This window comes from Helicoverpa zea, chromosome 14 (genome assembly GCF_022581195.2).
Source record: "Helicoverpa zea isolate HzStark_Cry1AcR chromosome 14, ilHelZeax1.1, whole genome shotgun sequence".
Taxonomy (NCBI): Eukaryota; Metazoa; Arthropoda; class Insecta; order Lepidoptera; family Noctuidae; genus Helicoverpa; species Helicoverpa zea.
In genome coordinates, this window is record NC_061465.1 from 12,421,836 (window position 1) to 12,548,704 (window position 126,869).

A 126,869-nucleotide genomic window follows, 5' to 3' on the forward strand; every position below is an offset into this window, starting at 1 on the left:
GAAAGTGTAGTCTCGCAACACAGACCCCTTGTTATGGAAGTGGCGTTTACAATAAAGTCAATAAAGGGCAAAGAAAAGTTACCTCCAAACATAAAATGGCACAGGTTGGAAAGGGCCGATTTGGCGGAGCAATTTAGAAATGCGGTGGTAGATTAGATGATTGAAATGGGAGATATGAATGAAAGGAGTATGAGTGTTGGAGGGAAATGGCAATGACTATAAGGATGACAGCAAGAATAATTTTATTAGAATCGAAAGGAATTGCAAATCTATTAACATGTATATCATCCACGCCGCCGGCGTCACGCCGCCGCTGTGTAATCATCAGCGCGCCGCCGCCGCAAAATTCTGGGGCGGCGCCCATGTCTATTTCAATTCCACGATGATTGGACAGTGATTCTGTTTTTACGGAATAAATGACTGAAACATGAGGCGGAATGTGGATTGTGTTTATTAATATTTTTTCTATAGAAAATGTACCACGTTCTCGCTTTCAATCCTACCTATACCTGTACGTTATTGATGAAGTTGCACATAACAAACTCGTAATTTTTTAAATCGTCTTAGCCTTTCTTTATCTGTCTTGTTATGTGCCGTTCGTGCTGTAGAAACCACTGGTCAAAAACCTTAATAGCATCACTAGTTATTTCACGGTATGAAATGTGCATGACACACAAACCACTAGAACTCTTGTCAAATTACTTAGCGTCCCTGAAATCAGCCACTAAAGACCTTTCAGAAACCTTGACTTTTACAAGGTCACCGGTTATCTCATCAATCCTGACTTTCTCGTCACATCTACATACGCTGTGCCATCACCCTCGAAACCGAACGTGCTCGCTTAGACAAAGGTCGACTACAATCACAATCATATTTATTATCGATACCAGTATGTACTATGTATGTAGGACGTTAATCGATACCAATTTGTGTTTTAATGTCTGTCCTACTGATTTTACATACTATTACTGTATGATAGCTTGTTATTGAGCCCGTTTCATCAGCATTGGGAGAGGTGGTTCAGGTACTTGATTAGAACCAGCTGATTAGTCTTTCTTCAGGTTTTTATCACACCATACAGTTATAAACGTGAAGTTTGGGTATGTAAGTACGATGGATGTGTGTTATTTGTTATTACTTTACAAAAAAACGATAAAGCGGATTTTGATGAAGCTTTTTAGTAATAAAGATTATGTATGTATGTACCAGAATAAAACACACTAATTTCTATCTTTATGCAGTAAGAAGTTCTTTTTAGATGCAGGAAAAAACCGCGGGAACCACCCAGTGCCAAAGATATCCAGAATCAAAGTCTGCCTAAAATAAGTAGATGCCACAAAATTATTACACAGAACAGCAATAAAATATTATATGGAAAATACTTGGAATGTTTTCCGTATCTTCATTATATGAAAACATTTTCCTTTTACCTATTGATCAAAGAATTCACCAGCACCATATCAAACATGAAAATATACTCGCGTCTATAATAAGGCACATAAGAACCGCCATATTGGAGAAAAAGAAGTCGCAATTTGGGCAAAAATCCGTAAAACCTAATGCATTTCCCGGGTATGCTGTACACGGCTGCGGAGTCCGCATCAATCATGGATGCCCGGCTGAATACTAAATACCCGGGTAGGCATACCCGAGTGCCTACCTGGGCAAACAGGTGAGCTTTTATTGTTGGACGAATTGTACCTATTGGGGTGGGTGATTGATAGAAGATGCAACGATGTTCAAGCAGTTCTCATAGAAACAATAGGTAAGGAAAAAATTGGTAGGTAATATATCTCGTTCAATTTTACTACTGAATTATTTATTATCTAGTAAACTTTGAATCCCGTATGATGCAGTTTTGTTCTGGTGGATTATGTTAACAAAATATACATTATCAGCTAATTCATTCGTCTAGGAATCGAAAAATTTACCAAGTCATCATAGTTAAACTTATTATACTACACCTCTACTAAAACAGTATTATTATAAACTCTGATCAAATATTTAAAACTATTAATAGGTTTAAATTAACACATCCTGTCAGTTAAAGGTCATCGGAGAATAACCCATATTCATTACCTACGCAAAGATTAGAATATTGGTTTCCCTTTAACAAGTTTTTTATAGGAACTTAGATAATCAGTTATTTTCCTCATGCGAAGTACCCTTAAACCCATAAGGATATTGTTGATATGTCATAAGATATTCACACATGGGCGATGGCACGTATTCAAATGCGCCAAGGAGTCGTATGGTGTCCTTTCCCCGCTACGCTTAAAGCATGCTGAGTGTGAGGCCATAAAACCAACGGTGTGTATCGTAATGACAAATTGAGGTGTCATCAATATTATTACTTTTTGGTTTTTACATTTAAGTAAATATCTAAGTAGGTAATTGAAGAGATTTTTCATGTCCATGGAAAAACATTACCAGGACAGGCACGTATTATTTGAATTAAGTAATAGTATCCTTTAGTGTTTTACTCAACTTATTCAGTAAGTACACTTTTTTGTTTGACTTGAACAATCATACGATATCGTATATCGTAAAATATTGTTCACACATTTTCCCCAGTGAATAAAGAAACGCTAGAACTATTGAAAGACAAAACTGTTGCTAACATATTTTCATTCATTGATGCTACTAAATGTCAAAGCTATTTTAGTAAACGCGAATAAAAATAAATTCAACTTTGAACTTAGGCAGCTTGCGTTACATAATAAATCGTTATGTATCCCTAACGTTCATAAAAATAAGTAACAGGTAAAAGCTTTACAAATATTCGTAGTTTTAAATACCTAAGGTATAAACACAAAAATAAAACTCTAAACTATATCCTGCTGAAAGCTTAATCGTAATTCATTTAAAAGGCGAAAATAGTACAAAAAACGTCATGGCAGATTACTGGAAGTAATTTATCCGTATTTCTAGTCGTACATTGCACCGCTTAGCACGAACCACGTCACTTCGGTCATAAAACAGTTTTTTCAAAAGTAAAACACTTTTAATCATCTGGTAACTTTTACTCGCGTTTTATCGCTGATTTAATGGCCCCACCGGCTCGCTCCGGCTGGTCTTTTGGCTCCAATCTGCAGTGTGTTGACAGAAGCTGGTCATGACAGTGGCTCCTAGTGGGACTATCGAATTTTATAGTATTTCAATTATTATTGTTAAGTAGATAAAGTTTAAAATCGAGTGTTTTTTGGAAGTGTGCTTGAAAGGTAGGTGTTGGTGTTTTTTTTTTTTATTTATTTATAGTTTATTTTATCAAGTAATGTAAACAAAACATCGTCCTAGACCACCTTGAAAATAAACCGGTAGATAAGCGATTTTTTTAAGTATGCCATTAAAAATCATAAGTACGAGTAAGTACCTATATGACAAAGCTAAAAACAAGTAGCAAAAGATACTTATGTTTATCGGTAGCTATCTATAAGCCTGCAAATAACATAAATATTATAATTAGATTGCGAATCAAAACACCATCCACGGTAAGGCGACCGTGACAATCATAGCGTAACCTTGACCTCCCAGACTAAACTATAAGCGAACACAAACAAACATAAAAGGAATACTATTTCCAAATTCTTCTCAAAAAATTTTGAAATGAATATAGACTTCTATGGTAATTAACTTAATTCCTTGCATAAATTTTGATTAATTCAATCAAATACGCAAATTGCAGTATAACCTAACATAATTACATCTCAATCACAATAACCCAATTATATTCTATTCTATATCGATACAAATTATCTTCGTTACATCACTATTATTATTAACAATTATCATCACTAGTTGCAAACTTTGTCTAAGTTACTTAAAGTTGCAGTTAAGCAAGAACAACTTATGTTCTACTATCACAATTGCATAAAAGTAAGTGGACGATCACCTATTTATCTTGTTGCAAATCAGCTATATGACAAAACAAAAAACAAAAGAAGACAGTGATAGTTAGTTGCACATACACATATTAACATAAGTCAATAATTAATCGTCTTAGACACAAGATTGCTTTGAACTTTACAGTTGGTCTTTGTCATCTTTTTAGCAGAACGTTGTCAACATCAAAATTATAATCATCAATTACGTAATTTCATCCTAACAAGACCCTATCAGTATGACTTTGCTGCACGCCTGCCTGTCTGTCACCGGGCTTGTATCAAATAAATCTTTGTTAAAATTTTCGTGATTCTAACTAATACTATAAAATAAAGAAATAACTTGTTAGATTGTTTGTTAAGCTTCCACGTTTCAACGTATTAACCATTGAGATAAATTTTGTTTGGAGATAGTAGTAATCCAAAGTCGGGTATTGACTACTTTTCCCGGTAAGTATCAGGAGGTAGGTCTATAGAGACGCAGGTGGACGTAGGGCCACGGACGAAGTCGCGGAGCAAATCTAGTATAGCCATAAAGAAAATTATGCGCACTATTATATAGTGACCTTTATCATTGTTTTTTCGTCATCATAACAAATAAGAATACTAGCCTTCTATTCAAGGATTATATAGCCTTGATTTTCACAAAAAATATTGTAAATATAAAATATCAAAGAAATCCCTAATTAATAAATTAACTAATAAGTAATCATTTTTAGTTACATAATTTTACCTACACGGAAATGAATCAAATAAAAATGTGTACCTACCTGCATAATATTTGTTTGTTCTGACCTTACACTTATTTTATGTTAATCTATAATGCATAGTTAGAACCTTCTGTGGTCTAATTAAACGAAGTCCAGATGAAGGTCACTGCACCGCATGTTTTTAATAAAGGCAAGCTTTAATATTTCATAGGAAGGTCTTACTTAAATAAAGGTTGCATAGACTAATGCATTTAATATGCATAAAAGTACATACTTGGCAAACATGTACGCATTATTTTCGGACCTAAAAATTCAAAAAACTTGAGTCTTGGTCCGCAAAAATTATATCTTTGAAGGTTTCTGTTATTGCTGTATTTGCCTAGTTAAAGCAGATATTATAACATTGTGATTTATGTATAATTTTCTTATCATATTTTCCGGGATTATAAATCTTATTTTTCGCACGTCCAAAGTTCAATGCACCGGAAAATCTACGAATATTTTGTACCTACGTATTTGTCTTCAAACGAATCGTCTAGCAAACAAAACAAATGATTACCTATTTGTATTCATACGCACATCTTGTTAACAGAAAAAAAATATTATTACACAAAGGAGTCAAGGAAAACTTATAAAAATATTATTAAGACCTCCAAACATTATCTTTATGGAACATATTATGACCATAAACAGTTGAAAATCTGTTCCTTATCACTGCAGGAAAATGGCGCCAACTGGTCCTTGTCAAAAACTTTAACCATGTGCTAAGAAAAGCACCATTCCGCGGAAACTCATAAAAATTTCGATACTTACAAATATTACAAAAAAGAAAAACAAAAATCTTGTCTGATAATAATCACCCGCAGTCTAATAGTAGTACGGCAATCCGACTTGACTGGACAGAGATCAGGCGCAGGACCAACATCTACGTGCTCTCCCAAGCAAGGGAGTATCAGTAGCAACTTAGGTACAGACTCCGGTCTGCTTTGAGAACGTTTCTTAAAGTCCACAAAGCGATTTGGACACTGAAACCCGTGCACAGCGATTGCACTTAAGAAACACTATTAGTAGACCAACGAGGCATAACCTGATACAACATAAGCACAACCCAACTTTCAAAACAAAATCCCCAAAATTTGCTCTAACTAAGAGCCCAACTAAATCTACTTTTGACACAAACACAAGAACTTAAATCATAATTAAAAACCGTAACTTAAACTGGAAACTGAAATTAATCTGAAGTTGGTTTCGATCAAACTCCTTGATTGAATGTAATGTATATTTAACTTGATTCCGGGCTCCGAATTAGATAAACTTAATCAAGGGAAAGTTATACTCGTGAAATATGTATACACTTCGATAAATATGGCTGGTTTAGTGTTTTGGAGTAGTAGATTAAGTTTCCAATGTTTGTTAATACAAATCTTGTTTACGACTTTGAGATCTATCCAACTAATACTATCTTATGTCTGTGGTTTTACCCGCAATCGATAGAAACTTACATTGTACACGTATCTGAAAGTTGTCTAAAGCCTCCCTCAGTAAAATAGTTGCCTGTTTAACGCGTAAATATTTTTCTAATGGGACCTGCAGTAACTAAATAACTTTTTTTATATCATTGGAAGCAAATCTATATTTCAAACCAAATAACTCTTCAGCTTCGTTAAATCGATCGATATCTGCAAAGATATTGATCACATCAGAATGTATCGGTGATACATAAGTTAAGTTTTTTGGTAATAATGTAATAATCGTACCTTGCCCTAGATCACCTACTTAGTTAAATAAACGTATCACCCAAAAATCTCTATTAATTTAAATCATCTAATGATTATTATTCCACAATCCTCTTTCATCGTTCATAATCTCTAACTGACCACCTAACATCCTCTATACACACACTTCAGAACAAAAACGCAGTAACTCTCCCAAGTCCACACCTTACGTAAACGAGTAAACGGCGGGCGCACAACAAGCGGCAATTAATCGCCTCGTGCGATATGTCGAGCGTGCAAGCTGATAACGCATGTGTAGATGCGACACTCCGCACTTATAAAAACGTGCCTTGAGGATAGGTTTAAAGGTATAAGCAATCATTTCGGTTGTAAGTCTTTATATTAATTGTTTATTAATTAATACCTATGTATTAACTATGTGTAGTTAGTATGGAAGAAAAAAACATGCTGCGCCGACCCCAAATAAAATTGGGATAAGGGCAGGAGGTTGATGATGATGATGATGTTTTAACTATGTGTAGGTACTATGTAGTGTGTATGTAGTCTTGTCTGCTAATAAGCGTGATTTTGTTATTATATGGTGTAGGTAACAAGGTTGTTAATTAGGTAACATATCAAAAGTGCAAAAAAATAAATTTTAACCTTGTAGTTAAATCTAGTAAGATAATAAGATAGTTTAGAATCTGAACACATAACATACAGCACATTAATACGGTTCAACAAACACTTAAACATTTTTTTCCGAGACATTTAAACATGATGCTATCAAAAAAGCACAATATGAGTTACTCCTATCTAATCCTGCAACAGGCAGTCGTATCTGCGTTGTACCTAGTCCATGAGCCGTCCTCGTGTCAGTGTCACCCAATTGGATCAGATCGGAGCCCAAACCTGTTGTTTGATCGTAATATTGATATTATGCAAATATTATCAGTTGTACAGAGCACATTCAATGCCAAAACTGCGGTGATCGATCGGGTTATGCAATCTATACTAATATAGCTTTTGTTTGTTTGTTTCCTTGAAAGCACTCATCTATGTTCGGCTGTCTTTGAATTTTTACTGTCTGGTACATATGGTTTTGAAAGAGTTCAAACTCAAACTCAAACTCAAAATCGTTTATTCAAATTAGGTTGATAAATCAGCACTTTTTGAACGTCAAAAACAAAAGACAGCCCCCAAAACGCCCGCCCTTTACCACTTCCTATGTGTTTTTGCTGGGAAGAAGAAGTGGCGCAACAAACTCCCCAGCAACACATGTCTGTCTGTAAGGTTTGAAGAACCAGAATGTATACAAAACAAGTCAAATAAAAATATAATTATCACATGATAACCATTATATAAAATTAAGAAAGAAAAAAAAATTAAACACAAGTAGGCTAGCACACAGATTTACACCTAGAAAGTTCGAATCTGTAAGTACAGAAACAGTAGATTTTAGGTTTTAAATAAATGTACCTAACTGATGCCGTCTTCTAAATATATAGAAGAAGTTTTGGAGCATTTTGTATACAGCATGCTGCCTTTCTTTAATCCACCGAAAAAGCTTTCTAAATGAGACAAAAGATTTCAATTTTTTATGGCAATTAATTTTTATCACTTAATTATTTGTCATACAAATAAGTCATTTGAACTCACGTCGGAATTGATGCGATCGTATATTTTTTGTTTTTAATTAAGAATTAATATTCAGTGTTAATGTGGCTTAATTAAAATGTAAACATTAATCAACGAAGTAAAAGTGGAACAATTAAACTTTTAGTTGAAAGTGATTTCACTTATTTTGATAAATAGTAATATCTAGATGAACACAAACTTGAATTCATATTATAACATCGACGAAGGAAAGTCACACAATCTGCAGATATTAAGAAGAAGAATAACAAGCACTTGACCAGACTACATTCATACTTATTACCAAATGTTGAATATAATCATCGGAAAGACCAAACTATAATCACATCGTGCTGTACGAACCGAAGACTAATACTCCACTGGAACAACACTACCTGCCAAAACTGATATCAATTCAGCTTCCACAGCTTTGTTACCAATATTCCAAAATAGATCATAATCTTCTGACCATAAAATTCAAATCAACTTGAGCACGTTATCCCACATTGACAAAAGCTAGCATCCACCGCTTTATCGCTAATTAGGTCATACCTGGTTAGCTCACCATATTATCCGCTAACTGCGATAATGTATAGGATCAGCCTAGCTATTTCCCAACTATGTTGGGGTCGGCTTCCAGCCTAGCTGGATACAGCTGAGTACTATTAGAATCTAACCTCCTCAGCCTATTTACCTGGTCAACCTTTTATCCGTTGTAAAACTGGTGGCATTTTGGACACATGACTTCATGTAAAGACTGCGTAATATATTCACCTTATGTTATGACTTAGATGGTCACCCATCTACAGAACAACCACGCCAACCCGTTGCTTAACCTTATGATCGACTTAGCTCCTAGGATCATATAGCTTGTATAATAATCGTTATTTAGTAGAGGTTAACAGCGAGATATCAGAGTAAACTGAGGCCGCGCAACTTTCCAACAACCATATCAATTAGTAAGTCACCGAGTTTTTTTTTTAATTTATTATGTACCCCGCTTTATTGTGACATGACAACACTTCGCACCTTAAATTACCGTATACTAGCTTCTGCTCCGGTTTTATTCGCGTTTTTTTCTGAAATACTGGTCTTTACGGTGATTTGTCTCGGTTCAATAGTTTTCAGTGCTAAGTATTTACCTAAAACACCGTGTTTGGTGTCTTTTCTTTATGTTGTTTAGAATCGATTTACTTTTTACAGAGGCAGTAATAATATATATTATGTTCTAAGACTAGATACTTATCATTGTTTTACATAAGTGCATGCATTTTTTGTCTAATGTATTTCGTTACCAACCAGACAAAATCTGAGTCCAAATATATATCTACCAAATATCTCTAGATCATGAGTTTTGTATGCATAATTATATTATGTAGATTTTATTAAATTTCGCCCATGACTTTGTCTGAGTCCCGAGGAAACAAAACCCCGCATCCAGATAAAAAGTAGCCGTCTCGACGATACCTCCAATCTCTACAAAAGTGTAAACAATCACTCTCATTTTTGCATTTATTATATGAGGATAGTACCTAATAAAATAAATAAGTAGCTGCCAACACTAACACTATTTAACGAAAACCAAAAAACATCAAAATTAGTCAAAACGACTTGATGAACGGTATCCGTTATCACGGAAGAGGTCGTGTTTCAATGCACACTAAATTCTATTATTAATTAATATCATTCATTCAAACACTGTTGTTCCGTCATCGAGACTGGTTTTACTTAAAATAATCTGCTGTTCCGGTTTAAAATTTAGTGTCAAATATTTCATTAAACATGTTTATTTTTACCACACATAAATCATAGAAGTGATCGTAGTTTTAGAAATTCTTTGAATGACTCACTCGAATCTTAAAAGAGTTTTTTTGGGATCAATATGTATGTACGCTTATTCTGTGGTTTCATCCACGTCAAAAAATAACCTAGCCCTGCTAACTAAAACTCTAAGATTTTTCAAATCTGACCAGTAAGTAGTTCCTGAGTTGATGCTGTCAAAAAATTATCCTCTTAAGCTTTATAATATGAGCATTGATTGGAACCCTATAAATCATCCCTGCAAAGATCCCTGCAATGTAACATACTACACTGTACTGTAGGTATATTTCCCCCACTCCAAAATAACAACCTCTTTCTATTTTGACTTATCTTCCATTTTAAAACATCATAGGGTATTTAGACGACGAGTTGAACTTCATGGAAACAATTCTCTATCTTAAGTATTCATTAAACCTAATATTAATGCTAACATCAAGACATCACGTATAATTTATCCTACACGTCATAATGTAGTCATTTCCGACGTTAATCCACTACATTCCTCAGTGGGTCTGCGTAATACAGAGTCACGGCCACGCGCTGCTAATGAAGTCCAACTCTTCGCAGTCGGCTCGTCAGCTGTTCTGGGAAAACCACTACTGCTGTACTTGATACTACAGCTTACCAATGTAAACGGGAGTAAGTTGTGAGAACATTGCAAGTGGCAGAGTATTGATGACGAAAACTGCTCCTATTTTGCAGACTTCTTGATGTCTTCTTTCCTTCTATGTACTGTAAATTAATAAAATATTATTTTATTCATAAATCTTTTATTATTTTCATATTTTATAAGCTTCAAAATAATGTAATTTTCTCTTCTATACAAGCTGTTGATTTGTATCCGTGCCATATTCAAGGAGGTAATAATGCTAATGATTCTCGACCCAAATCAATAAAAAAATTGGTACGTAATTTTTTTTCTTTAATTTTTTTTCGGAATTCCGTAAATGTCTTCTAGCCTTATTTAAACTTGGCGCGTGTGTCAATGGCCTTAAAACCGTGCTGCGCCCTCACACAAACGCAAACACAAAACATACGCAACGATCACTCATAAATTTCATTCATAAAATTGGATTACTTCTGAAATACCACGACATTACGATGACAAAAAAAGCAGTGCATATTAGTTATTTCCCATCTACTGTAATTCCAATCGATTATATACGTATTGTATATCCTCCTCCTGAACTATGGCACAAATGCAAATCAACAGCTTGTATAAAAAACGCACTTTTAATTAGCAGCAACAAATGGTACCTCATTCTTGTACATATAATGATGAACAAGATAATCTACCCTTTGTGCAGCGATCGACAGCCCTGTTCACTAATTAGTTCCCAACTCCGTAGCTATTGGAAAAAGTTCCCATTTTAAACCTCTTTTAGTACAAAAAAAGCATCGTCGGTAATCCCTTGCAACTCCCGAATTAATGGCAGAGTTCGATTCGGGATTGATCTCCTTTAAGTGATTAGGAACGTCTCGTCTGCGGTGAATTTTGGTGTATAAAGCTTTAAGTTAATCATTAAATTCGTATTTAGTTCGTTTGAGGTTAAATCTTATTTATTTGGTCGTCTTAATCGTTAGCCTATTAAACAACCTCTAATCAAAGATTAGGTTCGTCTTGATTTAGCCAGCTTACTTGCTTTTTCGTCACGTCTCATAATTAAAACTTATATTTTTTTTCACGTTTCAATCCCTTTAATTTCCCGTTGGTACAAGAATGAATACAACGCGTACAAGTGTCGGTGGCTGGCTCATTAGCGCACATTGACAGCGGTTATTGAAAGCCCCATCTGAAACCGCGGTGAGGCGGTCAGTTATCGCTGCACGGAATTTTCAGCTCACGTTTACACGTCACCTTTGTCGTGTTTATTTTCAGCTTCATTCGTGTCACTCGGGTTCCATTTCCATTGATATCTCTCTACCTATCCTAGATATTTTTCTGATATAGCTGCCATAATTTTATCTGCTCCCCCAAATACTAACATATATCCACAAAATTTAGGCGATTACAAACACAAAGGCAATTAATTTAGAATATAAAAACATTTTCATTATTTGGACAAACGCCTGCGATAAAATCCACTTTATTAAAAAAACGTTCGCGTGAAAATATGCTCACATTATTTGAGTAGGCGTTATGATTCAATCATTTTTATTTTATATCATTGTCAATGAATTGTAGGATGTAGCAACATAATAATGTATTTTACAAAATGAACGAAACAATTAAGTAATTTGAAAGTTGAAATAGACATGAGGAATTCTTATAATCGACTTCCGAGAACCGAAATGGACAATCAAATACCTTTTGTTCGAAGATTTCAACTTCGGTTCGAGTCTCATTCATTCACTCGTTCATTAATTTGGGCGAAACCGTTTAACCGTTACATTGTTCTAAAATGACTGACTTTTGTTACAAAAGGATACTTTAAGCTTAGCTTTAGAATTTGTGTGACCTTGTTGTAATTTTCATATTATTTGACAAAATAAATTACTAACTGTTAACATCTCTTCTTTTCCAGATGGTGATGAAACTCACTGTCCTGCTAGTACTCGCTCAGTTCCACCGAGCGATCAACAGTCCTCTGCGACAATTCAGGGAACTGAAACCCGGCCAGGGGATACCCATGGTACTCCCACAGCATCAAGAAACTCTTCCGATACCTCACATGGTGATCCACACGCCCACCAGAGAGAAGAAAAGCCCCAACATCATCTCAATACCGATCCAACAGATCTTAATTCCAAAATTTCATATAATACCATTCCATCACGGGCCGCCGCAGTCTAACGTACACCACAGCGCAGTTCACACGAATGTCAAGCATATCATCACGCATGACAATGTTAAGATCCCGATCATCTCCCAGACTGTGTCACATAGTGGTACAAACATTACGCACCCCGCGTCAGCGTCAGTCATTCCAATTTTGGTACCACTTCATCAAAACTTGGTACCGGTACAGGATTTGTCAGTTATACCGCTACAGAAAAATGTTCATAAGTTGGAACAGAAGGTGGAGCACTATACTGTTATGGAGAAGAAGGATGATAATGACCATGAAGAAGTGAACAGATTTAGGACATTCTATGGGGGTTATGGCACGGGACTGTTCTTCGGAGGTCAAGGCGCGGGGCACGGGTTTCATATATTTGGGTAGCAGATTAATATAGGTATATGAATAATAGTGATAACCCATTAATCGTTTATTAAATTATTTATTAAAACCGTGTCGTTATTTATTCCCTGGTTATTTGCGAGATTGTTTGCGAGCTCGCCGGAGATCGCTCGCCGACCCTCGTCTCATCCCGCGCATGTTGTTACAGACGCCTGAAAGATTATAATATCGATGGGGTGGACTAAGTTCTTAAAATATCCATGCTGCTGGTATTTATATTGTAATATCTAGGATATAATGAAATTCCTAGTCGATAGCGTTCATCTTGTAGCGATCGGTAAAGGTTATTCGTTTTTAGTTACCAGTTAGTGGTCCAGTTTTATCTTATTCATGTATTTCTAAAGCTAGCTTAGTAATGATTTTAGCTGACTTATATAAATTCATGGATTAGCTTAAGACGCCTGAACAATTTATCTTAGCAGCATACACCAAACTGCACCAACCATGAAAATAAAGCTACCAGGCACATAATCTATCACTGGTCTCTAATTACCCTGGTTATAGAAAGAAAAATGCGCATAAAACGTAAACAAACGAATACTTAATTAGCAGCTACGCCCCTGAAACGTAGCAACCATTCCGACGGGGAAACAAATTAACTGAATTACCAAACTAAAAACAAAAGAATCGCATTAAAAGGAACGTCAAAATGTTCGCAATTTTTAGCTGAATTCATGTGCAGGGATGTGTAGTAATAAAATTATGACGTTTCCAAATATTTGGCTCGTGAAGCTCACGGGTGCACCGCAATGGCCCGCAGTGTACCTGTATCAACAGCGTCAATATACAAATAGGTGCAAAAGATCCAGTTAGACCACACAAATAGGTACCTATGTATAACTGGTAAAGCACTTTGAAAAAGCTATTAAAAATACGAGTTTTTTGTTTAGCCATCATTCGTAGGTAAGTTAATCGAGCCGAAAGTGAAACGTTAAGAAAGCTGAACTTGGATTTTATATTGAACCTAATGTTCGGAAAATCTTGTCAATAAACAATAATTTATTCCATCGAGTAGTTTTGATAGTTCGAAGCTAGATTCTACGGACATCACTGTCAAACGTGATCTGATGAAAATCACTATTTCATTTCAGAAAGATAAACTTACTTGAAAGAAAGAAAAAGAAAGAAAAATAAGTTTTATTGCGCAGAATATAAGACGCATAAATGCCCTTAACAAAATGAGCATAACATAAATAAAAAGATAAAAAGAACATAGGACATTATTTACTTTTTTTTTAGTTTTGTATCAAGCAGGTATTCTGTCTATTCTGTGCGATGGCAAGTAATTGTAACAAATTGTAGCAATGTTTTATTTTGTTCGTTTTATCTGGAGCGTGTGTACGCCAGATGTGTTCCGACAGATATTCCTTTAATTTTATTGATGATGCCACTTCAGGCTCTTTGTTGTTGACTCAAGAATTCCTTATTTGATTGTTTATTGAATGGGTGCCTTGTTATTTAGATGGGAAGTATTTTCTGGCATTATGAAGAGATAGACAATTTCTGATTTTTTTCAACTCTAGTTATTGTTCCTTTACGTTGAGTATTTCCAAATAATACAAAGAGACAAATATTTGTGGCATGACTACTTCATTCTAATAAACTATGCGAACTACAGAGAAGACATGAAGATAGGTATACTGGAAGCTGGGATGTATTTTATTTCGGTGGAGACGTAGTTCCATCGCCGACGAGATCCAATAGTTAATTTCCTAACATGACAATCGATTTTTGTACTAACAGGGTTTTTACATATAGTGTTGTTTTTAATATTCTGATGGTTGCAGTAACCTCTCGATGGGGACAACCCGGCTGTCATCAAAAACCACATAATTTGTATTGAAAGGACACATTTGCGTATTGCAATATCGTTGTGACTTGCGGTTTCCGCTTCCGCGTCCTGCTTGATTTCCAACTCGTGCAAAAATTATATTATTGAGGCTTTGTACCTACACACTTTGAAATGCTAATTTGGTTAATTAGAAGACCTGTTTTTTGTCGTGGTGACACGTAGGAAATTAGATATTTACTAAAGTACGTCGTTTCTTTCTAAAAGAAATTGCAATATCGCGAATCTGTACTCATTATAGTAAGTTCAACTCAGTCGTGCGCGCGGCCCTATGTGTGGGTAACCCTTGTACATATACAGTGACTTTGTGTGCGTGACAAGAGGTACAGTCGGGTACAAATACAGTTATTTAGGGGTTGTATACGGCTGTTTAAAGTACAGTTATTACGTAATTTATAGTTCGGCCATTCAGAGAATGCGTTCCTGACACGTCGCGATTGAACTGACGACGTAACTTTGCAATGGCGTTGCAGTTACGATAAAAATATTTTTGCTGGTTGTTTACCGTTTTAACAATTGAGGAGCATTAAAACAACATTATTATATCAATAATCAATGAATGTAGTTACGTCGTCAGTTCAATCGCGACGTGTCAGGAACGCATTCTCTGAATGGCCGAACTATAGTTTATTTATTTATAATGATTCTGTATCGCTACTTGAAAAATCAAATGATGAATTTTCGGATTCGCTACTTTCACCAATGTTAATTATAAATTCTGACTCCATGTCAAAATGTCTATAGTATTCTTCTTTTTTCTTTTGTACATGTCGAAAAGTATTACCCAACATCCCTTCATCAATTTGACTTAAACGTTCATTTATGAGTTTCATTATTTCCGTCTTATTTTGGTCGACATTATGCGAAGCAATATAATTTTTTAAAATTCCCCACACATTTTGTTTCCATTATTATACTAAATTATAGGTCTTTTACATTCTTAGTCCACACATTTATTTATTGTCCGCGTACCCCGAGCTAGAAAATATGTAAGGAGTATTTAATTCATCTTAGATATTTCACTTCATTTATTTCTTAGATACTGTCAATGTCAATTTGAAAAGCCGTATGAGAAAATAATGATAAACTGTAAAATGTAATAATAAAAAGCTTTGAATGTTGTTTCATTTTTTTTGAAACGCTACCTGACTCCTTAAAACATTTTCTCCGTGAAGAACTACACATTTTCGTTAACGACTGTACCCATAACAAAAAGCGATGAGAACACGTCATGCTCGGACGACGTCACTGTCACACGAATGAAAGTTGTATATTATTTACAAGCCGACGCACACATAGGGCCGCGCGCAAATCTGAGTTGAACTATCTATAATAAGTTTATAACCATCCTATTGACTTGTATTGTATTCTAAAACAATAAACTCTTTTGCGTTACTCGAATGATAAAAAAATACAAGTAAAACAAAAGAAATTTCTTTCAAAAAACAATTGACTATTTATGTACATAATTCAGATGTCGATGTACTTGGTGGTCAAACAATAGTTTCGGAGGCGCATGTAGGCAGTGAGCCAAACTTTCACCATAGTCATACGCTCAGTTACCTTGTACGGTTATAAGTGTCAACATATTCCACAGTTCACTAACGTTGCTTATAAATAATAGTTACGGTCAAAAGCCAGGTTCAAACCAATCAATTATTATAACAATCAATTCATAACACCTCTTAAATCACTTAAAATTCTTCGTCCAAATCTGGGCCGAAAATGTTTTTGTATTAAAATTTTCTCTCTTTTTTGTGTAAATTAAAAATGTGTATTCAAATTTGTTTCAATTCAACGAAGTGTCGAGATAAAACGTGGGAATGAATAATATATTTTTACTAAATAATTGTGGGCAGGCCAAGTTCGCGAACTTTGTGTACCGTTAGCAAATTAATTAGCTGACCTGTGATATATTTTGAGTGTATTTGTAGATAGTGTCAAATGTATTTATTGGGTTCTAAATAAAAGTTATTGTTGGTGAAATGTGTGACACAGCGGTGAGCAAGCATTGAGATATTGAGTTACGTATAGAACGCGTTTATGTAAAATGTTTGTAATATTTTTATATTTTGTGCGATATTTACCAAAAATGTTTATTTATTTATATCTATCAGGTTATCTATACTTATAATAAATCTGTAGAGAGGTCAATTCTGTATATTAAATATATTTCCAAAATATCTATCAGGGGGTGCTTAGTGATCGATACTGATGCCAAAACTGCAATCAGTAAAATTTTTGTCTGTCTGTCTGTATGTTCGTTATGGAAACAAAAACTACTCGAGGATTTTAATAAAAGCTAGCCTATGTCTGGGCAGGTTATAGGATACATTTCATCACGCTACGACCAATAGGAGCAGAGCAGTGATGGGAAATGTTGGAAAAACGGGAGAAGATACTCCATTTTTTAAGCTTCCGTCGCGTGTGTAGCTTTAGTTGTTAAAGCTAAGTAGTAATAGGCTAGGCACGCATAGATTTGGATAATTGGATAGGCTGGTGATTATTATTTCTTCATCTCTTTGCACAAAGTCCGAATCTAAAGTGGACGAAGTCGCTGGCAGAAGCTAGTGTTCTAATATCAGTCTAATATTTATAAATTAGAATACAATATAACAATAGAATAAGACGACCTTTCTCAGATCGTCTGACTAGTAACTAAAGCCTGACTTCAAATGCTGACCAAAGGCAACATGTGGTTTATCGGCCATTGACAGAGGTATTTTGTATACAAACTGACATTTCGTAATCAAAGTTTACAACTGTGTACGCGGAGTATTTGACCCTCGATAGTGAAATCAAGTTTAAAGTAAACAGAGATAGGTATGAAGTATCTAGGTATATTTTTTTCAATCACACAACTGATTATTAGCTTGATGTGTAATAAATCGTGGTAATAAACAGTTAATGATGTATTGTTTTGTTAAATAAAACATAAAACTATTATAGCGAATGTGAGCAATAAATCTGCAAAGTTGAAGTAGGATTGGGCGGGTCGTGGTAATGCCCAATGCACTTATATAAGTAGGTCAGGATCACCACTCAAAAGATCCTTGAGGATGGGAGACGGCCTAGGAGTAGTCCACGGGATTTTTTTCTTGCTGACTGAATGCAGCACGAATGGTACAAAGTAAAAAGAAAATGACTTTGGTAGAGACCTTTGTAGCACTGAGACAATATCCTTAAGCTAATAAATAATGAAAAAAACATGTTATAACAGTAACTTTACCAAGTTGCCCGTCATTAGTTTAGTAGAATTTGGACAGCTACTTGAAACAGCACTCAACTATCACACCCAAGTACGACCTATCCAATATTATTGAAAACTGAATTTTATATCTAATGAAATTGCATAAAGTTCTCGATAATATCTTCCTTCTAAATGGTGATAGCAAATTGAATAAAAATGCATACGAATGTGTATAATCATGACCGGAGTTGGCAAGCGCGCGACGCTCGGCCGAGCCCATTGGCCCGGGATGTTATTGAGCATTAAGAATACATACAGCACCTGCTGATGCTCAGAAAATAATCCGATTCTATTTTATTTACATTCTATTAACATTTATTCACATTTATTCTATTAACATTTAAAAGTTTTTCCAAACAACTTGATTTTATCGTCCTGAAAAAAATGTATTATGGTTATTGATCATGATATCAATGAAAATTGATCATTTTCGTCAAATCTATACTCTTATATTATAACTACTAGTTAAGCTGAAGTTAGTTTGTCTTCTTGAACGCGCTAATCCCAGGATAATTGAAAAAATATATTAAGAATAATTAAAAATATTATTATCAGTGTTAGATAGTCCACTTATTGCCGAAGATTGTATGCTGGTTCCCGTAGAAACCGTAGAAATATTTCTATATTTTAAACTACACATTCAATATCTCAATGCTTGCTCACCGCTCGCTGTGTCACACATTTCACCAACAATAACTTTTATTTAGAACCCAATAAATACATTTGACACTATCTACAAGCACACTCAAAATATATCACAGGTCAGCTAATTAATTTGCCAACATTAACCGTTGGCTGTATTGAGTTTAATATATTTCTATACAGGAATGAATTTTAAGCAGTGCGCAAAAAAAACTGGTGGTCCACAATCGTTAACAGAACATATCTGCATCATCAGTAAAAAAAAATTTTTCATTCTTTTGTCCGCCCTAAAATCAGCAAAATATGGATACTAACTATTGTTACGCGCGCCGAGCGGAGCTCCGTCAGTAAACCGGTTTCGCGTTGCCGCCGTGCATACTATGACGACTGTGACCGTACTATCGGTTGCAAAATAAACATCTTTCGATATCAATAACTTTTCTTTTTTGTACTAAAACACGACAAAATAAAAATATACGTATCTATAAAACTTATTTAACTATAAGTTGACCAAGTTTGCGCACTGGATAAAATTCATTCCTGTATTTTTAAGTGTATTTTCATCATAATTATGAAGTAGGTAATTTTTTCAATCAAATATGTGCTGATTAGCATGACGTACAATAAATCGTGGTAATAAACAGTAAAATGATCTATTATGTTAGTCAAGTTAGTTACTACTTAGGTAAGTAAATTTTCAACTTGACTAATAAGTAGGGTCATTTCGCCTGTTCGCGTCCATTTAGTGCAGTTGGCAAGTTTGACGGCGATAATAAAAATGCCCCAGCACTCATTTCTATGACAAATTTGTGTAATGTATTCATTATATACTCTATTTTAAGATTAACTTTTAGTTGTATTAGAAATATCTTTCGTTTTCTATTTAAATAGGTAAACCTCAGAATTAGGCGTTTTACCCAGTTTGCGTCCACAAAATCCAAATCGCGTCCACCCATGATCCAGTTCGCGTCCAGTAGCTTAGAAAAGGAATATAGGGGTGAAATTTTTAAGAATTAATAAAGAAAGATTTTATTTGATCAATTTCTTCATTTAACTTTAAACTTAATTATTAGAAATCAACATTATCATCATTTAAAATTAAAAAGAATTCTTCTCAACATTGGTTTAAGTAACTTAAAATAAGATTAAACAGTAATTTTTTTTATTAAGATATATACGTGGTTATAATTAAATTATAATTTAATTTTAATTATAATTTAAATATAATTTAATTATATATATAATTTAAATATTTAATTATAATTTCATTATAACCACGATATATCTTAATAAAAAAATTATAATTTAATTATAACCACGTTTATATCTTAATATAAAATGTACTGTTTAATCTTAATATATTAAGTAATTTCATTTAAGATAAGTTCTTTGGATACAGGAAAAAAGAAGGAAAAGACAACATACACAGAAGAAGATTTAAAGAAAGCATTAAATGATATTCGAGAGAAGAATAAATCGATAAAAAAAATATGCAAAGAATATGCTACCTTGTCTGATAATTTATTGACTCAACAATTCTTTTAGTTGTATGTTTAGACAAAATTGTTATATTGTTTTGTTAATTTAATATGGCCAAAAACTTACTATAATCAACGCGGGTCTTTCTCTGTGATTTTAGGGTAAAATTAACAGAACTGATTACTGTTTATTTTTTAAGTTGCAAAATTAATTGCCTAATTTTAAGTTATTTAAACCAATGTTGAGAAGAATTATTTTTATTTTTTAAAGTGAATTTTAAATGATGATAATGTTGATTTTTAATTTAAAATGATAAAAAAATAAAAAAAAGTACTATTTAATCTTAATATATTAAACAGTACCTATGTTTTAATTATTTTTTATAAGCAAGTATTTAAGGAAAACAGTGGACGCAATTTGATTTATTATTATAGAGGATAGTTTTAGTTCGCGTCCGTTGTGGACGCAAAGTGGAAGTTTTGTAAAATTCGATGTAGTAATTCGCGTCCACCTTATTTTGTTCGTTAAATATAAAAAACATTACCAAATTCATAAAAAAACATTATACCTTTATTCACCATTAAACTGTAGAAATAGCTATCTATCCTAAAATTCACATAAAACAATATAAAACTTACCATCAAACACGCCGCTGCACACTAATTTTTATCTAAAATTCAGCGTGTTTGCGCTTTCTTGTTGAAGAGCCTAGACTAATTATTTTTTCTAAAAGGATTGGTTGGACGCACAGAACTTTTGTCTATCAGTGCGTGCCTCTTATACATTAACGTATTAGCGGTAATGATCTTATGTTTAATTGGTGTGTTAATTATCTTGTTTTCGAAGTTTTTTAAAAGGAGATCGGCAAAATGGACGCGAACTGGGCGATGGACGCGAACAGGCGAACTGACCCCATACCTAGAAAGGTATATTTAACTAGCTTGACATAAAAATGTTATCTGCAAAGTTGTCATAATCGCTCAAAATCAATAGTTACCAAGCACTCAGCTGTACGTCCGATTACCGATCAGCTGATAGTAGTCTATCGTACTTACTACAATAATGTAAGTACTGTTATCACCAGACATCTATATCTGGTCGGAGGCTGCCAGACGAGATGACGACGTGACTCAGACACGGGATCATCTCGTGAATGGCTGCGGATGGATGCATGGAAATTAGATGAAAGGAAATGGATTTTCCAATATGCCTACTTTTAGATCACTTGCGATAAGATTGAGATTCTTCTAAAACATTCTATTGCATGGCAATCTTAGAAGATTCTTATTGGCGAATCTTATTTGAAAGCTATTGAAATGCATTGAATTGTTACGTCTAATGAGTAGTCGTACGAAATGTGTAGTCAGATAAGAATACACATTTTTTTGAGTAAATACTATGACTAAATATACATACATTGATACACAGTCTAACGACCCCTTCTATTAACGCTACAATTCGGTCACTATTCCTAAGTCATTATTATTTATAAATGTCATTATTATTTATATTTTTTGATAGGTGGCAACACTGGTGGCCGGTTGTCAAAAATATGTGTCCTAGATTTTATTTTAAAATTAAATAGTCTTAGTGAGTTAATTATTGTAAATGACCTTAGAATCAGTAAATTAAGTGATTAGATATATGGACAAATGTTTGTGAGTGATTTCGTTGCGAGACAACGATAGAAATCCATCGGAAAGAAACTGGCTGTCATCCCAACGGACGGATTTGAAAGTGTTCGAGACGAACATAAAACCCGGGGAGTATTTGCTTATTCTCTATTTATTAGATACCCAGTCCCCTCATTTAACAATTTTTTTCTATGCGCTGTACATATATTACTTACATGTTAAATAACCACATCTTTTTCAAGCTGCGTCTAAATATGCCCCATCAATTATAAGTTTAAATGTCTCCTACATAACGAGATCAGCTGATTTGTGTGGTCATTGTAAGATCGTATTTCAAATCTTGAACCCTTCATTAACTTCTTATCAACAATTTATTACAAATTAAATTTTGTGAAGAAATACTTTAAAAATACTTCACTTTTCAAATGATACATTAGGAAAAAATATACCCTCAACAACTTTTTATTAATAATTTTGCTGTTGTTTTGTTGCTATACCTAATAGGTACATAATTTAGGTACTTAAAACTTGATCAAACAATACAGAATACTCTTTTCCTTTTAATTAGCTTTAGAATCTTCAACTCTGTATTAATGTTAATTACATTTCTCCAATCCTTTGTTTATAAACTTTACTTCTGACTTTCTTTTCTTTTTCTTCCTTCACTTAGCTGTCTCTTCTCACATTCCAGGGTGCCTCAGGGTTAGCTATTCATCATGGTTACCCGTAGAGCTGCATTTGAGGAAAAGTTGAGGGCTACGTTGAAAGAATTGGAAACTAGCAAAAACCTGTGTAAACAGCTGCTACAAGAACGGGATGATAGCGAGGTAGAAGTTAAGGTTATTGTAGACAAGAACACTGAACTTAAGAACCAGTTGGCTGAATTACATATAGAACATATGGATTTACTCGACCAAAATCAACACCTAAATCAACTTGTGTCAAACATGCAAGAGTGCAGCGACACACATGAACTGGCATTAAGAAGGATCTCTGAGCTGGAACATGAGCTAAGCAGAGCCCACAACACCATCACACAGTTGGAGTCTGCAAAGTCCAGTGAACGGTCTGCGAACACCTGCAGCCTGTATGATGAGCTTGTTGGTAGTGCGTCCGGTTCTTGTAATCAGCCAATGATAACAATTGACTTGACCAATGAGACTTTAGTACAGAATAAAATTACAAGTAATACACACAACAAAATTAAAAAATATTTAAAAATTAATAAAGTTGTCAAAAGACTTAAGAAAACTTTAAGAAAGTACACAGTTTTTAAATCGAATAACATATTAAGAAGAAAAAACATTAATTTAATTAAAGATTTAAATAATTGTGAACATCAATTGGACATTAGTAGGACAAGGTATGATAGTGACATCCAACGTTTACAAGCTGAACTTTGTATTAAAGAAAATACCATTAGGGACATTTTCCAAAAGTATGAAGATTCACAGCAGGACCTAACAAAGCGTTTGCAGGAGGCCTGTGAGCTGGTAGACTTAGTCATACAAAATGCAGAGAAGTATGACTTGCTTACAAATAACATCTCGTGTAACTGTTCATGCCTCCCAACATCTGAGGCCCACCGTGTAACACCCACACAAGTGCCACAGTGTGTGTCACCCTCACAGGAGCCCCAGTCTGTCACAACCCTGGCCACTCAATTTGAAGAATGTTCAGACAAGGTTACGAGTGTGAGTAATAGTAAAATAACATATATTTTTTCAGATAAGTTTGGTCAAGGCATTGGTAGTATTTTCAATCAGTGTTCGCAGCAATATGTTTTAAATCACTGTGTACCTGGTGCCAGTTTTAGTCACTTAGTTCAAAACATTAAGTTGTCTAAGCTTATCCCAGGTTCAACTGTTATATTAATTTATGGTGATAGCTTGGCAGTAAGTAGAAAAGAGTTATTAGATTATGTAAATCTAATAATAAATTTAAATGACATTAAATTCATATTATGTGCTCTGCCATATTCTTATAACTTTTCCGTTGATCAAAGTAGGCACATATTTGATTTGAACATGTTCCTTTATAATAGGACTTGTCAACTTGTTAATGCCATTCTTTATTTTGACATAAATGAGTATATTTTTGATTTTAAATTGACAGAGTACTCAATGTATTTACCAGCTAGGTGTAGGAGACATATTGCTAATATTTTAGCATATAGTATACAAACTGACACAGGTACGTCTGATGTATCTTCGGATATTGTTAGTAGTAATACTAACATAATTATTGATTCGCCCAGTAGTTTAAACTATTAGGCGCGACAAAGGATGGGCCGCATTTATTGAATGTTGTACATCAAAATATGCAGGGCTTGTCTGGCAAAGAATTAGAATTAAGTTTATTTTTGGAAAACCATAATGTTCATGTTCTATGTTTAACTGAACATTGGTTAAAAGAACATCAAGTTTCATTTATTAATAATAGTAATTTCACTGTGCAAAGTGCGTTTGTAAGAAAGAATGCTATACGAGGCGGATCTTTGGTTTTGGTTTCAAATATGTTAAAATGTAAACAACGCCCTGATTTAGATAGTCTTTCTATCGAGCGCACCATTGAGCTGTCTTGCGTGGAACTTGAGCGTTATATTATTGTTTGCGTTTACCGGCCCCCCTTAGGTGACTTTAACAATTTCGAATCAATCATTGAAGATTTACTTAATAAATTAAAATCAAGCACCAAAGGTAAAATTATATGTGGAGATTTTAATGTTAACATTTTGGAGGATTCACCTTTAACTATAAGACTATTAAACTTATTTAAGTCTTTTAACTTAGTAAATATATTCTTTGAACCAACCAGAATTACGGCCACTACTTCTACCTGTCTGGATAACATATTTAGTGACACTGAGGCCTCCAACAACTTAGTCATCAACCATCTTACGTCTGACCACTGTGGACAAAAAGTTAGTTTTCCCATGTTAGTTCACACTGAGCCACTTAAAATAGAATGCAGACCCTATTCAGTTAGTCGTTGTGTTAGATTTAAAAGTAATGTTACAAAAAATCTTGAACCTTCTATTCTTGCTAATGACGATCCTAACACCAATTATACATCTCTCTTTGGTGTCATACAGAATGAGTTCAATTCTTCATTTAAGACCAAAACCTTAAATATTAAAGGTACCTCGGCCAAATTCAACCAATGGGCCACTCCAGGTATTTATATAAGTAGAGCGAGACTATATGAGTTATACGGTATGAAAACTTGTCAATTTGACGATAACTTTGTAAACTATGTTAGACAATATTCCAAAATATTTAAAAAGGTCTGTAATTTTGCAAAATCAAAATTTTTAAGTGATTCTATTAAAAACTCCTCAAATAAAATTAAAACAACCTGGAGAATTATAAATAATGAAACTGGCAAGTCAGTGAACCAGAACAACAAGTTAGAGATTAAACTGGACGACAAACTTGTTAGTAATGCGGCTGATGTAGCCAAAGCTTTTAATGAGTTCTTTGCGGATATACCTGTAACCACGACTCGCTCCTTAAATTCATCTTCAACTGACGCTGAACAGCTTATGCGTGCTAGTGTGCCTCAATGTGATTCTTTGTTTAGTTTTGAGCACGTTACTCCAATGGATGTAATTAATGTTTTTAAAACTCTTAAATTAAAAAATACGGGTGATTTTTGGGACATTTCCATCAAACTATTAGGTAATATAATTGACGTCATTGCTCCTTACCTTGCTATCATATTCAACAAGTGCATTGACACTGGTGTTTTTCCTGACCTCATGAAACACAGTAAAGTCATACCTCTATTTAAATCAGGCAATAAGTCAGACATTAGTAATTTTAGACCTATTTCTATCTTGCCTGCCTTTAGTAAAATTTTCGAAAAGTTAATACTCAAGCAGTTACTACGATATTTCAATTTAAATAGCCTCCTTCATACAGAACAATATGGCTTTACCAAAGGTCGTTCTACCACAGATGCTGGTGTTGCACTTCTAAAACATATTTATAACGCATGGGAAAATTCTCAAAATGCTATTGGAGTCTTTTGCGACCTTTCCAAAGCTTTTGATTGCGTCCATCATGATACACTTTTACGCAAATTACGGTTTTACGGAGTCCAAAACGGAGCTCTCAGCATAATAGAATCGTATTTACAACATAGATTGCAATGTGTAGATGTAAATGGTTCTAAATCATCAGGCCTTCCAGTTCAGCTAGGCGTGCCGCAAGGCTCTATATTAGGTCCATTCTTATTCTTAGTATACATCAATGATCTGCCTTACCACCTCAATAATATCTGCGACGTTGTATTATTTGCAGATGATACGTCTCTCATTTTCAAAGTTGACAGAAATAGAGAGCAATTTGAAGAGGTAAACAGTGCACTCTCATTAGTTACGCACTGGTTTACCACAAACAATTTAGTACTTAATGCTAAAAAAACAAAATGCATTAAGTTCACTTTGCCTAATGTAAAAAACCTAGGTCCTAATGTTATCCTAAACAACGAGGTTCTTCAAACCGTTGCATCTACCGTGTTTCTGGGTATAACAGTAGATACAAAACTTCAATGGGGTTCACATATTTCTAGCCTCGCGGGAAGGCTTAGTTCTGCCGCCTACGCCGTTAGGAAAGTCAGACAGTTCACGGACGTCGACACAGCTCGATTGGTGTATTTCAGTAATTTTCACAGCGTTATGTCCTACGGTATTCTGTTGTGGGGCAAAGCCGCTGATATAGAGAATATATTTATTCTACAAAAACGTGCTATACGTGCGATATACCAATTAGGTACCAGAACTTCCCTCAGAGAGCTGTTTAAAGAAATTGGTATTCTTACTGTGGCATCACAATTCATCTTTGCCAATATACTGTATATTAGACAGAACTTACATTTATATACCAAAAAAAGTGAAGTCCATAGCATTAATACAAGAAATAAGCATAAACTGTGTGTACCCTTTCACCGGCTTCATAAAGTGCATGGTTCATTTCTGGGTCTAGGTATTCGTTTCTATAATAAACTTCCTCTGTCTTTATTAGAACAGCCGTTTAATAAATTCAAAGAACAAATTAAGGCTATTCTTATTCAAAAGGCATATTATACAATTAACGATTATTTGAATGACAAAAATAGTTGGTCGCCATGTTGAACGCAAGACAGCTATATTATAATTGTCTTTTTTTTTGTGAATGACATCCTAATTTTACAATTTTATATTTTTATTATTGACATTACTTGGTTTTACATTATTGACAGGATACATTTACTGTATTTATTATATTTTATTTTAATCATCTATTTATATTATTTTTTTTTCCTTTGGATTATAGTAAATAAGGACCACTACTTAGCGATAATTGATCCTGATATTGAGTTGTGTAGCAGTGAGTACGTCATGCTCCCTTAGACGGCACTGCTTGCGGTAGCGTCGGCGGTCGGGTTGCCTCCCTCCCTCAAAGATGTGCGAGGGGGGCGATGGCTGATCCTCGCGTTATGCTCGTGAACGGGTGCTGCTTGTGGTGCCAGGTCGTCTTACTGACTATACTATAAGTAGTATTATATAATTTTGTAAACTCTTTTCTTATACTTCTTTTTTTCTTGCTGAGCGGTCCAATTTACTAGATTCATTACTTACCTATGTATGTTGTACATGACATAAGGTTGCAATAGAATATCACATGAAGGTGGGCACTCCCTCATAAACTATTATAAATATTGGAGGCTATACAATTTTTTTTTTTTTTTACATCATATTTATTCAATGCTTGAGTTAGACAAGTTACGTAGGGTGAGTGCTAGCTAGCATGTGGTGGATTTTATAAATCATTTTTAAATGTAATTTTATTTTATGACAATATTGCGTATTGCATACTGCAATATACTCAATGTACTTTGTTGAAAGGTTCTTTTAACCTACAGACAGACATGTGTTGCTGGGGAGTTTGTTGCGCCACTTCTTCTTCCCAGCAAAAACACATAGGAAGTGGTGAAGGGTGGGCGTTTTGGGGACTGTCTTATGTAATTTTTTTCTGACGTTCGAAAAGTGCTGTTTTGCAGCCAAGTTTGAATAAATAAGTTTTGATTTTGATTTTGATTTTGATTCCCCGCCTACATTATCATTACCACACTTCAAATTACCCAAAAACAGCCCATCAGAATCTATAAGAACGGAAGCTTCCCCTAACACACCTCCTTGAGGAAAACCTCTTGAGCCATTACCTCCTGAAAACAAAAAACAATCGGCATGAGGTACTTTATCCCTCTCGATTCGTTCAGAACCTCTTCAGTTTTTCCGCGCGACTTAAATGTGCGATTAAGTACTATTGCGCTGAACGGGAATCGAAGGGCGAACAAATAGGTCACTGTGATAGTCAGAAGTACTGTACTATTGTCATACGTATTTCGTAATACGAGTATCGTTGCATGTACATATTATGTATGCTTAAGAATTGTAAATATGTGGTGTTTATAAAAATATTCTTTCTTTCAACATTTATGTACGCTGTTTAGTATTATAGGATGAAGAAATATAAGAACTTGTGGTATGTTCCGTGGTCACGGCGTTTTTCCTAGAAATAGCTGTAACTTAACAGGGAGTTAGTAAAACCCTACAATATTTAATATTAATTATTGCTTCGGGCGGGGATATAACCTGTTAATGTAAACATAACTGTCTACGATATTAAATAGTTATGTCAGAATAACTCAATACACACATATTATCAGCAAATGTCTACGAAATACGTAAAACATGCATCACGCTAGATCTTCGTGAACTTTTTTGCACCCATTATCTATAAATAGGGCGGTTGTTGTACGATAAAGCAGTCTATTCAGAACACAAGAGTAGTGCACATCAATAGAACATAAACATACCATAGATTAAAAGTAAATAATAAATAAAAACGATATTCACCCGGAAGAGAGTATAGTACAATAGGTATAAATAAGGTATAAGTACGGTGCATTAGAAATAACTATAGCATTCAAGTTTGGTAGGTGAACCGCTGCAGGTCAAACGAGAGGTCCAGTTAATCCAGGAGAAAAATAAAATGAGGTAAGTCCTTTTATAGACCTTTAACTGGGTAATTAATACCTATATGTGTAGTTTATTTAGTTATAGAATGTTATTCGCTCAGATTTTTTCTTGTGTCCTTCCAAATTATAAATTTTATTTCATAATAAATTCTTTTATTTACTTCTTTAGTCATTAAGGTGCGCTAATATCGTAACATAATAATAAAGTTGTAATATTATTTTACATTTATGATTGCCCATTAGAATCGCGCACCGCACTTAACAATGCAACTTAAATTAAAATGAAACTGTTTTACATAAAAACAAAACAGTTATTATAATGTGTGGAATTACACATCATTTTGTTGACGCATTCAGGAAAAGCCCACTTTTGCCACTCCCTTTATTCTCATTTCACTACAGTATTATTAGTAAATAGTAAGAACGGTATTTTGCGTGTTAATGTAAGTTTAAAGTTGAACCGATTTGAAAAATTATTTAATGGAAGTTATGTACCTACACTATCCCTGAGTAACAAAACTAGTTTAATATAAACTACGATTGCTACTTATGGTACAATGTTTTTATTTAACAGTTTGCTCCTGTTGCTTGCGGTGTTGGTGGCGGCTGAAGCAGCCAACGTGGTTCACACCAGCGTTCCTCATGGTAAGCACTACTTACCACTAATTATTATAAACAGAACTACTCCGATAGTTCTAGCATTAGTTTACGCTAATCTAGATTTATGTCTACTTGACACACATATTCTTATTGGAGGCCATCGTGAAAATAAAATTGCTGATTGCAAAACTAAAAAGAAATATGTACCTACATTATAGTTTTAACGTTAGTTTACCTAAATGAAGATTCATATTTAGGTAATTGACACACACATTCATATTGGATGCCATCATGGTGGCATCTAATAAGAATGTGTGTAATATTAAGCGAAATAGAAATATATACTTTACATTTATTTGCAGGCTATATAGTGAACAAAGAGGTCGGCAAAGCGTACAGGGTGGTGTACCATGCTCAGACGTGGAACCGCGCTAAAATGGACTGCGAGACTCACGGGGCTTCTCTCGCCGTGCCTAAGTCGCAGGTATGTACCTACTACTAGGCTATGGGAGCCTGGTACCCACGGTGCCAAGGGGCATGTAGTTGCAACAGTTAAGATTTAGACATTGATATTTTTAAACGGCTTTATTTCAAACTGATAGCTCTGTTAATACGAAACACACGATTTGGTAACCCGATCATCTAGATACTTCATGGACTCCAATACTTACATAGGCTAGGTAACCGCAAAACGAATTTTCGTTGTTCTCATTCAATCTTGAAGATCTTTCTCTCCAAAACAAAACATTGCGTTTCAAACGGAATCTAAACCATCAATTTAAGTTCAAAGTCCGGATTTACGGATCCCCCTAAATCCGTGCCCAGCCTACAAACCAAACACATCCAAAGTGAACAACTCGAGTGTTAGCAAGAAAAAGTTAAGTGACAGGCTGAACGAGAAGCAATCCAAGTTTGCGGGAGTTTCAAGAAATAACTTGTACAATGCCGGGTGACGGTAACGGGGCCACGGGTGACGCGAACACGGTTCAAGATACGCTCTTTACTTTTTAATGTGCCGTTATTGTATTTCTGGGTGGCAAAAAGTCTAGATTGATTTGTTCGTTTTTTGTTGGAAGAAATAGGAACAAAGTACCTGTATGCTTAGTGGAATAACATATAGTTTCGCTATTACTTTTAAGATGTTAAGACTTTTTAATAGGCGTTCCAAATTTTCTTCTGAACAATCTGTTAATCAGTAGTTTTTCTTATTGGATTCTTATATGTAAATCCCATCTTCCATACAACTAAAAACCATGAATTATGCTAATCTCTGAAAAAAAACGTTCAATGTTATACAGCACATTTATCGATGAGGCTTTTAAATTTGTCGGAAGTAGTTCCCTTAGCATGCGGGCGCTACCAAGGCAGATGACTAACAGAAAACATTGGTTATACAATATCTTTTTTTTTCTGATTGGAAATCATCAAATGACTCCTCCCACTGTGGGTTAGCAGCAGTGAGGGAGTGTCAGACCTTTAGCGACTAAAACCCATCATGTTCCTTCGTAGACCTTTTATGTACCAGGGCCGCGGTAACAATATCTGATGTGATGCACGTGGTTTCAGGACGAGTTCCATTTCCTGCAGCGGCTGGTGCGCGGCATGTACTACCCGCAGGTGACGGAAACAAGGTACAAGTTGCTGGTCTGGCTCGGCATCTCCAACATCGAGGACTATAACGTCTGGACCAATATTGATGGTGAGGACTTCAACTTTGGTGGAAAGCTGTAACTTCAAAACGACCTAAATAAATACATGTTTAATTTGCATAAGGATGGTAGAATAGCGTAATCTGTGGCATAGCGCAATTCAGTTGTACACAGAGTCTCGGGTTCGATTCCCGGTCGGGCCGAAACAACCAGCCCGTAGCCTGAAGTATGAAAGTTTTTAATTGATGTACCCGGGCATTGGAGAGGACTTAAATGTCAGTCTTACACCCGATGATGTGCATAATTGTGTTTTTGTCATAGTTGTAGCATTTTTATTTTTCAGCACCAATAATAAGCTGTTGAAAGTTCTTTATTATAATAATTTTCATTCTTTTTTTTAGATGAGGATATCGAAACAACTGGATTTCATAAATGGGCGAGCAATAACGTTAATTTCAGGTACTTAGCTATTTTCACAATGTATTTCAATTTAAACCCCGCATAGTCTGTTTAAAATCTACATAATATGCACATTGACATTCATAGCTCATTCACAGACACGTGCGACATAAATGCATTGTAAGTGCTTTGTTAACAAAATCGTAAATCAATGAAACATGACTTTTAGAGCCCGTGAAAAATATCCATTTATGTACACAATCACGCTTAAACAGTATTGTTTCAAATATATTACGAACTAGCCGTTTTCCCGCAGTTTCACCCGCGTCCCATTAGAACTACTGCGTGTACCGGAATAAAATATAGTCTATGATACTCAGAAACATTGTAGCTATCTATCAGTGAAAGAATTTTGGAAATCCGATTAGCTGTTCCAAAGATTACCCCCAACATAAAACTTACTTACAAATTGTACCTCTAGCTCTATAGTATTAGGTATATTAGTAGGTATAAATATTAAAACAAAACTGTGTTCTGCAGCAATGACCCCATGGAACCCCACTGCGCTGGCATGGACGGCGTGAACCCTGGTCTCCGAGACTACTGGTGCCACCTCCGTCAACCTTACATCTGTCAGATCAAAGTCGAGTCCTACGGACAGCCAAACTACAATAACTTGAACGAAGTTCTGGAACACTCTCTTGACTGAATCTTCAATTAGCTTAAGTTTACTTTTTGTATTGATTATTTATTTATTAAAGTATTAATCATAATAAAACATTATTATTTAGTCAAAAAAAGTATTAAGTAATTAAGTACCTACCTAGCCGATATAGTTTTTGTATTATGTATCTTAGTAAAATATTCAACATGATGCAGTAATGCAATTATTGCACTGAAGGGTAATGCAATTATTTTCAATCAGTATTTTTTTTTAACATAAAAATAGAAGAAAGAATAATAACTTAGTATTTAGGTCCTAACATCAGGACTGAAGTCTGCCGAAGCACCTAACCTACGTACCTATGTCCATTGTTCCGTCACTAGCAAGTAAAGCCTAAGTAACACAGTGGTGACACATCTCTCGTATTAATCATGAGGCAGTTCGCCGACACGCCAACGTTATTGGGCTCGTTCACAAGGATCCGCCTGTCAGCCACCACATTACACGACGACAAAAACCCGCACAATAGCCGTCGTTAAACCATTTACGTCCAGTAAACGTCAGCACATTTCATTCCACGAATATTACTAAAAAGGTCACCCGACGTATAAAAACCTTTCTAACTTTCTCTATAAGTATCCAACAGGAATCACTTTAGACTCACTTTTGGCGGGATTATGTTAAAAATCCAATATAAATGTTAAAAGTCAAATATTCGCGAAGCGGGCCCAATAAAACTTGGCTGGATTACGACAGAAGTTTTTAATTTAATTCTAAATGTATGAGAAATAAAAGCTTAGCAGCAGTGGCTGGCTATTGTATTATTCATTCGGCTGTCACGGCGCGATCTTCCAATAAAAAGCTTTAAAACGACGACATGACACTTTTATTGCTAATCCTTTTTTTTTATCGCAAGCGTTTTACTCTCTCATTGATATTTAACAAGTCTAGTTATGCATGCCACGTGGAAATAGTTCTCTTCCGTTAGCAGTGAGCAGGTAGCAGTAGCTCAATTAAAGTTTTTTAAAATTTAATTATCCTGTTTGAGACGCCTTTGAAAAGTTGAAAAGGAACGTTCACGGGTAACAAGTGAAAGAAAACGAAATGCTGTATAGGTAAATACTTAGGTATTAATCTGCTACAACAAATATCTACCAATATCACAGGTATACCTGCTCCTCTCACACACCACTCTGTAATTTGAAGTTACAATGTTCATGGATTGTAATTATATTTTGAAGCAGAGGTTTACATATCTCCAGGTACATACATCCCACACATAGTCTAAAATAGAAAATGCAACTTAATCGCAAATCGCGAGTTGAGGTATAATTCAATGGGTTTTGGTACCTTGTGTGTCATTATTTTTGTCTGACTTGAAAACTGTTTTAATTTATTATTTACCAATCTGCCCTCTTGTGACGTATACTAGAAATATGAAACTCCTAAAAATTGTTAATCTATTCGCCGCTAGATGGCACAGTATGGTAGTTCAGTTAATCAAAAATTTAAGACAATATTACTATTTCGAAATCATAATACAGTATAATCATTTCATCGATCTTCAATAACGAAATTATAATGAACTTTCTATTTACCCAAGAAAAAAATTATAATTTTTCTTTTCGGCCAGTTTATGAAAAAAAGCTAGCAACTCTTTGTTACGACTGTCATTTGTCAAAATGAAAACAGTGAGGTTATAATAGAGAAAAATCATTCTATTTTTTGTTAGGAATATATTTTTGTTAAATTAGTTGTAGCTAACAGACTGTCTATTACCTGTAGCAAAAGGTAAAGAATATTCACATCGGTAACTACTAGAGAAATAACCGGAAAGATATCAATGAAAATCTTTTGTAAATAATGTTATTTTTTTTGTTTTTTAGATGAATTTCTTGCGAAGAGGTTTAGCGCAGCTTTCTCTTGGTATCAAGGCACAATGTAAACAAATGACAGGTACTCAAAGATCCTACTAATTACACTACTTAATGATTACTGACTCAATACATGCAACCGCATAACCAAAAATGTAACCCTACAAAAATAAATAGGTATTGCCAATTTTCTACTACAGAAAAAAATCAATTTTAGAATATGAGCAAGTATTGAATCAATGGTAACATTTAGGTAATTAGTAATATGTTATAAGTTGGAAAAGCTATGATTTTAATTTATCTTTAATCAACACAACTTCTCAAATCTGAAGTCAAGTGGAATTTCAACAAGAGTCTAGTACTAATTAGGAACTTCATTAGTGCATTCAAAATTATAATATAAGTATATGTTGTACTGCATATATGTAGCATGAATTTTGATGTGTTGCACCTAATCCATGGAGTTTCTTGCCCGTACTTCTCCATAGGAAGCTACTTTTGAAAGAGGGCAGCTAAAATCAATCGTATTTATATTTCTTACATCAATAAGTAATAAGCACCTTAATATTAATAATAAGGATTTTGTCTCTATAGCCTTAACCACCGATACCCTTGGACCCTTTGCCCAACATCGGTGGCCACCTATTTTTTATATATTTTGTTTTGTAATTAATGTTTAAAAAAGTAAAGTATGTGATTGACGGCCAGTTTCTTCATCAAAAGTTAAAGTAATGTCTAAAGTAAAAGTAACGGTCAAATACGTTTTTTCAAGGCTAAAGTGACAGAAAAACTAATAGAAAAATTGAATTTGACCGTTACTTTTACTTTAGACATTACTTTGACTTTTACTTTGGCTTTAACTTTTGATGAAGAAACTGGCTGTAAATAAATAAAAACTCATGCCATTTATTAAAGTCACCGACGCAAAATAATATTGTGTCAGATAAATTACACATTCATATTAAACAACTTTTCAGCAAACTGGTAATTAAAGAAAGTATTGAACATTACTATAAGTAAAGAAAGTATGGAATCAGTAATGTGCACCGCAGCCAATTATTGATTACCTAGGCTGTCACACAATTGGAAACTTATAAAAGTATTTGCTGTTAGATTGAATTCTTTAAATAACCACCTATTTGAGCACCATTTTGGTTATTAATCACATTAGAAAACATACAAAGTTACATCGCTATGATGAAGTACATATTGTTATCATTTTGAACTATCATACTATAACAACAAAAATGTCCCATTATGATAGTCCAATGTCAAAAATCATCATAATCCTTTGATTTTTAACCAACTTTAAAAAAATAGTTTTCTTATATCAAGTTTTATTTATATAGAGACTGGCCCTCTGTAGTTCATGCTTAGCTAACAAGCTGATGCTTTCGATAATATCGTTCCTATAAAAAAAAACCCATAGAGATATGGACCACCGATTATTACGACACATTTTGCCGAATCCAAAGCCATATGATAACATCGCAAACTAGTATATAGGAAATTGCACATAACTGTCAAATATAGCGGACTATCGACATCTGCATCAACTGCAGCTGCGGCTGCGCACCCGGGAATTTCAACCTAAAGACCTTATTCACAAGGGTTACATTTCTGCAGTAGTTAGGTGTACAATAATATTTGCAAGGGTTTGTCGCGCGCCTGTCATTTAGAACCCTTCCGCGTGGACACGGATTATGTCCCGGGGGATCAGTACGGTTCACAAAAAAGATATTGTGTTACATATTTCGAGAAACGATAACTGTACTTTTGTTTTTGAGTGTTTGAGTTTGTGATTACGTGTTCGGGTTTTTGGTGGAGGTGGAATCGCAACACTTTTGAGTTGCAATGTTGATATGGTATTATATTTCAACTCTTCTGTGTTGATAAACGGGATATTTTTGACAGACATGGACCTAAACAGCCAACTAGCCGTAAATGTGCCAAAATTTTGCAATTTCTTTCATATTCATAAATAAATTGGAACCGCTCTGTACTTTTCTGCTAACTACACACACGAGAAGTGTGAAGGGGTGCCATGAGTCGGCAGATCTCGCGCTGACCGCAACATGGCCGGTCCGCGTAATCTCGCATATTCGACCGATCCATTCACACGAGCCATTGTGTCCAACTTGCGTGACTTGAAGTTTCCATTTACTGGCAATCTGCCTTTATTGCTTTCAAATCTGACTGAAATTGTACGAATTGTCACAAGGCTGATTTGAATGAAGATACCAGAATGCTAAATGGTCCTTTTAGCCGCAATTTGTTCAGTTCAGAAGTAACGATTGGTCGATTTTGTCGCGATGACAGATTGCTGTTGAATAGCAAGGAGAATAACTATCTACTGCAAAAGTATTTAATAGAAAGCTCAAATGTACATCGCATCTTTAACACGACCATTTTACTGGACTAAAATAACTGATTAAGCCATTTTTGGTAGATGCGAGAAGCGAGTTGTTTTTAACAATCTAGAATAGCTAAGCTAGTTACAGGCCAAAGCTACTGTAACAATTTTTTTTTATTTTCGTTTCATTTTGTATCAACGAAAAACCAAAACATTATCTTTGCAATATAACTGTACATCAGTTTGCAATCCTTTGGCCCATCATTCTAATAACAATAACCACAATGGTCTGTGTAGGCGTAACGTGGGACCTCCCCTTGCGAGACTTTCTCATAGAAAGTGTCCGGGAATCAATGCCTTACCCTCGATCGCCTCACTTAAGAATCGCTCTAGCAAACATTGCCGTTTTATTGACATCTCTACGGAAGTATCCACAATTACTAATGATGCTGGGATAGCTTTATTTGCGATATTTTTGGAAGTTAAACCATTTTCCGGTCCAACAGTTTTTTTCGTACGAGTTTTTCATTCTAGCTTTTTGAAGATGTAACAGTAGTTTCCTAGGGCAATTTTTGTGCTACTATGGGTTAGCTTGAATGTAAAATAGATAACATTCGAACCTATATAAATAAGCCCTTTATAATTTCCCCAAAATTCATATTTCAATAAATAGGGACCTGAAGCAAATCATAACAGATCCTTCTGAGAAAAATATGAAATTTGTATGAAGCTCAAACAGACGCTGCGTAATAGTCGCGAGGGATTAGCGACTGATAAATTCCTGTTATTTGTTACGACTGAGCTTTCTTTGTCCAATGGATGAATGACAATTGCGAAAGGCTTGGGATCGGGACCCTGGCTTCTCCCTGTATTATCATTTATCAGTTTTGTGATAGAATTGTGTTTGATTTCACAATGTTTAATCTTCGGGGTTTTAGATTAGCTTAAGAGTGCCTCTGTCCGAGGAATCTGTTTTAAGCCAGATTTTACTTTTGCGTAATGATAACGGCTTCTAAGTGGTTGATGGTAAGAAAAAGAAAACTGTATAAGAAAAAATAAAAACTGGACACCTAAATAAAATATTTTTCGCGATTTACGTGCATTTCATATGTTTCATTCAATTTGTATAAGAAACAGACTTCCTGGTTCTCTCATCAATCAGTAATTCATTCTCAATAGCTTTGGGTAGAATATGAAATTATTTGTATTTTTATAGTTTACATGTACGGGTGACCCTTGTGTGGGTGGGCGAAATCTTTGGGTATTAGCATAAGATAGGTCCCTGAGGAACGCCTCGACTTCTGGTCCTATTTCCCTGAATTAAGACGTAATTTTTTGCAACCCTTTGCAAATCTTAGCTACAAACGCACATGAATGCCACTTATAATCAAAGAATGTCTTTCTGTCCAGAATCTTGCACATTTTGCTGATTGTAATCATCACCAGTTATTAATGTTATTCTTACACAAATATGATTTACAGCGTTTCCCAGAACGACAAAGCTGGTTGGTAACTCTTGCCCATTGTGTTTGCTGTCCCCGGTTTTTTCTCGTGTGCGTTTGTAACAAGAGTCATGCTGTCAGAAAGGAATCGTTTTAAGTCCGTGTGTCCGTCATCTGTGGACAATGCCCACTATTAGCGGATTATAATCCGCAAAAAGAGCAGGTACTGTCGTGTGGACTGCGGTTGTGGTCCAAGTGTTGCGATGATCGTGATATCGTCTGATTAGTTACATGAATTAACTCAAAAATCATAAGTTAATTTAGGTAAACTGAGTTTCAAAAGTCATTTCCAGGATAATATAATTTGGTCTGAGCATACACTGGAGTTGAGTTATTTTTATTTCGGTACAAATAACTCTTAATATATTAATTGCCCTTGTCCATTAGTCATGAACAATATTAGGTATTAATAAAAAGTATGGTGGAAATACATCTTCCAAATATCCTAAGACATTTCCCGTACTCATAAGTCCGAAAGTTCCATCGACATAGCATAGATGTCAATCCCGCTACCTCCTATCCCTTAACTTACAATATTTGCTTGCATTAGCAGATGCAAGGTTGTCATTGCTCGTCATCGTCCCACGGGATCCTTCGATTATCCCAAACAATAACAGCCTATGCTGACCGAAACGTGACCAGTCTTCAGGGCGTCAGTGGCTGTTGCGTTTGTTATTCCAAGCTCAACACAAATACTACCAATTTCTATCCTTCCTCCCTTCAGCTTCTCAGAATGAACACAATTAATTCAGAAATGTGCTCAAAGAATGTGTGATTATGTTACTCCTGTTTGTGGTTTAAATTAGAAATTCGCACTTCGCCTTTGTGCGTGTAAAATAGCAGAAGGATTTGGCTTCCAAAGCCCTTTCTCGTCTCTTTTATACACTGAAATTGTTCCTTTTAACATTGCTATTTAGAATTCCAAAATGTATGATTGGTTATCAAAGAACACAATATTATTTTCATGTAAAGCGTTTTTCTTTAATTTCGTATGTAAATATGATCGGGCTTGTGATCTTTAGTTACCATAATAAAATATGCTTTACCAAGAAAACTATGACAACAAGGCCAACAATTACGATTTATTTAAATATTTCTTTGAGGTAATAATCAAAATCTCGAGCTTAGTAAACCTTCCAAAAGTAGAAGGCTTACCTAGCTGGATACAAGTAGTTTATACAAATTCAAAACATTATAATCCTTATTATTCGGTGTACCGTTTACTTCACATGCATCACAATGTCAAGTTTCCCACATGTGGGCACAAACTCTTCCTGTACAAAGGCGACAAACTGGCCAGCCACATTGACGTGTCAATCAAGCCGAAGCCACGCAAATCGCGGCCTCATGCGAATCCGATCGCAAGCCTCCACAATGCCCACAATTGACACAATGTATTACGGGAACGCCTCACAATCTACCTCAATACCAAATAACTGTTTTATTTTAGCCCTTTTTGGTCCTTCAGAACACATTTTTTTGGAACCCCTTATGCCAATGAGATAAGGTTGAATATCGCGCAGGAATGTAATGTTATGTGGTTTAGCACCAAGCCTTCATTGAAAGGTTAATCCCGTACGACAATGTGCCCTTAGCACCTGCTTTTTATTGTGAAATTTGGGCATTTTGAGTTTGTAACGGTATGCAAAGATGGTTTCAATAATTTTGACAATACTGCACTGTTGTGCATGAGATTATTTTTGGGAAGGCACATGTCTTTTCAAAAGGTAGACTGAGGATTAGCAGTGGTCTATATTATAATTGTATCTGATAGTCACAAAAATATGGAAAAAAGCCATTCAAATGAGGCTGACTATCATCACTGCAAGCAACTTATAATACGCTCTTTATCACGTTCCACATACAAAATTCTCTATGTCGACGATATTTCTGCTACCTAGGAGCAGCATGTGCCTACACACGGCAGAATACCGACGATATTATCCTATTTTAACAACAAATCATGATCCTTATTCCCTTGCTGACCATTTCCAGCACCCCCATCGGCGCCTGCACCAGTGGCACCAGTGGCCGCAGGATCAGTATGCCAGCCGGTGGGGATGGTCACCAGGGCCATGGCCTCGCTCAACCAGATGCACAGAACTGGCCCCCACATCAAGACCAGGAAGTCTAGGAATCCTCTTAACGGAAACCCTTTTGCTAAGGTATGATTAAATGTATTTTCTAGACCAAAAGTGTGTAAACGTTATTTATATCTATACTTAACATTTCTTTCAACTGTTATTTGCATCTACTCAATCGTCTTGAATTAAATAAAATGTTTTTATTTTGTATTTAAGCGAGCAATGTTTCAAGCACAACTAATAAAAGTTCCAAGATCGAAACCTGACTTCTTTTTTAAAATTAGCTGGAATTCTCCAGCAACAGTTCTATGTGTCACAACGATAAGAGCAGTTAAAGTTATATTTAAATGGTATATTATCTTTTAAAACTTCTAGACCAAAACATAACATGAATACAGCAGAACTACACACTTTCAACGTTCTATGATAGTTGTTTTGAGAATTTGCAACGCGATATTACACCATACAAAGCTAGCAACGCTAAAAAGACATCTATTTTTAGCAAAATTAACTAAATGAGAATTTGTCAATTCCAGGGCGTAGTACTAAAAACCTTGATAAAGAAACCAAAGAAGCCGAACTCAGCGAACCGCAAGTGTGTACTGGTGCGGCTCTCCAACGGCAAGGAGATGGTCGCCTACGTGCCGGGCATCGGCCACAACCTGCAGGAACACAACATCGTGCTCGTCAGGGTCGGCAGGTGAGCAATATCTTTCTAAGCTATTCTTTTAAAAATCAATGGGGGATGTCTATTTTCAGCAATGGATGTCCTATGGCTGAGATGATGATGATTTGACCTTCTTTTTTATAAGCAGCACTTAAATAAGACGAAGTAAATTCATCTTCTACCTAGCCTTTTCCCAAATGTTGGGGTCGGCTTCCAGTCTAACAGGATGCACCAGAGCCCCTGTGTTTCAAAGAGAGGGTCTGCCATCTCCTTAACTTACCTCTACAACCTGATCTCCCTTGGTAAAGCTGGTAGATAGACTTTGTATCTTCTGAGTACCCCTAGAGACTGCCAAAGAAATTTAAATGACGGGATCACCAATAGACGAATTGAAGCTAGTTATCAATATATTTTGTGTACCATTCCAGGTTGAAGGATTGTCCTGGTGTGAAGCTGAAGTGTGTCCGCGGCAAGTACGACCTGCCGCACGTCATCAAGCAGAAAGTGTAGTGTCGTGTTGTTAGTGTCATGTCGTGTCGTGTCGTGTCGTGTCGTGCCAGTGCTCTTAGAACAATATACCACGTAGTTTAAGATATCTTTTGACGTTTTATTTCCAACTAGATTACGCTCGTTACGCGCACTACGTGAGGTCATCTGCGTAAAATATATTAATTTGGATGGCAATTCATCCGCGTCCTGAGTGAACTTTTTCTAATGACAGGGATAAATAAGAAAAAGTCATTAATCTCTAAGGGTGCGTCCACATCTGGCAAATGCGCCGCGAATGCGCAGCACGCGAGCCGATCGCGAGCTGTCCGCGAGCTGCGCGCGTGCAGTCACTGCAATAGTTCGGTGCGCCTCTTTAGCGCAACTCACGCAAGGCTCGTATAGAGCGCGCGAGCGGCGCGCGATCTGCGCGCAATCAGTTCTCGCCCTTACGGTTCCGTATATTGGCTCAGTACTATCGAAGATGGCAGACGTCGCGCGCCGCCTGCGCGCCGCTCGCGTGCGGCGCTTAGGTCGCGCGCGAGCTGCGCGCGGGCCAAGCAGAAGCGGCGCACGAACAAAAATGCACGCGCGCAGCTCGCGGACAGCTCGCGATCGGCTCGCGTGCTGCGCATTCGCGGCGCATTCGCCAGATGTGGACGCACCCTAAGATTATTGCCACTGCCGATTTGTCGCGATTGTGTTTTACCGTCGCGCACTAGTAAAGTTACGGTAGATTATATAACTACGCTAATCTTTACTTCCGAGAAGTGATTATTAGGTAATTACCAATACGTATGATAGTTTTTGCAAACAGCAAATATTTTTTATTACTTCAAGTTAACTCTCATATATCAAAGTTAATAAACAAAACGTCTCATCATATCATAACATGGCAATTGATTTGATCAGTACTTTAGAGTCAACCTTTTCTAAATACTTACACGTGCTTCATTTGAAACGTGATGCTTGGCGTCTATTGGTTAGCGTCGCGCGGAGCTGCGCTTGCGCAAGCCACGCCTACTGCACCGCGGTATGTATTTGATACCTATTGTAAGTGGTTCGTAGGGATAGCCAAAAAATATGAAAATTGTTTATGTTATAAAATTCATTTTAATTCGTGTTTTAAATTAGGCCAGTCTTTTCTTAAATCTAAATTAAATTATTCGATAAATTACAGTTTCACATACTCGAGTATCGTTAATTTACATTAAATAATTGCACATTACTACTACACATACATACAAGTTTTACAAACATTTACTTACAACTATCTTATTCTACGGTACATTGCACAGTCTTTTGAATAGGAACTTTATTTACAAACTTAGCCTAAAAAGTTCTTAGTTATCAGCAAAGGCAGGTTTGCTGACATCGACCACACACTCTAGTACTTAAGGCTGCTTTTAGCGCGGCAACCTCTTTCCTGAGGTAGGTGACTTTGAGAGCGAGATGAATCTCCCTCAGCTTCCTCCTGTCGCGGCTCTGCTTGGCCGCGTGGTTGTTCCTCTCTCTCTGGCGCCTGTACGCGTCGTCTCCGGCGTCGGACTGCGTGGACCTCACAGCACGGCGCATGCGCGGGTTGTTGCCTAATAACGCACCTCCATTCTTCTCCGCCATCACTCTTAAAGCGTTTCTTTCAAACTCTTGGAAATCCGGGTCGTCTGATAAACAGTCAGCGTCTATCATGTGGTAGGACCTCTTTGAAGTGACCTCGGTAGGTGACGCGGGCGGCGATAACGTCACATGTCTCGGTGTCATAGGACTGAACGACACTGAATCGTATCCTGAAGAACTGCTTCCTGGTGATAATTGTCCAACTGGTGCGTAATACCTATTGTAGGGTAAATAATCCGGCGGAACCGTTAACTGAGGAGCGTAGTACTCTCGCGAGTACGTCACTGTTTCTTGTGCCGACTTCGATAAGTCCAAGGCGGCTTCGTCAGCGTAGGGTGTCCACAGAGCCATGGTTGCGTGTGCGTTGGTGTGCAGTCAGAAGGGGAGTGTTGCGGAGGGCGGCGCGGGCGGGCTTATATGCGGGCGCGGGGGGCGGGACGCGCGGGGCGGGGGAGGGGGTGGCTCCGCGTGTCTGTGGGGAGAGAACAAAGGGGTGAAATAGCTTCGCTAATAAGTTGTTGCTGCAATGTATTGTGTAGGTATATGACTACTGTTGTTCAAAATGGCGTGCGATTCAAGTTTGGAATAGGTATGTTATAGTTAATGGTTAATTTTAGCTGTCATTTTTAATAATTTTGGAGACAGTCTCATACACATTATTTAAGTGAACCCAAGCGATAAATATTGTCTTTTTTTAAAAAAGCTGTTCGATGTCATAATTTTAAAACTTTGCCTAAAGCCAGGTAGCTACTAAACTAACTATTTATTCGTTCAATTATTTTAAAGTGGATGTAAAAAATAATACTTAGTTTTCTATAGGATAGCTGATATTGCATATTTCAAATATTGGATCAATTTTTAGATACCGTTTCCAACTATTTAGTTTGATACGCTTTGTTATGTGCATTTCCACAATAACGTAAACAAAGTATTTAAATCTATACTAATATTATAAAGCTGAAGAGTTTGTTTGTTTGTTTGTTTGAACGCGCTAATCTCAGGAACTACTGGTCCGATTTGAACAATTCTTTCAGTATTAGATAGCCCATTTATCGAGGAAGGCTATAGGCTACTTTTTATCCGGGTTTGTGCCGAGGTTCCCACGGGATGCGGGTGAAACCGCTGGCACGAGCTAGTAACTCATAAATAATTTCCAAAACATATGATTAATTAACTAACTCTGTTTTGAGGTGCAAAATGTTTAGTTATCGCGCAAATGACTTTAGCTCATAGATATCGCTAATTATCAGATTATCCGCTAATAGCCTTACATCTTGTCGTAAACAACGTGATGTCAACAACTTTTATAATGAGCTTTGAACTTCCTAAATCACCTATATATTGTAAATACTCATTAGTTATCAAAAAAAATACCAAGGCATAAGCTAGGACTTAAAGTTACTTTTTATTTTTTTCGTCATTCACTGAATACTTGTTATTGTAGTACTTACATTAATGAGAATTGATATTAAAACATTGATGCATGCATCTTCTACAATTAATAATTAAATTAATTGGAATATATTTGAATATTATTTACATGCCAAACAGTGACGACTAAATTCACATGGGAACCTACATATAATAGTATTTCATTCATATCTATGGCGCTTAAAACTTATGCAATGTCCACGTTCACATGAATCACCTACGCAACTACAAACAATAACAACAAAACGCAACTATAACAAAACGTTTAGGTACACCAACAACATTACCTACACAATACACGCGTGTCCACTCCTGCGCATGTCATTGTCTTACACCCATAAACCGCCCTTACAATACGGGTGCATTATTTTACTGCCCGCCATAAAGAAGTAGCCATTTTTACAACTAAGAAAAACCCTTTACAGAAATATTGCAGATTATAGTTTGCTCAAAAGATGTAAACAATATTGTTTTATTGTAACCGCTTACCGTCGGCAAATTAATTCCGTCTTTTGTTTTACTTGTTTGAAGATTAAAAGTATTAAGGATTATTTATTTAAAATTAGTGCCCGCATAACTGTGTGGGGTTTATTTAGGATTCGGTGGTCTATTGTGGTTCGTTTGATGATTAAATTGGGATTAGGAATTTAGGGAGAAAATTATAAGTAACTTAGGCCTAGTGTTGCAATATTTTTGTAGGAAGAAACTCGCAGGAATTAAGTACATAGATGGCCATAAGTAAATATGGCTTCCATATAGCCAATATCTGGATCAATTATGTTTAGTTTGAAGCTTTAACAATACAACCTAGACAGTTATCTCCTCAATACTTCCAGACAATTTCAATACATCATATATTCATAAAAACGGCCATTGAATAAGCTAAGTAACATATCCCTATTCACGGGACCACCGTGACATCATAATCGCAGTAAAGAGTTACATACACAATGCGACTGCCGGACGACAGTTGCGACATTATTGTCGCATGGACGATTTTAGCGCGGCGCGACTGGACATGCGCGTGAGTGGACAACTGAGATGTTACGGAAATGGATTTGTATGAATATTGTTATTGATGTAATTGTTCGGACTGGCTGTCGTTGGCTAATTGAAAGTCCGCTGTCCGGTGGTTATTTCTTTTATGACGTTTTTGAAGCTACCTCTATCATTATGAAAATCCGTACATTGTACTATATACCCTTGTGATATAGATATCTGCATGCCATGCAAGTCATGTTCTCTGTAAATGTTTTAAGACAGCAATGGAGAAATTGATAAGCGATTCAATGAGCTGTGATTCAAACTATGCTTTATAAAAATATTTTTGTTTTTCTTCACCAATTAACGCTTATATATTATTTATTTAAACATTATTTCCTCTAAATATGCTATGTGCAGCAACTAGGTATACCAAAATATAATTACAATTTCTAGGAAAGTGATTAAATATAAATTAGATTGGTCCATCAACAGTGCGATCGTAGTATATGATCATCAATCTTCGGCACAAAGGCGCGATGTGAATGGGTTGCTTTCCCACACACCACTGTTGGACAACTTGATCGATCGACGCACAACGGGAAGTGGCGCAGTTGTGCTGTAGGTACAGGCATAATTATAATGTGTGCTTCCGGGATTTTATAGTATTTTTCTTTGAATCTAATGTAGGTACTGTTAGAACTAAATAGCTGGAATCGCTTGAGCTCTCACTATACTTATGCTTTCATCTGTCAAATAGTACTTGTTTCTCTTGTGTTTGACTATTTGATTATAATTCTTAGCCTGTGTAGTGCACAGATGAAGGATCACAACTAGAGTTGCCACGAATAGTGATTTGGCCGAATACCGAATACCGAATATTCGGCAGCACTGTCGGCCGAAGCGCCGAATATTCGGCGCAAAATAGGTACCTACATGTTGTTGAGCACGTGCCGCGCCGTGCGTAGGTAAACAATAAAGAGACAAGTCGCAACCTGTCTTCCTTATTCCCGCTTAGATCGGAAGGCTGATCCTTAGTGGTGGTCAGCAAACGAAAAACAGTACCCAAACCTGTCGAAATTCGCTAAAGTTTATCTTTCTTCTCCAGGGAGTAGCGTGTATAGTGAGAGGTTATTTTCAGAAGCTGGTACATCATTTATGACGAAAAACGTAATCGTTTGTTACCAACAAATGCTGAAAAGCTGGTTTTTACTCATCACATTTTTTTTTTTTGTAATAGGTTGTTTTGATATTCGGTATTCGGCCGAATAGTACGTATTACAATACGAAAATGAATGAATGAATGTGAATAGTACGTATGTAAAAAAAGGGCCGAATAGGCCGAATACCGAATAGTTGCCGAATATTCGTGGCATCTCTAATCACAACCTCACAAAACTAGCTTATTTACACCTAAGACCTGTATTGAAATATTCATTCACAACTTCCGTGCTGCTGATTCTACATCACGGAAAAAGGAAACTAAACAAACTATAACATTACGCAGTATATAGGGAGCATAACACAATCGCCCCTATCCCAACTATTACATAAACTGCACCCCTTCACATGGGGTGTCGCAACCATTGACAGCCCGCTGACATCCCTGCAATCTCCAACACACATTACAAAATACACCTTAAGCCGTTGGTATAAGGTTCATATTTGCAACACGATGTTTGGTAGTAAATTCACAGATGCGGTGATATTGATTTATTCGACAATCTAATATTATTTTTATTGTACTGGCTGCTCACGCCTTGCGGAACTAGATTAACGGGAATCACAAGGTGTGCTGTGTGCATACATAGGCACCTACGTACCGTTTGACGCGTGTATAGGGCACTTTGCAAAAAATACTTACTTGCAGAAAATATTTATTTAGGCTCCTAAATATTTACCTTACCTTATGGTAACCTACTAGGCATTATTCAGAGTAGATAGGTACCTATGTAATTAACGTTTTCTATCATGAATTAAAGACGCTTGCCACGGTTGGTCTTTTACCACACTTCTGCCTCTCTTATCTAAAATTGTGAGCATATAAAAAATCTAACTCCTAAATAAGTCAATGCCGCCGAAAGCGAAATCTTCAGACAGCTATACAAAATAAGCGTAGAACAAGGCGCTTATAGTTGTAAAGCAATGTTTTATTGAAACTGTACAATGCGCAAACTCGCACCATTCGCAAAGGATTAACGCAAGCGCTAAGACAATAGCCTTCTCCGTAGCTTGCGACGAAACAACGGTACTGCAGTGAAAAGGGGAATTATCAATATTGACTGATTCAGTATAATATCTTACAGGGAGGTTCCTCTAGACGTGATTAGCAATATTTTTTTACTAATCCGACTCTGGCTGTTGATTTTTGAAGATTTCACGAGTAGGTACTACATGCGTTTTCTTGAGTAATTCGTGTTTATTTATTTATTTTGATTTGTGTTGATTTGTTATTCACTTCTGTGAGAATGGAAATCAACACACTTGTAAATCATGTTATTTACAACTTCAACTTTAACTTTTCAGGTAGGTAAATAAATACTTTTCTACATAGGCTCATACGGATAAACGGATTCGACCAATCCCATGTCACGAAATGTTGCACAATGCAACATGCCGCCCCTATGTGAGACATTTGCGCAACTAATACAAAAAGTTTCCGCCTATCCATTAGTGTCTGACTATAGCAAACCAGTAGACCGTTCTATAGATATTAAGGTGATAAAGAGTTTGATGACATGCATACGTTCCTACAAACAAGATGCACGAGAGAAACATAACGCTTCTTAATAGGTACATCTTAAAGGGATAATTGTCCTAGACAAATCAAATCGATCAAAGATTTCGAAGAGCAAAGGAAATCCGCACTGGATGCGAAGCGTGATGCTCTTAAGGCTAAAACACCAGTAGCCATTCATTATAACTACGTGGACGGTATCCTAACGTGCAGCCAATGCTCGCGCACGTTTACACATAAAATAGGGTACTGCAGCAATCAAAGGGCGCATAGAAGAGCTGATCATCCTAGCTCTTCTCTCAATGATAACTGAAAGCAGTCACCATAGCCGAAATCGGCAGGGGAAGTATATATATATATAATTGTCCTATGAAATCAATCTAAGTAGGTATTACTTAACTTGTCTAGGAACGAATATATCTAAACATATTACATTTCAACTTATCCGTTTAGGTATGTCAATGCCTACAAATGTATCTTTGGCTGTTATCCAGCCCAAAATATAGGATCTAATCATTGGGTGTTTGAAACTCAACAAAGGTCTCGATTTGACGATCTACCCAGAACCATGACATGTTTCTAAAAATAAGCTAGTTTTACTCCGTGTTCTTAGTCAATCAACTATATCCTGACTATCAGATAAATGGTAAATGTACATTCAACCGCCAGCCATGATCAAGTAGGAGCTCGTCACATAGCGTGAGGGTGACGCACTAATTGAGCGAGGGAGCGACCCTCGCCAGCGCAATATATAAACCCTTGCGTTTGCCATGTTTTCCTGCCTACTCGTATGCTGCTCAGCTAGTATTGATCCGTTTAGATATGTTTAATTGGACTTTTGGTGCACGAAAGAACTTATGAACAGTGACGATCTGTAAGTCATTCATGATCAGGTAGTTTAGGTCCCTACTGTCATACTTTTTATTTACTTTTATCGAAACAAATTGCCTAAAAGTTACTTTAAATTTGTTGCAACGAATAACCCACCTTCACACAGATCATTTTAAATTGCTTTAGGTTCCTCTCAGGGTTTCGCCCACGCCACGAGAACTACTTACAACTTCCCCGACAGATGGGCTATTTAAAACTGAAACAACTACTGAAGTCGAACGAGCAATTTCTATGTATTGGCAAAAACTGCATAGAAATACTTTTAGTAGTTTTGTATTTAATCGCGAGGACGCTAGGCTAGCATTGCAAAGACGCAGTTCGTAGAAAACAACTGCAACATTTAGCAGTTATTTTCTAGAGAATGATCAGCCGCTTGACTGATTGACATATCTGTTCATCATTCCGTCCTCGTGCCGAATGTTTACCCAGCCGGGAAGACGGGTGATGTGGTGATTGCTATCTTATATGCTATTGGGTTTCATGGTACCGTCCTACCGACAAAAATATGAGTTCAACACGTGCCGAAGGAACAGCAGTAACGCTGTAGGTAGGTACCTAACATAAAATCAGAAGGAGCCCATTAACATAATGAAATGATCTTGTGTCAAAAGACGAAGAAGAATAATAGGCCTACCAGTTAAGATCGGCTTCCAAATAAGTGTAGGTTAAACATTATTTATAAAAAAAAACGAATACATAGATCGTTTGTATTGTATAATGCGTTAACATAACGCCATTGTGCAACACACGCGAATGGGCGCGGCATGCGCTTGCGCAGGGTGTAGACACGTGCTGTTGTCGACCAATAGGTACGCGGGGATGTTTTATGTGCATAGGTTTGTTTACACACTTTTTTTATCTACAGTTAATTAAGTTTTAAGTGGCTTCCTTAAAAGATGAAATCAAATTTAAGCTTTAAGTTATCTTAATTATTTACTAACTTAATTTAGGTAAATAGCTCAAGGTAAAAAGACAGCAACTAAATGCAAAACTCTACGACTACAATTTTTTTATAACATTATCATCCCTTAGCGACGAGGCATCTAAAATAAATCTTGTACACAATAAATAGCTTCTGCAAAAATTCCAGAACACTAAAACAATTGAATTGAAACAACAGGTAACGGCTATATAGTTAATCCCCGACGCTGCCTGCTACAGCTACAGTTAATACCCCGGCTTTGCTCATAAAACGACGATGGCATAATTGCCACTCTTTTTACCGACTAAAACATGTGCAATAAGTAGCGGCGAGTATAAACGACATTGGGAAATTTTAATCCCCATTCAAAATCATTTTATTGCGGACTGTATTATTTCCTAGCAAGAAAGTTGCAACTTTAGCGTCTAGGGCTTAGGGATTAATCCTTTTTTAGGGATTTAAGTTTAAAATGTGGGATTTTGTGGTTTATTACCCAGGCAATAAATGTTTCTTTTTATAGCAAGAATATCGGCGTATCTTAAGTTAGGAAATTTTGAAATATTAAAGTAAATAGATACATATACCTATCCTACTTCCTCTATTTGAAAGGGAGATTCGGAGTGAAGAAAAGATACATAAATTCGTCTATAAATTATATTTATATACTATGGTCAATTTATACAAAGTTACCAAAAATTTTAATTCACACAATTGCACAAAATAAATTCATTCAATTCATTATTAAATACTTAAATCTCAATCATTTGGTTTAGGAACTTCATTCTATTCAATATAATCTACATTAGGTACAGGCAACTTTCAGGTTACAGAATATTATCTATTTACAACTATGTACAAGATTATTTCTAACACAGCTACATACAGTAGTCCAATCACTGAAGGCATGTTCACTCAACACTCGCAGATCTGTCGACAGCGCCCACAGACGCCGGCGCTTAGTCTCGCTCGCAAGTCCGCCATCTTCTTCTTCAGATACGTCACTTGGAAGGCCAGCCGAACTTCCCTCAGCTTCCTGCGATCCCTGCTCTGCTTAGCAGCGTAGTTGTTCCTCTCTCTTTGCTTCCTATACGAGTCATCAGCAGCCTGGCTGGTCTGCACAGCTCGTCGCATTCTCGGGTTGTTCCCCAACAATGTTCCTCCGTTCTTCTCAGCCATCGCTCGCAAGGCATCTCGCTCAAACGCCTGGTACTCCACGTCATCGGACAGTGATTCTGAGTCGTAGAATTCCGGTGAGTCAGGCGGAGATGGCGCGTTTGGTTTGCCGTGTGACCAGCTACCGATTGATTCAGGAGACATCGATGAAGGTACTGCATACGGCACGGGCTGGTATGGGTACGAGGCGTAGTACTGGGAATCCGCGTATGTTGGATACAATCCTGATAGATTCGGGGACTGTGGAGCACTGCTGGCTGGAAGCGGAGATGCTCTCTCCGCTTTGACCGCGTGCGTGCTCAAGTCCAGGGCAGCTTCTTGCGCGTAAGGAGTCCACAGAGCCATTTTGACAACTTGTTCACTTGCCGTGCAAATCACGAATGGTGATCTATTTTGGCGCGCGAGTGTCGCTAAAAAGAGGCGGGGCCTGAGTGACCACCCCCGGTGGAAGGGTTGAATGCAGGTAGCCACCCTAACGGACCCGAGTGTGGGTGATTTATGGCTCGTCTTGTTTTTTGAATGGAGTAAATGAACATAGCGTTATAGTGAAATTCGAGGCGAGTATTAACTGTAATTAGCTAAGTTGGTCAAAATATTAATTAAGCACATCTTTTAAAATAATCCCTTAATGAATTTGTTTACGAGTTTGGTTGCAAATTAAACTTTTTTAGCGACATAACAATAATTAACTAAAGATTTGAGTACCTATCTAGCTTCTTTAATTGAAAACAGACAAAATCGTAATTAACTTAATTAGTTGTACACAATACCATATTTTAAATTAAATTACGCGGCCTCAGTTTTTTTTTTAGTTTTTCATTTTTAGCCTTTAAGTCATGGATCTGGTTCTCATGAATAATAGGTATCAAATCGCCCGCATGTTAATGAAAACAATTCTACTTCTGTCATAGTTAACTGTTGTTAACTGTTATTATTTGGATAATGTTATGAAATAGAACCATATTTATTTTACAGAAAAAAAATATAGATATATAATTCGCCAATTCTGACGCTGACCATGGTCACATTGGTCACCCCCCGCGTCATCTAAATGAACGGATTGTATAACGGAACAAACACCATTTGGTCACAGCTGCATCAGATTTAGCCACTTTCAGTTATTTTCAGCTCTATTGCCTAACAAATAGGGGGTATTTTCCTATAGCTTAAAGCCGGGGAAAGGATTAGATCGTCACTTGGTTGTCAATTGCAGAACCCTTCCGCATTTACATTAGTTAACGTTCCTGTTATTATTATTAGGAAAAAGAGGCTTTCTGGATTTTTCTAGAAAACAGTGTAATCTTCTTTTTATCGAGTAAGCTGCAGGTTTGATCACCTGACAAGCTGTTGTGTCAGAGTTTTCTGAAATCCGCCTGACGGCCTCAGACGCGGAATTGTAACGACTACTGCTGAGTAGCATTCGGTGACGCCGGCCGCCAGGCACGTAAAAAGTCATAAGCCTATGTGTCTATAGGTGCCGTACAGTTCAGACAGCTTCAGATTTTTTCCGACCTATAGATACCTACTTTAACATCAATCGGCACTTTAGCATCATCTAATCGCTATTTCAATAAAACCGGCCAAGTGCGAGTCGGACTCGCGCACCGAGGGTTCCGTACAAATCCTGTATAGATAAAAAGTGAGTCTCGCGCCAACCGTTCAGTTTAGAACAATCATAGTTATGATAATTTCGTGAGAGTCAAAATAATTAATATTTTTTATTTTATAATATAACTAAAATAGTAGGCCAGTACCTTGTAAAAGTTCTTTTATTAAAGTTATTTATATACAACATTTTATAGTCATCATTCAGAAATCTGATTGAAAATAACTTATTATGTCTTAAAGGTCATTGGGCATATCTGACCCGCTTTGTAAAAAGTGGCGGACATGAATCAAAGTAGTTTTGTCGTGTCGAGAATATGACGTTTCTTTGAATATAAATATTTTATTAAAATTCCATGGAGACGAATGTCCAGGATCGAAAAATATAAAAGACAAGCAGTTTCAGAGGATTGTACAGGTTGCAATGCTAGTTTTTATTGTTAAAGACTTTTCATAAAGAAGGAAGATGCCAATTCGGATGACCAGGATCTGATGAGGATCTGGAAACCCTGAGAAATCGAGGCTAACTCTTGAATATTGTAGGCACGCATCGAGTCAAAACCAGACATGTGAGTGTATTTTTGTGGGTACTGGTAAACAGTGAAGGTTTGGAGTTGATTTGATTATGGAGACTACAGAGAGTCGATGGAACTCCTCAACGGTATGTTGCAACTACCACGTGTTTGGGCTTATTTTATTCGTATTGGCGAAGACCTTCCACATAGATAGGCTTGACTGCCATTGTGGGATCGATAGCAAAGATCAGATATAGTTATGGGAACTCTTTTACAATTTATAACGTAACCTTGTGTTGGAGCTTATTTTATTTTAGGTGATGAGAATTCACTACTAATGGGATCTTTTATTTTTGAGGGATGAATCACCTAACGAGCCCCAGTTTCAGGTTTTTTTAGAAACTGCCTGACGACTTGTAACTGTCGAATTGTAACAACGACTGCTAGAGAGTAGGATTCGGGGCTGCTGGCTTTACGTTTCTAGAGCCTTGACAAAAGTGTAATTCTGTCCCTTTCTTTGTTTTATAAAGTCGGCTTTATTTTATTTTGTAGCATTTTACAAACAAATCCAACTTCAAACATATAAAAAAGCAAAAACAAAAGCAAGAAAGAAATTAAAAAGATGTTAGGTGCATCGGTCTAGAAGTCGGTGTCTAGAGGATGCATCTATATTTATTTAACCACCGAGATCTAGACCGATGCATATAAACAGTTTTCTTGTTGTTTTTAAAAGTTGTTTTTTTTTTTGTAAAAAGTTTTTATTTTTAACTTCTGTGAAAAGTTCTCGTCAATACGAATAATATAAGCCCAAACACGACGTAACTAAAACATACTGTTGAGGAGTTCTCTCGACTTTCTCACGTCTCCATCATCAGGTAAGCTCTAAACCTTCACTGTTTGACAGTATCACCAGACATACATCTGAGAATCAAGTTTTAATCCTATGCATGCCTACAATTTCTGATAGTTGCCCTCGATTTATCAGGATTTCCATCATCAGATCCTGACCTGATGACAATGGAAATAAACGGCGAGTATACTCTTTCACTACAAAGATGAATGAAATGATTTCTCAAATCCTTCAAACTTGGTCGTTTAAATTCCCCATTGAAATGAGGAAAATATTTGATGTTTACACCTGATTTTCTCTAGATTCCCATGGTTCACATTGATGCGACTAATGCCATAGTAAATCAGAGCCTTTATCATTATACTGTGCTATATTTCGTTCGTATCCGCCGTGGGTATGGTTTCCATACTAAGTTGCCCAATGACCTTTGAATGATTTAAATTTTTTCACAGTTTAGAGGCAATTATATTTAAGAAGTGTTTGATATAAATTTCAACTTTAATATCTCTACGCGTTCATGTGAAAAAGGGTAGGTAGTAAGTTTTTGCTTATTTAAAAAATATTTTATGTCATGTAAGCAAAAATAATATTTTAATATTTTATGTAACTTCAAATTTATCATTTTCGCAATTTTCCCTTTATCTCTACTATATAACGTTGCTTCTTGCCGAATTTCAAGATTCTGAGTTCACGGGAAGTACCTTGTAAGTTTTGATTCCCTAGCGTGTGACGGAAATTCGTCTAAGGTGTCGGTATAACTGCTGTATCTTTTGATCGCGTTAACTTAGAAGTTTGATTTTTTCACTGCCTAAAGGGACAATAGACCTAGGTATTTGGTATAAATTTCAATTTGATACCTTTATTCGTTCGTGAGAAATAAAGTAGTAAGTTTCATTTTATTAAAACACATTTTTTTATATTATATAACTAAAAAAATGAGATTTTCGCAATTTTTCCTATATTTGCATTATATGACAATGCTTCATGCCAAATTTCAAGACTCTGAGTTTACGGGAAGTATCCTGTAGGTTTTGATTCCTTTGCGAGTGTCGAAAATTTGTTGAAAATATCGACATAATCGGCTGTATCTTTTGATTGGCTTGGCTTAGAAGTTTGATATTTTCACAGCTTAAAGGGACAATATATATGAGTATTTTATGTGAATTTCAGCTTGATACGTCCACGCGTTCTTGAGATAAAGGGTCTTGACAGACAGACAGACAGACAGACAGACGGACAACAAAGTGATCCTATAAGGGTTCCGTTTTTTCCTTTTGAGGTACGGAGCCCTAAAAATATTTTAATCATTAGTAAATTCAAAAGTTTTAAGGCAAAGCAATGTTTTAAATTCAAAAGTTGCTACTTACTACATAATTGATATTCATATCGGCCCGCATCGTTAGTACTAATCCAGTCGAAAGAATTTTTGGTTAGTGGATTAACTTCCCGATGTCGCTCTAATTTAGAACTTTCAAACATTTTTAATCTTTACTTTTAATATTTTCTTTTAATCCCTGGATTACGGCGGCCTGACCTTAACTTGCTTATCTATTTTGTTGGAAATAAAACAAAAATGTTTACAACTCTCTATTTATAGCCCTAGGATTATAATCCCGTCTAGTTCGAAGATTATTTTATAGCCGAAAGCTGTTTTTTATTCATGGTATTAAGTTCCTTTTTTGGGCAATAAAACAGGGTAGACAAGTCAGGTAATGACGGGCATTTATATGTATGTATTGTCTTTATTTTGCGCTACCTAGGTGGGGTTTTAGACTAGGCTCTGAAGATTATAGGATCTATAATTGAGCTCAAATTAAGACTACATTTGACCATAGAACATCGGAAGTCGGACGAGACATGCGGTAATATAATAGGGTGCTACAAAAACTACGAACCGCGACAGTTGTTGATATTATTAACGCACTGATGATTTGTATGAAAGCGTGCGTCATGCGAATGAATATTCTTTGAAGTTATTATAAGTGGTTCCTGGCTTTTTTGCGGACATTACTAACCTACATAACAACAAATTAGTTGTTAGTCTTTTTAGTGAGATGTTAAAATAAGATTTCAAAACACTTTTTCAAGTAGGTAAATTGCATCATAACGTCACAAGACATGCATTGAGGTGCTACAAAGATGTTCATATCTGCTGTACTAGGTATGCAATTAAAATTCGATATCCCATGTAAAGTTGCATTTCGTTCCATTAAATAAATAAAGTTGTTATTTCTATTTATTTCTCACGTGAACGTAGCTGTAACAACACGGTCGTGTGGCGGGAACGGGTTCAACAAGCTGTCAACGTGACAATCTGTTGAAAGGATTCATGTTATCTTTGCGCACGCGCCTATCTCACTCGTTGTTATTAGGTAAATCATTATTGTAGAAGCTATATTCGATTTTATTAAAAGTTAGTTGGTTAGGTTAGTACCTATCTATCGATTTAATGACGGAATGATAGAAATCAATAAGCTGGTAACAGTTGGAATAAGTACCCACATCCTGTAGATAAGTAGGTACCTAAGTACATATGTGTATGTAGGTTTATGCACTTATCTCATTACTCCTGGTAAGTATTTAATTGATTGCCGATTGAGGCGAAGCAAAGGATGTCAGCATGTATCTAAGTTGTAAGTCCTCCATGGATAGGACCGTTGTTAGGAGCCTGGCACTTTAAACATCCAAGTCTCAAAACTCTTTAATCTAGCGTACTATTTCTTCTAAAGAACAATTTACCTTCAAGATAGTCTAGTCGCCATTATAAAGCGTAAATAACGGTTATATTGTCTCAGAGAAAGTAGTATTTTGCAAACTCATAGCTCGCCATTGTCTTCAGGGCTAGATAAAAGGGTTGTTCGGTCGTTTGCAAATGTCACACAAAGCGGATTATACAATTTGCATGTTGCGTTGGAAATATTTCTCGGAATGTTGACTTGTGCTAATTATTTGGTAACTAGCGTGACTGGGGCGAGACAAACATCGAGTGATGGTGTTCCGTTATGTGCACCAGGAGTCTGCGGGAATAATGACAGCTTTTGATTAAAATTATAAGCACCTAGGTGCAGTGTGTTAAAATGATTTCACATTGAAACACTTTTCTAGATATCCGGGGATTCCTGCTTAGGTAACACTGAGCAGGAATTCAGAGAGCCTAACTTCAGAGGTGTCGAGATAATGTCCTTTAGATCTGACGAATATAATGCAATTTTAGATTATAATGTAGATATGCATGGATAATGCCATTCAAAACGGTTTTAAGGATTAGGTACACTTTTTAGCTTCCATGCCGACTTTACTTAAGCACTGGCGTAGAAAATCCTTTAAACTTCTAAAGTATTGCGTCTTATATTGTCTATTAGTTAAAGGACATATTAGTGACAAACGAACACACATCTATAATACACAATGAAATTCATACCTTAGTGCCACAGCTTAAGGTTAAATGTCTGATGCCCTGGTTGTCAGCGTAGGCGGTCTGTGTGCTCAAAAGATTTGGCGACAGACAGTCCTCACTGTTGTACAATAGTCTACAAAGACCACATAGCACTCTGATCTCTTACTGAAGCAAAAAAAAACATTCTTTTTATATGAACTTGTCTAATGATGCAAGATGATCCATGCAAATATCAAATGTGAAAACTTAAGCCACCCAATTCTTACCTAGGTTTTACTTTTTCTTTTTTATTTATTTAGTTTTCAAGATGATTTTCTTCTATGAACTTAATGTTATTGTATTTTCTTCTGCAGAGCACTCAAACAATTAATACCTACCTACTACCCCCAACAAAGAAGACGCGTAAAAATATAAATGTGTATGTGGGTAATTGAGAATATTTACATAAATATATTTTTTTTAAAAGTTATTTAATAGAATATAAAATCGCATGTAATTTTAATTATATACATAGGTACCTTTGGTTTCAATGCAATGTGTAAGTTTTATCTTCTGCCATCTAGTGTCCAGTAGCAGTACTGTAAAGTGTGAAACTAGAACACAGATATCACAAATCTTTATTTATCTGTATTTCTTTATATATTATTTTATGTTACGTTGTTGACGATTAATGTTGATAATAGCGGTGATAACGATCTTTATTGAATTATGGCACTGAAATATAAATGACTTATTTATAATCCAAGATTTATACAAGATTCATGTCATTAAAAAGTTCGAGCAAACAGTTTGTTATCTGTGGTCGGCCATTTTGGATTTTGATAATCTTATTGACCGTAGAAACAATTTTGATGTTTTTCAACCTACCTGTAATTTTATTAGTAAATTAACGTTGCCGTTACGCGACATAATCGCGGCCCTTTTGCCACCGTCATCGCCTCGTGTGCCGCTCCTCTCCAAAGGGGTCAAATAGTGTCCATACGATCAGCTGTCACGTACTACTGACGTGTAGAACACAAACAAATCTTATATTTTGGGTTTGCTATGCTGTTTTCACGATGAACGGCACGTTTAACGAGCAGCTCGGGGGCGTAGCCGGGGTGTTCGAGCAATGGGGAGCCTGCGAGCAGACGGTGCTGGCGTGCACGCTGGCGCGGCGCGTGCCGTGGCCGGGCCTGAAGCTGGTGCAGCGCGCGGTGGAGGCGGCGCTGCGCAGCCACGTCGAGGACGAGAGGCTGGAGCGCGACGCCAACGATGAACTCCTGCTGGCCGGCCTGCTCACAGTGCGCGACGACGACGATGACGGTACGAACCTTTACTTTCATCTACTACCATGTTTTTGGTCATGTTTCCCTCCTGGAATGTTCCTAGTTAAGTATTGTCAATGATAAAATTTACAAAGTAAGACTAGCTTTCTGAATACCTTCAATTTAATTCATAGAGTCGAAGTATATTTTAATTTTGCCCTAAGAGCTTAGCATTATAGACTACCTTATATTTTTATCCAGTAAAGTTGTCCACTGGATCTTTACTGACAGTGAATGGTGTATTTCCTTGGTCAAGCCTTATTTTTATAATTTAAATGTCAAGTTGTTTCATCGCCTTATGTGAACAGCAATTTTGTGAAGTTAATTACAAAATTTTTGATGATTCTCCCTCGCTTTCACAGAGTAAGAATAAGTTTTCTTTGGTTTTAAAACAGCCATTCTGCCACTACAAACACATAGACAAAGTAAATTTTTTACCTAGAATTCTAGATTGTTAACTTTAGTTACCTACTACCTACATTTTGCAGGCAATAAAAGTTAGCACACATTTGTTCATCCAAGGTTGCAATATTATATTAACGATATAAGCCTATTTAACTATCAATACAGAATTTATTTCTAATTTTCCTTGTATGTACTACATAGATAGTTGATACTTATTCACTATCTGTGATCTGTGATGAATGATAACTTATTGCAATACCTTTATTGCACAGCTTACACAGATACTATAGATTACCCGTGTGAAATTACAAAATCTGTTTAGGAGTTCCAGAGACAATTATTGTTATTGACTATTGCCTACGATGTCATAAACACACAAACTTTACACCTTAATAACAGTAGTATAGATAAATCAAATGGAGGGTAATCTACTAGAAGTCAAGTAAAAAAACATGCAATTTAAAACAAAACTTTATCTCAGTTGCACATTGTTTGAACATTTGTGTCATTTCCTGTTTATCAATCACTAATTTGGATGTCCCCTTCTGCCAGTTAAGCCATATAGATTGTAAGTATGGTTATGTATAAAGTGTACCTATGTCAATATTGTGATATAGATCAGATAGCAATTATATTAGGTATATATCCATCCAATTTGTTTAATCTATACTAATATTATAAAGAGGAAAACTTTGTTTGTTTGTTTGATTGTAATGAATAGGCTCAAAAACTACTGCTACATTATCCACGAGTAATATAGGCTATATTTTATCCCAGTACGGGCAGAAGTTACCATGGGACGCGGGTGAAACCGCAGGAAAACGTCTAGTATATTATATATTAGCATTTGCAAAAGGTGCGCTTGTGACTTAAGATTGAAAATTGTATATTTTCTATAACATATTTTATTTTCACTGTTGCTAGTTTTGCTTACCATATTTTATAGTGAAATAAAATTAATCTTAAGAAATGTTGAATTATTTTAACCAAGACACTCATCCTTTTGCAGTTTTCTATGTTAGTTTTGTGTCAGTGCTTCAGTTAGGTATTCTACATGATCTTCGCATGCCGTTATAGTATGTATTAATACATACAAACTGTAATACCAAACTATTTTAAGAGTAACCATGAAGTTTCTTGCCTGTTATTCTCCATAAGACGCTACTTTTGGAATGGGCAACTAGAATCAAACTTATTCATATTTTTCACATTCATATGTGCTTGTAAAGGCCTAAATGACTTTGACTTATCCGAAGCCTAAATTAACGGTCTTTGTAATATCTCTATACCCAGGCTGCGAGCGCCTACATCGTCTACTAGGCCTTCTACCTCTGCTGCGCGTGGATAGCCAGCGCTGCAAGGAGCTGTACGTAGCAGCTGCGCCGGCGCTAGTACAACGCTGTGTTGACGCTCCGCGCCGCAGCGCCGTCGTACCCGAGCTGTGTCGACAGCTGCTGTGTTACTTACTCGTTCATCCCGCGCTTACGCATCACGACCAAGGGTAAGTTGCCTGTATGAGTTGGTACTTTTTTAAAAAGTTCAATGTACCCTCATGTTGGTGACATGATTAGTAAGCGGGAAAATCTGCTGTCTTATTCTTAGGTGAATCATTGCCATAATCACCGTCCAAAGATGCGCGACCTTTTCCTTAATATTCAGGAGCTTTCAAAAAATGTTTGTGTAATTACTAATCACTGATTAGTCTTTCCCACCGTAAACAGATGACCTGTAGTTAGTACCTTCATTGAATTAAATATTAATTGTCTTTTCAGGATATTAAAACAATGGCTAATATACCTAGAGAATTATATAGCCGGCAACAGAACAGAAAACGTATGGAAACCAAGGATAGACCCCTGCCTTATGCCAGACTCAAACATTTGGGGCACAAACAGTACATTCAGACGGACTATCGGCAAGAACGTGGAGTTCCGAGGCATACTAGACTCTGTAGAGCACTACAGTACTGACATATTACAGGAATCATTCTCCAAAAACGGCCGCGATGTAGATATTAGTATAGAAGGAGAGAAATTAAATTTTGATGCGACGATAGCTCAGCCTAAGTCACAGAGATCGAATAGTTTGACGCCTCCTTCTAGTAATTTTATGCAGATGTCGTCTTCGGCGGAGAATTTGAGCGACGAGCCCTTTGTACAGAAGCCTCGGAGTTTCTCTCTGTCGAGTGAGCACAGTTTGAGTCAGTTACGGCCTATCAGTATAATGTACGGTACGACGGGTAGTGAGACGCGGTTGGACGACTTGCGGTCGCACAACTTCGGCAAGCACCCGGGCATGTCCAACGTAGCGCAGTGGCTGAAGAGCCTGCGCCTGCACAAGTACGAGTGGCTGTTCACCAACATGAGCTACGAACAGATGATGACTATGGACGAGAAGTGCTTGGAGGAATTAGGTGAGTCATCATAACATATTTTTTGTTCTCTCATCAAGGTTGGTGTGCAATTGAATGCATTAATAACTTCAACTTTTTCCTCATCACAGTTACAAAGAATTGTTGCGACTTGCTAAGTAGGTGTAATAGTACCAGGATCATCGAAATGTTTACTATTTGTAGTCTATGTTACAAATTGTTTCATTGTGCTGTCGGTTTGACTGTGACTCACCAATATTAGCAGGTTACAGTTCAATTGAATCATTTCATTACTGTATAGACAAAAGTTCTTTGCTGCAGAAACAAATTAAAAGTCAATGAGTCATGTGTCATTGATTGAATATGTACATCTCATTCACTGGTCTGGGGTTTTTTATAAAATACAGTGTTTTGGAGGATATTGAAAGTTTTACCTCAACTTAGTCATGTATTTGAAAGAAATATTATGTTATGTACTTGATAAAACCTTTTTCTTAATATTTTCATAAACAGATTGAAACATTAATTCAAGTTATTATGATCTATTCTGCAGTTTTCTTTAAAATATCAACACAGGTAGTTTGCAAGCAGACTGTTAGTCTTTAGGTCCTGAGCTGGATTGAGAGATGTTTGGTAGCAATTATCCTGTATGCTCAAATTGACATAATAAATTTTAATCTTTGTTAGTAGGTAATATAATGTTGTACAATTTAGTTGAGCAGAATCTGTATGTTTTGTATGTTTAGGCGTGACGAAGGGCGCCCGCCACAAGCTGCTGCTGTCGATCAAGAAGCTGTCGGAGCGCGGCGCCGCCCTCGAGGGCGCCGAGGCCGAGCTGCGCGCCGGCCTGCCCGCCCGCGCCCTGCAGCGCCTGCGCCACGTGCTGCTCAGCCCCATGCCGCCCGCCTCCGACCTGCCCGCCGCCATCGTGCGGGCGCTGCACCTGGGTACGTACAGCTGTGTGTATGTCATGTGCTGCAGCGCCTGCGCCACGTGCTGCTCAGCCCCATGCCGCCCGCCTCCGACCTGCCCGCCGCCATCGTGCGGGCGCTGCACCTGGGTACGTACAGCTGTGTGTATGTCATGTGCTGCAGCGCCTGCGCCACGTGCTGCTCAGCCCCATGCCGCCCGCCTCCGACCTGCCCGCCGCCATCGTGCGGGCGCTGCACCTGGGTACGTACAGCTGTGTGTATGTCATGTGCTGCAGCGCCTGCGCCACGTGCTGCTCAGCCCCATGCCGCCCGCCTCCGACCTGCCCGCCGCCATCGTGCGGGCGCTGCACCTGGGTACGTACAGCTGTGTGTATGTCATGTGCTGCAGCGCCTGCGCCACGTGCTGCTCAGCCCCATGCCGCCCGCCTCCGACCTGCCCGCCGCCATCGTGCGGGCGCTGCACCTGGGTACGTACAGCTGTGTGTATGTCATGTGCTGCAGCGCCTGCGCCACGTGCTGCTCAGCCCCATGCCGCCCGCCTCCGACCTGCCCGCCGCCATCGTGCGGGCGCTGCACCTGGGTACGTACAGCTGTGTGTATGTCATGTGCTGCAGCGCCTGCGCCACGTGCTGCTCAGCCCCATGCCGCCCGCCTCCGACCTGCCCGCCGCCATCGTGCGGGCGCTGCACCTGGGTACGTACAGCTGTGTGTATGTCATGTGCTGCAGCGCCTGCGCCACGTGCTGCTCAGCCCCATGCCGCCCGCCTCCGACCTGCCCGCCGCCATCGTGCGGGCGCTGCACCTGGGTACGTACAGCTGTGTGTATGTCATGTGCTGCAGCGCCTGCGCCACGTGCTGCTCAGCCCCATGCCGCCCGCCTCCGACCTGCCCGCCGCCATCGTGCGGGCGCTGCACCTGGGTACGTACAGCTGTGTGTATGTCATGTGCTGCAGCGCCTGCGCCACGTGCTGCTCAGCCCCATGCCGCCCGCCTCCGACCTGCCCGCCGCCATCGTGCGGGCGCTGCACCTGGGTACGTACAGCTGTGTGTATGTCATGTGCTGCAGCGCCTGCGCCACGTGCTGCTCAGCCCCATGCCGCCCGCCTCCGACCTGCCCGCCGCCATCGTGCGGGCGCTGCACCTGGGTACGTACAGCTGTGTGTATGTCATGTGCTGCAGCGCCTGCGCCACGTGCTGCTCAGCCCCATGCCGCCCGCCTCCGACCTGCCCGCCGCCATCGTGCGGGCGCTGCACCTGGGTACGTACAGCTGTGTGTATGTCATGTGCTGCAGCGCCTGCGCCACGTGCTGCTCAGCCCCATGCCGCCCGCCTCCGACCTGCCCGCCGCCATCGTGCGGGCGCTGCACCTGGGTACGTACAGCTGTGTGTATGTCATGTGCTGCAGCGCCTGCGCCACGTGCTGCTCAGCCCCATGCCGCCCGCCTCCGACCTGCCCGCCGCCATCGTGCGGGCGCTGCACCTGGGTACGTACAGCTGTGTGTATGTCATGTGCTGCAGCGCCTGCGCCACGTGCTGCTCAGCCCCATGCCGCCCGCCTCCGACCTGCCCGCCGCCATCGTGCGGGCGCTGCACCTGGGTACGTACAGCTGTGTGTATGTCATGTCATCATGTGCATCACATCACTCACTCAAGCTATGGGCTCTGATGAAGAACAACACCATAATGAACACGTTACGCTTGGCGACGTTGCCGTCCTGTTGTCGACCGTTCGTCGTACCGACGCCGCACTGTGGCCGCACCGTGCGTTTTATATGAAAAAAGAGGATCGTCCGTGCGCTGTACGTGTAATGCACCGATTCGGTACCGCAGCCGGCCGTCAAGAAACGCATAAATTGAAAGCTCCCTATATCTGTGATGTGCTGTAGTACTGTGCCACGTGCGGTTACACTAACGTGTTGTATGTGTTGCAGCGTCGAAGTGCCTGAGCAACGCGCCGGCGCCGCCCATGCGCGTGACGTCACAGCTCTGCGACGACGACCACGAGCCGCCCGTCGACCCCATGTCTCTGCACTGCTGGCTCGTCGAGAAGGTAGTATTACTATACAATTATACGGTTTCGATAGACTTAAAATCCAATCGGGCAAATTAACAAAAGAGGTTGTTTGATGGGGATAAAAGGAAATTTTCAAGTGGTCTTTTTTGGTTCCTACATTTCATTAACTTGACTGAATTAGCTTAAAAAATATATATATTGTAAGACTATCATATTGTACATTGTAGGCGCTGCACCACGAGGCGTTCACCCGGCCCGAGCTGCAGGAGACGCTGAAGGGCTTGCGGCACCGTCTGCCGCCGCGACAGTTCTTCCACCACGTGTCCGACATGCCGCTCAACAGGCGCTGTCCCAAGAACAGGTACGATAGGAGCTAAACATTTCTGTACATGCAACTCTCTGTTGCACAGGTCAATACTCAATACTCAATACTTTATTTGCTTTCCATGTGTATTCTTAGGTGGTAGTCTTACATATATATAGTTCACATGGACCCTGTCGGGCACAGCAAAATAAGTGGGATAGGAGAGAGGAAGCTCTTATCGGCTATGTTACTTATTATTGTTAACTAAGACTAAAGTAGTTATATAGGCAAATAAGTTACATATTTTTATTTTAAAGGTTGTTTTTTTTTTATTTTAATTTTTTTTTATTTTTTTTATTTAAACACTTAATCTACACTGCAAACTTGGAAGCTGTGTGTGTGCGCGTATATGTGTGTGTGTGTGTGTGTGTGTATGTGTGTGTGACTGTTTATGTCTTTATATTTTTATCATTTAGGTATTCGTTAACGGAATAGTAGCATTTACTTATAAGAAATTGTCTAAGTTTTTTAAAAAATATATTAATTTTATCTTCTCTTTTTATTTGTGCGGGTAGTTTATTGTACAATTTAATAGACATAACGTCATTGAACTATCGTTCATATCGTGCTGTAGTAATTTTCTGGTGATACCAATGACCTGTGTTTCGGATGGCACGTTAAACTATAAGTCCCGGCTGTCATTTAACATCCTCGACAGTCGTTACGGGTAGTCAGAAGCCAGTAAGTCTGACACCAGTTTCATTTGTCATCAGCAGATGGCGCGTAGGACAACCGCCAGGCCCCAAGCCCCGCGGCCGCGTGTGGAGCGGGGCGGCCGGGCCGCGCGGCAAGTCGCACTCCTACCCGCCGCACGCGCGCCCGCCCGCGCCGCCGCCGCACGACTACTCCTCGCTCGACGCGCTGTGCCTGCAGATGACCGAGCAGGCCATCAACTGACGGCCGCCGCCCGACGCTCCGCGCCGCCACTCGGCGGGGCAGCCGGCGACTCGCACGGTGCGGGTCACGGACGCCGCAGGAGGACACTCGGACACATAGTAATGTTACTACTGAGTAAGGTGTATGTACGCACGATTTCTTATGAAATCCTTAGTTTGTCGGACTGGGACCGCGGTGGGCGGGACCCTGACACGAGTAGCTAGAGAAATTCCCGGAGCCCGGCGTCGGCGCTACCCGACGCCGGCCCGTCGACGTATACAAATTATTCCTAGGTAGGCCAGGATTATAGCTTTTTATAACGGATCGCCCGCATTCGGTAACTATAGTTTCAGTCCCCGAATACTTAGCGTTAAGTATTCTCTAACGATAGTACTAGTGTAATCGGTGACATCGACTCGATCGTATACAACTAATCGTATCCTACATTTCTCTGGTGCTAATTTTTGCGACGTTTTATTTGTAGTTAGCTGTATAGTGTAGTGCGACGTGACGCTGTGTGTGTGAGCGGTGTGTGTGTGTGTGACTGCGCCGGCGCAGGACTGACTGCGGCCGGTAACGATTATATTATTGTAATGTTAACGTGAATTAGTTATTAACGTTGTTGACTGATGTTTGCATAATTTATAAAGTTCGCAAACGATTATTATTTTTTATTTTAATCTTTATTATTTAGTCTAATGGATATTTATATTCAGCAATTTAATGTTTTGACTGGATCAAAAATCTGATTGTAATGTGTGCAATTTATTATTTTTTTATTTACGCTATATTATAAACTTATAGATTCATGTAAATAATGAACTAGTTCACATTGTATTTATAAGGGTTATTGTTTTGTACAAAACACGTGTTGATGACAGATATAATATAATTATAGCAAAATGGTTTTGAATATTATTATGAAATGTTTATGAGCTGTTTCGTTTGGGGTTGACATGCTGTCTACAGATATTTATATTTAGCCAATTGTACAGAAGTTTACGGAGTATTTATTCTTACCCTCACTTACCTCAATTGTCATCTGTTAATGTTTTGGTTCACAACTGTGTTCAAGAGCTTTAGTTACTAATCTGTAGCGGACTGTGATACGGTTTGTGTTTGGATCATGGATCATGCATGATATTCATCAGCACTCAAATTAAATACCTATTGTATAACATATAAAGTTGTTTTATTCATACCTAAAACAACACATAATTAGGGAACCATTTTCTGCACAGTGGTTTATAGTAGCCCACTTCTCAGGTTTTATTTCATCGAAAACAGTTCAGTAATTTTAACACGAGAGTGAAAAACTTGGGTCATTTTCAAAATCATAATTGGCCAAAGTTTTTGAAAGATAGTTAACAAAATATAAACTTTGGAATAAATATTATTGAAGGGTAGAAAAGCAGAAAACAGGGCACATTGGTTGGCCAAAGTGAGCAAAGTCAGTATACAGTCAAATAAAATTTATATTCAACTTTCACACATTATGTACTTACTACATACAAATGAATTGTAATTAAAACATCTTTGGTTTTGTTATAAAATTGATTAAAGCTAAAACTTACATGCTACTCTTATAATATTTGGTGGGCAAAAATGCAAAATGCACTTAACTATAATTTTGGTCACAATAATATCACAAGCCATGGTGGTTTACAGCTAACTTAGTCTCTCTTTATGAGTACCTATTTTATGTCTGGCAAGATCATTCTTCCTATAGAAGCCCCTTGAGCACCTATCACAAGGGAATGGGATGTGGGTAGAGTGCACTTTGGCAAAATGGAAGTCTACCATTGGTTTAGAGGGGTATGACAGGTTGCACCCTTCAAATTCACACTTATATTTATCAGTTTTAGTATGTTTGAAGTTCATATGTCTGGCCAAAGCCTTGTGTTCAAAGAAGCAGCTGTCACAGAGCTCACACTTGATGGGACGCTGCCCCGTGTGCCTCCACATGTGCATCTCCATGTTGGGGACGTGCTTTATACAAACATTGCAGTAGCCGGACTTCTCCGAGTGTTGGGAGTCAAGGTGGGTCTTTAAGTTCCCCTTCAGTTTGAAGGTACGTCCACAAAAGCTACATACAAAGTTAGTGGATTCAGAGTGCAGATGCATGTGTTTTCTTAAATTATTTTTGTATTTGAACTGTGAGTTACACACAGAGCAAGTGTATCTTTTCACATTGCTATGCACTATCTGGTGATTCTTTAGTTCTTCTTTGGTACAAAAAGTCTTAGGACAAGCTGTGCACAGATGGTTCTTCTCACCAGAGTGCCTTTTTTTGTGTCTTTGTAATCCACTGATTTGTGTGAACTTAGCACCACAGATAGAACATTTGTATGGTGTTTCTCCAGTGTGTGTGCGCATATGAATTATTACATCTTTTTTTGCAAAGAAGGCTTTGCCACAGTGTTCACAAACAAAATCTCTCCTCTTTTGTACATGAGAGTGAGCATTATCTATGTGCCGTTTCAGTGCGCTGGTGTCCTTGTATCTCTTATCACAAGTGGGACAAGGATGTGGCTTCTCATCAGTATGGGATCTCATGTGCACCTTATATGTTGAAGGATATGCAAATTCTCGGCCACAGTCTGCACATGGATATGCCTGCACTCCCTTGCATTTTGATCTTGATGTGTAGGTTTTACGTTTCCGGGAGATTATTTTAGGTTCATCAGTTTGCAATTGCTCTTGCTTAATTTGTTCAAGTGGTATATCGGCGTCTTCTGTGTAAAACTGTTCATCGTAACTGTCGCAGGCTTCAGTCTTCACTTCCAGCTTAGGTTCGCAGACGTTAAGGTCTGCTATAACTTGGGATATCACCTTCAAAGCCAAACATTGAGAATGCAATTTCTTGTCCGATGCTTCGCATTTAAGAATAAATTGATAGCAGGCAGCCAAGTCGTCATTGCAGTTATCACAAATATTTGATGGAAGTCCATCATCATCTTTAATCTTTATATTTGGACAACAATATATTATTTTTGAACTCACTTCGCTATTGAAAATGCAAACTGTGCCTTCAATTTGACAACACAACCTGCATAAATTGGTCTTCATTATTAATTGTGGAAAGGATTAATAAAATAAGATTTTCACATCGAAAACTGTAAGAACAGAAATAATTGCAATGTAAGATAAACAAACGAAACCGACAGATCGTAAAGCGCATATAAACCAAACAAATCGTGACAGCTGAAAGCCAGTATCAATTTTGTACGTCAGTAGATTAGTAGAATGACACTGACCAAAACATTGACGTTGACAACCCAAGTGACACACGCCTGCGTTGTTTTGTTTTGTTGTTGTCTTGTCTGTTGATTATTGAAAACATTAATCGTGATCGTGATTTTTAGAAACTTCTGTGAAACCTTTTCATTATCTAAATAATCGTTTGCATAACACACTCTACTGATTATAGTTATAGTAAAGCGTCAAATATGGAGTCCAAAATATGCCGTATTTGTCTCAAGAAAACCGCAACAATATCAATATTTGACAAGCAAGATGATATTCAGTTAAGTAGTAAGGTGATGCGATGCGTGAACGTGGTGGTGGTGGAGGGCGACGGGCTGCCCGACAACATCTGCGGCGAGTGCGCCACGGAGCTGAGCACGTGCTACGAGTTCGTGAACAAGTGCGAGGCGTCCGACAAGGCGCTGCGCTGCGCCGACATCGCCAGCCTCTACGAGGACCTGCTGCCCAAGACAGAACTCTCCATTAAGATAGAACAAATCAAGGAGGAATGTGCACCTGACGACCACGATCATTTTGATAATTACTTATTGGATACTGTCCCAGAGTCTTGTAATGATTACAGTGATAACAAAGTTAAAGTTAAACGAAAGTATACAAAGACAAAAAAATTTAGAGAACATATTGATGGTAGGAAGTTAAAACCAAAACTAGGTCCAGTTAGATGCATGGTATGTGGACTGATGGCTTCATGTCGCTCTGCCTTGGAGAATCACATGAGGACACACACAGGCGAGAAACCATTTTCATGCGACTCCTGTGGTGCACGGTTCAACCTAAAAGGTACTCTCAAAAGACACACAATAACTCATCATACACAAAGGGAAAGAAAATTCATTTGTGAGACTTGTGGCAGCAGCTTCTTCTCAAAGAATGATATAATAACACACATAAGAGTTCACACTGATGAGCGACCATACTCTTGTACATACTGTGGGAAGGCATTTAGACAGATTGCTTCAATGATCAGGCACAAACGCATGCACACCGGGGAGAAACCCTTCTCTTGTCCCATCTGCTTCAAGAAATTTATAGACAAGAGCCACATGAAGAGGCACCAGTTTGTGCACTCAGATGAGAAGAACTTCACTTGTCACCTGTGCAGTAAATCTGTCAAGACTAGAAATGCACTGACAGCTCACATGCGCATACATTCCAATGAAAAGCATAACATTTGCAATTACTGTGGCATGACATTCTCGTTTAAAGGCAACCTGCAAGTTCACATAAGAAGAATACACTCTGAAAAGTCTGGTCAGTGCAATGTTTGTTTGAAGACATTCTCAGACTTGGAGGCTCACATGCGCAAGCACACGGGTGAGAAACCATTTGTGTGTAAGTTCTGTGACCAAAGCTTTGCAACCAAACGAAGTTTATCAAACCATGTAGGCTTTAAACATGAGAATGCTTCAAAATTTAAGTGTTCTATTGGTGAATGCACTAAAACATTCCCAACAGCAATGATGCTAGAGTTCCACCTGCTCAAACAGCACACCAATCACACACCATATGTCTGCCATCACTGCTCCCGAGGGTTCTTCAGGATGAGTGATTTGTCTCGACACCTCAAAGTTAGTCACATGGATACAATTGAATCTAGAAGGTCAAGACCACAGCTTACAGTGTCTCCGATTATACAAAACAATTGCACTATAGAGATTGTTAATCAGTGAACATGCTAAATGCCTATAAAGTTGGAGAGTTTAAATACCTAATCGAATTTGTATGTTCCTAAAATAATATTCTTCTATGTATTTTCTTTCATTGCTGGTTTTGTAAAATACTATGTAAAATACGTCAAGTGTTGAGGATTTGATAAAATATCTAGGACCTCAAAAAGTGGGTCCTATTTTATAAATGCAATAAGTTTACTACACAGCTGCTCCAAAATTAGGTACAACTCGGTACAAGTAGAAGTGAAGTGGCTTTACAATACTCAGAAAGAAATTTACAATAACTCTTATTATACTATAGTAGACTGGACTTAAGTTCCAGAGAATTAAAAAAAAACTGACCAATTTCTCTTAAAAAAACTAGTAGGGAATTTCGAAACCTGTATTTAAATAACTATCAAGTTAAGAAACCTATGTTTATATGTATAATTTTTGGCTATATTCCTTCTTTTTAAATTGACTTCTTTACCTATTTTCGTTTGGTTACCCTACTAGAATCTAGATGGATTATCCTATGATAGGGTCAGGATTCAGCCTAAAATTGTTTATCCAAAGCTGATCAACTGTTCTTGTTTTTTCCATTCGATTTATATAGATTTATATTTACTAATAGGTACTTGTAATTATATAAGCCTACATAATGATCTTGTTCCGTGAATCGATTATTATTGATTTTATAGCGTATACTTAAATCATGTGAATCGATTCTAGGACTCGTAAGTACGGAGACTTGAATTTGTGCAACTAGTCCTTAACTTGTGAGATTAAAATAAAACATATTTTCTATTTAACATCATTTTTCATTAATTACCATAGTCCCTAAATTGTTTACGGAAAAAAACTGTTTTCTTTCTCTGCTGTGCTGTCAAAAACGACCAAATAAGGATTTGAACCCAGATCTGTTGTGCCAACCGCGACCGCCCAACTATTGCGCCGCAGGACACCAGGGGCCCGATTCCCCTAAGTTACAGTAGTACATTTGATTGGTATGCGATTGGTCTGCTATTTTGGTGATTTTGGTCTATACGGTAGTTTGCTGTACAATCATTTTGCAATCGTAAATCATTTGCAGACAAAATGATTCATTATTGAATGACAGAAAAGGATAAAAACGTTTATTTCAAAGAAAAAATAGCAAAATGCCACATACACTTCAATCGTAATCGAGTCGGGATTGGATCTCAGTCGAACCGAGTCGAACGTGAATCGTATGTTGCATAGGTAAGTAAAATTAGGAGAATCGGGCCCCAGTGCTCACTGCTCAATAATACAGAAAATTATTTCCTGCACTTTGCGGAACAAGTTACACAAAGTTGGGAAGCGTTAATGTTATAGGAAAAGATAAATAATGGAATAGTTATACCTACATATAAATAGTTTAAACTTAAACAAGAAGTAATCACCATTATCAGCAGAATCTAGCTCGAAGAGTTGACAACCAGTTTCGCTTCTCACGCGTCAAAAGATATTTTAATCAACGTTCCGTTACAGGAATTATCAGCAGGTTCCTTAATTAATGCCCTCTTCCTGTCGGGTCGCGGGGGAGCGACAGACCCTCGCGGCCAATGGCGCGGAAATCCGCGGTCAAGTTTCAAACGCGCGCCCTCACTTTCCTCAGGTGAAACAGTTCTGCCGTCGGTAAAGCAGCACCAGGTGTTGTGAGTTGGTATCTGCTTCTCTTTCCACCGCTTGACGTCGCGGCGCGGTCTCGCTCGCGCGCCAATTAAGCGGCCAGGTGAGTGATACGCGGAGGCTTCGTCGGCGTACACTCGCGCAGAGGACGTTAGCCCGCGACCGGCCGCCGGAACGCACGTCTCCCGCGACTGCATCATATCGTGGCAGGTGTCGGTGCCGTGATGGTTTAAACGTGTTACAGTTCGTGTGTGCTCGACTTTACCATACCTGTGCGGATTGTCGGATACCCCCCATCACAATGGGAGAAGTGAGTACTCTCTGTATTGTCTGCTTGGAATGCGAGCGTGCTCCAGTTTAGATGTGGCGGAGAGCTAGTCCTGCGAGATCGTAATCGTAGGTTCGTAGGTCGTCGGCATGAGATACAGTTGTGCAGAGCGGCGCTCGGGTCGGCGCTCGCACTCCCGCCAGATTAATTAACGCTTTCATACCGTCGACAATAATGGTGTGTTCGGGTATGTGTGTCGAGATCGAAGCCCGGTAGAAAGCTCCCAGACATGTCGCCGAACCGCCACATCGCATCGGTAAAAGTATTCGATGTACTGTTACCTATACATCTGATAACGCTTCAGATACGTACTTACATTATCATTGATATTGTTCGAGTTTTTACATTTATTGGCATCGAACGTTCTTGCAATAACAAATGAGTGGCTATTGTCTTATCTCTGGGAATTAACAGGCTACGTGTAATCGTTGATTGTTGTTTTTATCTATGAATTCTCAATCTCAATAATACCTTCTAACATAAAGTCACGACTGGCGGTACTTGGAAGAGGCTTGTGCCTACGTGAACTAGGTATAATAGATGTATAACTCTTGGTCGGGTCCGAACAGATAGGTAGATGGTCGCCAGTGGGGCGCAGTGAAACTGAATATGGCAATGCGTAGGTCAACGAGCATATTGCACACGCCGCTGCAACTGTGACCTGTTTTCCAGTAATAAATACAAGTAATGATGAAATACTCAGCTAGCACGTTCATGCTGACGCTACACAAACTGTCCATACATTGGCGAATGCGGAACCTAAATTATTTGCTAAACACGTCGAGAAGAGCGCTGAAGAAAGTTCCTAATACGATTAGCTCGTTAGCCGCAGACGGCATACTTAGCCTGAATAACATCTGAGAGGTCAAACAAAAAATAGTAAATAATACTCCGGCAGGTCCCACGCATACCCGCTATGATACTACGTCGGCTCTTGTACAATTCTACGCTTTTTGTACAGATTAACATAAAAAGAAACTGCCAAGTTATTTCACAACGTGCCCGCGGTTCTCGTTTTGCCTTATCGTTATAATTTGATGGTGTTTTAAGAGAAAAGTGAAGTTGGGTTTTACTTAGAAAGGCCGGTTGAGTGCACACGCGAAATAATGAAATAACACGATGTGGCATGAATCGCATGTGTTCAGTAACCAAGTTCAAGTGTTATTAACCTTAGGCTAAAGTTCACCGGTATCACACAAACATACGGAAAGTGCAGACGCAATAAGTGACTTTATTTTCACTCAGAATTATGTAATTCTTCGGGCTTTAACTAATGCTTCAGATTGTTGACGTCTAAGTGCTTTGATTGAATTTCCTACCTTAAAGTGGTGCTTCAATTTATCCTTGAAATGGACAACCGATGATAGCAAAATTGTTAGTGAAATTAGTCTAGCCTAGATCTAGAGATAGGTCTCCTTACATCAACACCGGATGCCGCTATCTGCCAATACAAAGGAAATTAGTTTCACAAACCTATAGATACAGATCTACCCGCATAGCATTTAATCGCCTACCTCGATAAAACCATACCCGACGGACCTTCGACCAAACGTTCTGATAAAGGTGTACTTATTTACCAGAAAACATTATTTTATCTATAAATGCAATCAGACGATTATATTAATGAGATAACAGAACAATGGAGGCGTTTATTATTATAAATTCTCGATTTTTCTTTAAGTGTTGGTTGTGCCTTTTAATTCAAGGTGCTTCTGTAATTTATTTTGAGCTTCGTTATGACCTACGCTATACCAAATGGCTATAATAACTAATCTTTAACTAATCTTTTGTTACTAAACTTTGATTTCTGGCCCCCCACATAACCGACGTTACTGCTTACCTCAAAAATAAAATCGTGAAACAATCGACTTTGAATAGCAAACGTTTCAATATTGATTTACTTACATAATCTATTGATATGGAGTGGAATGATATCGATCGCTGGTATCTGTAAGGTCAGGCGTGTGCGCAACTTGTGTCGAACTCGACCGAGACATACTTACACTTACACACTGTGATGTAGAAAAACCTGTATCCACTATTAAGTGGCGTAATAATGCTAGTTGCCGCTAGGTTAATAATCTAGGACTAGGTACTGCATCTATTTATAGAAACATTCAAACATGTTCAAATGAACGGCTGGCTTAGCGATTGAATTTTCAAAGATCAAAGTTTTCTGAAAAGTTGTTAATTCAGACTCCAATTAGTGTGTTTGTAGCAATCAGAATTGCTGATCCATATAATATATGATGCTATAAGACTAAAGAACATGTATTCTTAAGTAACAATTTATGATGATGTGTTTCTTTTCTTTACAGTCACTGCTGAAAGAGGATCCTCTATCCAGGATCCAGCGAGAGATCATAGAAGTCACAGAAAGAGAAAGAGAATTCAAGGAAGGACACTTCAGAATCAACAGGCTGATGTCTGAGTCAACAATAGACGTGAACCATCAGAATGGTCACGTGAACGGCGACGCTGAGCTCAAGCCGCAGAAGACCCTCAACAGAGCCGTGTCCACGTCACACCTGCTCGGTCCCATTGCGCCGTCGCCTCCCGTCACACCCTCACTCCTCAACACAAATGGATACACGAGGCGGTTTACGCCCCAGACGGGGACAAAGGGAATTATGCAGCGATTTATTGCAAACAAGGGCAAGCTGCCTGCTAGCCCCGCAGGAGGCATTCCTTCCACCCCTACCACACCGCTAGCTCCGCCGCTAGTGTTCCCAACAATGCCGGTGATCGCGCCTGTGGTCTCGCCTCCCGTCATCACCCGCACGCCAGAGGGAAAACCAGTCAGGAAAGGTTATGTACCCGTTGAGGAGAAAATACAGAAAGAATTACAGGAAATGAAAGACAGAGAGCATGAGCTCAAAAAGATGAGGAAGAAACAAAAGCCATACGACTTGGAGTTGAGTGATAATGAGACTAGCTCTGAGTCTGAGGACGAGGAGATCCCCCTGCCTGGTAAACTAAAGGCTACCAAGTCGATAGGCGAGCTGTATGAAGCACTAAATGAAGAACTGCGGTCGCCCTCGCCACGAAACAGCTCGGGTCACGACTCCATCGGCAGCCTCAAGCCCGCGAAGTCACTGGCGGAGCTGTGCACGCTCGCGCCGGGAGAGGAGTTCCTCGCGCCCAGCTCCACGCGGCTCATAGCCAAGTGGGAGTCCCTCATACAGCAGAAGCAAGAGGCCGGCGCCGCTTAGGATGTAACAAATGTTCGGAAAGGCTAACTGGTTCAATATGTTGATATAACGGGCGCATGTCGCCAGCTAAACTCCGTCGCGTTTGGAAGCAGCTGCCGCATAGTGGAAATTGTATGCAAGGCCGAAAGTGGCAACGTTCGGGTAGCTTCGGTTCGTGTGCTAATTTACGAACAGATGTGAGTGAAGTTCAGTATCCAATCAAAACCGGCTCGGGTCAATACGGCCACGTTTAATAGTTTTACGTAAATGATAAATTCCATCAGTGCGCGTTTGGTGCCATGTTTTGCCGATCGATTTCTTTCGTCTATCAATCGATTGTGCAGCAATTAATTTTCTCCAGATTGCGAACAATGCAAATGATGGTTATCCGTAACAGCAATTATCTCGCGCGCTCGCGCACTTGGAAAGCGGCCGACACACGATGCGAACTCGTCTCCCAAGTGTGAGTAAAATGGTTTCTTCCTATTGTTTGTCGTCAATCGGGTGAATTGAAAAACTCGATCGAGTTTTTCGGTGTGGCGCCGCTTTCCCGCGCGCCGCCGCGGTGTGAGCCGAGTGTCGCGCACTACGGGCCGCTCTTTGTGCCTGTGAGAACACGACAGTAAGAAACAAGCCAATAACACCTTGAAATCGGCTCCCAGTATTGTCGAGATATCGCACTTGAGCACATTTATTATGAGTACACCGTATTTCCGGTTTAGTTTGTAAGCGTTTAAGTAGTGGCGTATTTGCAAGTTTTATAACACCTTCAAAATATTCAAGTAATTAATGCAGAAAGTATTTTACTTGAATTCGCTTTCGCTTTAGCTAAAGTTATGAATTCCGAGCGACGAACAATATGATTAACTCTTATCTGTTGTACTTTCGTTTATTGCATTCACTATGCCGGGTGGTTACATGATTTATTCATCGTTCAAAAGATTATAGCATTCTTTCACATAATGTGGCTGTGGCCAGGCCTGGCAGCCGACTCGAGCTCCGGTAGATATGAACTAGTCGAAGCTGGACTTCGTGTTTTATATTTATTGTTATTTACATTGAATTTTATAGAGTATCTTACATTAGGCCGTAGACATACTCGATTGTGTTGTTCAGAAATCTATGCCAAACTCTAACACTAGCAACTCTGCTGAACTGTTGCAGTCTGCTCTGGTTATTTACTGTCTAAATGGGATTTAGAAGAACTAATCGACAATATGCAAAAAGCCTTATTTTTCGAATTTATGATACGAATTAAGCTTTTTACGAAATGGCAAGCACGTAGTGATCGCAAGCTCACTCAGAGCCGTCGTGTCTGTCTGTATGTCTGTACCGATCGCTATATATACCTATAGGTCCTATGTACCTACCTACACACGTGAAGTGTACCTTATAAGTGTCAAATAGTCTGTGCCTTACATTTATACGCTAGAATTTAGCACAATAATATAAAGATAACAAGAAATGTGCATTTCCTAAATATTTCTATGACAAAGCTGTTTCTAGAACACTAACGAAGATATTAGTAATGGTAATGAAAGCTAATTATCAGTCTAACGTTTAATAATGATGTAGTGGTGATCGCAGCTGTAGTGTAACTAGGTTGTTCAATAGTTTACTTGGTAAAGTATAAATATTAGGCGTATAACGTCTTTGAAATATTTTTCAAATAAATTCTTTACTAAAATCTTCGTTCAGAGTTGCCTTATTATGTGAAAGGAGTAGTTTAGTAACTTGTACTTTTTTAGCACTAGCAACACCACGTCACTAGTACTAAATGTATAAATTAATTGATTAGGTACTTAAACGAAACATTTTCCTTTAGCATAATAATTAAATAGTCAATTTAATTTAATAGTATAGTGCATAGATCAAAATAATAATTACTGAGATTGATAGTGTTAATTGTTGCAATATTTTAATAGTAGTTATTGTAAGTTTGTTTCTATTTATGATCAGTGCCACATGGTAAAAACATATTTATTGTTAAAAAAGAGGCCTTGACAAAACAAATTCCTATTTATACAAAAGTATAGTTTTTCAGCATAATTTTAACAAATTGTGATATGAAATTGCCTTAAAATATAATATATTAAAATATTACAAGTAAAGCTATTTGTACGTCAGAGAAGACACTCGTAAACTTTACAAGAGGTACCTATACTGTCCATATTAGATGTGAAATGTTAATTTATGTTTGTTTAAGAATTTTTCGCAATAAATATTGTAAAAACGATGCTATGTTTTATTTCCGTCAAGTCGAGGCGTCGCGTCCCCCGACGTCAGGCGTCGCATTGCGTATTCCGGAACGCTTCCACACAGTATTTTCACCTTTCATTGTGACGTGACATTAGAAAAGGTTACAGTTCAGGGAACGCCTGAAAAAGACATTAAATTGATTTATTATAGGAGGTATTAGATAGGCTCATACGTTCTTGTTTCTTGGGACAAATAAGAGAGCTATCGAAAACAAGGGAGCTAATTTAAATGTTTGGCGACTTCCGACCGATTAAAACGGTAGCATTATCCGAAATGCTACCAACAGAAATGTCAGTATTACTTAGCGATGACTTCCTTCAGCAAATGACATAATATAAACTCCCTCCAGTTTAGAATATCGTGCCGAAAAACAATAGCATTACTTCATAGTTTCGTGATGATCCGCAGCTGTCCGCATTGAATTCAATAGGCCTGGCTACTTATTATTGTTAAGCATTCATGTTTTTCACTTTCATAATTCAAAATTCAATTATAATGGACAATAGCCTCGGATTGAATTATAGAAATAATTGCCATTAATAAGGACAACAATAATAGCAGTTAGTCTTATGATAAATAAGTTTTGCTTGGGAACAATCGTTGGCACAGTTTTTAAGTCACGCCAAAAGATTTACGAATGGCTGTAATTGTTCACGGTATTGTAGACTCTGCTGCGTGTTGTTAGAGGTGATTATTGGTTGATTACTATCGTAATTCATCAGCAGTAATTACTGGATGGATAATGAAATGGTTGACTTCTGTATCTCCAGGTCTCAGTAACTTTTAGCTCATTCAGTTAAATACGGCTGGTCATTTCTACATGTCAATAAAAATCTGGGGTCAGTCCTGCCGTCGTTTTTGATGGGAAACCATCAAATGACCCCTCACTTTGTGGGTGCAGCGTGAGGGAGTGTTGAACTCTTACTGACTAAAACCCACCATGTTCCTTCTTAAGCTCCTTATCACTCCTTATGTACTAGGGCACCGGTAACTATTTGGAACAATACCGCAGCCCCGGGACCGTCATCTTATCACTGTTTGACAATAAAGTTCCTTAGGGAGGCAAATAAATTCGCAGAAAAAAGATAGATAACTTATGTATTTCAAAGGCATCTCTCTCTCAATGTGTTATCAGTTATCACTTACCTACCTGTTCTTAATCTATTAACAGTACACCCTTCATATATTTTCCAAACAACCCTTTTCATCCCCTTTTAAAGAACTAATATTGACACTACCCTACACTTGTTATAATCATAAACTAATAACAGCTTGTAGCTCAGTTTGCTTAGGATCAGTGCGTTGTTGTGTTTACATTCTGATATCTGTCTGTTTGTTTGTCGCTTACCTGTGTCAGTTCACACGCTCCCGAAATATATTGTCGTAACAAGATTTAATAATCTGATAAGAAAATTGCTTATGTATTATATACCTGTTTATATAGAGGAATAACAGCTTCGGAGTCATTTGAAGATGATGAACATTTTCAAAAGTTGAAAATAGTTTCAGAAAATTCCAAGTCATGATACCTACTTTCTTAAATGATATCTAGGTAGTTGGTAATCCAAAATTCATTAGAGTCAGTTTACAGTTCCAAAACTATAACAGTACGTATTGAGTATCCACATATACGTATTAATATTTTCTTTTGTATGTTTTGGTTATCCGCAGAATCATTCATTACACAGAATGACTGGTAAGTAAAAACAAACATTATACATAATAGCGTGATGTCTTACTAATCCGATGATCAATGACTTCCGAACATATAATATTCGATTTTACCGTTAATTTATTCGGAAACAAAACATTTCTACTAGGCGTCATATTAGTTAACCCATTCAGAATCGGAGCTGCGATTATTTCGATTCGACAAAAAATTGGGACAGTTTTTTTTTTGCTTGTAGCTATGTAAGTAATAATTATAACTGCTTTTATATCAACCGGTATTTATGGTTCATTAGTGACATGTACTTACGATCGTAGTAGGTATCTTCTAGTTAGTTATGTGGTTTTTAATATTTATTAAACAACAAAGGTAAATAAATTATGATGCAGATTCACTACCATTTAACCATTCAATTCCATGTACCTAATTGTTCTACACTGACTACCTTTACTTAGGCATTCAGTCCTGCTGATTTGTCGATTTAAGGTACTAATGACAGCAGTTTTTATTTTATTAGTTTTTATTACTAATACAGCCTATGAGACACTTTTCCCATGAAAATAATAGTTGTAGCAGCTTTCACTTTAAACGCGTCTTTTAAGATTCTCTTTACACTAAACCAGGTATTGAACATATTTGATCCAGAAATAAAATATTCAATCTCATTCAAACGTAGGTCGAAATACCGATGTCTACCTACTCGCAATAAACTATAGATAGCTATCTCTAGTATAAACATATAGTCGTCATAATGTCAAGTTCGTAGTCATGAGCCGCTCACCTTGGTTCCTCACGATCATTGCTGCTCTTATTGTCAAGCGCATAAGGTTCAATACAGCTTGGCAATTGTGCCGAGTTAGGGCAGACGACCTTTGTATGGCCACGTCTAGTGTGCTTTGGAGTGCTAATGGCCACTACCTGACGAGATGTTTGTAGAACTAGATTTCTAAATATTGTGGCCAGTACGAAAATATTTCTCGGATTTATTTTAGTATTTTCCTTCATGTCAACAACCAATGTTTTCATTATTCCTTGGAACAATGGGTGATAAACAAAAGGTACCTGCATACCTAGCTATACATAATCTGGCATTTTTATTCATTTTCATTACCCAGTAAGTAGTTAGCAGTGAGACATTAATTTAATGACCGTAGAACCAACCACGAACAGTCTCAGCTTAACATTACAGATATGAGACAATAGTTGCACACATACATAATATCAATTAGCCTTCATCTAACACTCTTCCTCAGCTCAAGTTAATTACAACAACAACACTAAAACTGAAGTTATTACAAATGTAATTTAGCGTCATGTTTCGTCACGGCCGGTGGCCACATTCACTAACATATGGCCAGGTAACACTGATACCCACAAATATATAACACTCGTAATATAGCACTATTTACTGTTGAAAGTTAAAAGAAAAAAGTGTATTTCCTGTAATATGACAACGAAACAACGTAGCGGTCGGGTTACCCCGAATGTGACGTGTAGTGGTAAGGGGGTTAACCTGACGTTTGACTAAACGACTAAATAATGCCACGTTATATACAGCTGAGAATATGTGCTGTCTTACTAAGATCTTCTCATAGAAACCTGAAATTTCAGTTTGAACAAAATGGGAACAGTATTCTCTGGGACACTACACTGCAGCAGAGTTCCGTTTACAAACATAAGTTTTAAACATTCCATATTTACAAACAATTAGATGCGGATCTACCGTGCATGAATCAACCCGCAATTCCTAATAAACAACACAACAGACCAACAAGACTGTCATTTCAACAAGTTCGCTTATTGATGTAAACATTTCATGTAGAGTCTTCAAGTTTCTTATTCCCTCCTCCATGTTAAAAATGGGGTCGGAAACTGTCCAAAAGGCTTCATTTTGAATGTTGCAACTGCCGGACCCCACAAGGGGCGAGTCGAAAGTCAGGGGTAACGTGTTAACTTCCTGTAAGCTGTTGGTATGGTGGGGTCAGGTTACTAATTGTTTTGTCACTCGAATTTGTAGCTTGGGAGTCTGGGATTATCAGAGTTTGGTTTGTTCTTCTAAAGTGGGCTTTCCTCATTGGATAGTCGGCATCAAAATAATTTAGCAAGTCATTGTGGGCAAATAATTATTTCGTGCTCATCAAGTTGAGAGTAAGTCCTACGGAGGTTGAATGTTTTATTTAAAACAGTCAAAAGTTAGTTGGGCTACATGGCTTCGGCATTTCCTAGTTGTTCATGTAAACCTGAGCGGAAATGCCAATGTTTTGGAAGATAATAACTTAATCAGTAATCAATGTAATCCAAATACCAGGATCTGGTTTCCCCGGGCAGCCCTGTTTCTAAAAAAATATAAGTACTAATTGATATTCCATTTTCGAATAAAACACATTTACATAATCAGGTAGATAGGTAGGCTATTTGTAAAACATCAGCCTCCAAAAACATGGCTTCATATGAAACCCCCACTGTTATCAATGTCATTATCGACGCAAACATTTAATACCAGTGAAAATGCGAATATAATCTGAGAGTTTATCACAGAACACGACATTGCGATTACAATGCATGCTTTTATTAATTCTTCACGAATATTATGCACGAACTGATCAAACAATCGATTACACTTACAAATGAAGAACCTTATTATTGCATCCGAATTATCATTTTCGTGCATAGAAACCATTACTTAATTCTATCTTCTCTCCCGCACCCCTGATACGAATACATTGCAACTGAAGAGAAAAATCTGAATACTTTTTACTAAACATAGTATCCTTAGGTCTCCTTAGTAAATGTAAAATTTTCCTGAAAACTAGGTGAAAGGTTCTGTCCGTCGGCGCCGGCTAATTGGCTTTGCTCGACTGAACCCGGTAAGGTTATGTACTCATATTTACTTGATAATCCTCTTAACGTTGCCAACTTCTAATTAACTATAACAAACAGTCAGTTACCTATTCACGTTTTAAAGAAAGGCTTCTGGGCTACGTTTGTAGAACAGAACCAGGGATAGTTCTTCTAATGTAACCAGTTGGTAGCTACTGGTAGTATCTATTTAACTAGCATCCAATTGTTATTTAAATGCGCCTGCTGTGCTGTTGAAACAAGCAGCGATTACACGGGACTGTTTGAAATGACACGGTTTTTGGACATCAAAAATGTGGTTGGTTGACCTTTGTCGTTAAATTGCATTCAACCACAGAAAATACAAACGTATAATGTGAAATTTTAAGAACTTCCAAAACTCTAAAGATCTGTGTAAAAATACATTCAAATCAAGTAATATGATTATATAAGAAAATAACAAATCAAACAAAAAGCCTGCACGCTGGCTGTATGATGGATTGCCTGTGCCATCGTTATAGTTTACACACACGTCATCGCTATATTGACATTTAATTGATGATGTTTTTATTTCGCGCTTTCACCCAACTATGCGATAAGGCGAGGCCCCACTGAAAGCGGTGATTCAACTTTGTTTTTGATGCTATAACATACCAATTACCATATTTAGTCATCATTTATGATTCATCGGATATCTACTATTTTATCATAATTCTGAAAAATAAATACTTATCTAATTTGTTGTAATCACAGATTTGTTAGATTTTTTACATAATTTATAGACGGACAAACGATATGAGCTGTTCGGTTGACACTTTCCTTCATTTTCTAGTATTAATGTTTATCAAACAAATCTTTCGTGTATTCTGGCATAATAAGATATTAAGAAAGGCTTTCAAATCACCCGTTTACGTCTCCGTTCGCTGTGTTACCTGACCTCAGACCTAAAAATGGCGCGAATGAAATATGATATTCCTACATAGATTGATAGATTACAAAATAATTCGACTGTCTTACATTTTGTCGGCAAGTTTTATAAAATTGCATTATTTATTTTGACATAGACAGAATCATGAAATTGATACGACTGCAATTCGAATGCCTGAAAATTCAACATGAAAAAGTTACACTCATTTCGTCAAGGATGAAATAAACTACTGAAATCGAGAATTTCGTAACATTTTACTAAATAAACTAAATAATCTGTGGTCCAAACATAAAGAGTTGCAGCAGCCATCGTGGGAATGTTCTCATGATTATCAAATTATAGTCTAGCACTAAGTATAGGTTCTGTCTTCACCTGCGAGAGTGTGTGTTTACGACAACTCAGACCTGCCTAGATAGTTAGCGGGCACTAGCTTAGACGTAAGGTAGGCAACCTACTTTTAAAAACGTTTTATAAACGAAGCATCGTGTCTTCGACCCTATGTGACCTACATTTGGCCAGCATGGCAAAAAAAGTAAAATCGAAACTGATTGACGCAGCAATCGACAATACTGTGAACTACAAAACACATTCTTCCTGGGCGGTAATGTGGCATTACGTGTAATCGCCGGCTATTACACGCAGACACCCGCTCTTTCAATTACCTACTTTGACTGGCTGATCATGCGATTAATTGGACCTGACCACGGTCCTAACGAACAAAACCCAACTCTATTTAAGTAGCTGCATGGTCGGTTTTTGCTTGCGTGATGTCGTCCGGTTGTATGTTAATGATGGATGGCATCCTTAATTGGAAAGCAACAATTATTTTACAACGGTACTTGTGCGACATTGTCCGAGCGATTTGTACCGAGTACCTGTGGGACGCGATGCTACTAAAGATAACGCGAGTTATTATGCTTTTATAAGTTTTCTCGTTAACAATCGATCGGTTATCTTTATTAGTCGTTAATTACTGAGCTTTTTTTATAGCTTTTAAGGGGAGCTAGTAACGGGGATTTTATTTTGCTTGATGAAGATTATATCTGAGTAGTATATATATATATTGTTATATCTGGAACTTTCTCTTAGACTTAGCTATTTTAAATGGAGTGAAACAAAATAATTATAAGCACATTAACCTCTCTCGGTGGTAGAAAATAAAATCAGAAAAAGTCTTCTTTTTGGTAGCCAAACTAATCACCTAGCTCTCAGAAACTATTTAAGTAGATATTCTGATGACTTGCAAATTGCTAGGTACCTAACTAGCATTTCATTCTGTTTGTACGTTACAAAGGTCTAACTAAAATTAATTTTATAATGTACCGATTAACATAATTCTGTTGACCTCATAACAATACAATAACAATTAGTTATTCCAGTCCGTCTCGGCGAGTTAGCGTCAACATTGTACCTGCGCGCGCGAGTGTATACTAATGCATTCATTAGCGCATGCGTGCGCCGCCTACCAATGTCACTTGAACTTGTGTTCACTGCAGGTATGGGATGGTCGGTAATAAAGCTAAGATTAAGGTTTGACGATAAGTGTTAAATCGAGGAGTGAAAGTAAATCATCCGCCCAGCCTTTTTCCAACTATGTTGGGGTCGGCATACAGTCTAACTAACCGGACACAGCCGTGTCAGTGTTTTTCAATTAGCGACCGCCTATCTGACCTCCTCAACCCAGTTACCCATGCAACCTAATACCCCTTGGACTGGTCGTCAGACTTACTGGCTTCTGACTACCCGTAACGACTGCCAAAGATGTTCAAACGACAGTCGGGACCTACAGTTTATCGAGGAGTGAAAGTAAATGAGGAGGTATGAAAATCGATAGTGGTAGGCAAAGTAGTAGAAAACTATCTTACCTACTTCTGTTTTTCATCTGTTCCATAATAAAACTACAATAATATTACATCATCATCATCAGCCTATCGCAGTCCACTGCTGGACATAGGCCTCTCCAAGTGCACGCCACTGAGATCGATTTTCGGCTTCTCGCATCCAGCTAATAATATTACGCCTGTTGACAAATAATTTAAGTACTTGACATAACTATATTTGCATAGTCACGTATTTGTGATTCTGTCTTAGTAATTTCAACTTACGCAAGAGTATTTCTTGAAGAGTATTTATTAAATTATTAATGAGTCATTGCAGTTTGCATGTTTTGGGAAGTTTTCGTAAACTTCAAAGCAGCTACTGTGATATCTGAAGACTTATTTAAATGTAATGTGGGAGAGATTAGTCGCAGGCGCAACAGAATGCAGAAAGAAAGTATCACCGCACTTAATTACGGTAATTGCTGAACGTTTGGAGGAGTTCCGCGAGCGCGTGCGCCGAGTTGTGCCTTCACTCGTTAATCCATCACAATGTATTGATTTCCTATTTGGATCATTGGTAGAATGGCTATCATTGAATTGGGCATTCAGGAGCATCTCCATGAAATGCTCTTACTTTAGCCAGTACACCTTTAGCCATCATCGATCCCATGAGTCTGTGGGATCGGCAGTGAGAAAACCATTTCCTCTGTAGGTACATTGCAGGACGTACACAACTCGATATTCCTACCCAATTTCCGTCTGTTGCCGTAGGTCTCCTTGTAACCGGCTTCCCTCACGTAAAACCAACGTAATTACGTTTGGTACAGTTTGTATGTTAGGGTAGGGCATTAGGGTACCTAGGGTATTACGAGTTGTTATGTTTGTTAGGTTTATTTTAATATTACCTACTACAGTATACTTGAAATAGCTCAATAGATACCTGTTTTCAGGAGTATTGTACCCGAACTTCCGAGAATCGAAAATATTGCGATTGCAGCTATCTTTCCTACGTGAAACTTCAGCAATAAATACCCGTCAACATTTTCTTGCGAGCTAATAAAAACTCATTTAAGTAACTTAGAAACAGCAACCAGACGCGCGAAGCTAATTAATGTAGGCAAGTCTATAAATAAATATGTTAAGTTAGTGAAGTAATGAGAGGCAGCACACGAAGCCTGATGTAATGCCCTTCTGTATGCTGAGCATGGCGGGTGACGTCACGAGCTGTCTGCTGCACCACGGTGGAACATCTACTGAATCACATAGTCTGGTTCAGTTTCGACATCGGTATCTCCTTGGTCTTACGGCCATACCCAATATTCTATCTATCTGATAATTTGCTTACTGGAAGTATAATTTTGACATCAACCCCCTACAAGTTATATCCAATGCCTATCTAGAGAGAGATTTGCAAATTAACAGACAGAGATTATTGTGGATGGCCAGTAGACACATACTTTGGAAGAGTCGTCATTAGGCCTCTGCCTCGAATTTTGCGGGCAGCGGGGCGGCAGCGGCGGCGGCGCGGGAGCGGCAGGATCTTACGCGTATATTCATATGGATCGGCCCTCGAATACAGCGGCGCGGGAGCGGCGCGGCGCGGGCGGCGGGCAACGAGCGGTGCGCTCCAGTCAAGCGGTGACCGCCCGCGTTGGGCATCTGCATTGTAGGCATAGTGTTATACATTTTTTTTGTGACGTATCAAAATGTGTTCGGACGTGCAAGAGCTAATTATTTCGGCCATCTTTGAGAGGACACCCATTTGGAACAGCAAACACAACAGAACACAACACTACACTGCTATAGAGCCGCGCGATCTGCCCGCTAGTTTCGAGAACGGGTATCCGTTGCCCGCCCCGCTCCCGCGCCGCCGCCGCTGCCGCCCCGCTGCCCGCAAAATTCGAGGCAGAGGCCTTATTGTGGGCATGTCTTAAGAAGAAGGTGTGAGTCTATGATAGATGTAAGACTATGATGGATAATATTATGGTGCAATATGCATCGACTTTGTTGCAACTAATTGACGATGTTTAATAGGTTTTTATTAACTCGGTAAGATTGATTAATAAAATATTAATGTTAATGATTTTTGTCTAGGTCTTTGTAATTAGCCTCAAACAAAACTGGTTTCTACTTTTGGCCTGGACAGAAAACTCGTTGTTTCTATACCATTGAAGTCTGTTAATCATTAGTAGGTATTATCTGGAGGATGTTAAGTTATCGCCCACGACCACAATCGTTTTATTTGCCCACAAAAAAACATTTAACGAGAAAAAATGTTTCATCTCTGTCCTTTATCTTAGGAATGAGAAAGACGAAAAAGTTTACCGTAAGTTAAAAGTAAGTCGAATTCTCACGTTCGATGACACAACGTCCTTGCTGTGGCCTACATACGGCGACGAGACGACGCCGACACGAGGTGAACACGTCGGGGGAGAAGTACTACTCATTACAAACTTCGAAGCAAAAAGCTAGGTAAGTTATGTTTGACCTTTTGAGGATGCAAAAATACTATGACGGGGAAATACTACAAATACATGCATATGTTTAATACATGTAAGAAATTATTTTTGACGAAGTACGCCAAATAAGGCCGTGTGACAATTTTATTATATTATATAATCAGAAAAACTTATAGCTACAAATCTATATTTTACGAAGCCTTTAAACAATTTGTGATCACAAAAATGAAAAGTAAATGAGTTCCTGTTTAGGCCTTAACTAGGTTCAACAATTAATTGAATTAGTGATACTTCTGTGGTTCGTACTAACGTATTCACGTGCAGACAGAACTCTGTCATCAGCGTCTGCATATTTTATGGATGGCTGTAAACTAGAACAGCGACAAACTGCTGTTTGTTTATATTTCCATATTCAATATCGATTTGAAAATGATAGTGGAATAGTCTACAAGTTTCCTTTATCTTCGTAAGTGTTAGTATGATTTATTGAGAAAATGTTTAACACATAACTTATTTATCTAAACAGATCTAATTTATGTGAGAATTATCTGATGCTGTGCGTCACATATCGTGCACTTGACTTATATGTGGATCTATATGTAATTGTAAAGCTGTTACAGTCTCTGCTATTCACAGCTCTTTAAGACCAATGACCAGTTCTTCGTAAATATGTGCTGTATAAGCATAGACATCTAAATAGTCGGTAGGTAAGTATGGAAATAAAAAAAGTGCAGAAGACTCGGAACATTTCTATTCTATCTCAGTTAGCAGGATATCAAGTATTAAATAGTCGTTAGCAATGCACTATCGGCTGATTGTTATTTGTTTTGCAAACGAGATAATGTTGCGAATGAATAGGTACAATGCAAGAAACATTTCGTAACGACGTGAATCGGCAGTTCTTCATAATATTTATAAGAAAACTACAAAGCATCCTTGAAAAAGTCCATAGTTATTATTTAGAAAACTATCCCTCACGTCAATTCCCATCTGCGACGATCTTCCGAAGCGCGAATCAATCGCGTGACCCTGACCGTTCCGCACAGACACCAGTGTCATGCCATTAGGGTTACAACTCCACTATATAGCACAAGGCATAGGTACATGTGGCTATGATATGCAGTGCTGCAAACATAAGGAAGCATTGTCCGAACAATGGACAGTTATGACGTATCGGAACATCGGCCCTGTGCCCACTAGGGCTAGCAATCGCCCGGAAAACTGGGCCGGATATTACAATTTTGAATAATAGGCTACCCACACATGGGTTGGTCACACCCAAAAGCCATCAAATTGATGGGAGAAATGAATTTGATACACTTGCTTTCAAAGACCAAATACATACTATAATTTCGACTTTATGCGATTGATCCACAGTTATTCTGTGAGTATTATCAGTTGTAACTTTGTATGATCTTATAACTTTTTTAAAAATAAAAATAACAGTGCTTAAGTAATAGTATGTAGGTAAAGACAAACTCGGCACAAAACTTTTATTGAATACTGGTGCAGTACCCATAGATGTAAGTATGCCAATGGAAAACAACACAAAACTGTCATATATTCCCATTTTAGAAGAACCTTCGATCGATCAACCCTGTAAGAGCAGAGTGCACTTGATGTTGCGAATCTAATACAATGATGGGCGTCATTAAGCTATTTAGTACTTTCTCGACAATCGTGTCGGAGGCCGGAGGTCGGCGCGCCGGTAACTGGGCCACAGCGGTTCATTCTATAAATATCTCTGGCTTACTGGGAAATAGATCCATTTAGATCTACGAGTATAATCCTCTCTAGATTTGTGGGGCAGCTTACTATGAACACGATTGATGATGTGATTAAAAATAGGGTAAGCCTACTAGTAATCATCATCAACTTTGAAGAACTCTCATTTTGCTTGCCTTTTCGTAGTTATGATATGACTAAACTATTACCCACTTGTAATACATGAAATACATGTACGGGTACGTTATGACCTATTGCTCCAATCCGTGTGTCAACTGGTCAGTGACCATATCAGCCGCGCGGTAATTGGCCCTTCTGTTACGACACCGTGACTATGGTAAACTCACACAATGATATTTTATGGCTATAAAGGTAAATTATTGCCCTGGGCACAGTTACGGCAGTGGGTATTATTTGAGACACTGACTGAATAGTTTGATGATATTTGCATAATGTGAGTTACAGGGCGTATGCTCTTTACAAACAGTCTGGCATGATTTGCGAAACACTATTAGTTTGCACTGTTAGTCATTCTGAGGTCCGAAAGTTTTTATCACCAATGGCTTCACTAACATTATTTCAGAATACATCTCAGAAAGGTAGCCTCTCAAGCGAATTTAAATCAGCTACAACAAGGGATTAACTTCCTATGTAAGCGATCTCTAGACGCACGAGCTAGTAAACATTTCAGTATCGAAAGATTTAAAGATCAGCCACTGCACACGAATCTTCAGGAGAAACCAGCAAGCGTTTGTACTCTGTAGACCTTTTCTACCTCAGTGTCGATGATGTGACATAAAGTTCACATATCCCGTGAGAACAGCTTATAGGAATTGCTTCAGATGTGAAATGGACACGTGTTGGCAAACACTGCCAGATACAGATCGCGCACGCATCTGTTGACACGTGCTCTGGTTGCAAGTGACACAAGAGTTACGTTACGGTGGCAAACTATTGGCACATCGGGTCATGTAAAGAGATTTGCATCATGGGAATGTTACTGATAAGTATGGCTGATGTAAGGATCGCAATAACAAGTACATGGAAATCTAGCAAAAGGGTGTGCCTCATTCCAGTTTCCACGAAATAACACGAAGTATACGTAGGTATTCCCTTATGATCTTCAAAATACGGAAAGTACTATGATCAGATAGGTTCGATAGGTATGATGTTCTGTTTCTGGTTATTGCCTTAAGTAATATCGAATTGTCAATTGCAGAAATCCTATCCTTTGTTTACACAGCACTTTGGAAGTAAATATTGATTTACACATACTATTTATAAAATACCAGATAAGACAATACTGGTCATAATCGTAAAACTTTATGGGCGGGCTCAGTTCCACAAACCTGTTTAAGGAGTTCGCTCTATTTTGGTACAGCCTGCCTGGGTCCCTGGTGAGGTAATCGTAGGAGCAAGGACGGCGTAAACTGAATTTGTTTATGTTTACGATGTAGCTGATATTTTTGGAATCATCATAACAAGATTGAGATCGAAACTGCAATCGTAGAATGATCTTCGTGAGTGATAAATGTTTTTGAAATAAAGAATGTTCTTTTTCCTTTTTAGATACTGTTCTAAATAACTATATATTCGGGAACATTATGCCATGTTTTGGAATTGAAGAGCACCGTATGGTGACTGGTTGCGTCTTCTCTCCCTAAAAAGGTAACAAAAAATAATATCTGCAGATCAAAGAAAACTTATCTATTTATGCATATTTACACAAGTATTATTTAGTTTGTGTTGCTTATCTCGTGTTGTGATGCGTATGTAAACGAGCGTATCTTGAGTAAGATGAATGAACACAAAGTAAACAAGCGTAATGCCTTATGCGAATTTGTTTCGGACATTGCCATTTTGGCTACATTGTCGTAAATACGTTGTATTAACATCATGCTTTACAAATGTAAACTGTGACACCAAATCATGTACTTACTTCCCGTTCCTCAATTTATATTAGAATCCAGAAACGAATGCCTATTTCAGGTCTTAGTCTGAAAGTTTTCTATGATTTATTTTCACAACAAGTTCTCAACTGGATCATAGAATTATCTATTAAATCGATCATATTATATCCCTTATCCAGTGCATATTTCCACCGTAGCTAATAGAATCATAAATCTAATGCGTCGGTACAGCACGGCTGGTGGCGCGGGCGCAACGTCTCCGCGTAAGGAAAGTGCTCGCATCTGGACCGCTTTCGACGGAATGCTGCCACTCGCCCTCGACAAACTATAAATAGCTATTAAAGCTCTATTTCATGTTGTCTGCTTTATTGAATCTTATACTTTATAGTATAGGTGCTTTAACAACATTCAGATCCTTATTGCTACGTTTTAGCATTAAACAGGAGTCTTTTTACATCTTGCCACTGTTAAACGTAGGTCACCCTATCTTCTCTTAATATCTTCATCACTTCTCCTAAAATCATCAAAAAAATATTTGAAGAAGCCTAAAAATAAGCTATCTAGAATTATATGGTAACCACTGCTTGCCTGGGCAAAGGGCTAACATGTCCACGACCTCAAAAATTTACTATATACACCTAATAGACATGTTCGTCCAACTACAGGTAAACTTGTACTTTGGAGCATTTCAATCAAACACAAGATCTAATAGTCCTGTCTCCACAGGTCAGTGTTGCAAGCTTCGAGAACACCCGGCAGTGCGGTAGCCAGCAGCTACTACATAACGAGGTGATATCACGGGTCGAATCGTTTCGAAAGCGAGCGCAGGAATGTCCGACTGCTGGTCCGAATCGTGCACACCTGCGCAAACGCACACCCTGAGGAATTTACAGGACAGACTGTTTGCTTAAATTGCTGTATTGTTCAGATTTGTAATATGCTGAAATGTGTGTTTTGTCTGCTGGCTTTGTAGTTTGTTTAAACACTCTGTACTTACCTATAATAAGAAGGACAAAAACACATTCAAGTCACTGAGAATCAAAGACGTACTTTTGTGTGCTCCTGAAATTCATATCCTGACATAAAATACTGTAAAAGTAGGGTGGCACCATTTCCCGAGTTGGTAATAAGCAAAACAACTTTCAACTCTACAATTCAAACAAAAGGAATTCGCGAATCCTCTTCCATATCAATATTATCGCTTGCGGATAAAGAGCCGGTATCGATACAGGACATAATTGTCCACTATTGCAGTTAGATTTACAACAGATACACAGTTGAGTCACCAGGACGTTAGATATGACGGGTACTGCCATCATCGACGACGAAACTGTTAACAATGAACGACAAGACATAACAACAACACGGTAACAATAATAAACTACTGGTTTGTTGGTTTCTCTACAAGATTTAATACAACACTCTTCAGAGCCTTACAATTTCTTGCCTTTTGATGATTTCAGTTTCAACTTATTGACTTACAAGTGGGATACTTAGCTTATAGAACTAAACTGAAACGAGGCTTAACAAGTCTCAAATTGCCAACCTCCCTTAAGCAAGTGTGTCTTGTAAAATTGTACAATTGAACAGAACAACTAGAGATTGATCGGTGATGTAACGATGTCTTTCTTGACATTGCAATTAAAGGTAAGTTTAAAGAAAAATCATTCAAAAGGTCTTTAGTATTTTCCTGTGAATGACGCATAGACCATGACCTAAGAAGAAGTGAAATCATTACCTACATCTGCGTCACCGGTCAGCATCCAGTAGGTACCCAGTCACTATGCAAATATTCAGTGTTTCAACATATTAGCTAGGAAATACGTAAAACAAAGAGAAATCTCGAAATGACATAAATGCATAATTAAGGAAATGCTATCAAACATTTGTCATTATCATATCAATTATCTTTAAATACATTTGTGTAGATAAATATTACACTTTTGTGCACTTCTTCTGTTACGAGTATCGGGTTACACGATTAGTTAATTACCTACCTACTGCATCGCTGTCATTATTATTGTCAATATCATGAGTCGGGAAATTAACATCAATTTTAAGTTATCGACATGCTCACATATTTTTATGGTTTGAAGTCAGAATCAAGCCCACGATGCTTGATGAAGTCAATCATTTTTGCTAGTCTACATTATATCGCTCACGCGGACTTGAATAAGTTCTTATTAGGATCAGCTATTTTACAGGATATGCAAACATTTCCACGTCGATATAAGGATTTAAAGATTCAGGATGTAAATGATATTGCTTCGGACTTCAGACTAGGGTTTCCATAAATCGTAATCAAACCGGTTCCTAATCCCGCGATAATATATTCCACACATATTCGATAGATATAAGTAAGTAGGTATACACAATCTAGTGCTATAATATCTACAGTAAGGCAGTAATCAGCTGATCGATCGAGCGTCGATATCGTTTGCGTGTGCGGGTGACACACACAGGCGCATTAGTCCACGTGTGTCAATGTCAAGCGTTTGGCTGCAAAATAGTCTGTTTATAACAACTATAGATTTAGCCACATCTACAGTCACCAATTAAAGGCTTCTTCGTTCTTCCTTGCTTTTTAAGAAGATTGTCATGATGTCAATATCAGCATGAGGTTATCTACGGTAGGTATGTGGAGAGAGAGTAGATTGATTAAATAGGCAGAATATCAGTTTTCATAAGTACCTTGTAGTATTTTCTTCTATTTAATATTATCGTACATATGAACAGGTAATCGTTTATCATCATACTTATAAATACTTTTAATTAGGTACCCATTTATACTATCTGAGACACCTGTTTCACTACCTATTCATGATAGGTATTTACCTTGAACAGTTACCTACAAGTATGTACTTCATCATCGCCTTATTTAGTATCCCCTTGTCTATAGTTTTTAAGGTTTTCTCACACAGAAAAGAATTTCCAGTATTAATCAAAGCATACTAATACATATATGATCCGTTTCACAATATCGCAACATATCATATTTACACAATTGCAAATTCAAAATAACACGAATGATAATGTATTGTAGAAACTTATTCTACAAACGTTTTCACAACATTACATTGCAATAGGTTAACAAGAAACGCACAAATACTAATTAGCGGAATGATTAATGAATAGCTTATGAAATGATTATGTAAAGCGACGTTCAGGGTTATACTGAGTTGGTTATATAGAGGTTACGGGATATCTCAGGATTGGTAGCAAGATTAAACCAGAGTGTAAGTATCTGTGATAGCTTCTATCCCTATCATATCTTAACTTGCTTGTGTACCTCAGAATTTTCTGTATGTTTATACATCTGCAATTTGCACTCTCAACGCGCCTTTCATTCGGAGATAGGCAGGTACATGAGATAAAGTATGATAATAAAGAACATTAACTTACAAAACTGGTATGAATTCAATTCTCAGTCCGACAATTCGCAGACGCTGAAAAGTAAATATTTCCTATTGGTTTTTACTTTGTTCCAAAATACGACATGACGTTATTAAAGAATTAATTAGCCGTGAGTCGATACTCGATAAGCTATCGTTATCATCGATAGCGCCGCACTGACTCACGCGGTGTCCTGCGTGAGCGACGAACGCGACGTGATGCGACGCTGCGAACGCGACGAACGCGATCAACTCAACGGCATACCCTACATGCGGCCTATGTGACAGTCTGCGGCGAGACGCGACGTAACGCGAACTTGTTTTGAGGGCGACCAAATGCGACACCACGAACTATTCAGAAGCGTTGATCGCCGCAGTGCGTGAATAAAGATTGTTATGGGACAAAAAACATAAACATTATAGAAATCGTTTATTAGTACAAAGAACTTGAAAGAATGTTGCTGTCTGTACTTTAAATATGAACTTTCAAGCAAAATTGTACTGTACTTCTCCATGATTTTGAGAAGTAATGACCAAAATCACGTAGGACATTTGTCGCGTGTAGCATCGCGTCGCATTACGTCGCGTCGTGTTGCGTCGCGTCGCGTCGCGTTCGTCGCTCACGCAGGACACCGCGTCACGGACAATGGCACATGATATCATGCTTGTTTGTTTCACTCAAGCTAGATTATACTGAGGATTTGTCAACTGTTTGACATGCAATTTCTTATTGTTTGACATGTAATTTTATGTGTATAGGTGCTAGTCCCACAGGGACCATGATTTATTTAAGGGAACAAATATAATGACAAATATAATGCTTTGATACCCTTAGTTTTGTAACCAGAAATATCTACTGAACACCAGAAAAATAAAGTCTAAAAATGTAATAGTACCAGCTATTTTAGTCACGACTTCACTTTAAATTGGCTTATGTTTAACTGATCACCAGAAATAGTAACAAATAGCAGACAAAAATAGTAAATGATCACCAAAATGAAACTCGCATTTTAATGTAAAATGATAACCAAAGTTTTAACACTTTGCTATCCCATTTAAGTGAAATTACTCCAAAATAAATCATGCGCAAGCCAAAAATAGTAAATGATCACCAAAATTAAACCACCATTTTAAAGTAAAATGATAACCAAAGTTTTTACATTCTGCTATCCTATTTAAGCAAAATGAGTCCAAATAAATCATTGTTATCCCAAAAGTAGTAAATGATCACCAAAAGTAGTGAATGATCATCAAAATTATACCAGCGTTTTAATATAAAATGATAATCAAAGTTTTTACATCTTGCTATCCTGTTTAAGTAAACTGACTCCAAAAAAATAAGTTCGGCCTGATACAATAAATGTAATTACATTATGGGGACCCTTTTCCTGCACTAGGGTGGAAAATTGTCTATTGCATGCCTCTAAACAGTGCGATAAGAGTGTGTTTTCGAGGGAGTGTATTGAGAAACACATTCTTCTTCTTCTTTCTCCTGCCCTGTTCCCAATTTTACTTGGGGTCGGCGCAATATGTCATTTTCTTCCATTTTCCCCTGTCACTCGTCATACTGACACTCACGCATGCATTGCAAGCCGGACACATAACTTAATATGGCATCATAATACTTTATTTGATAATAAGCCTACATTTTATGGCAATCACAGTGACTTATTTAGGCAAAAATAATACATTAATTTGGTCGTCAAGAGTTGGTGATCATTTACTAAATTTGGTGGTCGAATACAATTTAAAGTGAAGTCGTGACTAAAATAGCTGGTACTATTACATTTTTAGACTTTATTTTTCTGGTGTTCAGTAGATTTTTCTGGTTGCAAAACTAAGGGTATCAAAGCATTTTATGGTGGTCATTATATTTGTTCCCCTTTAAATTGTATTCGACCACCAATTTTAGTAAATGATCACCAACTCTTGACGACCAAATTAATGTATTATTTTTGCCTAAATAAGTCACTGTGATTGCCATAAAATGTAGGCTTATTACCAAATAAAGTATTATGATGCCATATTAAGTTATGTGTCCGGCTTGCAATGCATGCGTGAGTGTCAGTATGACGAGTGACAGGGGAAAATGGAAGAAAATGACATATTGCGCCGACCCCAAATAAAATTGGGAACAGGGCAGGAGAAAGAAGAAGAAGAATGTGTTTCTCAATACACTCCCTCGAAAACACACTCTTATCGCACTGTTTAGAGGCATGCAATAGACAATTTTCCACCCTAGTGCAGGAAAAGGGTCCCCATAATGTTATAAAATTTATTGTATCAGGCCGAACTTATTTTTTTGGAGTCAGTTTACTTAAACAGGATAGCAAGATGTAAAAACTTTTGATTATCATTTTATATTAAAACGCTGGTATAATTTTGATGATCATTTACTACTTTTGGTGATCATTTACTACTTTTGGGATAACAATGATTTATTTGGACTCATTTTGCTTAAATTGGATAGCAGAATTTAAAAACTTTGGTTATAATCTTACTTGGTGGTTTAATTTTGGTGATCATTTACTATTTTTGTCTGCTATTTGTTACTTTATCTGGTGATCAGTTAAACATAAGCCTTTATTTAATCCTAAACACATCATAATCCTATTGCAATATATCCAAAGCATGTGTCATGATGTTATAAAGAGGTCTTTCTTGCCAAACTTAATATTGGCTCGCAACAAATTTAGGAAAACAAGTCATGTTGCCTGTACCTCTGCCATCCGCTTCCGGATCCCTTAAAATGTGTCCGAACTACTGTAAACTTGGGCGAGAGCCAGAATCAAGGAACACACAAAAAGTCTGCAACGTTCAAATTATAAGCCGCTATTTTCCATCATCTCGTATTACAAAGTCATCGTGATGATCGCGCTGCCGTTTAGCGTCCATGTTGTGGTCAGTTCACGAGATTGTTGGATACAGACGACAAGACATCTCCCGACCACAACCCAGTTATAGGAAACCTGATACACTTTGATTATAGGACTGATTGTCAACTGTTAGAAGGATGTTCGGAAGCCTAACACTCACTCTAGTCGAGTTTCCAGTGGAGAACGAAGGGTGTATTTCTTACAAGAAGGTGTACTTTCCTAAAGCGAGCCTGTTAAGCGCTAGTTTGAAAAAAAAGAACATCACTGTTTCCACGTTTAAAAAGAAAGCAATGGTAAATAGCAGTGTTAATACGATAGTCTGTATGTATGTATAGTACAGTACCAGCACCCAATTCCCACATCTCTGCGGCTGCTGTACCGTAACGCGATCTCCGAGATATAGATCGACACGCACACATGCGTCACACACACACACACACAAGCATGCAAGGTGTGCATGGATAGTGTGCGTTACGGGCAAGGAATCGGTCGCAACATTCTGTATGCATAGCTGAGAAACTGATTGAGCTATCGTGGACGAGTGACGAGCAGACAGCGAGCGTTTCAAGTCTCTCCCTTTCCTAACGTCAGTTAGCGGAGTAGCTATGGAAGAAGAACACATGCTGAATGGATCCCAAATTTTGGGTTACGGGCAGGAGGCTGATGATGAGAATATTGCCTTTCATGTTGGGTCGACTTCCAGTCTTCACAAAGGGTAGTTACTTAATGTTAAAATACCTTTTGACTGTTTGTCTACTATTGACAGCATTCACAAACTATTTGAAGTGTTTCACGAAGACCAGAAGAGTGTCAGTATGAAATAGGATATTCAATAAGTTTGTTGCGAAGAGTATTTCAACTTATGACTTGCGCACCAAGCGGAACATGGCAATAGACGCTGTCACCTATAGTCGGAAAGTGTTTATTGTTGCTTTAAATGTTCTCATTTATTTTTGTTAATCAATAATAATTCTTGCATCTATAACATCGGTTTTCTAGTAAAACGAAGACAAAATAAAAATTGCAAAATTATCATCAAATTGTCGAATTTATATTTTCTATGTATTTGCGTCATTGTAATTTTGATGTCAGCAATTTCGAAAGTAGTCACGAATTGAAAAAAATATGATGAAGCAATAAATTAACAAAACAGTAATATTAGCAATAAGCATTACTTAGTCGTTGTGCACATAAATACTGCATGATCATTAAGTTTTTACATCCTCACGTAATGCTTACAAAAAAACGTATTTGTTTTGTTCAGTTTTATTAAGATTATCTCACCACATCTTTACAGATCTGAAATCGAGATCTTTGACACTAGAAAGTGAAAGAATATACTTTTGGCTTTTGTTAATCTCGTTGGGCTTATCTGTCTTACTTTCGGTCTTATCTCGGAGAAAACTAGTGTTTATTCAAATACCAGTGAAAATCTACCGTATTTCTATACGTCTTCCTTAAATCTAATTTAGATCTACTTTTTATTTCGTCAATATGGCTCATCATTACGAAATACCTTTAAAAGAAGAATCCTGATGTATTCGAACAAAATTAAATAATAATCATCTCCTTTCGAATGACATTCCATATTAATTTGATAACGGAATAGAAAGCATTCTTCGCGCAAATAATTCGTCAGTCGATAATGGATGCGCCTGCGCAGTGTGACGTCACGCTGAATATTTACATTTGGAACGTGTTCCGTCTGCTGATGCTGCGAGTAAACGATCGTATTTACATAACGAATTTATTTACTCACGCTACTGTACTGACTACAACTGCACATTTTGAACGAAAAACATAACATTTTTTGTTATTTGTATGCATGTTTAGCTGAGGATCTATTTGATATTGATATAATTTAAGGTAAGAATCAACTCTATATCTTGATACAATCAATTTGTTTCATCATGTAATTCCATTTTTTATTTTTTTCTCATTAAGGGTGCGTCCACATCTGGCGAATGTGCCGCGAATGCGCAGCTCGCGAGCCGTTTGCGACCTGCCCGCGAGCTGCGCGCGTGCAGTCACTGCAATAGCTTGGTGCACCTCTTTAGCGCAACTCATGCAAGGCGCGTATAGAGCGCGCGAGCGGCGCGCGATCTGCGCGCACTCAGTTCTCGCCCTTACAGTTCCGTTTATTATTTAATAAAGAGCGCTTAGGGCTAGGCCACAACAGTGCGTTGCGGCGTCGCATCGCAAAAATCAACGACGCATATCATATTAATCGCATAGCTGTGCAATGTTGTTTTTGCGATGCGACGCCGCAACGCACTGTTGTGGCCTGGCCCTTAGGTCGCGCGCGAACTGCGCGCGGGCGGCGCAGAAGCGGCGCACGAACAAAAATGCACGCGCGCAGATCGCGGGCAGGTCGCAAACGGCTCGCGAGCTGCACATTCGCGGCACATTCGCCAGATGTGGACGCACCCTAATGATTATTGAAGTGCTGTGCACGCCTATAAGTGACGAATTCACCGCAACGCCATTCAATATAACTTAAATTACTAATGCAATGTGTTAGTGAATAAGTCGTTGGTGTGTCAATAAATAAATAAATAAATACAAAATTCAAGGCAAGACGCATTACCAATTATTTTTTCTGATTCTATTTTCTCAAGATCCGAACTATGATCCGTATCATACATACTCTTTATGTTTTCCTATCGGTACTGAGTGTGTACATTCGGCTGCGCGTGCGCATCGGATTTACATAGAGGTTTATCTGGTCGGCACGAGATTATTGAATTAGTTCATCGCCCCCTCGCCGAGTGTGTGTGTGAGTGCTCCTACGAGTGTCGTGATTGATAGAAGGCTCTTAATCTTATCCTTTGTTGATTTAAGTAGGACTCTGGGCATGCTATCTACTTACTTGTCATGTTATTTCAAGACATATTATCGGTGTTACTACTATTGATGCATCTTTGTAATGGAATTTTATGTCTCTAAGTTACAAAGGACTGTACTACGGAAATTCCTGGATCATGAAGAAAATTGTTATCACATAGAAATATTAATTCTTCATTTATTTTGTGTCGGATGACAATATCTACTACTCACTTAATGATTAAGATAATTTGTTCTTTGTTGTTGTTGCACATTTCAAAACATTGCGTTGCAATGCGCATGTGTCTATCGCTATATTTAATTTTATCGTTATCATTTCGAAAAACAAATTAAATTTTATTCATTCTGATCGTTATCAGTTTGGAATTCAATAGATAACGATTATCTAAGTGATATAAAATTAATGATAATGATATTTTTCTGGAATGTCTTATTCACTGGCGCATTATGGGTGTACCCCCGATTTCGGTCGTATATATTATTAGAACGAGTTTGTGCACTTTTAACGAAGCCCAATATTGCGTTAATTATTATATTTACTGTTCAGATTTCGAATGTGTATATTAACATCTCTGTTTTTGTTTTCAAACATCGTGTGGTACTTATACGAAATCTTTGTAAAATGTTTGTTTCATTCTTAAGGCCTATTCAAACCTGAGCGATATTCGCTGCAGCTGTGGGTAGAGATACATACCGCGCGGATTTCGCTCAGGTATTTAGTATCAAGTACCGCGGCTAGAGCGACCTGAGCGATATTCACTGCCGCTGTGGGTAGAAGTACATACCGCGCGGGAGCAGCGGCATGCATCCCGAACATGAACAGTAATATTATCGCATACCCACTGGGTTTTCTCTGCTGCAGACGGTAGCGAATACCGCTCAGGTCTGGATAGGCATTTATACGTAAGTTCGCAATAAAAATTTGGATCATTCTTATCTGTTAGCTATTCCACTGCGCTCACTTTCTTCTTATCTTCTTTCACGATGTCAATGAATCATATATTGGTCTTCATTTGCCATGCCATATCACAGTCGCACTTCAGTTGACAAGCACTTAAGTTTTAGAATGAAAATTTTTCCATATTTATTCACTAATTGTTTAGTAGAAGGTGCTATAATACCTATACAGACCTAGATATATCGGAGGACAGCGGGCGTGCCCATCCCTGACCCAGTTCAACCCTCGCACGACGGCCATCAGAATAAACCCGCGCTTAATGCTGTTGACTCAGTTTATGCGCCGTGACAACACATTAGGGGGTTAGCTGTTACGCGCCATTTGTATCCACCGTCGTCTTCGGGAACTGCAAATGGCATTAAATGATAGTTAAGCTTTTATGAGGTGCTGGTACATATAAAAGTGACTTGGGTTTCGGCAAAGTAGTAAAACCTTCGCTGGGTCAAAGAATTTCTTCAAAGTAACTGTTTACCTTTAACTGCTGATTGAAATGTTTTATCTGATATACATGGGTATATGTATTTATTTTATGATGTCAGGAATTTAAATCTAAGTAATTGCGGTTCTACATATAGTTGACAACGGGACAGAATACCTAGGTACCTACAAGGTAAGGTTTCCGCAAGAAGATGTCACCTTACAATTGACACAATTAGAGAACTGTTGATAATTCCTAGCGGTAGACGGCAAAACAAACAGTAGCGAACCAATCGGACGCGCTGCGGACTCTGACACGCCCTTAATCGAATCTGTATTGTGTTGATGTTCAGAAGACATTCGATACGAACTGATTTGATTTCATAAGAAACAACGGTGTCTGAGATGGACATAATCTGCAGCAAGCATTGCTATTAATACCATAACTATTTTGAGGAAATACTCATAGATGAAACGAGCAACGGAACTTATGACAAGTTCATCAACTCATTGATATAGATTCATAGGTATGACAGGTGGAAAATCTTGGTTGTGTAAAAATTATTGCGCTGTAAAAATTACTACGTCGATATATCTTCGCAAATGTGAAATGTCTAAAAATATACCTACATAGTCATAGTTAGACGTATGCCTGGAACTAACCGATTGGATTACCTCGGCGGCTGTTATTTGGCTACTATTGACCGCGCCTGATACCTTATGTAAGTGGAACCAACTCACAAGGTTTTCTGCCTATTATAAACGAAAATGCGTCTCAAGAGTATTATGAAGAAAATATTATCAAATATTTCTCTAGCTCCAGTTTGACACACCTGTTTAACCAACTTTGTCTCAAAAATATTTGTTAACAAAAAAGGACCTTTGTCTCTTGCCCTCCGCATTCCTTGTTCCTCTGAATAATGCATGGCACTCACCCCGCATTGTGTTACACAATACCTCCCGTGACATTGTCGGGTACGGGCACACTTGACCTACACAATACGTATCAATTTGTCAAAGGGTGGGACTGAATGTATAATTTGGGTCTGGTTATTAACATCATAGTAAGAAATTTTTCTTGAAGATCGAAATACAGCAGCAATCAAATTACGAACCTATAAAATACACGCTCCATAAGTGAACGAAGCTGAACAATGATTGCGCGGGAGTCGCCGCTTGATAAGGAAATGTAATTCCGTTGAACATAATCTCAATCGTTTTGCGAATGCTTACGGCTCGTATGATTGGACACGCGTGATTAACGACCAGGGAACTGACCAACCACGATATATGATGGACATCCATTGCCGCATACAAAAGAAGACTGTCTTAGAAATGGTAATGAAAGAAGCAATGTATACTGAATCGTGCTTTTGAAAGACTTAAATCGAGAAACATTTTTGTATTTATGTATCATCTTACAGTTAACAGTTGTAACTTTCACGATGATTCGATTTAGCTTTATGACAAATAGATTGGAGGCTGCGCGCGCGCCGCTATTATCGATTACGCTCGGTCTGGCAGTCGGACAAACAAACAAATAAACATATTAGTTTGATACACTCTCTCTTTATGCCTCCTGCTGGTTGATGAAATATAATAGTAATTTTATAATGACCTTTGTCTGTGTTTAGAGATTTTATTGTTGGTGTTTTCGTTGCAAAATTCTCAAAAATCAAACAGGTTTTGTGGAATTAATTTTAATAAATGCGATCCCACATTAAATTTACGCTTTCTGTCAATGTGTTGACCTATTGAATACAATAAAATTAATATGAATGTCCAAAATTAGAGCGGTTTGTTGCGAAAAATTGATACAAATAGTTATTTAAAGCTACAAGTTGCAAAACAGTAGAACTATATTTGATCGTCGAGTCGCATTGATTAATCTATTAACATTTAAAATGGAAGATTTTGAATTAATATAATAGTATCGACCTTTATAGTGATGTATAACATCAATTAAGCAATTTAATGTTCGATATTCTATTAATTGACTTTCATTTCAGTGCTCCTCCATTAGAAAGGACTAATTAAAGCTAGAATTAGTTAAATTGTAGGTTCTTGAAATATGAATTGTACCTAATTATTTAAAAAAAATCTCAACATTAGTCGAACATTCTTGTACATACTTTACAGCACTTTTAACTATCACGGTAACTTTAGACACTTCCTCACTCGGAAATCATAGATTAAGTTCCTCACAGCTTTCCCAAACAGTGTCACACGCAAGTTTTTGTCAGTGGTTATCTGGTGAGATATCAAGCGAGTGCAGTGACCTGCAATTAGGAGCAGATTACGTAAAGTGCAGCGAGAGCGCGGAAGCGGAGCATAATGCATTCCTGCGTGCGTGGATCATGAACGAGACAAGCTGCAGAGTTTTGTGCAGAAGTATCAGATATTGTTGACAGGGTGTAAAGATTAAACTTTAATTTTTTGTAGACTATTGATTAATGAATATACACGAAGGTTCAAAATGAAAATATCACTCTCGTTGGTTTTGTTAATCTCAGAAGATTTAAACTTTTGGGGTTTTGTAGGTTCAATACCGCATATCTTACTATTCTAACATGACCCAGTGTGACATGGACAAAAACAATATCTACGTAAACACTCGACCACTAGTGCCTCTTGTTGCAAGTGTGACTTCTGTTAGTTAATTTCTTAGTAATGTATCACAGATTGTGGGAAGAGTTACCACAGTTACGTAAACTATAGTTTTCGGTAAAATAATGAGCCGGAGAGGTCATGGCAATTACTTCTGTTATTTTTATTACGAAATAATATTTAATTGATTTTGTTCGGTGGCGTTTGGAAAAGATCATAGTTATCAATTTATTGTCATCATAACTATCATAGTTTTTCTTAACTGTATGTGTGCAATCATTACTCATTCTTCCCCAAAGATTGTGAGTTGTTTCAACATATACCTCTATATCACTGAGAGCACATCATAGGAAAACCCGGAGTAGTTTTTACTGTTAGTTAATGAACATAAAAAATCTAGAAAAACATACAAATTCAGGAAAAGTTGTTGATGGCGTCTACCTTTTTGGTAAGTTTAAAACAAAATATCATAACGATTTGAATCTGACGAAATTAACAGCAGTTTTTGATAACATTTCAACAAGATGTTTATTTACATGAATATTGCAAGAGACCATATTTATGTTTTCACCCCTGATTAACATAAACACATATTTAAGTACACAATAGAACTATGTATTTAGGTAAGTACTGGTAAGTCAACATATTGTGATGATTTGGCACAGTTTCACCTGTCACGCTTCCATCCTCCGTGTTTTCTAAACAAACAGTTTAATAGAAATTATGATAATGTGGGAAAACCTTCACGCAACACGCGCAAACAGATAGAAGACTCACTTGATACAATACGGGGTGGAAAGAGCCAACTGGCATGTAGAGGTTTTGAACTCTTGCGTCCGGAAACTGAAGGTTTTTTTCCTATAATATTCGACCATTTTCAAAATTACAAAATCACTCTCATCATCATAGCTGATAATGTTTATAAAACTAGTGCTTAGTCTAATTGTTAAATTATGCTTCTTAATTTTACTGGATGCACACATCTGCAAAACTGTACTAAAAGCATTTTGATGTGCAATTCAGCAATTCTGACATAATATGAAAGAATGCAAAATGATTTCTTATTGCTTAAATTCATTTCCTTAGAATACTTATGGCTTACCTACTCAGGTGTTCTGCATCTCATTGGTCATGGTCATAGAGCAACACAGGCCACCGGCGGACCGGAGGGGAGTAGCCATACACAGGCGTTCCCCTCTGTCAAAGTACAAGTCCAAATGGTCCTATGCGTACAATAAAACTAGTTGCAACTAAACTATTCGCTAGACTAAATCTAGTTGCGTGAGTGAATCGACGTCGTCGTAAAAAATGCCGAATTGTTCTGTTTTTTGCTGCAAAAAGAGATCTGCCACGTCAAATTTACAAAAAGATGGCGTTACCTTTCATATGTAAGTAATTTTTAATTACGTTATTGCTATTTACTTCTTATAAACTTAAAAACTGCAATATTATCAATCGTGTTGTTTCGGATTTGTTTACCAACTAAGGCCGTGCGTCTTCATACAAAACGCGGATCGGTCGAGCGACAGATCCGAGTCTTTTTCCTAGAATTCGCTGTCACCGAGCGAGTGTTGTTGCCGGTTTGTTTGTAGATAGTTATCGATGAAAATGAGAAAGGTCAAGTCAAATCGGAGAAAGTTTTGAGATTAGGTTTTCTGATTTAAATAAAAATTACTGAGTGAGAACGTCAACTACATATAATGTGTTTTTATTTATATATTGCAGGTTTCCTAAAGATCCAAATTTAAGAAATATATGGAAGACATTTTCTCATAACAGACCAACCTGGATTCCCACAAGAAATAGTGTCATTTGCTCAAATCATTTTAAGACCTCTGACTTTCAAGTGTTGGCGAACAATAGGAGGAGATTAGTCGATGGCGCCAAACCAACCGCCAACTGTATTTGTTCCGTAAGTTTTTATTTTATTCATGTGCAAGGTCATAGATAATATAATACTAGCTTAGGTAAACGAATAGTACATTCCACATGATGTACCTCGTTGACGTTAGTCATAGTGGTGAAATGAAGCCTACATTTTTAAACTTAATCTAATTTTCCAGAATCATCGACAATCATTAAATATACCAGATGAGAGGTTATCGTCTAATGGGCCCATTAATGACACTCGGACTATTCCTAATTCATTGACATCACCGTGTAGATCGTCAACTCCTCAAAATGTGAGTTGTTTTTAAATCGTTTATTGTAGAATCGCATATTGATAAATTTGTCATTCCTTCTATTTTACTGTTGAGATTAAGTAAATTATGTAAAGATATGATAAGAGATAATTATTTATTCATTTGTTTTCAGACTCAGTCAAAGGAAACATCTAAAAAATCTGCTTCAATTCCCACTACTGCACTTACACCAAGAAAAAGAAAAATGCAGCAACAATTAGATTGTCAGAAAAAAAAAATTAAAAGGCTACAAGCTAAAAATCTTTTCTTAAAGAAAAAAGTTGCTGGGCTAGAAGAAATTCTTCAGAGTTTAGATGAAAAAGCTTTGATAGATAAAGAGGAAAGGATGGTCCTGGAAAAAATAGGCGTTGAAGAAGCAGAGCTTATTAAGCGTCAATTAAAGAAATGTAAAAGTGGAAAGCTCTCACGAGCCAAGTATTCACCAGAACTGAGGTGTTTTGCTCTAACTCTCAACTTTTATTCCCCCAAAGCTTACAAGTATGTTCGTAAAACGTTTGGGACGTGTTTACCTGCTCCGCGTACTTTAACTAAATGGTATAGTAATATTGATGGACGGCCCGGTTTTACCAAAGAAGCCTTGGCGGCCTTAAAATATAAAGCCGATGCCAATCCACATAGTAAAATTTACTGTACTTTAGTTTTCGATGAAATGAAAATAAAGACACAATCACATGACAATCCAAGTGGTGACAGACGATTCGGATATATTGATTATGGTTTCGATTTAATAACTGATAATACAGATGAAGCTACAGATGTCCTAGTTTTTCTATTAGTAGGCATTAATACTCCATGGAAAGTCCCAATCGGATATTTTTTAGTTAAAGGTACAAGTGCTAAGTTAAAAGCTCAACTTGTAACTAAAGCGTTTGAATTAGTACATGAAACCGGAATAGAAATAAAAGCGTTAACGTGTGACGGCGCAAAAGCAAATTTAGCGATGGCTACGGAACTGGGTTGCTGCTTAGTTGCAAATAAATTGCAAACTACTATATTAGATCCCACAACGGGGCAACGAGTTCACTTTTTTTTAGATCCAAGTCACATGTTAAAATTAATTAGAAACACTTTTTGTGACTACAAATGTTTTTACGATGATAATGAAAATAAAATTCAATGGTTATTTGTGGAAGCATTACATAAAATACAGGAAGAAGAATTATTTTACATGGCTAACAAATTAAAAGCAAATCACATTTATTACAAAACAAAAATAATGAATGTTCGCCTTGCAGCACAATTGTTCAGCGGAAGTGTTGCTGATGCGCTTTTGTTTTGTGAAAAAGAATTACATTTATCGGAGTTTAATGGATCAACTGCAACTGCGAAGTTTATTTCACTGATAAACGACGTTTTTGATATATTGGATTCCCGGTCACGTCAAACTGGTTATAAAAGAGCATTAAACCATGAAAACTTTGAGAAAGCTTTTCGAAAAATGGATGAAGCTCAAAAGCTTTTGTTGAGCTTATCAGCCCATGTAAAGAAACGCAACGGGGAGTCGCATAAAATTAAATTAGTAGATTCTCCTCGATACACGGGTTTTTTAGGATTTTTGATCTGCATTGAGAGTACCAAATCTATCTTTCGAGATTTAATACAAAACCAACAAAATGGCCTCAAATATATGCCACTACATAGGATAAGCCAAGATCACCTCGAACTATTTTTTTCCATAGTAAGGAGTCATGGTGGTTATTGCGATAATCCCTCAAGCTCCCAGTTTGAAGCAATTTATAAAAAAATTCTTGTTAATACAGAATTAACACAAACGGGAAACGGAACGAACTGCATTCCATTGGAAAAAATTACGATACTGAATTGCACATCTGCACTAGAAAAAATTAATGCTTCAACAGTACGACAATACAATAGCAATGACGCTACTGACGAACACAATTTTGATAATTTTACTGACGATTTAATTGATGAGATTGAAGCTCTAACTTTTTTATCCCCTTTTGCGGAAAAAGTTGTGGAGTACATAGCGGGATATGTTATTTTCTCAACAAAAAAAAAAATTAAATGCAATACGTGCATTAAAGGTTTGCTTGGGCCGATTGATGAAAAAAGTTTAATTCACCAGAAAAGCAAAGGAAAGTTACTGTATGCCTCAAAAGAAGTTATACTTTTATGCCGGATTTGTGAAAAAGACATAAGAAGACATTTAAGTGACGACAATAAACCTACACGATCTTGTACCACACATGAAGTTGTGACACGTTCCTTAAAACAATTTATTGGCAAAGACTTGTTTCCCTCAATCAGTTACCATTCACACGAAAACGATTTTACAAATCATAACTTGGAATTAGCAAGATTAATAATGCAAAAATATGCTGATACAAGAATTTCTTTCTTAATGAAAAAAACAAACCCCCAAAAATGTATTCGTCATATTTATAGAAAATTAATCCATTTTAAAAACCAGTGATAGTTCCGTATCAGTATCTTATCAGTAGTTTTTAAAAAGGATTAGTTTTATGTTATTAAAAAAAAATGGTAATTTTATTTGTTATATGTGATTTGATTATACATAATAAATAAAGTCAATAATAATATCTGCCTTTGAATTTAAAGCTAATTTCCCTAACCGAGTTTTTGAATTTATCGATAATGCGTATCGACAGTTGTACAGCTATGGGTGTAAGGACTTGTTAGTGTAGTTGCGTCATATTATTATACTATTATGACACGGATTGTTTAAATGTGTGTGTGAAATTGTTAGTGTATTTTTCAATTGTCAGAGTGTGCGTTTCGTAGTGACATAGAATGTTTTTGTGTGAGAATTTGAGAATGTGTGATTTCCCCCCGCAAAAAATGACAGACAGTTTTGTATCGGTAAAAAACGCAATGGCTACTCCCCTCCGTGTTGCTCTATGGGTCATGGTATGTTTGTATATATTTGTCCTGTCGCCCAGCGCGGTGCGTCGTCGCGGGTAATTAGCTAATACCCGCGGATGCGTCTGCACAGCTAAGTAATTGCTCGTTAAGATGGATCGCTAACTGTATAATGAGCGTGCTCTCACTATTACTGCGCGTTACTCACTACAAGTCTATGTCAGAGATTAAAGCTTGGGTTCAAGTTTTTATGAAAAAAAAATGATTAAGATGTCGGAACAAGACTTTAAAATTAATTTTACCTATAAGTAATGTAAAAACTCAACTCTTCTTGGCAGTCGGATGAAAATGCATGACGTTGAGATACTCTTCCTTACAAGGATAAAATATTTACTTTCTCGATATTACATATTATTCGAGAATGCAATGTATCGAATATATTTCGTATCTCAAGTGAACGTGAAAGTAAATGATTGGAGCTTTCAGTGCACTTTCACTCTTACAAAGTTTTCGATATATATTTTGCAATAAAATCTTCTTGAAGACTCTCATACAGATAAAAAATATAATATAAATAATCATAATTGTCAATCAATGATTACTATTAATTTGACAGATGAACATCAAAGCCTTTTTCAATTAGGAACACATTACACACCTGACTAGAGTGGTCGAAACCACCTCAGTGTTATAAGTACTTGTGTCGGGGAACACCGCTTCACAGTATCGGCGTAAGGAGGGGGGTGGTGGGGGCGTTCCGCCCCGGGTGCCACGTCTTGGGGGGTGCCATCTCGGTCGGCACATATCCGCACGACCAGGATGGCACGGGCATAAGGGACAAGTCACTGAGGGTGCCATTCTAATCTGCAAAGCCTAGGTTCACTACCAGTCACTGCACGCTATTCAATTTTTAAACAAAACGACAACAGTGCATGCGCAAGACGTCGAGACGGCACTGAGAGGGGTGCCAGTCCGTGTGTCACCCCTCTCTGTCTTGTTTATTTTTGTTTTTACCTTGAAAAAATCACCATTTCTAATTTGTTCTACGCTCTTTGAATTAAAAAGTTAAGGCACCGAAGTAGTAAAAACAACTGACGCTCTACGCTGACGATTTCTAAGCTGTTTCGGAGTTGGAGGACTTTTGTGTCCCAAAACTCAAAAAATTTCGCGCTCGCAGCTCTTTGGCTTTCAACTGGTTCTTTTTCAAACATGTTTGACTATTATGGTGTTCCAAGACTCAAAAATTTCGCGGTCGCTATGCTCGCGGCTTCTCTTTGCATTGTTTTTTTTTCACAATTGTTTGAGTACTATTGAGTCCCGAAACTCAAAAATTTCGCGCTCGCTGCGCCCGCGGCTTTCTCTTGGCACTGTTTTTTATAAAACATGTTTGGGTTCTTTTATGTCCCAAAATTCAACAATTACGGGCTCGCTTCGCTAGCGCTTTATAAGTTTGCAGTGATCTGTCTCCGGTTTCTTCATGATAAACCTAGCAAAAAGCACCATGAATGACTTCTACAAGATTTTTAAGTACTTTCATTTTCAATTTTATTCCGTGATTATTTTGGGGGGTGCTCAATAGGTAGTTCGCCCCGGGTGCCACCCGATGCTACGCCGCCACTGCCGCTTCACACTACTAGTACGATACGTTATATATAGTAATATACATATAGTAAAGTACGTACATACACGTAGAACCCATTAAATCGTCAGCACGAACAATAGGCGAAAGTAGTGAGAAGTGCCGCTGGATATAGTTTTATTGCAACGCCAATATTGCAAGAGAAACACTTCGTGGTGAAAACGGTCTCGTTATCTACGAGTAGAATCAACAGCCTCGGATTTGATAACTCCTGAAAACCTTTCAATAAACTTGTATGAACGTTTTCTGATGATCCTATACTTTCATGATTATACGCTGTTCTGCTGATGTCGTTTGAAACCACGGGATGAATTTGAAATATCAGCCGTCAGTTTATCTCAATGAGTAACATTTAAATCGTATAAATAACCTCTGATTAACTTTAAGGTCAAAAAATACCTGTCTCTCTTGTGGTACCTATATGAAGAATATTATGACCAAAAAGATGTTATTCAATATTTTCCTTTTGAGGCTTTCGCACGACAGTTTTAACTTTTATGTCTCTTATGAAACTAGGGAGACCATAAATGGTAATCAGATCACAATGTGATCAGAATTTCTACTTTATGTTGGTCCTGCACTTAAAACAAGAGATGCTCAACATTAGAATATGCATGTATATGTATGTAGGTACCTCTTTGTAATATAAGCGTAAGCACACGTAACACATGATTACCAAGTTAGGTAATATCTTTGAAACAATCATTCATCATCATCATTTAGCCTTTAACGGATGATTTCCTCGGCAATCATCGTGAAAACTAATTCACATTCACCTTTCGAGCCCATTATTTGGATTACCAACACTCGTTAAGGAAATCAAAGCAAAAACTCTGCAAAGGTCACGCACGCGATATCAAACGTAAACAATCGTTACACGACTGGTTTCAGAAGTCCTGCTTATGTGTTAAACTGGGTATTATTAGTCGGCTCTTGTATTTGTTCGGTTGTTGTGTTGCGTATGCAGTGCGTTGAGTGCAAGTGATTCGGTTTCACTTTTCAACTAATGGTGGATGACCTGGGACCGGCAACTTACAGTATTAAAGTATGCCTTGTTATGTAAGCAGTCTGAATTTAGACTGTTTTGTTTTATTTCAGCAACTTTATGTTCTATTGAAATCGTGTTGCATTAAATACATTCAGATTACGTGTAACTGTATCACATAACTACAACTGTACTATATCTGCAGTCACCACTTAGTTTTGCGCATATTTCATTTGAGGAATGGGGACAATTTCACGACGTTTTTTATATCAACAAGAGTGCTCAAATCTGCAAAGCGCAGAACGCCATACAATAAGATCACACAGTTCGAAGATTCTTTCCAACTCGTCAAACATGGCGAATAAAACCTGCAACAACAAAATACAAATCAATCACAGTCTACTTAGTGCAGTGTTAGACAGGGTGTCTGTGACGTCACACTCACCTAGTTCCCACGCGCCGTCGCCAACCGTCCGCGCGGTCGTCCGACGCGACCGACTAATTGCCGGCTATGAATTAGTTAAAGTAGCTTATCGTCTAAGATAGCGGTGTCTTCTAGGACCTAACGATAATGTCTTCATAGTAGCTGCAACATAACAGTTGTTAAGAGCCATTTACTACAGGACCGTTACACCATAGATACCAGCAAAATATGGTGTTTAAAGCCTAAAATTGTAAAGTGTCATCAGTATGACATTTTCCAAAGCATGCCTGTGCCAATATGATAGGAAATAATTGTAGTCAATTTGCAAAAATACCGACCAAACGCGTGCCGACTAGCCATCAGGCTTGAACATCATGAACAACCCCCAGAGGGCCTTTAAAAACTTCCTAATCGAAGACATAACTAAAGTAGCGCTGGCTATAATATCATCCAATCCATAATTTAGTCCCCTCAGAGTCTATTTTATATTAGTTTCAAAATTGCGTGTTTAGCATTAACATACAATTTAGCTAAGTAAGTGGAGGATAGTCGGCAATCCGTTACAATCGACTCAGCGATCTGTCTCGAGATAACGCGGTATCGATTCTGTTAGCTGTAGATGATCATGTCGTCGACTTGGTTTTAAAAACGACAATTAAAAGAAACACCTCGAAGCGCAGTACATTGTACGTATACCTACATCACAAAATGGGAGGAACAGCTTACGATCGTTAGGGCCTTGGGTTTCAGAATAAAATTAATTAACAAACAAAGAACTAAAAGATTTGACGATCGATAATATTTTAATTTGTTTCTTCCTTTCTCGGAATACTGCGGCTGATAATGATAACACTGTATTTAGATATAGTATACGTGATAATAACATAGTTATAAATAACCACATTAATCCGTTTCTGTTGCTTTATTTCCAAACTTTACAGTTTTAAAGTAAACAGTTTGTTTTATTATTCTTTTCCTATAATTACTTTGGGAGCGCTGATGAGCAAAAAAGATGGTGGTAAGCATTTTATTAAGTGAAGCTATTGAAGCGAGAACTATAACCGGAACGAACTGTAAGTGCCAACTAAACCGTCATTCCGAGAACAGACGGACAAGATATCGACAATTAACGTTCTCGAATGATTGGCTGCAAGTCTGGCGGTAACTGCGGATAATTCGATCGAGATATTCGCGTAAAAACCTGGAAAATTGTTATTAAATGATCCATTGAAGAGGATGATACGAGTCACGATGTAATACCAGATGCCGTTGTGGCACACTTGGGCTCCACAAATGTTCATGATACGGAAAAAATGTCTGTCACAAAAACACTCCACTATAATTTTCTAGGAAATCGTTTAGTTGACAACAATAGTTTTTGGGAATAATATGATACAGTTTGATGGGTGTCGCCCAGAGTTCAAAAACCTAGTTATGGAAGAAACGGTACGTAGGATAACTTAAAGAGATTTTATATAAAAATTGAAATTAAACTACAATAACTTCTGATTACATTCTGACATGTTGTATTTTTGGGGCATTTAACAAAAATTGAGAAGACCACGGCTAGAAACCATAGTGTGAGAGTGACCATGTGCGAAAGACTGCTGGTAAAAGTTGTACGCATCAAGCTGAAGATCAGCCAATATAGCGCAGATAAGGGTAGATCCAACTGGACTGGTATCAAACATACTGATGTACGAAGATAATGAAGTTGGCAGACTGTATGTCTGATACACAAAAAGCTCTGCTATTCACAGCTCAATCCAGCACGAGCATGCAAATAACGCGTGTAATTGAACGCGTGCGCATTGTGTTAGTTCCGTAGTAGTCGCCGCGGGCTGCGAACTCGATAATATGTCGATACACAAAATAATTTAGTCGCATAATGATGGGCATTAGAATGGATACATCTCCCTTGTAAGATCTCGAAAGATGATGAATAAAATTAAGTAGGTTTATATCAAGATGCGTGATATGTGGTCATACATAAAGGGGACCTGAAAAAACTGTATTGAAAGGTTGATGAGATCGATCGAAAAGAGGATGATTCCTTTTGTTGCAATCAAAGAAACTGATACGATAAACCAAAACACCAGTACGTAGGTGCAAGAAGTTTTAAATTACTTCTACAAACCAGTTTAAAATGGTTATCTATCTACTTCTTAACATTATCATAATTTTAAACCACTACCATTCCTGAGACAACCCTATCAAGTACCGCAATGTAGTCGTCATGCAAAAACTCTCCGTGACGAAGCGCACGCGCAGACGCATACGATACAGCGTCTGACGCTGCTTTTGTACTCGCCGACAGTTTTTGTGTAGGCCTTACTTTCATCTGGAAGACGACTTAGGAAGTAATTTGTTCTTAATCTAGGAACACTTTCAACCAAATCCTAACATGATGAAAAAATAAAGATAGGATATGTTTGAAAGAGACACGAGTGTTAGACTGGCTCTGACCCCCCATATGTTCCTTCTGAAGACCTTCTTTTTCCTGATCCATAACTCTTTGTCTACGGCTGAATCTTTCGGCTACGGTAACTATGTCCCTCTTCTATTTTTTGCTGCTCTTTCAAATTAGTAGTTAGCGTGACTGTCAAAATAACATTTGTAACATCCACTTAGACAAGACCGTAGGAAAGGCTAAGTACAGTAATCATGGTTATGTCACAGAAAAATGAGTGCAGTTATGACCATCGTCTAGTCAGTTCACGACGTTACTCATGTTACTATTATTGTAATAGTTCCTTTACTATGGACACTCATTACTGAAGTAGTTTTTCTAGGTTGTTTGGCTATGATGATAGTTATTGTATCATGATGATAACTAACCCATGTTAGTTATGCCATTTTAATTACGTTTGTTTTTATTCATTAATGCTCCGTGTGAGAGGAGGCCTGTGCCCAGCAGTGGGACGATAAAAAGGCTGTAACAGGATGCACTGCTGTTTTAATTATCAATTGTTCATGGAATTTCTGGAAGAATCTCGATCTCTCAGTGATTAAAAAAAACATGCTTTCAACATAAACTTCAAATAACAATTTTGAGTTTATTCAAATCCTTAACTCTCTCTTGAGACGCTATATCAGTCATTAACGTTTCTATCATAAATGACTAGTCATCAAAAACGATAATGTTTTTCCCCATATCACATTACACTTGCTGAAGCAATTTCCAAGCAACTTATACATGGGTAATCTATATGATTATCATCAGGAAGCAGGAAATTATAATAATGTCAAAAATAAGAGAAAGTGCACACGATCGGATGTTCGTTAACGAGCGATGTGAATGGGCTGCGCGCACCTCCACTCTACATGCGTTTGACATCTGCCGCTCATTATGTTGGACCTGTGAACACTGTTGTATATGTATAACGTTCTGGGAAGGTGAGAAATTTTCTTGTATGTATGTACATATTTATTTATGTATATAGTTCCAGTGATCGGGTTGGATCAAAGAGATTGAAAAAGTTTATGCTAAGTACGGAAGCAGGATTTAGTACCAACGAGGTAACAAGTATTAACATTCTCACTACTTAGTTATAGTTCTATATCAACATATTGTAGGTAAAAACTTTCTGAACCTATTGTTGATTTTCAGGGTTTAATGAAAAATAACTAATTGCCTGAAGTAGTCTTAGTCATTAACTAATTTGACAAAAATATTGCAGTTTTTATTACGGCTATCTTGTAATTATCACGATATCCACAATGCCAGCTGCTGCTAGACTAACTAACTAAAGCAAGTGTAATGTACGCACATTGAAAAAACACTTGTACAAACTGATATGTTATTAGTCATAGTCTTCTAATAACATAGCCTTGGTTATTCATGTTCAACCTTTCTCATTGAGGAACTGAAGAACAATGTATAGAAAAATAAAAAGTACATGGCCTGCTTATGAACCTATCTCCTGTGGCAATCAACAATATTATATTGAATAATCGGTTCAGCCGATTTAGCGTAATTGCAGAACATACAGACGACAGAGCTACTTACTTTGGAAATCAATTAATTGTTTAGTTAGTACATTTATGTAGGTATCTAGAAATTAGTTTGAAGAGGACATGGATTATTTAGTGTTACACATCTCGAGTCTCAACAGATTGACTACTTTCTCCACAAGTGCTAAATAAACTAAAGTGCAAGCTTTGTGTATTATATTATCTCTTTACTTACTAATGTTTTACTAAGTATGTGTAATCATCACTTGAAGCAATATAATCAACCCACAATACCAATACCTAATCGGTATCATAGATAGTGCACCTGTGTCTGCGCAAATGCTCGTGCATTATAATATGTCCTGCGCAGCTGGCTGATCTCCTTAAATTAGAACAGCCGCCGTGGCCGAAATCGGCCATGGACGCCATTATTATTATTATCATAGATAGTACGCAGGAGAGTCCCAGAAGTCTAAACCTTTACATAGTTTTATGTGTGATGCATCTTACAATAATTTGATGACCAAGTACTTGTTAAGGTCAGCTCTTCCAGTTTATTGTGAAGTAGCGTTTCTGTGAGTTTGGAAGCTATAGCACATGATATGCCATATATAATATTTGCCCATATGGCATATCATGTGCTATAGCTTCCATTCATTTGGCATATCATGTACCTTAAGGACTACTTAACTGATAAAATGAAAAGTAGATGCAGTTTATTCTCACGCTAAAAGGGAGCAAAAAGTAATGGCAAATAGTTTTATCGCAATGAATTATTTTTATTGTAATTACAGTCGTCGAACAGCTCGTGTACAGACGTCTGGGGATGACTCAGCGAACAAACAAACAGACACGATTACTCCGTGTTTACTTGCTCGAGCCATCCTCGATACATCACAGTGTTTGTACTATTTAGTCACGGAGCTTTCGGAAGACGTATGCCGGCTATTTCCTTGACAGACTTTTAATGTTTGATCAAAATAGTGATGAGTAGTCGCTTATGGGGGCGTTCTGAAGGATCTTTGAAATGAATATACCATATGCCGAATTAGTAACGTCAAATTATAGAGCTTATGATGAAAGGTGTTAAAATTTATGTAAGCTAGCTAATTGTTACCTGAATGCAGGCCCGCCGCTAGCTGTTTGTTCGCCCGCGTGCAAACTGATTATGCCACCCTACGACTACATACGTTTTGACAAAAAATATATAAGGGGGGGGGGAGCGGATCCAGGGGGTCCCCCCCCGCCAATTGATATCCATCTTACTTGTCCAACAGAAAAAAATATGTACGTGCACCGCTCTGATTGCAGATAACCCACCTACTTTTGGATAAATAACTATTGCAATACATAACATACATTACACATAACTTTTTATTTACTTGAAATGTTCAGAGTAACCTAAGCAGTCCTGGGTTAGCCCATAAGCAAACTAAGCAATTGCTTGGGGCATCAATGCAGTGCAATCATTACCCAAGTGGCCCCTATGTATTGAAAGATTGTGATTAACTTAAACTAACGCACTTAAATATCTATAACAATGTTTAAAGTCAGTAAAATATGTTATTTGGTGGGTTTCCCGTTGAAAACTTATAAGGCACATGTCATATGTAAGGAAGCGCGAGCGGAGCGAGCGCGAAAATTTTTTAGTCTAAGGACACAAAACAAATAAAAATCACTGTAAATTAACAAAGCAAAGTCAAAAAGTAAGATATGAACAGAAGTGAAGTGCAAAAGCCGCGAGCGAAGCGAGCGCGATTTTTTCCTTAGTGTTTTCATGAAGTAAACATATTATCATAAAAAGCCATAACGGACGTGCGCGAAAAATGTTTTTTCGGAATTGAATGCCTCAACAATTAAACAAAGACAAAATGTGACATCTGACATGGAGCCGCGAGCGCAGCGAGCGCGAATTTTTTTGGGGATGCAAAGGGTGAAACAGTCAAAATTGATAGGAGACGACCAAAGCTAGGGCGGCTTTTTCTGAAATTTTATTGGTTTAATTTTGCCGCCCCCTAAATAGCATTTGCCCCACGCTACGCCACTGGTTGATCTTAAATCGTTTTTAAGAATCTTTAATTTTGAAAATGTCCTTTCAACAGATGTACCTAACTGAAACCGGCAGTGTAAGTAATATTCTTAGCGCTATTGCTGAGTTCGGAAATATTGAAATCAAATCATTAGTAAAAAGATATTGTATTTTTTAAATATTACGTGATAACTCGCTAGATTTGCCGCCCCCTAGGACGTGCCGCCCGCGTGCTGTGCACGCGCTGCACGCCCGCTTACGGCGGGCCTGCCTGAATGTGTTACAATAAGTTACCCACAAATGTTTATCTTTAATTAATCATACAGAAGCACAAATTGGAAGCATGACAATCCAATTGCAATAAAATTAAAATTAGAAAGTCAGAATCAATGAGGAATGCTAGCATGGGGAAACCAACGTAGTCTATTAAAAAAAAAAAAAACTTTAACATAAGTACAATTCCTCTAAGCAGTATTACACCAAGAGTATCCGACGAGGATGGGATTCGAACCCACGCGTGCAGAGCACATTGGATTAGCAGTCCAACGCCTTAACCTCTCGGCCACCTCGTCTTGTTGCCCTGACGCTACATAGCATACTACAAGCAATACGGTCAAAGTTCATGAAATCAATGACAGTGAACATTCTTCTCTCGCGACAGCTGAAAGTATCGGAAATATTAAAGTTTACTTGTAACAAGGAATATTAAGGTGTTCAAAGCTATTGTTTGTTGTACTAATATCGTTGAAAACCACCAACTAGTTGGACTTAACAAAGGAAATACCGAATAGGGTTGCCTGGGTAACTGGGTTGAGGAGGTCACATAGCCAGTCGCTTCTTATAAAACACCGACCCCTACATAGTTGGGAAAAGGATGATGATGAATAATCTCGTCGTAGTTTTTCTATTCCGTTAGCTCAAAGTTGTCACTTATGTATTTATTTTTATTGCATCTGTGTTCCTCAAACTCGGCCAAGCGATATCCATGAGTTCATGTCAAAGAACTTATATTGGATACATCATACAGCAAAAAACCTCATTTATTCCTGTAAAGCTTACATAGTTACAATCCGTGAGTCGTGACAGGCTACACGCGGCGAGACGCGCGCGCAGCGGTCGGCGCCTGCGACCTTATTCTATTGTAGGTAATGTGTGTTACCGTTACACCACGTGGCTACTCTTACACTCAGGCTGTGATGTAAGGAAGTTGTGCTGACTCAGTGATAAGCAAGGATATCGGCTTCCGACAATTAAGGCCGTTATTCTGACCGACTTTTTGGCAGTTGGATATTCTACAGGAAAGGATTCTAGTTTTGACGTGAGATGTATTTTCGTGTAGAGTTGTTGAGGCTTAAGTCCTGGCGGAACTTATCCATTGAAAGGATTTTTCATCTTGATGCATGCAATAACTATTTATTCAATTTACATAAAAGGTTTCTGTGCCTGTTTATTTTCTTATCAAGTGCCGAGGCGACAGGAGCAGACTCGTCACGGTTGTCAGACTGCACTCGATGCAACTAATCGATAGTAGAACCGATTCGCTAATCGATTTCATGACTTTTAATTAACTTGTTGTTTCTTAAGTTATTCTATAATTTCACGGTAAACAGTTTATTCTAGGTCGTTACACTATGTAATGTAAGCATTAGTCGGCTTTACCTTTATCGTCAATAAAATGAAAGATGCAGTTACCAAATATTCGAGATGAACTGTCATCGTTTAGCGAATATTTCTTAAATTCGGCGAGTATTCGGAATCGAGTCGTTTCCCCGAACTCGAGCTAATTGATTGGGCTCGTGAAAGTCGCTGAAGACGTGCGCCGACGCTGTTCCATAGCTTTAGTCAACACTTTCTACATTGGACTTTAATGTTACAAATGAATCTTCCCGAAGAGAATCTTCCCTAATATCCAGTAAAGAAACAGCTGCTTAAACCCAGATAAACTTCGAACGATTTTCCAATAATATATAAGATTTATGGACAAAAAAAGGGCATGGTTATTTTCAAACCAATCAAATACACATATAAATGCTTGGATATGGCTCTTCCTAAACATGATAATAATAACGATAACCGATAAATGATAGTGACTTATGATGTTCACCTGTACCTTCATAACTAGGTACAAAAGATTAGTAACCTCAAGTAGGTAAACCCGGTGTAAAGTCCGCGTCGAGATTCCAGCATTATCTATACTCAACATTCTTAATTCGAGAGGTTTAGTACGAGTGGTCATTGTAAAGCCGTAGGAATTACATTGAATTAACCGATTAATCTACTATGTGCCTACTCATAGATATAGAAATTAAAAAAAAAAAATGTTCCAATAAAATGTACTTTGCTATGTATTTAGTGGAACCGCAACTTTTCTCATGGGAACATACTAAAGCATTTATACAAACACTGAACAGGACACCTCAGTTACAATGAAACTGTAAAATGCTTGAAATAAGCTGCATACAGTTAGCCAATGAACATTTTGTAATGCATTTTGAAATACAATGGACCGATTTGGAAATTGCATACTTTGAGACATGCGATGCAGGTGCAGAATATTATAAATACAGAATAATAGACGGTGACCGAGTATGTACGCGCGTCAGCAACTTGCGAAATTATTGTAAAGTAATGCTGATCACGGAATCTCCTCGATACAGTTATGTAAAACGGAGACTGAGGAATTTGCAGCCAGAGAATTCGGACAGGTTACACGTTCAAATGAAAATGCACCGATACCAGTGAAATATATTGTGTGGAGCTCACTTCTTGGATAGCTGTAAACCTCTATTCCAAAAACTTAAAATACTGTCTTTACCATGTCTTTATATATTTGAAACATGCATGTTTGTTAAAAACAATTATGATCTATTTGAAAAAAAGCACTACAAAACAAATAGTAGAGTACGACACAAAGACAAATTGAAATTACCCCAAGTAAAATTAATATTATATAAAAGAAATATTTACTGCATGGCAATAACTATATATAACCACTTACCAAATAATATCCAAGATTTACCATTGTTATTATTTAAAAGAGTGCTATTTAGACTGTTATTAGAAAAAAATTACTACAGTATCAAAGAATACTTGGAGGATGAATCGCTAGTGACATAATAAATAAATATATTTGACTGTACATACTATATAATATTCAAAAATGACATAATTACAATAATAATATAATTACAATAATAATATAATGTAATTTCAATTTCATTATAAATATTTTGTACGCCATAGTATGGCAGGATATGTTGGAACCAGAAATTTGTACCATCTATTGTACCATATTCTGACAAATAAATATTTTTGATTTGATTTGATTTGATTTGATATTCAGATTATTAGCAGCTTCTGCAACCGGTTGGTTAACTCGGTGCAACGGAGCCAATGCCGCTGACCCGAAACAACAGTTTATGTGTTTTTGAAAATCGAACACTTTCTCTTTGATTATGCATTAAAAAGTTAAATGTTATGCAGTCGTTGTCACGACAAGATATTGTAATTTTGTAACTGTATCGGTGGCGCCATCTTATCGAGATCTTTCTTTTTGCATAAAATTCTCGATATGTTATGCGCGTGACGCAAACGTTGCAACATTTACATTTTATTATGTAGAATTATAATTTTTTATTTATCAGAGATGTGAAAAACTGTTACTGAGTATTATCGAATGAATAATATATTAAAAATATTTTATGTATTAGAATATTTTCATTTCATCCTTGTAGTTATCAATCTGTTGTAGGTAATCTTTATATATTATGCGGCTCTTCAGAACGCATCCTCTGCTAAATTGAATCTTCAACTGTCCTACAGCTATGAAGTGAGTGTAACAGCTCATCTTGCCATTCACGCCACGCTCGTCAGGGCGTCATCCATCTGCCTCACAGCTTGCGCTGGTCATCCGCCGCTGACTAATGACCATCCATCGAGCGAGTACTTTCTCCACAATATGGAAATTAATGATTATTCGCTAAGAAATCAATCAATAAGATAGCTGATGTCATTATCTATAACCTGCGTCTGCTGTGAGCTTTAGTGTTGCACTTTCACAAGCATTTTAGGATTACAAAGACTGATGATGGAATAATAATTACAACGGGTTTTTGTAATTTGAACAAAGATAATCTAAAAAGTATCGTATACAAGGGAAGTAGGTATAAGGGAAAATATGGGTAAAGTACATAACGGAGTGCTTTATCGAATAGGCGGGCTATTAACCTGTCGGTCTTAAATTCTCGTGACGTAACAAGTAACTTAGGGTTGTGGACATATTCGATCATTCAATCCACACTTGCCTCTACGATACCCACGACTGTGTTGAATTTTATCATATCAACAATTGAAATATCTAACGTCTAGTCACATACAAAGACAATAACACTATATTCCGTAGTGTTACATAAACTTAGTACCTAATTAATTAATTAGGCACAATCAGCGTGCGGAAGTGTGTCCGTTCACACGGAACCCGTCACTACGTCACTGTCGCGGGAACATTAGTGCTGACAGTTGTGACACTAACATAATGCTACTGTTGCAAGTTACTTGACTACATCTGTAGTCATTAACTGCTTGTACATACAAGCTAATCATAAATCAATGGAAAATCAATTGTGTTGTCTCGCGTATATCGTGAACGCTTGCATTGTACAGAAGTTAGAAATATTCGCCCGTCGTAGTCACAGATAAATATTGCCTTTCGTAATGGAATGACAGCTTCAAATCGTAATAACAAACAGCCTATTGCTGGCAGAAGTTAATCATAAAATATTCGCAATTGGATGTTTTATCTACCTGCATATTTTCACTAATTTAAAACCTATTGTTTTCCTATAACAGGAAACATTAATATTTCCATTAAGCAGTACTGGGCAGTTTGTTTGAATTGGCAAACGGTACCAGCACAGCTACTCTGCCGATACACGCCAAAATCCAATTACCTCCGCGTGAGGACCGCCACGCGACGATCATACGCCATCACTTGACGAGTACTGTTGCCGACCTGATTCCAAACAACTGTTATGAATGAAGCTGCCTAATATGGAGAGAACAAGAAATTAAAGATCACAAAGATGTAGGTACCCAAAGTTTCACATGTGTATGTTAGTCGCTCATTCGTAGGCTTGTTAATGCTTCTAAACATTTGTTTGTTATTTTCTGCAATAAAGGCAGTCACATTCTGACATCTACAGGCGTCTCTGAGTAGGACTTAAATAGGTACTCCTTGGTAAGACTGATTTTAAAACTGCCTAGTACTGGTTCCTGACATCGCGTAACGCCTTCGCCAGGCGAATAGCAATACACATTTTAGCAACAATAAGTGTCGGATTAAATAAATAGGAACTTAATTACCTATTGCATTATTTATTAATGGAGTCATTATGTGTTATGAAAACCCCAATTATCGCGACATGTATGGAAGTATTGACATCAGAAGTAAGGTTTAGCGCTAACCCAATTAAACGAAGTCAATCAACGAGGGGTGAATGATCCAATTCCCGTCCGCGCCTCCGTTAACAGGATCAGGCGTGTTATTTGTTCAGTTTTCGTCTGACATTGAGCGTCACGTGGAACATCGAATAACTGCGTACATTATAAAACCTAGATTATCTACTGAACTTAATCAGCATACTTAGATTACCCCACATGGGTTGCTCGCAGTTTGGCTTCATGTCGAAATAACTTTAAAGCTGATTAACATCGAACTAAAATACAACGTGTTACCAATAAAATGGGTAGGTTCTTAATTAGTAGGTACGTTAGTTATCATGCTGAACAATGATAAAATTACGAGAAACTGAATTTTAAGCTACGAGAAACTTACGATCGTTGGCGCCTAATTATATTCTTGTGGTCTGCGATACTTGCATTGCTATTTATGAATATATTAATGGAATACATTATTATTATTGTTTAGGCTCTTGCAATAGCAAATATTTTTTACTCTTATTGCCTACAATATAAGTGTAGGTGCTACACATATCATAATGTTGACTACATAGGCAGGCTGACCGAAGCTGTGCTTATATGACAATACTTCATACTTCAATGTTGCTGCCTGACCTGAAATTGAACCAGGTAACTCTTTCTTACGGGGCAGGCCCTAACCACGAGGAACGAATATTTGATGGCCAACATCCAGTCTGAAATCCAGGTTCAATACTGAGAGATACTCCTGTTTTAACTCCTAAATCATTATGCTTCAAATGTCATGCTGTTAAGATTAACAGAAGAGCTAACACTGGCTGGCCCGATGAATCTGCCCCTTAATATAATACTTAGCAATCTGCTAAATCGCTTGTTGCTAGTCTTAACATGACCACCAAGCGCAACGCTCTGTTGATGAAAAGCAGAGGACTTATCTATAATGTGACTACCTACTGGTTGATTGTTTTACCATTATTATTGATTCATATGGATTACCATAACTCAAAAACTATTTACCATATTCAAATAAAAATATCTGTGAATCTGTTGGTATTTTGACTGCAACTGATCGAGCGAGTACTTATTTATTACGTAGATAGGTAGCTATTAATAAATGGTTTCTAATATAATATAACAAATGAGTTTTTGCTAATATCTGAGCGCGTAATAGGTAGTCATATCTACCTTGACACGGTTGCCAAAACGCAGCGCCTCGCTCACTCAGTTTATAATAAACTAAATTAAAACAAGGTTATCTAAACAGTTTTCAGCTAAGTCTCATAGTTTTTTCCGGTTTCTAGAAGGAGAAATTAGCGGCAATAATTGATTGCTTTGGATTATAAACGCTGAAATAAGCGACTAATAACTGAACAAAAAGTTAAAGAGATACTTAGATACTGGACTTTTCATGATCAGATCCACTAGAGTAGTCTTTCGAGAAAATGTAGCGAATGAATATAAAATGCACAAAAAGTAAAAAAGATTTGATACCATTTCATAGATTTTTATAAGAATCTAAATATAAATAGCATAAGCATAATTAATGATTTCAGTCTGTAGTTGTATTAACTGTAAATATTTCTTAGTTATTACGAAGCAGCGAGGCTGAAGCCGTTATATAATTAGGCTTTCAGCCTGGTTGAGCCTGGTGCATCCATCTGCAGCGATGTTGCATGAACCACTGCAAACAGACGTGACAAAACTCGGCGTACCTAACGATTATCTACAGCTTTCCTAACATTACTGAAAGATTAGCAGGTACTTATACTCAGTTTCATCCGAATAAGCTCTTCAATATATTTTCTTCTTACCAACTCCCAAAAACCCATCCTTTATATACTTAGGTAGTTATATATCTGACCTATTAGATACCTCGTAATATATAGGTTACTAGATCACTGCGGCTTCCCTTGACCCACTAGTCTATTTCGACTTAGAATTCATAAGACCACCCCTTAGTTTTTACTGGTCGACTTTAAAAGTGCTGGTAAACAAACAAATACCTACCTATTAGGTACATTCAAGGTGATTGCGGTGGCAGTGCCCCAAACAATCGTTGAAAAAAAAAAGCTCTCTTTTGCTTCTGAATAATCATTCAGAAGCAAAAGAGAGCTTTTCAGGAATTTCCTTTTCTCAATTTTACTCCTGTGTTCGACTAAGATATTATCAGATACATTTTTTCTTCGAGTATATAACCCAAGATCATTTTTCTCCCGTTGAGAGTATTCTGAGGCACATTATATTTTGGTATAGTACCCGTATGCCCACCGTCTCATTGACCCACTGCCGGCAATTAGCGAAGTTGACCGCAATCGCCATTATATTGACATTCACTTTTTCATGTGGTTTTTGTCATATTAATTGAGTTTCTGTTTACCATAGCTTTCGTAATAAAACAATATGTTGTAAGTTACTTTTACTGTTAGTGTTAGACCGAATAATAATAAGGTTCGTTGTGTCGACATTCTCAGGTTCGAAACTATGCGGATAGCCTTTTTTAAGATACATTGTAAAGCCCAATTGAAATACACACAAATTACCATATCAATCCTTAAGATCCTTCCACACATGTGAATTAGGTACTAAGTAAACAGCTCATTCAAATATCGTTTATTTAAACAATATTTATAAGCCTATAAATCAGCATTTTCCCAACAGAAAATGCAAACCCGAAGAGTTCAAAACAAAATACCTGTGAATACCACCCTCCAGCATTTCTTTTGTTTCTGTTGGAGAAGTGGCGTAAGAAATTACCCACACAAGCATTAGTTTGTGCAAGCAATTTGGCCAATAATGTTGGAGTGCACCCTGCAAGTTGGAAGTAGGTACCTACCTGTTGTAGTTTTTCAATATTATCTTATAACTTGACTTTGACTCGTAGGTCAATTCCGTAAATAATTTTCGCGACGAATTCTCTTGGCCTGTCTCGAGGTAAAGCTTCCAGCTGTTAAGTCGAGAGGAAGTTTTATATATAGGTATGTAAAAATAAGGGCCATTTTTTGTTAAATCTACAAAAAATATATATTCTGACTCTAAGAAGTACAAATGCCACAAGGCCTTCTCACACTCGTAGACAT

At 37.6% G+C, this 126,869-nt stretch overlaps 10 protein-coding genes and 1 non-coding gene across 16 annotated transcripts; 7 read left to right on the top strand and 4 right to left on the bottom strand.

Moving 5' to 3' along the window:
• Window positions 1-3,093: 3,093 nt before the first annotated feature.
• On the top strand, window positions 3,094-12,993 carry LOC124636392. The gene is made up of 2 exons (XM_047172471.1): window positions 3,094-3,221; window positions 12,288-12,993. Exon 2 carries the CDS (start codon window positions 12,288-12,290, stop codon window positions 12,924-12,926), a length of 639 nt encoding a protein of 212 aa, XP_047028427.1. The 5' UTR covers window positions 3,094-3,221; the 3' UTR covers window positions 12,927-12,993.
• An 8,700-nt stretch (window positions 12,994-21,693) lies between these two features.
• Window positions 21,694-27,529, top strand: LOC124636429 (uncharacterized protein MG397 homolog). The gene is made up of 2 exons (XM_047172516.1): window positions 21,694-23,492; window positions 27,117-27,529. Exons 1-2 carry the CDS (start codon window positions 22,515-22,517, stop codon window positions 27,117-27,119), a joined length of 981 nt encoding a protein of 326 aa, XP_047028472.1. The 5' UTR covers window positions 21,694-22,514; the 3' UTR covers window positions 27,120-27,529.
• A 1,077-nt stretch (window positions 27,530-28,606) lies between these two features.
• On the top strand, window positions 28,607-32,245 carry LOC124636560 (CD209 antigen-like protein 2). Its single transcript, XM_047172694.1, has 6 exons — window positions 28,607-28,843; window positions 29,399-29,469; window positions 29,787-29,908; window positions 30,991-31,123; window positions 31,475-31,532; window positions 32,013-32,245. The coding sequence occupies exons 1-6, from the start codon at window positions 28,839-28,841 to the stop codon at window positions 32,179-32,181; spliced, it is 558 nt and encodes a 185-aa protein (XP_047028650.1). The 5' UTR covers window positions 28,607-28,838; the 3' UTR covers window positions 32,182-32,245.
• Window positions 32,246-33,792: 1,547 nt separating this feature from the next.
• LOC124636512 (40S ribosomal protein S12, mitochondrial) lies at window positions 33,793-41,211 on the top strand. The gene is made up of 5 exons (XM_047172628.1): window positions 33,793-33,927; window positions 34,023-34,092; window positions 39,861-40,030; window positions 40,486-40,649; window positions 41,045-41,211. Exons 2-5 carry the CDS (start codon window positions 34,023-34,025, stop codon window positions 41,124-41,126), a joined length of 486 nt encoding a protein of 161 aa, XP_047028584.1. The 5' UTR covers window positions 33,793-33,927; the 3' UTR covers window positions 41,127-41,211.
• A 1,091-nt stretch (window positions 41,212-42,302) lies between these two features.
• Window positions 42,303-43,205, bottom strand: LOC124636346 (hepatic leukemia factor-like). The gene has a single exon (XM_047172413.1). It carries the CDS (start codon window positions 43,068-43,070, stop codon window positions 42,453-42,455), a length of 618 nt encoding a protein of 205 aa, XP_047028369.1. The 5' UTR covers window positions 43,071-43,205; the 3' UTR covers window positions 42,303-42,452.
• Window positions 43,206-50,498: 7,293 nt separating this feature from the next.
• LOC124636620 (hepatic leukemia factor-like) lies at window positions 50,499-51,199 on the bottom strand. The gene has a single exon (XM_047172786.1). It carries the CDS (start codon window positions 51,197-51,199, stop codon window positions 50,594-50,596), a length of 606 nt encoding a protein of 201 aa, XP_047028742.1. The 3' UTR covers window positions 50,499-50,593.
• Window positions 51,200-57,990: 6,791 nt separating this feature from the next.
• LOC124636260 (protein Smaug) lies at window positions 57,991-66,672 on the top strand. Of its 5 annotated transcripts, none has more exons than XM_047172259.1 (7): window positions 57,996-58,526; window positions 60,227-60,434; window positions 60,706-61,346; window positions 62,051-63,833; window positions 64,168-64,286; window positions 64,478-64,611; window positions 65,328-66,672. In XM_047172259.1, exons 1-7 carry the CDS (start codon window positions 58,280-58,282, stop codon window positions 65,712-65,714), a joined length of 3,519 nt encoding a protein of 1,172 aa, XP_047028215.1. In that variant the 5' UTR covers window positions 57,996-58,279; the 3' UTR covers window positions 65,715-66,672. The 5 variants fall into 5 exon arrangements, with proteins under 5 accessions (XP_047028217.1, XP_047028215.1, XP_047028216.1 ...); XM_047172260.1 differs by having other exon boundaries at window positions 65,331-66,672; XM_047172263.1 differs by having other exon boundaries at window positions 58,001-58,526; window positions 62,051-62,251; window positions 65,331-66,672.
• A 275-nt stretch (window positions 66,673-66,947) lies between these two features.
• Window positions 66,948-68,559, bottom strand: LOC124636263 (zinc finger protein 888-like). The gene has a single exon (XM_047172266.1). The coding sequence runs from the start codon at window positions 68,557-68,559 to the stop codon at window positions 67,159-67,161; it is 1,401 nt and encodes a 466-aa protein (XP_047028222.1). The 3' UTR covers window positions 66,948-67,158.
• A 93-nt stretch (window positions 68,560-68,652) lies between these two features.
• Window positions 68,653-71,218, top strand: LOC124636262 (gastrula zinc finger protein XlCGF26.1-like). The gene has a single exon (XM_047172264.1). The coding sequence runs from the start codon at window positions 68,940-68,942 to the stop codon at window positions 70,425-70,427; it is 1,488 nt and encodes a 495-aa protein (XP_047028220.1). The 5' UTR covers window positions 68,653-68,939; the 3' UTR covers window positions 70,428-71,218.
• A 944-nt stretch (window positions 71,219-72,162) lies between these two features.
• LOC124636315 lies at window positions 72,163-77,814 on the top strand. Of its 2 annotated transcripts, none has more exons than XM_047172355.1 (2): window positions 72,163-72,369; window positions 74,706-77,814. In XM_047172355.1, exons 1-2 carry the CDS (start codon window positions 72,361-72,363, stop codon window positions 75,597-75,599), a joined length of 903 nt encoding a protein of 300 aa, XP_047028311.1. In that variant the 5' UTR covers window positions 72,163-72,360; the 3' UTR covers window positions 75,600-77,814. The 2 variants fall into 2 exon arrangements, with proteins under 2 accessions (XP_047028311.1, XP_047028312.1); XM_047172356.1 differs by lacking the exon at window positions 72,163-72,369 and adding an exon at window positions 72,902-72,918.
• Window positions 77,815-118,846: 41,032 nt separating this feature from the next.
• Window positions 118,847-118,928, bottom strand: Trnas-gcu. Its single transcript has one exon. It is a non-coding gene; the product is annotated as a tRNA-Ser (tRNA).
• Between the last annotated feature and the right edge of the window lie 7,941 nt (window positions 118,929-126,869).

Coding starts and splice junctions, on each gene's coding strand:
- LOC124636512 (XM_047172628.1), top strand. CDS start 34,023: ATGAATTTCTTGCGAAGAGGTTTAGCGCAGCTTTCTCTTGGTATCAAG. Junction 40,031..40,485: donor ACGGAAACCCTTTTGCTAAG/GTATGATTAAAT, acceptor TGTCAATTCCAG/GGCGTAGTACTAAAAACCTT. Junction 40,650..41,044: donor GTGCTCGTCAGGGTCGGCAG/GTGAGCAATATC, acceptor GTACCATTCCAG/GTTGAAGGATTGTCCTGGTG.
- LOC124636560 (XM_047172694.1), top strand. Junction 29,470..29,786: donor TCACACCAGCGTTCCTCATG/GTAAGCACTACT, acceptor ATTTATTTGCAG/GCTATATAGTGAACAAAGAG. Junction 31,533..32,012: donor AGCAATAACGTTAATTTCAG/GTACTTAGCTAT, acceptor TGTGTTCTGCAG/CAATGACCCCATGGAACCCC.
- LOC124636620 (XM_047172786.1), bottom strand. CDS start 51,199: ATGGCTCTGTGGACTCCTTACGCGCAAGAAGCTGCCCTGGACTTGAGC.
- LOC124636263 (XM_047172266.1), bottom strand. CDS start 68,559: ATGAAGACCAATTTATGCAGGTTGTGTTGTCAAATTGAAGGCACAGTT.
- LOC124636260 (XM_047172259.1), top strand. CDS start 58,280: ATGAACGGCACGTTTAACGAGCAGCTCGGGGGCGTAGCCGGGGTGTTC. Junction 60,435..60,705: donor CTTACGCATCACGACCAAGG/GTAAGTTGCCTG, acceptor TTGTCTTTTCAG/GATATTAAAACAATGGCTAA. Junction 64,612..65,327: donor AGGCGCTGTCCCAAGAACAG/GTACGATAGGAG, acceptor ATTTGTCATCAG/CAGATGGCGCGTAGGACAAC.
- LOC124636262 (XM_047172264.1), top strand. CDS start 68,940: ATGGAGTCCAAAATATGCCGTATTTGTCTCAAGAAAACCGCAACAATA.
- LOC124636429 (XM_047172516.1), top strand. CDS start 22,515: ATGGTTACCCGTAGAGCTGCATTTGAGGAAAAGTTGAGGGCTACGTTG.
- LOC124636346 (XM_047172413.1), bottom strand. CDS start 43,070: ATGGCTCTGTGGACACCCTACGCTGACGAAGCCGCCTTGGACTTATCG.
- LOC124636392 (XM_047172471.1), top strand. CDS start 12,288: ATGGTGATGAAACTCACTGTCCTGCTAGTACTCGCTCAGTTCCACCGA.